The sequence below is a fragment of the Halichoerus grypus genome, chromosome 6, assembly GCF_964656455.1.
Source record: "Halichoerus grypus chromosome 6, mHalGry1.hap1.1, whole genome shotgun sequence".
In the NCBI taxonomy this organism is placed as follows: domain Eukaryota; kingdom Metazoa; phylum Chordata; class Mammalia; order Carnivora; family Phocidae; genus Halichoerus; species Halichoerus grypus.
Window position 1 is genome coordinate 81,778,205 of NC_135717.1, and position 143,135 is coordinate 81,921,339.

The 143,135-nt window shown below is 46.1% G+C and overlaps 1 protein-coding gene across 1 annotated transcript; it reads left to right on the forward strand.

Annotated features, from left to right (window-relative positions):
* Positions 1 to 56,233: 56,233 nt before the first annotated feature.
* NTF3 (neurotrophin 3) lies at positions 56,234 to 121,617 on the forward strand. The gene is made up of 2 exons (XM_036070856.2): positions 56,234 to 56,465; positions 120,697 to 121,617. Exons 1-2 carry the CDS (start codon positions 56,448 to 56,450, stop codon positions 121,489 to 121,491), a joined length of 813 nt encoding a protein of 270 aa, XP_035926749.1. The 5' UTR covers positions 56,234 to 56,447; the 3' UTR covers positions 121,492 to 121,617.
* The last annotated feature ends 21,518 nt before the right edge of the window (positions 121,618 to 143,135 follow it).

The following is a 143,135-nucleotide window of genomic DNA, read 5'->3' on the forward strand; positions in this document are numbered from 1 at the left end:
CTGTGTAGTCTCCATTGTTAGGCAAAATTTCCCCTCATGGTGGAGGTAAGAAGGTTGTCTGTTGGTCATACAGGATTACGTCTACAGTTACAAGTCCAGCAGAAAGATAAAGACTTATTTCCAGTAGTTTCATCAAGAACTGAATCTCTTTAGATCTGATCGAATCACGTGTTCATTGCTGAACAAAGCCCTGTGGCCAGGAGGGTTTAATACCCTAATTATCTCTACCTGATGTAGGTAGGGTCTGCTCTACTCCTGGTATATGTCAGAGTGGGGGAAGGGTGTTACCTAAAGACAACTGAGGTGTTAAAAGGAGAGAAAAAAGATGTTGGGAAAACAAAAATAACATAGGTCGACTACACTGAAGAATAGAACACACACATACAAACTCATGGATACATACCTTCTCATGCACTTAAAACAATAGCATGTAAAGAAGTGTGCATTAATATGATACCTACCAATGACCCAAAGCATAAGGGACAAGGCAAAAAAGGACCATCATTCAAATGAAAGGACTATAACACCTGAAGTTTCAACACATGACACCACTGTCATTATCACTGTTCATAGAACAAGCCAAGCCTCTTTTGTCACGAGAGTGTTGCAAAGGGCACAATACTAACAGAAGGAACTAGAAAAGTTTTTGTTGTTGTTGTTGTTTTAAAGCTCACTCTATAAAATAGGCAGAATGTGGAAGATCACGAATAAACAGATGGAGAGATTTAAAGACAGGGAGTGAATATGAGACTGGACATTCATAGAATCATGAAACATTGACACATTTGTTCCCTCAGTATGCATATTGCACCTACTGAGTGCCAGGCAGCCCTCTATGTCTTGGAGATATGGTCCCTGTCGTAGGAGCTAGAGGTCAACCTTTCCAAAACCCTAACTTACAGAAGAGGAAACCAAAGCCCAGAGCAGAGAAGGAACATAACTAAGGTCATAAAACTGACAGGGGCAGACTTAGAACAAGAATGACTATCCCTTGAGTGTCTACACTCTGGAGCTGTGAAAAGAATATGAACTTAGGGTTCAATAGACCTAGGTTCCAATCCTGGCTCTGTCACCAACTAGCTGCAAGAAGCCCACCCACCTCCACCTTCTCCAGATCACATGTTTTATGGTTGCCTCAAGGAATGAATCGGGTGAGCCGTGTTGCCTCTGTAGACATCTGCTTTGGGAGCCCAGGAATATTTCATGGAGATGTTTCTCCAGACAGGTTTATGTCTGGTCTTGGCTCAGTGCCTTGAAAACACTCATCATGTGATGAAACAAGAATGTCATCCTGCCGACTATCAATAAACCAACATTGGCATTCCCACCCCCACCTCAACACCACCCCCCACACAATCTCCCTCCCCTCCAGCCTACTCTCTCCCCACAACCCAAACATATCCAAATCATCTCATTAGAAAATGACATCCAACAGAAATCATTGCTCCTGATCGGAAGAGTGGCCAGAGCTTGTCCTTATAGACACTTACATGTTTTGTGTTAAAAGCTGGAGTTCGGAAATGAGCAAGAGCCATGTCTAAAGGAAAAACAGGGAGCATGTTTGAGTTCAGACCAGAACACCCAGGAAGTGGCCATCAGAGGATTATAACCAGTACCTAGAACAACAAGATCTCCAAAGTTCTTGCCTGAAAAAGCAGAGAAAAAAACTTGAAACAGCCTGCCGTCTGGATTCCAGCCCGGGTGACTCATGCTGGGCTTTTCCTACCTGGAGGAAGTGCGGGTTTCCCTAAAGACATTGCGTGTAGGTCTGAATTTCTAGGATGTAGGGTAAAGTGGATGCCACTGTGCTTACCTCTAACCATTGTCCTGAGGGACACTGGGGAGGTACAAAGTGCTTGCTGAGGCTTCATAGTACTTTCCTATCTCCTCTGGAAAATCACACCAACCCTTTCCCACCGTCTTGCCCATCCCCTGTCCAGGACACAGGCCTTCAGGGATGGAGAAAAATATAATTCCCAAAGAAGCAGGGAAAGATATAAAGAGGATAAAGCAGGAAATGCGTGAAGGGAGTCAAAAGGCATAAACTTCCAGTTACAAAATAAATAAGTGCTAGGATGTCATGTACAGCATGGTCACTATAGTTAACAATACTGTACTGTGTATTTGAAAGTTGCTAAGAGAGTAGCTTTTCAAAGTCCTCACCACAAGAAAAGAAAATCGTAACTACGTGTGGTTATGGATGTTAACTATACTTATCATGGTGATCATTTAATGATATATATAAATATCAAATCATTATGTTATACACCTGAAACTAACATAATGTTATGCATCAATTATACCTCAATTAAAAATAAAATAGGAGCTCCTGGGTGGCTCAGTCGGTCAAGCATCCAACTCTTGATTTCGGCTCGGGTTGTGATCTCAGGGTCGTGAGATCAAGCCCTGTGTCAGGCTCTGCACTGGGTGTGGAGCTTGCTTGGGATTCTCTCTCTCCCTCTCCCTCTGCCCCTCCCTCCTGCTTTAAAAAAATAAATAAAATAAAATAAAATAAAATAAAAAGATAAAATAAAATAAAAATAAGTAAGCATGGAGAGCTCTTAGAAAATCATCACATACAAATATTGCTATTAAACTCCATGTTGTTAAACATGATAATCACTAGTGATTTCTATCTTCTTACTGGGTAATAATAAAGAATATTACAGTACATCTATATCTTTCTGTCTATATCTTTTCTATATTTATTAAATAGAATAATCAAATGTATTCTTACCTTCTCTTTTCTATTAGTAGAGACACTGAAAACATAAAAGCAACAAAACTACATTTCTTGAAAAAAAGCATTCATGCCCACGAGGGAAAAAATGCATTTCTTAGGAGACCCAGTGAAATGTTAAGTAGGCAACAGAGGCGGAGGGAATGATGAAGCAGGAGATGCTGAGATCATTAAGTTACCAATACTGTTATGAACCAAGACTCCTAAACCACACTATCTCCTAACCGAGCAAACGGGTATCACGTCCTTCACAGCCCATCCTCCCCAAAAAGCTCACATAAGGGCAGAGTGGTGCGAAATAGATTCTGAATTGGGAACTGAGGGAGGAAGCCTGGACTCCAGCTGATCTGTAACTTTGGGATGATAATACAACTTCGCATGGTTACTGTTTGAACCAAATAACATGACAGATTTGAGAGAAGGCTTTCTTCATTGAGAAACACTGTCCAAGTTTCAGCCATTGTTATTTTGCATCTACTTGCCATCTGCTTGCATCCTGTCGATTGTGCCTACCCTCCATTCGGATTGTGTGCTCTTGGAGGGAGGGGCTTGTCTTTGTGTAACTGGTGTTCAATGAAAGTTGAGGGATCAAGGGGAAAAGGAATGATGGGCAGTCATAGCTCCTGGTCTCTGCCTGCCATTCCCAGGACCTGGGAGCCCTGTTGCGTGTGTATGTCCATGTCAGCACAGACCTGGCCACTCTGGCTCAGCCCTAGGCTGATCCGTTGGACAGGGCCGTGCCGGGCTAGAGTTGAGCAGAATGTCTTTGCTCTGACTGCCCATCTGTTCCACCACGGAAGCCAGCACTAAACTTAGCTGTAGTGACTCATGAACACAGGGTTGTCCCAGGCCTCACGAGTCATCCCAACAAGCTGCAGTCAACACGTCCCTCCTTCTCTCCCTATTCCCAACATCTCTGGAGAAATGTGGCCTCATCAGCTCTCATCAACCTTGCCGGGCCTGTCCCTGGGATGCAAGGCTGGGATGCAGAGCTGACAAGGGTAGCAACCCCATGTGGACACTCTCCTTTCCCAATTCGTGGTACCAAAAGCAGAGGTTCTCTCAGAAGTCATTAAGCAAATGCTCAGTGGTTCCCTGGGGAATCATTTCTTATGGGAATGGCCATGTTGATTCTGTCATAAGGAGACGAGTGGGAGGGCCAGCATCTGGAGCATGATGTCAATAGTGAGAGCTGTTCATTTGTTTGTTCTGCATTCGGTACCTCTTTTCAGTGCTCCTCAGCATCTGCAGGGTTTCAAGGCAAAATCTCAAATAGGGACCGTGACTGCTTACATCGGCAGCAGAGATGTGTGGTCACGGACTCTGCTTTGGCTCACTGTGTGGTGAACTGGCATTTTCACCACTTTGTGCATTCATGTGAAGCATACCAAAAAGGAGTGGTCTGTCTTGGGTGCAAGCACCAAGGGCACACATTGTGAGTGGAGGATTTAAAAACAATATTAAAATAGATTAAAAGTCAATCTGCTTTTTATTATCACCAAGAGCTAAAAAACCTAAATATGTCAATGATACAATAATCCTTCCTGCTGGGCTGACCAGCTTCCTCCACTTGCCTCCTCACCTGGAAATGCCACTGAGGAACACTTCCATCAATTCACCCTTTCATTGGTACATTCAACCAGTCAGGTATTAACACAAGGAACCGTTCTGGAGCATCTACCATGAGAAAGATGTTGTGCTTGATGCTGGGGAAATAGAAAGGCTAGGACACAGCCTGGGCTCACATTGGGCTCACACACTGGGGAGAAGAGCAAGGGCACCAACCATGACCTCAGGAAACACAAATGTCCCTGAGCCTGCCAACCCTGGGAGGGGGAGTCCCCTTTCGATTACATATTTAACTCCCATATTCCATCAATTCTGAGAACACATTTATTCACATTTAACATGTCTGAAATCAGGATCTGTCTCACCATTGCTGGGGCCTTACCAATATAACTGGCAGCCTTTTTTCTTTCCTAGTGGTGAGCAAACCTAGGATGTGTCTCCAGTAAGTTGGTGTTATAGATCCACTGTCACAGGGGAACCCAGCCAAGCCCACGATGTGTTTGTCTGCTGGTTCCGGACTTTGTCAGGTCTTCTTCCTGAGGGTTTCTGGGACGCCTCAGGAATCCCAAGGCCAGCACGTCCGCCCTGCTTTTCACCTCCATCCTGGTGTCTCCAGCCATCCATCAGCCACTTGGGCTCAGTTGCCCAGGCTGCTACCCCTTCCTCTCACTGTGTTGTCCTTAATTCCCCAGGAATTGGTGATGGGCTGCATCCAGTGCGTGGGAAGGGCGGAGGAGAGCACAGAAGACTATGGCGCAGGAAAGGAAAACCCAACGTCTGTGGTCATGACCGAAACTGGCTTCAGCATGGCAGCCACGCCCCTTCCGGGCTGTGACTCCCCATGTGGGGTGCCCCCCCAACTCCGGCGCCCACCTTCCCCTCTCCGACACCCCAGGACCTGGACCCAAACACCCAGGGGAGGCGAGAAGCCTTCACAATATGGTAATTTCTGCTTCACTGGACAGCCCCTGCTGACCAATTCAGCTCCTCCTTGTCACCACCTTCTATTCTGGAATAGGATCTGAGCTTTATCTTTTTTATAACCAAAGATGTATTAAGAGTTTTTCTCAATGGACTCACTGTCTCTCCAGGACTTTCTCAGACCCCTGCTCTAGGAGATCTGCCATGACCCAGAGAATAGGGGTTCCTAAAACTTATCTGTGCCATGAACCCCTTTAGCAGTCTGATGACCCTATGGACTCAGAAAAAAAAATTAAGTGTAAAAAATAAAATACATGAGATTAAAAAAGATACCAGCTTTATTGAGATACAGTTGTCAAAAATAATACAAAACAAATCTGTGATACAATGATGTGCTTTTTTACAAACACATTAAATAATATCATCTATAAGCAAGTCTAATAATCACTGCAATTTTGAAGTGGTGAACAATGTAAAGCCTATTTCTAGATACCTATCATATTTGTACTGTACATAAAAAATATCGTATTGATGACAATATCACAGTTACCGCTGATTCTACAGTGGCTTTTTACCTATTTCATAACTGAAGGAAATGCTAAGTTTCAGTCAGAGTTGAGTGAGAACAAACATGACATTTTCACCAACCCAAGTTCATGGATCCCCTGACTGATGTCAGAGAAGGTTATGACCTTCTACCCCAGAGCAGCAGGCACTGAACTTTGGCAGCTTTTAGGATGCCGATTTTAGGGGAACTGGCTACTAGTGTAAGCACAGGGATGCAGACCCACATGGGGTGCCAGGTGAGGTGAGGGCCCTCTATTTGCCCCTCTAGAGCCACATTCTGCTCTTCTCTGCCACATCCCCCAGATTCTCTTGCCACCCAGCTTCCTATGGGGTTCTGGTAATGGGGGTCCTTTGCTGGAGACTAGAGCACAAGAAGAGAAATGTTGGAGTATTCCTTCCCCAGTAGCTGAGTCTCTCCAGGGTTGGGTGGACTCCCTGGACCCTTATAAGACAATCTACCAGAATCAACCAATGGATTTGGAAGACTCGGGGGGAGTTCTAGCTCCAATGTAGTAGCTCTATAAACTGGGTAGGTCACCCCAACACTGAGTCTCAGGTTCCTTGTAAATAAAATGGATAAAACAACCTCTCTCCCACCTCCTTGGAGGGCAGGATTTCCACACAAACGCAGATGTGATTTTAAGTAAGTCTGGCAAGTGCCGGTGGCAAAGGCCAAGCGGAATGCTAGCCCTTGTGCTGTAGAGGAGCCAAGAAGCCCTGAGAGGGGGGACAGCCCTCTCGGCTCCCCTCCTTGTCTCTTGTAGAGCTGCATGTGCACTTGAGAAACTGATTTCCATGACAAACTACCGTCCATCCTCCACATTGATGTCGGCAGCCTGCTTTTGCAGAATGCACTTAACTGGCTCTTTGAGAACCAACAGGGAAGATAGCAGACCCACCACCTCTGAGACCCACCCTGCACCTATCCAGGAGGAGAGGTTATGCTGAACTCTTTGGGGGACTGATGGACCAGCAAATCACACTTAGCAAGGCCTTGAACTTCTGAACAGTGCAAAGAGGACACAACAGAAGTGGTGGCAGAGATACGTCTGTTGCTTCTAGTGCAGGGGTCAGGGGCCCAGGTGCCAAACAGGAAGCAGCCTGGCATAGTGGAATAACTTCTTGGGCAAATTCCCTGCATCCAATACTTCCTCCATGCCATCCATTCTACAGTCCTGATTAATCTTCCCCAACAAACCTTCCAACACACCACTGAACTGCTCTAAGTACCTCCTCTTTATCACCTGTCACAAGAGGCTTCTAACCCAACCCAATTCATTTTACAGAAGAAGAAACGGAGGTCCCCAGGAGGGACCTGATTAAGGTCGGGTGGCTGGTTAGGACGCATGAAGTCCAGACTCTTTAGCCTATGGTACAAAATCCTTCCACTCTCTCTGTCTTACCCACACAGAGTTCACTCTCTGTTCCAGGCAGGCTATCCTCTTTACTGTCCCAGGAGCAAACATAATTTTGTCACCCTGCAGGCCTTATTTTTCATCCCCTTATAAGATAGTGAGTTGGATCACAGTACAGCTCCCAGGGTAGACATTTGTACAGTAGGAATAGAAGAAGCAGCGGAGATTGCCACTCCTGAGAGTGGTCTGCCCGGCCCCTCAGTGTCATGGGAATGTCTCACTACGTTTTGTGGATGAACAGTGTCTGGGAGAAATTCATGTCTTAGGGAAGAAAATGTCAAAATAAGGGGGAATAAATGCATCTGACCAAAGACCATAGGCAATCACTTAGTAACAGCCAACAGGTATAGGAACAAATATTTTCTTTCTGGAGTCAAAGACAACTTTTATAGGGTACCTGGGTTCAATAACAATAGTGTGTTACAGCATGATGCGGTTGGGTTTTTTCTTTCTTAATGTTCTCCAGATGTGGTGTGTGCACACACACACCCACCCACACACACACATACACACATGCATGTGCACATGCATGCACACACACACATACACACACACCTACCCAAAACTATGGTTACAGTTGAGGATTGACCCCTGGATACTACTGTGGGTCTGCACACTAGAGTAAGCATGCAACAGCAGAAGGCTCTGAATACTCAAGACTTTGCTACCTGTGAGGTCATTGGCTGCAGCAGCCAAGAACTATCATCATTCGAGGTTTACTGGGCCCATTGATTGGCAGTAAGAGAGAGGAAATGTTTCTGTAATATGGAGACAAATTTGCCCCTACCCTTGTGAAACTTCAATTTAGAACAGAAGCCAACTGAAAGAGTGAAATCCTGGATCCTTTCTCTCCCAGGAAGAATTGACCTTTGTGCCCCTTGCAGGCTTGACCCATGTCTACCACTGTAACTGTTAATGGCATGTGTCTCTCCCACCCATCTCCCCTCTTTAGAGAGTGTACATGCACTCCTTGAGAGCAGACACTGATCTGACTTGTCTTTGTATCCCATGCTCAGTACCAAACCTGATGTGCAAAGCATTTTAAAAATGTTGCTTAAATGAATGGATGAATGAGTGAATGGGAATAGACATCAATAACTTTCTGGCTGATCGTCTGGTAAGAAGACTATCTGGAATGATGATCTTTCTTACCTTAATTTTCTAACAGTCTTTGGGATCATTTGACTATTTATTTGTCTCTTTGTAGGGGAAATATGAACTAAGAAAAACGGAAATCAGTCTATTTCTATCTGTTCACAGCTCTTTTTAGAAGTTACAAGGGGGAAGTAAATGCCCATGATTATATCACCTGACAGTTATAAGATCATTTAATGTGCCTCATCTCTTCCTCAATGAGTAGCAGATAGTTGTGTGTTTTCTATTGGGACAGTGCCTCACTCTGTACACGTGACCAGATATTCAAAGAAGTTGGGGAGTCATTTACGTCAAAACTCTATCTAAAAATTCAGATAGGGGCACCTGGGTGGCTCAGTTGGATAAGCGTCTGCCTTTGGCTCAGGTCATGATCCCAGGATCCTGGGATCGAGCCCCACATCAGGCTCCCTGCTCAGCGGAGAGCCTGCTTCTCCCTCTCTTTCTGTGTCTCCCCCTGCTTGTCCCCTCTCTCTCTTCTCTCTCTCACTCTGTCAAATAAATTAATAAAAATCTAAAAATTCAAGTAAATAGAATGGTTACATAATCAGATTTTTGCTTAATCCTGTAAAATAAAAAGCAATATTCAAAAGAATTTCAATGGGTTATAGGAAGACCTTTTAAAATCATCAAAGAAACATTTAATCATTTTAGTGTAATTTTTATTATTATTATTTGTTCATATGGTCCCTTAACTAAACCATCGGTTAAATGATATAATATAAATGGAGGGACCTAATACTCTGCCTGACACATGATAATCGAAGCAAACAGTTTGAGATAAATGGCAGCATTAAACCTATTAATTGGTGGCTCTCAAATTTTAGGGAGCATCAGAATCACCAGGAGGGCTTGTTAAAACATGGACTGCTGGGTCCCACCCCCAAAATTTCTGGTTCAGTAGGTCAAAGGTAGGGCCCAAGGTCCTGCATTTCTAACAAGTTCTCAAGTGATGTTGAAGCAGCTGGTTTGGTGACCACACTTTTAAAACCAGTGCTATTGGCTCTTCTTTCCTACATGAAACACTCTCCACCTTTGGCTTCTACGGTAGAGATTCCTTCTAATTGCTTATCCAATACCTATTTCCCTTTTTTCTTAGGAATAGACTCTCCTTTTATTCTGGGCAGCTGTGCAAATAGCACATTTCCCAGCCTCACTGCTGTTAAATGCAGCCAATAATAGGGATGCAGAAGTTGCCTGATAGGATTTATAGGAGAGGATCTAAAAAGTAGTGCAAAAAAGGTGATACAAGCATTTTTGTCTTTTCCCTCTTCTTCCAATTATTACAGTGTGGATGTCATAGCTATAGCTCCAGCAGCCATTTGGACCATGAGGAACACTTTAGGAAGGAAAACATGTATAAAAGGTCATGGAGCAGAAGCATAGAATGTCAGAGTTCTTGAAGACATCATGGAGCAGTCATGCCACCTATCAATTACTTCAGATTTATTCTACATGGAAAAAACACCCCAAATCTCTAAAATTTTAAACCACTGTTATTTTGGTTATTGTTATTTTGGTTTTCCAGCAAACCTAATGTTGTCTGATTCTGCTTCCAATGCACTGTAGTGCTCTTTTTGTCCACCAGCTTCGCAGATTACTCCTCTTGATCATGCTTCCTCTTCCTCCTCCTCCTCCTCCTGTTATCTCTCCAATGTCTTTTTTTTTAACCTTTTTTCTTTTTCGTGCCTTTTAAACCACAGCTTATCCAAAGATTTGACCTCACCTCTACTCTTCTCTCTTCTCTAGCCCATTCTTCTCCTCAACTAGATGTGTTTATGACAATGTCAGCTAACCTCTTTGCTCTAATTTTAGCCTTTCTTCTGGAAACTCCCAACTTTGAAACTGCAACCTTGCATTTGCAGAAAAAAAGCTGATACACATCTCCACCTATGTATCCCCGTGGAGTGACACATTCAGTGTTTCCAAAACTGAATTTCTCACCTTCCCTCATGAATCAGCTACTTTTCTTTTATTGCCCAATCTTTTTAATAGATTGCCCTGATTTGGACTTCATAATCTGGAAATCTTCAAGCCATCTTGAACTTTGCCTCCTCCTTCGGCTTGATAAATGATCAGTTATAAATCCCATCAATTCAACCTCTGTGATTGAACAGCCTCTCCATCCCAGCCCATCATTACAGTTCAGAGCTTCATTGCCCTTCTCCTGAGCCACTGCAATAGCCTCATAACTGCTCTTCCTGCCTCAGCTTCACGCACCTGTCTGCGAGTGTGGGGAGTGTGGGTGAAGTACCACTCTCATTATATTCCACTCCCATGCAGTCAGCGTAATCCACCAGATATAGTCCACCATCTGATACCAACATATCTTTCCAAACATAGTTTCCACTACTTTTCATCATACACTTTATCTAAACTTCACCCAACCTGTATGACTTACCATCTTCAGTGTTTAGCCCATAATTCTGTGTTGCCATCTTGTTCTTTGGGCAGTAGGAACTCTCTACTACTTGCTTCTACTTCCCACCTGCTCATGCCTCAATCCTATGTATTCTCTGGGTCCAATAAAAATGTCACTTTGGGATTCCACTGAGCCTCCCCGATCTTTCAAGCTGAATGTTTTCTCTCAAATCCTATATTATTTTACATGCATACGTATATCTGAAGGCAATGACTTTTCATATTGCAGTAATCAGCATACATATTTTATCTTGTCAACTAGACCCGCTCATTCATTTTGCTTATTCTTCATAGTACCAACATGATAGGTGCTCAGTAAACATATTTTGGGTGAATAAAAAATATTTTTGTTTGTTGAGTGCACGCCTAACTACATACGTTTTAAATGTTTGACTATTACTTATAGTCTATCCTCTCATTACCATGGTCACCACCTCCTCCACACCCACCTTTCAGCCTGCACTACTTTAAACAAAATTGGCAAGAAGTGAGGGAAAGAAGGAAAGAGAAAAAAAAGGGCTATGCCAATATGTTCACTTCTTTAAAAATAAATAAAACAGAAAGAAAGAGGTTAAGTTTTCATTGGCTTTGATGGATAAGGAGAGGATTGTGATTTTTGTGGCATGAAGGATATTTTTGCTCCTTTAAAAATATGAAGGATCTCTCTGGAAGGAGCCCAGCGCACTTGTTCTACCACGCATCAGACAATAGGGACTTTCTATTTGCAGCACACTTTATACACTTTTACTGCTCCATTGCAGCCAAACAGTCCTTCAAGGAGGTCATGAGCCCTCTGAAATGATCAATGCCTTTCAGAGACTCTCCTGAGGCTCTTTTGAGAGCAAAGCCCTCTCGCTCCATTCCACTGCCGCATGGAAGGGAGAAGTTAAGTGCTATGAATCACACACTGGGATTCATTAACCTCATGTGGTGCACAGATTGGGACATCATGCCTTCCCCTTTGGCTGTGTGGACAGCTGTGTCCCCTGCTTGACACCACTGGCCCCCAGAGGCCATACAGGTGGTCCCTTCTGGCCTCCCAGGGGTATAGAGACAGTTAGACATGAGGAAGAGTACTGTGCTTGGTGTCCTAGGCCTGCAACATGCTATTTTACCCTGATGCTAATAGACCCCTTGGGTTCTCAGTTTTCTTATCTGAATACAACCTGCATAGAGGTCGCTTGTTTACTGTCCCACGGAGATGGATGCTAATGAAGGGGAATTTTATTTATCCTTTTCCAGCTGGGTTACACTCTGAAGGAAAATACTTCCTGCCACCCAGTAATCCATCAAACAGATGTAGTTTATACCTATTAGATGACTATGAGGGATGGGGTGGGCATGGGGATTTTCCTTCTTTCTCTCCCATGCCTTCTTCACTTGAGCCCATGTTGGGGGCAGCCAATGAAGCAGCTCCTACTGAAAGGATCTGGTCACATTCAGCCTGAGGGAAAGGGGTGGGAAATTGGAATCAGGCATCAGCCCCTAGCCTTACTAACCAGTTCTCTCATACCTGAAGAAGATGGCCCCCCACATGCATGTCTATGTCTTCTTTTGCTCTTCTTTCAGACCTATAGCGCTCTCTTTCTTTAAGACCTCGGCCTGTAGTGTCTCTTCCCCTCCCCTGGCCCAGGCTGATAGAGCAATGGGATCCCCATCTCTTCAGTCTTCTTATGCCTGAAACCTTCACTTAATCCCAATAAAACAAAGGCGCATGCTCTGATTTCCAAGCAGCAAGAAGGGGTGGAGTAGGGAGGGAGCTCTGGACTACACTTGGAACAGAGAAAAAGAAATGAAGGCAACAGGGGCTTTACTCCAGACTGTCCCTGTTTCTCTCCATTAAGGATCTGGAACGGCACATTATACCATCATGAGGATTAATGTCATTCTGAAGACTCTTGTATGGTCTTCATGAGAAATTTGTATTCCTTTTAATTTAATTTTATTTCTTGCAAGATAATAATCTGCATGTTAGTATGCTAAAGGAGTATTTGCCCCTTCCCTGCCTTGTGCTTTATTACAGTTTCAGGGCATTCGCTGACAAGCAGTAGTGCTTTGCCCAAATCAATTCTCTTGAACACCCAAGCTCCTTCTATGATGGTGGTGGGGGAAGGGGAGTCTCGCTTCAACTATGCACATATAAACATGGCTCTGGGCTTCAGGGAGGTGATGGATTTTAAACCTATAAAGTAGCTCCCTGCATTCTTAACGAGCTCCACAGATGATGCAGAGGTGGCCCCCCCAGATTGTGCCTTGAGAGTAGTGCTGGAATGGGCTCCTCCACCATCCGATCAGGAGCAGCCCCTGAGTCTCGGACAATGAAGCAGAGTGTGGAGGCTCTGCCCCCATTCCACGTTTCAAACAGGATGTACTTTCCCACAGTCACCATTTTAGACTACTAATTGCAGACTCAGGATGGTTCACAGAAAGCTATTAAACTGATCATCATTCAGACATTTTCAAGCATCTGTTAAGGACCCACCATGTGCGAGACATGTTAAAGTGCTTTCGTGAGAAGTGCAGGCAATGAGAGGCGCTTACAGTGTTGCAGGACGGGGTGGCCAGAGTGTTTAGGGAAGTCTTCCTGACATAGTGGGAATCGGAGTTCTGTTTAGTGGAGGAGTAAACGTGTTCCCTGATACCATCAAGAGCCTCAGCCCCGAAGGCCCAGGTGTGTTTATCTTTCATCTCCCCTTGGTCCTGAGACAGCTTGTTGGATGCTTTCCTGGCATTAGACTATGGAGGAGACACAGCTGGGCCAGGACGGTGACAGCTCTGGACTGAAGTCTGCCCCCAAGTTGTGACCCTGCCTCAGCCACTAGTAGCCATGGTCTGTGGCCCCGATCTCTTTACCTCTCCGAACCTCTGCTCTAACCACAGTGCTTATACTCCCTCCAACATATATCAAGAGTCAAACGCAAGGGCCAATTGATTCCACTCCCAAGATTTTTTTTTATTTTATTATGTTATCTTAATCACCCTACATTACATCATTAGTTTTTGATGTAGTGTTCCATGATTCACTGTTTGCATATAACACCCAGTGCTCCATGTAGAACGTACCCTCTTTAATACCCATCACCAGGCTAACCCATCCCCCCACCCCCCTCCCCTCTAGAACCCTCAGTTTGTTTCTTAGAGTCCAGTCTCTCATGGTTCATCTCCCCCACCGATTTCCCCCCTTCATTTCTCCCTTCCTACTATCCTCTTTTTTGTTAACATATAATGTATTATTTGTTTCAGAGGTACAGGTCCGTGATTCAACAGTCTTACACAATTCACAGCACTCACCATAGCACATACACTCCCCAATGTCTATCACCCAGCCACCCCACACCTCCCACCCCCCACCACTCCAGCAACCCTCAGTTTGTTTCCTGAGATTAAGAATTCCTCATATCAGTGAGGTCATATGATACATGTCTTTCTCTGATTGACTTATTTCACTCAACATAATACCCTCCAGTTCCATCCACATCGTTGCAAATGGCAAGATCTCATTCCTTTTGTTGGCTGCATAATATTCCATTGTATATATATACCACATCTTCTTTATTCATTCATCAGTCAATGGGCATCTTGGCTCTTTCCATAGTTTGGCTATTGTGGACATCGCTGCTATGAACATTGGGGTGCATGTACCCCTTCGGATCCCTACATTTGTATCTTTGGAGTAAATACCCAGTAATGCAATTGCTGGATCATATATGGTAGCTCTATTTTCAACTTTTTAAGGAACTTCCATACTGTTTTCCAGAGTGGCTGCACCAGCTTGCATTCCCACCAACAGTGTAGGAGGGTTCCCCTTTCTCCACATCCCCGCCAACATCTGTCATTTCCTGACTTGTTAATTTTAGCCATTCTGACTGTGTGAGGTGGTATCTCATTGAGGTTTTGATTTGGATTTCCCTGATGCCGAGCAACATTGAGCATTTTTTCATGTGTCTGTTGGCCATTTGGATGTCTTCTTTGGAAAAATGTCTGTTCATGTCTTCTGCCCAATTCTTGATTGGATCATTTGTTCTTTGGGTGTTGAGTTTAAGAAGTTCTTTATAGATTTTGGATACTAGCCCTTTATCTGATATGTCATTTGCAAATATCTTCTCCCATTCTGTCGGTTGTCTTTTGGTTTTGTTGACTGTTTCTTTTGCTGTGCAAAAGCTTTTTATCTTGATGAGGTCCCAATAGTTCATTTTTGCCCTTGCTTCCCTTGCCTTTGGCGGTGTTTCTAGGAAGAAGTTGCTGCGGCTGTGGTCAAAGAGGTTGCTGCCTGTGTTCTCCTTTAGGATTTTGATGGACTCCTGTCTCACATTGAGGTCTTTCAACCATTTTGAGTCTATTTTTGTGTGTGGTGTAAGGAAATGGTCCAGTTTCATTCTTCTGCATGTGGCTGTCCAATTTTCCCAACATCATTTGTTGAAGAGTCTGTCTTTTTGCCATTGGACATTCTTTACTGCTTTGTCAAAGATTAGTTGACCATAGAGTTGAGGGTCCATTTCTGGGCTCTCTATTCTGTTCCATTGATCGATGTGTCTGTTTTTGTGCCAGTACCATACTGTCTTGATGATGACAGCTTTGTAATAGAGCTGGAAGTCCGGAATTGTGATGCCGCCAGCTTTGCTTTTCTTTTTCAACATTCCTCTGGCTATTCGGGATCTTTTCTGGTTCCATACAAATTTTAGGATTATTTGTTCCATTTCTTTGAAAAAAGTGGATGGTATTTTGATGGGGATTGCTTTGAATGTGTAGATTGCTCTAGGTAGGATTGACATCTTCACAATATTTGTTCTTCCAATCCATGAGCATGGAACGTTTTTCTATTTCTTTGTGTCTTCCTCAATTTCTTTCATGAGTATCTTATGGTTTTGGGTGCAATTGTAAATGGGATTGACTCCTTAATTTCTCTTTCTTCTGTCTTGTTGTTGGTGTATAGGAATGCCACTGATTTCTGTACATGGATTTTATATCCTGCCACTTTACTGAATTCCTGTATGAATTCTAGCATTTTGGGGTGGAGTCTTTTGGGTTTTCCACATAAAGTATCATATGATCTGCAAAGAGTGAGAGTTTGACTTCTTCTTTGCTGATTCGGATGCCTTTGATTTCTTTTTGTTGTCTGATTGCTGTGGCTAGGACTTCTTTTTTTTTTTTTAATTTTTTTATTGTTATGTTAATCCCCATACTTTACATCATTAGTTTTAGATATAGTGTTCCATGATTCATTGTTTGTGCATAACACCCAGTGCTCCATGCAGAACGTGCCCTCCTCAATACCCATCACCAGGCTAACCCATCCTCCCAACCCCCTCCCCTCTAGAACCCTCAGTTTGTTTTTCAGAGTCCATTGTCTCTCATGGTTCTTCTCCCCCTCCGATTTCCCCCCCTTCATTCTTCCCCTCCTGCTACATTCTTCTTCTTCTTTTTTTCTTTCTTAACATATATTGCATTATTTGTTTCAGAGGTACAGATCTGAGATTCAACAGTCTTGCACAATTCACAGCGCTTACCAGAACACATACCCTCCCCAGTGTCCATCACCCAGTCACCCCATCCCTCCCACCCCACCCCCCACTCCAGCAACCCTCAGTTTGTTTCCTGAGATTAAGAATTCCTCATACCAGTGAGGTCATATGATACATGTCTTTCTCTGTTTGACTTATTTCGCTCAGCATAATACCCTCCAGTTCCATCCACGTCGTTGCAAATGGCAAGATCTTATTCCTTTTGATGGCTGCATAATATTCCATTGTACATATATATACCACATCTTCTTTATCCATTCATCTGTTGATGGACATCTTGGCTCTTTCCACAGTTTGGCTATTGTGGACATTGCTGCTATAAACATCGGGTGCACGTAGCCTTTCGGGTCCCTACTTTTGTATCTTTGGGGTAAATACCCAGTAGTGCAATTGCTGGATCATATGGTAGCTCTATTTTCAACTTTTTGAGGAACCTCCATACTGTTTTCCAGAGTGGCTGCACCAGCTTGCATTCCCACCAACAGTGGAGGAGGGTTCCCCTTTCTCCACATCCCCGCCAACATCTGTCATTTCCTGACTTGTTAATTTTAGCCATTCTGACTGGTGTGAGGTGGTATCTCATTGAGGTTTTGATTTGGATTTCCCTGATGCCGAGCGATATTGAACACTTTTTCATGTGTCTGTTGGCCATTTGGATGTCTTCTTTGGAAAAATGTCTGTTCATGTCTTCTGCCCATTTCTTGATTGGATTCTTTGTTCTTTTGGTGTTGAGTTTGATGAGTTCTTTATAGATTTTGGATACTAGCCCTTTATCTGATATGTCATTTGCAAATATCTTCTCCCATTCTGTCAGTTGTCTTTTGGTTTTGTTGACTGTTTCCTTTGCTGTGCAAAAGCTTTTTATCTTGATGAAGTCCCAATAGTTCATTTTTGCCCTTGCTTCCCTTGCCTTTGGTGATGTTTCTAGGAAGAAGTTGCTGCGGCTGAGGTCGAACAGGTTGCTGCCTGTGTTCTCCTTTAGGATTTTGATGGACTCCTGTCTCACATTGAGGTCTTTCAACCATTTTGAGTCTATTTTTGTGTGTGGTGTAAGGAAATGGTCCAGTTTCATTCTTCTGCATGTGGCTGTCCAATTTTCCCAACACCATTTGTTGAAGAGACTGTCTTTTTTCCATTGGACATTCTTTCCTGCTTTGTCAAAGATTAGTTGACCATATAGTTGAGGGTCCATTTCTGGGCTCTCTATTCTGTTCCATTGATCTATGTGTCTGTTTTTGTGCCAGTACCATACTGTCTTGATGATGACAGCTTTGTAGTAGAGCTGGAAGTCTGGAATTGTGATGCCACCAGCTTTGCTTTTCTTTTTCAACATTCCTCTGGCTATTCGGGATCTTTTCTGGTTCCATACAAATTTTAGGATTATTTGTTCCATTTCTTTGAAGAAAGTGGATGGTATTTTGATGGGGATTGCATTGAATGTGTAGATTGCTCTAGGTAGGATTGACATCTTCACAATATTTGTTCTTCCAATCCATGAGCATGGAACGTTTTTCTATTTCTTTGTGTCTTCCTCAATTTCTTTCATGAGTATTTTATAGTTTTCTGAGTACAGATCCTTTGCCTCTTTGGTTAGATTTATTCCTAGGTATCTTATGGTTTTGGGTGCAATTGTAAATGGGATCGACTCCTTAATTTCTCTTTCTTCTGACTTGTTGTTGGTGTATAGGAATGCCACTGACTTCTGTGCATTGATTTTATATCCTGCCACTTTACTGAATTCCTGTATGAGTTCTAGCAGTTTTGGGGTGGAGTCTTTGGGATTTTCCACATAAAGTATCATATCATCTGCAAAGAGTGAGAGTTTGACTTCTTCTTTGCCGATTTGGATGCCTTTGATTTCTTTTTGTTGTCTGATTGCTGTGGCTAGGACTTCCAATACTATGTTGAATAGCAGTGGTGATAGTGGACATCCCTGCCGCGTTCCTGACCTTAGGGGGAAAGCTCTCAGTTTTTCCCCATTGAGAATGATATTCGCTGTAGGTTTTTCATAGATGGCTTTTATGATATTGAGGTATGTACCCTCTATCCCTATACTCTGAAGAGTTTTGATCAAAAAAGGATGCTGTACTTTGTCAAATGCTTTTTCTGCATCTATTGAGAGGATCATATGATTCTTGTTCTTTCTTTTGTTAATGTATTGTATCACGTTGATTGATTTGCGGATGTTGAACCAACCTTGCAGGCTGTGGCTAGGACTTCTAATACTCTGTTGAATTCCACTCCCAAGATTTTAACTTAAGGCATGTTTTCCCCAATCTCATCACTGTTGACATTTTAGACTGGGTAGCATTTGTTGTGAAATTCTATCTTGTGCATTGTAGGATGCTTACCAGCATCCCTGGCCTCTGCCCACTGGATGCCAGCAGCAACTCTCACCAACAACTTGTGACAACCAAAGTCTCTGGACATGGCTGAATGTCTCTAGGGAGACTTCACCCCAGCTGAGAAGCACTGTCACAGGATATCAAGAGAAAGATGGCTGCATGAGAACTCAGTTCTGCAGCATCATTATGTATAATAGTAAAAACCACGAAAATGATTTGCATCAACAGAGAGGGGTCAGGTAATTATGACACACTCATTTGTTGGCGTATAGCCATTACAGATAAAAATATGAAATTGTATACAAACAAAATTCATATAAAATTATATTGAATATAAAAGCAGAACATTAAATTATAAGGACACAATGCAGTTGAGTAAAAATGCTCTGAATCATAAAATCTGAGGATTAGATAAAAATCCCCTGGCCAACAACCTGATTTTCTGATCCTCAGATGCCTTGGGAGACATCTTTACTCAGGGAACATACATCCCCTTTGCCCTTATGTATTGGTTTCCTGTGGCTGCCACAAGAAATCACCACAAAATGGATAGCTTAAACCAACAGGGGTTTATTGTTTCATGGCTCTAGAAGCCAGCAGTCTGAAATCGAAGAATCTGCAGGCAAGTCCATTCTCCCTCTAAAGGCTCCAGAGAGAATTCTTCCTTGACTCTCCCAGCTTATAGTGGCTTCCAGTCTTCCCTGGCTTATGGCAACACCACTGAAGTCTCTGCTTTGATCTGCATGTGGGTCTCAAATCTTCCTCTCCTTCCTCTTCTTTGGACACCACGCACTGGATCTAAGACCTTCTCTAAATCCAGGTTGACCTCATCTCAAGATCCTTAACTTCATTTCGTCTAAAGACCCTATTTCCAAATAAGGCACATTCACAAGTCCTGGGGGTTAGGAGGTGGACATATGTTTAACTGGGTGGGTAGGGGTACAGTTGGGATCACAATATCCTCTACTGAAGAGCTACTCACTTCTTCCTGATCCAGGGCCTTTCATTCTTGGACAACTTCAAAGTAGAACGTTCTTTCTCGTGTTACATAAGCATCCTTACATATGTATAATTATCAGCACCCTGGAGAAAAACGTAAGGAGCTGGAAGAGTTGGATTTGTTTTCTTTTAGCTGTACGTTTTCCCAATGAAAAATAAAAACCTGTTTTCTTTCTTTCCTCATAGGATCCAGTCACACAGTATATGTGAAAGAGCTTTGTACATTTTGAACTACCAAACAAATATAAAGGACTCTCCCAATGATGTCACTTCATTTTTTAGATGCTTGTCTGTTTGGTGTGCTCTACCTGATAAGCATAGCCTTAAGCCTATGCTTGGGACATTAGCAAAGGAAGGTCATCAGAAAAAAATACTTTTTGGAATAAGATAATATTTGCTATTTTAAAATATCATGACATCAGATTTGCGATTTTTAAAAAGGTATCATGAAAAAAATCAGAATTTAGATGAACTTTCTCCTTCTCCTTCTCCTTCTTCTTGGAATGACATGGCTGGAAGCATCCAATATTTTCAAGCGCTCAAGGCTTCAAAGAGCATCCTGGCAGTGGCATGTGAGGATCAAAGGCTATCCACTCTTTTGAACAAATCAGTCAATACCTCAGTTTCCCTTTACACAACAGCCAGTAAGTTTTCTCTCCTTAAAATCTCCTTTCTCTTCCTTTTATTTATCTTTCTCTTTCTCCAGTCCTTACTCCTCTACCAATCTCTCTTCCATTCTCTCCCTTCCCCTCTTCTCCCTCTTTCTCTCCCACCACCCCTTCCCAGGAAACACATGTCAGACATCTGGGTCCCAGCACAGGGAAGCAGTTCATCCAAGCTGAGAGGAGCACGGTTGGGTCGACACCTGACTTGGATACTGAAGGGCCTTTGAAATACTCCTGGAATCCCTCTCCTGACGCATAAAACACATTCATGTTAAAACATATGCCTTGTTTGATCCCCCAGGCCCATTCAGTGACCACTGCCAGGGCTTTGAGAACACCTCTTCCCCTGCAGCCATGTGGAGGGCAGCACCAGAACCCAGGGCTCAGGTCCTACATAGGTCATTCACAAATGTAACCATGGCCACCTTTAGGGATTGGTGGTGAGCCCCAAAGGTGGCCAGCAATAAGCAGCTCCAGACATCCATTAACCATTGCACCAGCTAACCAAGGAACACCTGAAATGGGGGAAAGGTGTCCTCAGCTCTCTGAAAGCCAATGACCAGTTTTCTTATTGGCCCAAGTCATTAAAACTTTACTTTCAGTCATTGCTAAGGGTCTTTTTAGCTAAGAGTCTCTACTTAGCACAGGGCACAGGCCCAAATTGTGGTGACAAGAAATGGTCTGGACCAGCAGGAGATGAGATGTCACTACTATTTCAGATGGTCTGGAACCAGGAGCTGTTTCTGTTGGTAAAGAAATCGCCCCCCTCCCTTGCCCCACTGCCAGCTGGGAGTCTACTTCCAGCCTGATTATGGACCTACAGGGTAGCTTTTCAGAGTTTGAATCTCATTTCCCCATCTATGTAGAGGACAAGCGCCATCTCTTCTTTCTCCTTTCTTTGCATCAGTGATGGTAAAACTAGAGGAAGCCATACCCACACCACTATTAATTCTGGGGCTGAAAGGGAAAAAGCACATCCCAGAGCCCTGGTGTCCATAGTCCTCATCACACTCACGCAGTGGGTTGAGTAGTGGCCCCCAGAAGACATATCCACCCAGAACCTGTGAGTGAGTGACCTTCTTTGGAAAAAGGATCTTCACAGATGTAATCAGGTGGAAGATCTGAGAATAAGATCATCCTGGATTAAGATGGACCCTCATTCCAATGACAAGTGTCCTCATAAGAGACGAGAAGGAGCAGAGATACATAGGTGTGGCTATGTGAAGACAGAGGCAGAGACAGGAGAGGAGTTGCCCCACGCCAAGAAAGGCCTGGAGCCACCAGAAGCTGAAGGAGGCAAGGAATGATTCTCCTCTGCAGCCTTCACAGGGAAGCTTGATTTCACACTTCTGGCCTCCAGAACTGAAAGAGAATAAATTTCTGTTGTCATAAGCCTCTGAGTCTGTGGTCATTCATTTTGGCAGCCCTAGGACTAATACACTCACTAAGAAAACATGACAAATTGGCAGAAAATTTCAGTCTTATTAAGACACTCCAACATGTTGTCATGGAAAGGCACAGATCTGGGAGTCAGACAGACCTGGATTTGAATCTCAGCTCTGCTGCTTTTCAGGGCAAGGTTCTTAGGCAAGTTGTATAGCCTGTTGGGTCCCAGGGACCTCATCCACAGAAAGCAGAGGTGTTATGAAGAGAAGGTCAGGGTGCTGGTTTTGTTCCCTCACAACTTCCTCTTTTCTTCTCCATGTTCAGAGAGCTCTGGGGGGTTCTTACTGGTGATCTATAAAATCAAGTCCAAGCTCCATCGTGTATGTTTAAGATCTTTCACATTTTGCCTGCCACCTACCCACAGTCCTTCCAAAAACTCTTTTCCATCAGCTTCTCCTTAAGAGCCTCTGCTTTGGGCACTTACTTATACCTGAAACAGGTTTCTATCTATGCCCTCCCAATATTTACACATGCTCCCTGCTGTCCTCCTTACCCTGAGCCAGCTCCACCTGTTCTCCACCTCCCTGTCACCCCTCCTGTGTCACTTCCTCAGTGTTTCTGCAGCAGGGTCCTGAGTCATCCAGATTCAGCCGTGGAGCACCAGGATTCAGGTGATAGGTATGTCTGCATCCTGGGTCCCATCCATTGCTTGTCACGCCTCCTCTCCTATCCCCCACTTGTGTTCTCCCCACACCAGGTGTTAACTTGCTCCTAAAACTGCCTCCCCCCCGCCCCGGGCTCATTCACACTGTGGTGTAAAACAATGACAACAGCTTAAAATATTGCCTCCCACAGGGAACTCAAAACCCTAAAGCTAAATAATGAATTCCATGTATCATCAAACATGGAGGTATGAGGTGCAAAAGGGAGACAAGAAGGCCTCTCTCAAATCACACCCAGCCTCGTTCCCCCTCTGGTGGGCCTGCTGTTGGATATGAGGCAGCCACTGGCTCCACCCTCCCTCCCCATCCCCACCTTGGTTGCCTGGTTTATCTGCCTTATTCTGAGATTTAGACACCACAGGGCCTTGTCTCTCTGTGATTCTTTTTCTCGTTCCCCATCCAGCATTTTCCTTCTGTTTTCTTCCTGCTACTTCTTTTCTAATTGCTCCCTCTGGGGTAGTGGGGTTGGGGATCATCCATCTTGTGCACTAGGTATTCAATTATAGCAGACCTCCTCCACCCATCTCCTCCCTTCCTCCCGCCCTGCCTGCCCCCAGATGTCACCCTTCCGCCCCCAGATGTCACCTTTCAGGAAGAAATATATAACATTTTCCATCCGTAGCAGTCTATTGGCCACCCGCCATTCCCAACCTGAGTCCCCATTAGCTACGCCAAACTAAATGAATAAATAAATCTCTAAGGGGAGAAAGAAAGAGGAGGAAGTGCAGGTTCAGAGCTAACGAAGGTCACATCCCAGCCAGGCCTCCCAGTCCCACTTCTGTGAAATGAGCCCAGGACTGGGGAGGTACTTCTGTTTGTCTGTGGTGTGTGCTCTGGGTCAGTTCCAGAAGTACAGCGTATTATCATAGTTCTGCTGTTACTGCTCAGCTTAATTGGGTCTTCACATACCAGACAGCTAAGAAGCAGAAGGGCACAGCACCTCTTGTCAGGACGGACAATGCCTACTCCAATGACCAGTAAAATGACATGCCAGGTGTATGTGGCACTTTGGAGCCTGTTGACCATGGAAGGCTGGGTAGATGGACAATATTATCATCGTTTCATGGATGGGAAAACCATCTCGCCCAAGACTGAAGATGATCCTGGAGCCAGATCTACTAATTTCTATTCTAGTTTTCATTCATTGACAATCATATTCCTCAAAAAGGGGGCACATACCCTTTGAGAATGCCGGACTTGATGCAAGGAGGTATAGGAAATCATGGTGTAAATGAGATGCTTCTTCCTGGATGGTCAGTGTCACTTGCTTATAAGTAATCTGAGATATAATTTAATACTAATATCATCACACCATATGTACATAGATACTTACAAGATATATATGTATCAATATATTAAAAATATTTCTAAGATAATATCTGTACACATTATGCATATATATTATATATACAAGCATATATATTATGGAATAGAAAATTTTTTTCACACTAGCTTTTATGATAAAACAGAAGACAAAGTAATTCGAAGCTGTTTTCTCTATAGCGTTGGATCCCTGGGTTACAGTATCATTCCCCCGATGATTTCGGAATTGCCCTTGAAAGCACAGTTTAAGAAGATCTGCCCACAGCACCCCAGACTGATCTGGTGAACTGACTCCAACCCCCACAGAGCCCCTCATTTATGAATTATCAACATGCATGTATGACATACATGTAGATCATTCACCCAGAACAGGCTGAACCTAATTTTGTAGTCCCTTAGCCACTACACTTGTTCCAAAATCTGTACTTGGCCCACCTTGCTTATCACCAGTTCATCACCTTAAACTGGCCCCTCTCTCCTTCCTTGCCATCTACCAAGTCCCTCAACCAGAAACCCCGGGGGAGACCATCTTTCTTAACTTCACTTAGGGCCACACCCCTCCACTATATCCAATCCAATCCATCACTCAACCCAGAACAGACCCCCAGCACACATGATCCTCTCCACCTCTGCTATCCAATCCCTGGCCTAAGCCCCCATCATAGCTTACCTGAACTGTTGTAATAGCTTCTGAATCTTTCTCCCTTTCCCACTGCTGCTTCTCCCCCCTCCATCCTCCATACATGAACAAGAAGGATCTTAGTACAATATAAATCAATGCTTTCACCCCTGAGAACATCCCATTGGTGCGAGACAAAATACAACTCCTTAGCACAGCCTTTGAGGCCCTGAGTGGCCTGCCCTGAGCCTTCTGGAACATCCTCATCTCCTACTGGCTCTTCCCCACTCACTAAGCTCCAGCTAAGCTGGTCTCCTGCCCAGGCCTTAAACAGACCAAGTTCCCTCCTGCCTGAAGGTCTTTGCATGGCTGGCCCCTCTCCCTGGAGACATCCCACTTACTCCTGTCCTGCCTCCAGTCCATATTTCATAACACAGCTGAGATGCTACTTCTTTTAAGCCTTCCAGGTCACTTAGTCTAGAGTAAGCACTTCCTCCCACTGTTTTCTCTCATGGCATTTTCTTCATAGCACCTCCCACAACTTGTAGTTGTGGAATTTTTAGTTGTTGCTGTTCTTACATAGTTAATGTCCATCCCCTTCTTTAGTTTATAAATTCCTTGCAGACAAACATCATATCTGCTTTACTCAGCATCGGATGAGCAATGATAAGCCTAGAACCTGCTACCTAGAAAGTGCTCAATACTTTATGAATGAATGAATAAACTGCCTGCAAATGCCACCTTGGATTGCTTTTACAGTAAACATAATTAACAGTTGAAGAACAGTGGTGAGTGTGTATTTTCCTAGTAGGTGCAGGGTTATTCTGGACATTAAATAAGACAACATACATAAACTACTTAGCCTAGTCTTTGGCCTTCAGTATGTACTCTATAAAGGTGTGCTATTCTTATTTTTCTTATTATCAGTAAGTCTCAGAAAGGTACCTGATTTTTCAGCCACTATCCTAGAGACTAGTAACTGTCCCTGGTATCTACTTTTCCTTCTTTCTTCTAGTAATAGAACCACACCCCAACACACACACACACACACACAAAACTAGCTGGACACATACCCACTCATTTACAAATTATATTTCTCAGGATTTTGCAGATGGAAGTAGCCTCATGACATAAGTTCTTACCAATAAGAAAAATGGCATGAGCAAATTCCATGTCACTTGCTTAAAGGCAAATGCTTGTCCACACTTCTTTTCATTCCCTTCCCATAGCCTGAAAGAGAGACTTGGTTAAGACCCGGTTTCTATCATGCAAAGGAGGACAACATCCTAGGCAATCACACAGTCATATTACAAGGAAACCCAAATCCTTGTACAACCTCAAGGAGCAAAGCTTCCCTGCCAGTCTGAGCCACTCACCTCACACTATTATGAAATAGAGGAAAATTTCTTATTTAATGAGACTGTATTTTCCAGTTGCCTTGTTATAGCAAATGGCCTAGTTCACACAGTTCTCATTGGACATCTTAGGGAGAAAACTGAGAACTTCTGTACTGAGACTCACAATTCTTTCAATCTAATTCTCTTTCTTGAACTGTGGTGCCACCAAATGTGATGTGGAAGGTAATGGTTGTTCTCCCTGAGGTCAGCCTTGGAGACTAAGGTATATCCACTCACTTCAATATCTGTCACCAGGTACCAAAGTCCTCACCCGGTTGTAGTAATTGCAAGACCTTGGGCAAATCACTCTAGTTTCTGAGTCTCCATGTCCAAGTCTATAAGGATGGGTATTATATTACTCCTACCAACCTCAAAGATCTGTGAGCATCATATGAGAGAAGAATAAACTAGAGTGTGCCATGGTGAGGAATGTTGAAGATGCTTATCAACCCCTTCCTTGGCCTCAGCCCTCAGAGAGACTAGGGGAGCACCACATTCACAAATGGGTCTCAGCTGAGCTGGACTAGTCCTTCCAGTTAGAGGGAAAGTGAATGTTTATCTTTCAGTACAGGGGATTAGCTATGCTTTGCACACTTGCCATTATTCCAACAATGTGGGCTCTTTCTTAATGAGAATACCACCCTGGAACACATCATACCATGAGCTTTTAAGGTGGCTCTTGGAACACATTTTCCAGGTTAAGAGCCAAGGTATGGGATGTTCTGGGAGAGGACATGAGAAGGAATAGAGTGATAAGAAAAATTTAGCTCCTAGACCAGGTGTCACAAAAGCTGGAATCCAGTCTCAGTCCTGACACACAGTCACTTTGTGAGCCTTGCCCAAGAACTTACTCTCCCAAACTCCATTCTGAAAAATGAGTGGGTTGGATCTGGTAATTTAGACTTACCATTCCAGTTCTAAAAATCTGCGATTCTAGGCACTGCAGAAAAAAGAATGAGGACTCCAGAGAGTAAGGTAGAAAGAGTGGAACTCCAACAGATGGAATCCAATTCATTCACTTACTCATTGATCCATTCTTTCTTTTTTGGCAAGATGTCACTGAGCCCCTACTATACAGAAGGCACTGTGAGGATGAGAAAGAAGGGACTGCCTGCTTTCCTAGGTTCTGGGAGAAGGAACACTATCTGCCCGGCACCAGATGAAGCCAATAACTCTCCACTGTATAGTTCATTTAGGCCAGTGCAAGTAGCCAGACAGCAGGCTGAGAGCAGCATTCACTAACTATTCACTCGTCCTGATTTTTCAATGTGTCCTTCCTTCAAGCAGTAGTAGCTGAAATAAGAGTAATAAGGAGAATCCCCAGTGTTTAAAAATAAACGATGAATACAAACCTCTGCATGTTGGATTCCAAAGACCACAGAATTGTTATGCCAGAATGAAACAGATAAGGCAGCAACATGACCCAGAAACCCAGGTTGTTGCTTGAGATCTGTCACCAACTGCAGTATCTATGTCACTTTGAGCAAGGCACTGTCCCACTCTGAGCCTTGTTTTCCTGTTCTTTAAAGTCTGGGGTTGAACTGGATTGTCTCTAAGGACTCTTCTAGGTCTGATGTTACATGAGCTTCTCCCTGATATTATTCCATAAGGTAGTATTCCCTTCTAATAATACAGCATAATGAAAATTCCCCAGAGCCAAATGTAACCCCTCTGTTTCCTTTGCATGGCTTATTAAATTAGTGAAAACCATGAAGGCCCTCACTGGAGAGCCTGGGAAATTGCTGGATATTGGGGGGAGATTTCTGAGTTTAGTACACAGTTACCCTTGGCTGGATTATGCAGTCTTGTCTCCAGAGTTTTCTCTGAGCTGTGATTAAGCATGAAGCTGAGAAGTTCAGCAACGTAAAGAACAGGACTGGGCCTCTTCTTCATAGAGAATGCTTCTCAGCTAAGGGCTCTGGTACCATTTGATGCAAGGAAGTGCACTGATTCTTTGTTTCATTTTTTATATCTCCACAACCATATTTTTTTGGAGAGAGAGAGCGACAGAGGGTTGGGGGGGCAGTGGAGGGGCAGAGGGAGAAAAAAAGAGAGAATCTCAAGCAGACTCAACACTCAGTGCAGAGCCTGACGTGGGGCTCAATCTCACAACCCTAAGGTCATGACCTGAGCCAAAATCAAGAGTTGGATGCTCAACCAACTGAGCCACCCAGGTGCCCCTCCACAGCCATATTTTAATTACATAAGGCTATGGAAGTGAATCTGAAACAAACCTTGAGGTTCAGCTGACCCTGATCAGTTATTCAGAGCATACTAGAGACTGCATAGGAGCATTTGAAAAGGCCTTTGTGAACCCATCCCAGGGTAAGTGCATGTGTGTGTGTGGGGGGGGGAGGGTGGAGAGAGAGAGAGAGAGAAGGAATTGAGACAGGTATCTCTTCTATGGATTCTATGGAGCCCTCTGAGGTGCCAAGGGTGCCAAGTGGGGCACAGGATGGGCACTGGGGACTCCCATAATTCTGACTAAACCACCCTTCAGGTCCATGAGGAAGAAAGAAGCTTCAGAGCTGAAAAGGCAGGCGTGATGCAAAGAAGTGAATGTAGCTTCATTCAATTCTCAGGATTGAAACTTGGAAGACACAGGGGTTAATATTTATTGAAAACCTGCTATGTTCCACATACTGTGATGAGCACTTCATAGGCATCTTCTCTTTTTAACCCAAAACTCATATATGCACACACAACTCTTTGAGGTAGGTATAATTATCCCCACTTCACTGATGAAGAAAGCAGGGCTTAGAGAGGTGAGCTAGCTAATTTGCTCAAACTAGAAAATTGAAACACAGGTCTTTCTTACTAATTCTGAAACATGAGCTTTTTTTACAAAATCAATGGTTCCCACATTGCTGGAGTGGGAAGAGCTTCCTTAGCATATCAAATCCTTCCTCCTTGCACTTCTTCATGATGCTAGATTTTTAAAAATCCATTCTATACAAATGCTTGGGATAAATACGAATTTAGAGGTATTGGAGGAATCACTGCATTTGCCATGCTAACAGGCGGGCTAGGGAGTAACAGGGCTTCCTGGGCCCACATAAGAAAGCAATGAGAAGGAGAAGTGGACTATTAATACCTATGTTTTATCACATATGGCATGCTCTGGCTTGGGGACTTCAAACTGGGAGCCTAAACTTTTTATTCTTTCTTCTTTAGCCTTTTATTTCTGAAAATAACAGATTTTGACTTTTCTGTACCTCCAAGGAGATGTCAGAGTCTCCTTGAGAAAATCAAAACAAAGCTGTTTTGTGAGTAAATATATGCTGAATGAAGGAATTACCATAAGCCATTTATTCTAGGTGCATTAATTAACACTGCCTCATTCATCAGCTGTACTGTCCAATTTACTTTAGAGGACCAGCTGTCTCCAACCCTGGAGGGTTTCTGTGGGGTTGAGATCATTAGTCTCCACACCCTGAAGGAGAAGTGGAGACACAGTGTTGCTCCCTTACAGAGTTGCACACTGAGACACTGGAGATCAGAATAGAAATGAGTTACTGACTGAATGTGAAATGATCAGATTGACCCATATTTAAACATTAGAATTGCATAGAGTTATAATAGAACATGTTTTCCAAAGTAGTTGAGATGTTCCCTTTACCATATTAAAGACTGAAGTCTAATCAGGCTACTCTCCAAACGCTTATCAAGGTAGAAATTCTGCAGCAAGCTGTCTATAGCCCCAAGGCATCAAGTAGAGCCAGCTTCAAATTCAGGAAACACTTGTGGTATAATCTAAGGAGGCCCCTTTCCCTTGAAATAATCTCTTCCCCATTGGCCTTCTGGCAATACTTGACATGCCACCATTAATTACGTTGGGCTAATAAATGTTTTTCTGGAATAGGTGCAATTGACATGATAAGAGCTGAGACTAGGCAATTCTAATAGGACTGTTGAAGAATTAGCTGTCCAGGGCAGTAGGCCCTGTTTAAAAGCAAATGTGGGGCAAGACACCCTGTTAGGCAAGTCAAAGTCTGACAGCTCATTGAGGCTGGTGGGCTACCAAGGAAAGGGTGTAGAATGGAGAACTACTTGTGTACATGCATGCATATATGTGTACGTGTGTGTGTGTGTGCCTCTGTGTGTGCATGTGTGTGCAGACAGGGAAGGGGAATGTCTATGAGGATCCCCCGCAAGGCTGCCCAACAAAACCAGTTATTGTTACTATCTTCCTTCTAATCCACTCCACCTCTCTATTTTCTCTCTCCCCAACTGCATGTAGAATTTCTTGAAAGTATATTAGATAGATTTCAGAATCGGTGAGCAAGCATGAAATAGTCTTCCAAACCAGGCAGCCACAAAGGATGTCTGGGCCCAGGACAGAACTAAAAGTCAAGAGGCCTTTCCATTCTGGCTCTGCCAGGATCATGTGAATGTCCTCAGTTTCTCTTTGTCTCCACCATTCAGTGTCTATTCTCTAAGTTCTCTGGGAGCATCTCAATTCACTGTTTTCCCCTATGTCTTGGAGTTACACATTCAGTCAGGTCAGCTCTCTTCAGCGGCAGGCAATAGCCAATCAACCAACACAATGTGTGTGTGTGTGTGTGTGTGTGTGTGTGTGTGTGTGTGTGTGTGTGTGTTATGCATTAGGGTGGAGGTAGGGAGACAAGCTTAATCTCATCTGTTGTTTCAGATAGTAAACAAACATTTACAGAGCAAATGGACTACAGACATAAACCCAGCAGTCACACCTTGAAACAAAAGCTTTATGAACTTGATTTAAAAAAAATGCATACTAACAAGTATAAATTAGAGAAGCTCACAAGACTATGCTAGTGAATGGGGTATGCACACAAAGGAAAAGGAACATTGCAACAGGTAGGGCGACACAGGAAAGTTAATCCCAGAAGATAGTCTGGAGATGTAGTTTGAGGAGGAAGAGATGGAAAAAAGTCACTCTGGGTATAACTTGGCTCCAATATCAATTTTCCCTCCAGCAGAAGTTGGCTCAGTAAAAAGCAGGGTCCTCACTATTCCCCTACAAATGGGCTGAGATCTCTCCCCAAAGCACTATTATGCATTCGGACATTCTCTTGCTATATTTGTATGGGAAAGAAAGAAAGCAATTCACAACCTCCCTAGTTCTTTTTCTTGCTGCTCTCCATTTGTCTATGTTGCTGGCATGTTATTTCACTAAAGAGGAATGTCCTATTTTTAAGAGGCGGAAGGCAGTATGTGGGGTGGAGGTTATACTAATAAATTTTGACATGGAAAAATAAGGAGACCTTCTCTTATTTCCTTATAATAAATGAAAACTAAGTCAAGAATCTTGAAATTCACTGTCATCCCAAAGTGATGTGAAGGCCTTGAGGAGGGAAAAGATATCTTCAGAGGGTGGCTGAGCACGTGCCTGACTGGTGATGTGGGAATGAACGTTAGTGCCTAAATCCCCTAACATTTTTATTAATGCCCTAAACTACTGCAAATTCCCCAGATCGCTCTGGGGCTGGGTGCATCCTTTCCCTCAGAACGTGGTGCCTATATCCAGTTCCTCTTGGATGATGCCAATTCTAGATTCTTCCTGTCATTTGATATACATTTATTATCTTCTATTTTCCAAGAAGCTCTAAGTATTAAGAATTTAAAGAATTCAAAGATGAATAAGAAAATTTGTCTTGTTACAAGCATGAGTCTGCTGGGGCTGCCATAAGAAAATATCACAGAGTTGATGGCTTAAACAACAAAAATGTATTTTCTCATAGTTCTGGAAGCTACATGTCTAAGCTGCAGGTGTCGGCAGGTTTGATTTTTCCTGAGGCCTCACTCCTTGGCTTGCAGATGGCTACCTTCTCACTGTGTCCTCACATGACCTTTCCTCTATCTGCATGCACCCCTGGTGTCTCTGTGTACATCCAAATTTCCTCTTCTTAGAGGGACACCAGTCAGACTGGACTAGAGCCCACCCTAATAGCCTCATTGTAACTTAATCCCCTCTTAAGGGCCGTATCTCCAAGGACAGTCACATTCTGAGGTACCAGGAGTTGGGGCTTCAAATTATGAAATTAAGGGACATGCAATTCAGCTCACGAATAGCAAGACAACTCCCTATACTCATAATAAATCAGATATCTTAAGGCTACTCAAAAGAAAAAAAAAGCTTCAATTTTTGTAAAGGACCAACAGATTGAATGGGTCTTCTGGCCAGAGTAGGTCCTTCATATTAGTTTGCTGGATTGAGTTCCCCTAAGGTGTGGGGAACTCCCCGCAACTCCAGACTCTCTTTCTTACTCCAGTAGAGATTGAATATGCAAAGGTAATTCCAGGCAAAGGGAACAGGCGATAAAAAGCCCAATCACTGCAAGTTCCTATTGAAAGAGTTGAATGTATCAGATGGTGTCTTATGGGGAGAGGTTAGGCAATAAGACAGAAAAGATGTAAGACAGAAAAGGCCCAGAAGGTAAAGGTTCAGACATGTATGCATGGATCCCGATTTTATCCTATAGGCTCAACAATAGGGTTGTGACTTAGACAGAATATTTTGACACGAATCTCTGCTTTTTTGGAGGTATTACTGATGTGGCAGCAGGGAGAATGACCAGAGTGGGGAGAAATGCAGATAGGGAGCCCATTTAGGAAGAGACTACAATGCTTTGGGCCATTTTCCAGTGTTTCTTCTGTGAGGAAGTCACAGAAGTGGGGGTTGCAAAGGAATGTAATGTCCCCCCAAAAGACTCTGGACAATGTTCCTTTAATCTCTCAGAAGAGGCAAATGCCAGTGAGGTCAGATTTGGGGGAAGGTCACTGGCCAGAGAAGGTAAAAACATTCTTTGTAAAGACTCCAGGCACAGCGCCATTGGTTTACGTTGTACTTGAACCAAAGCCATGCTGAAGGAAGAAAGGAATTAGATCAGAGTCTCCCAAAAGCTATGTGGGGAGTCTCCATGGTCATGTTAACTGTTGGATAATTAAATTACTTCTTAAAAAAGTAAGATATATTTCCTCTTTCCCAGTATAGTATTTTTGGAAGAGAAATGTGTGCCTTCTGCTGGCTGGCTGGTGTGTCCAATTCTAAATGTCAAGGCCAAGTCCTGAAAATAGTGCTGGAGACATTTTGTCTGAGAGGTGAGTCAAGGTGGGTCTCTCCCCCTGGATCAGATGAGGCTTTACCACCACGGGGAATGAAAACCTGCCTTCTGCAGGTACGAGAGTAGCACAATTTCCTGTTTCAAGAGGGCCATATGATTTGGCTTTTTTCTTTTAGCTTTTTGTTCCTGCACTCAACATTTGTCAAGCACCTTGTATATGTCAAACTAATGATAGACACTGGTGGTACAAAGGTGACTATGACCCAGTCCAGAGAAGTTTCTTGCTGTCTGATAGGGACCAGGCAGATACAAGTAGATGAATTAAAAAGCCATATAACATACACTTTATTGAAACTATGGACTAAGGGGACCACAGAGGAAGAGCTGTCCTCAGGTAAAGCATGTCCTCAGATAAAGCATGCCATGATGTACATGGTGTGATGATTCACCAAGATGCTGGGTCCAAATATGTAGTTCACTGGCCTATATGGGTACCTGGAATTCCTGCATTAATTATTCCTTGGGTTAAGGCCTATTTAAATATGAGAATGTTTTATTCTAATCATATCCTAATATCTCAGCTCAATCACTTAAAATAACCATTCACCCAAACAATATGAAAAGACATAGAACTGGCAGGTGATCCATTAATCACCCAAACATTTATTAATTATCTCTTATCTACAGTGTACTGGACTTGGACACTATAGGGAGGCAAAATGTCACATAAGGAGGAGAAAGGGAAATAAGGAAGGCAGTTAGCAACTGCTTACTGTCAGCCATGATGTTGGGAATGTGACATATATTATATTACTTATTTTTGAAAGGAAGGCAATAGTAAAATCTCAATTGTATAGGTCAAGAAGCAGGTGATATGAATTGCAGACAGCAAGGGGCAGGTCATTGCCATGCCAAAATCCATGACCAATTAATCACTCCCTGGTAGTCTGGCAAGAGTGCTGGGGGGACATTTTGTAAGGAAAGGGAGAGGAGAGGGAAAATCCCTGATGCGAAATGAAGCAGTGGCATGAGTATCCAAGGGGGAGGGGTCACCCAGGGCAGAGCCCACCATGGCCTGAATTTTCCAGAGCTGCAGCAGTAGAGTACACCCCCAGCTGCATCTAAGCACACATGGAAGTATGTCCACACACTGCTGCATTTGTGGTCTTCCTGGGTCAGTAGTATGTGCTGCTGTAAGACACATGTATTTTGTACATACATGTGCTACCAGTTTTCAGGTGGATGTACATGCTATGATTACCAAAATAAACATCAATTTAAAAGAACTGTTGAATTTGTATCCCTCTGTCATTGTGAATATTCTCAGTTAGTGGATACCAGAAGGGCACTCACTATTCTGTATAGGGCATGATGACATGTTTGTTTCTTGACAACAGACCAGGGTCCTCATTTTGGAATAGGTTATGTGTCAAAGGACTAGAGAAATTGTACTCCCTCTGGTTAATATCTGTCAAGGTTATCACCCCCACCAGGGGACAGACACTATGAAAAGAACATCGTACATAGTCTTACTTGAGTTTCATGGCTGTGGGTAATACTCATGGTAAGTGGGTAATATTATCATCCTCACTTAAGAGCTGAGAAACATCAAGCAACTTGCCCAAGGTCACATAGCCATTTCCAGGCTCTTTAACATAGTAGCTCATTGAATACTCATTACACCCCTATTAAGTATGTACTATTATCATCATCCTCCCCATTTTTCAGACAAGAAAAGAGAAGCATGGAAAAGCTAAGCAACTTACCCAAGGTCAACAGTGGTAAGTCCTTGAGCTGGTATTTGGCCCTGTACCTGGATTTGACCTGCACAGCTCAGCTCCTAACCATCAGCCTCTCTCATTTATTTGATAAACTGTGATTCTGCCTTCTTGATGCTATCAGACTCCAGACCAAAACTTCCTGCAGGAACACAGCTTCATCTTGTGGGCATGAAAAAGACCCTTGCACATATTCTCTGAGTGATCAAGCACCTTGCCTCCAAAAGCTCTTTTTGAGCTGCTGCTAGAATGTTTTTAAAAGGAACTATTCAATAAATTGGGGAGATTTCAGTGGAGTTTGTCAACCTAATGGGCTGGTGCTCTAGACATAATCATGCACAAGATAAACTATCCAGTGGAGAGAAAAGGAAATTCCTTGCACTCAGAGCTAGAAGACACCAAGATGAAACTGCACTGGGACTCAGAAGGACAATCAACTAAGTCGGTTATAAGGGACTTTGGGTCCCAAGGGCCTGTGACAGTCCAACTTCCCTACACCTCCAAATGTCTGACCAGTATCCCTGGGATTAGGTCCTTTGAGGAATCTAAAGTCATTAGGTGCATCTTGATTCTGTCCATATAGAACACAGTCTACTATGTGTCCTATACTACATATAGGACACAGTCTACTATTTCCAATAGACTGAACCTCCTGCTCTCTTCCACGTGAACTACTCAGTGTCAAGCCAGATCACACAACTCCTGACCTGGCAGAACTGCCTTTGCATCTAAATGCAGGTCTTGAATTTTTTGTCCTTTTCTTTCATTTTTAATTTCATATTGCTAGTTTTTACCCAGTATTTTAAGTTTCAAAATTCTTTTGAATGTTATTTCTGCCATTCATCTAATTAACAAATATTCCCAAGATTGAAGTAACCCATATATTTGGAAAGTTGGAACTCTTTTTTTTTTTTTTTGTGGTTTCAGGAGTAGAATTTAGTGATTCATCTCTTACATATAACACCACTGTTCTTCATAACAAGTGTCCTCCTTAATACCCATCACTCATCTAGCCCATCCCTCACCCATCTCCCTCCATCAACCCTCAGTTTGTTCCCTATGATGAAGAGTATCTGATGGTTTGCCTCCCCCTCTCTCCTTCTCTTTTTTTCCTCTTCCCACACAGTCATCTGTTTGTTTCCTAAATTCACATATGAGTGAAATCATATGGCATTTGTCTTTCCCTGGCTGACTTATTTCACTTAGCATAATACACTCTAGCTCCATCCACAGCCTTACAATTGGCAAGATTTCATTCTTTTTGATGGCTGAGTGATATTTCACTATATATATATATAACATCTTCTTTATTCATTCATCAGTCAATGGACATTGGGCTCTTTCCATAGTTTGGCTATTATAGATAATACTGCTATAAACATTGGGGTGCATGTATCCCTTCAAATCTGTGTTTTTGTATCCTTTGTGTAAATACCTACTCGTATTATTGCTGGATCATAGAGTAGTTCTATTTTTACGCAAAGTTTGAACTCTTATCTTCTTCCAAGTCATTGATGAAAAGTATGGAACATGGACACAGCTCTCTGTTCATGCCTCTTGGGACCTGACTTCAGGTTGACCTCAACCCACTGCCTGATTCCCTGGTGACTATTCCAGCTGCTGTGTAATTTTCAGTGAATACTTCCTAGATCCTAGAGACTATCACCTTCTAGTCTAAAAACTCAAAAACGTCTATTTAATCATCTTTTCTAAGTGGACTAAACACTCTGATCAAAAGACATAGGGTGTCTTTCCACATCACTTGACATCAGGGAAATACAAATCAAAACCACAATGAGAAACCATCTCACACCAGTCAGAATGGCTAAAATTAACAAGATAGGAATCAACAAATGTTTGCGAGGATGCAGAGAAAGGGGAACCCTCTTTACCTGTTGGTGGGAATGCAAGCTGGTACAGCCACTCTGGAAAACAGTATGGATGTTCCTCAAAAAGTTGAAAATAGAGCTACCCTATGACCCAACAATTGCACTACTAGGTATTTACCCCAAAGATATAAATATAGTGATACAAAGGGGCACCTGCACCCCAATGTTTATAGCAGCAATGTCCACAATAGCCAAATTGTGGAAAGAGCTAAGATGTCCATTGACAGATGAATGGATAAAGAAGATGTGATTCATATATACAATGGAATATTACTCAGCCATCAGAAAGGATGAATACTTACATTTACATCAACATGGATGGAACTGGAGAGTATTATGCTGAGCGAAATAAGTGAATCAGAAAGACAATTATCTTATGGTTTCACTCATACACGGAATATAAGAGACAAAGGATCACAGGGGAAGGGAGGGAAAACTGAATGGGAAGTCATCAGAGAGGGAGAAAAACCATGAGAGACTCTTAACTATAGCAAACAAACTGAGGGTTGCTAGAGGGGAGGTGGGTGGGGGATGGGGTAATTGGGTGATGGGCATTAAGGAAGGCACATGATGTAATGAGCACTGGATGTTATATGCAAGTGATGAATTACTGAACTCTACATCTGAAACTAATGATGTACTATATGTTGGCTAATTGAATTTAAATTAAAAAAAAAGACATAGGGTGTCAGAATGTATAAAAAAACAAGAACCATCTACATGCTGCCTACACAAGACTCATTTCAGAATGTTCAATTTTTAATCTATAGTCTCCTGAAGTCATCTTTGTCTCCTGTTTTGAAAACAATAATATCTGCCTGTTTTCAGTATCTGATCCATTTTCATGATATCTCAAATATTATAAACAATTGTTAAATATTATAAATGCTAATTCATTTCATATGTTAATGTGTAGTTTAGGGAAGCCAGAAATATGAATTTAAGAATTTACTGGGTAATCACTTTTTGTCTCTTTGCCTTTTTCTCCCATAGAGGCAGAAAATAGATTTGAAATCTGTTTATTACCCCATACCCAGGCACTCAGAAACTTTCCCCATTATCTACGAAGGAGAATAGAAAACTCTAGTTATTCACCCAAGATCACAGGATGAGGAATGGGAAAGACATCTCATAAAGTCACCTGGCAATATCACCTGGTCACAGCATGTCCCAAACACTTCCATCAGCTCAGAGCCTGCAACAGATTGAAAAGGACTATAAAATGTTATATCTGGGAGCAAACTTAGAAATTGTCTAGTGCAGCCCCTCATCTTGCAGATAAAAGTGAATCTCTCAGGGGGAAAGTGGCTTAAGTAGTAGTATGTGGTATATCCATGATGTAGGCATGTTTAAAACATTCCTAATCCAGTTTGCTTTCTATTATGCTGGATCATTTTCTAAAACCTAATTGGCATATCAGAAGGAGGAAACAGTTATTAATGGTGCAACTCATTTTGGCAAAACAGTAACAAGACTTTACGTAATTTTATGAAGAGCCACTGTAAGTAAGGAGCCTGAAATAGAAGCAAATAACTCTTATAGACATTCCTTCAAATGGTCCTCATACTCTGCTCTCCATCATTCCTTCCACTCAGCCATCATCTCCTTTTTAGAGTTGTGAAAACTGAAGCACAGAAAAATTTGGTAATTTTTCTAAATTTAGAGGTACTAAGGGATTTGAATCTAAACAGAGTGGCTCCAGAATTTGTGTTTTTGGCCATAAACAAAACTCTCTCTCCCACTCACTTATGGCTTCTAGGGGTACATCAACCAGGCTGCCCCCACTAATAGGGCTAATTGCTTCTTTCCAACAGAATGTACCTTCTTTACCTGATCAAGCTGATCTGATAAACTGGTATGTGCTAACGAGCACAAATGAGCTGTGCTTCTCAATTTACCCTTTTTGACAGAGGCCTTCTGGAGACCATGAGTTTGCATGAGTTTAGATCAACCAACATTCTTCAAGTACAAGCCCCATGAGGGATCTATTACAGATATTCTCAGGAGAGTTAACCTTGCCCTTCCTCTCACATGTTAAAGTAGTCTGCCTGATGTGTGATAAATAATAACACCCTGTGTCTGACATGCACAATACCTTGAAATCACTTCCTCCCTTTTGATTCCTCTCCCAAAGCAGTTGAATGCTGAGGCAATGCAGACCCCATAACTTTGTGGGGTCTCTATTTTAGGTGTAGTACCAAGGGCCTCCCATATGTTATCCTATTTAATTGTCACAACAATTCATTTTACAGATGAGGAAACATTGGCTCAGAGAAGCAACCTCATGTTAATGATCTTGCTCAAGTTCTCCAGCCAGAAAGTGACTAAAATGTTGGGACTCAAAACAAGTTTGGTTCTACAGCCCTTGATTTCCTGTTCATCTTCTTTTTCTTCCTTTCTTTTTTTCTTTTCTTTTCCCTTTTTAATCATCCTATGCTCTCTCACATATATTAGCCCATTTTTAAGATGGAGGTCATCCAAGGGGGACTGGTGAAGGGATTTCACAGAAGTAGGATGGAGGTATACGCTAAATTCACCAAGCTTTATTGGAATTTAAGTGGAATGAAGGCTACACTTGGAGACTGAGACATGCTACATCATTTGAAACTTCCCCTGTTGCTTGGTACCTTTGTAAAGTTCAAGAGATCAAACAAGATGCTCTCTAAAGTGTGATACTGCCCTACAGACAGCAGAAGGGTGAAGGATAGGAAATACCTAGAGTCAAGACAGACTGCCTCTTTGTCCCCAGCCTAAGTAGAAACAAAAAGATACTCCAAGAATGAGAAATGGAGAGCATAAGTTGCTGCAAGTTCAATATTTCCCAAACTTCTATCTTTTGCTAAACACATAATGTTTTTCCCATATAGGCATATCAATAAAACAGTTATAAACTTAATATTTTTCTTTAAATTGCTTAATTAATTTGTTTTACTTAATTAGAGAGATTTTTTTTTACAAAAATATTGAAGTATAAATTCATGTCGAGAAGTTCCCCAATCATAATACAATACTTGATAAATTTTTGAAAAGTAAATACTCTGTATAACCATCATCCAAATCAAGAAATGATCACCGGTACTCTGGAAGCCCTCGTACTGCCTCTTTCTTAAGCACTACACTTTTATCCTCAAAGGTAATCACTATCCTAACTTCAAAAACCACAACTTAGTTTTGCTTCTTTTAGTAACTTATTAAAAATGAAATTAGGATATTATGTAAGGCTTTTTTGTCTTTTTTCTTCAATATATTGGAAGTCAGATTTATCTATATTTGTTGCATGCAGCAATAATTCATAATTTTCATTTCCTGTAGAGTATTCCATTGTATGAATACACTGCAATTTATTTATTCATTCCACAGGTGAGGAGCATTTCTATTGTCTCTAAAATATTGCAACTACAAACATTTTGCACATGTTTTTTGGTGCAGAAGCATGACATATTTCTATTGAGTATATATTTTGTAGTGGAATTGCTGGGCCAAAAATAAGTGTATGTAAATAGTGATAAAACAGTTTTCTAAAATAATTGTACCAATTTATATTCACACTAGCAGTATATGACAGTTCTGGTTGCTCTACATCTTTACCAACATTTGCTATTGTCAGAGGTTTTTTTAAATTATTTTTAGCCATTCTGGTGTGGATGCAGTGGTATTGCATTGTGGTTTTAATTTGTGTTCCCATTTTGACTAATGAGGTTGTACACCTTTGCATTTAGATATTCTATTTAATGAAGCATTTTCAAGTTCAAGCTTTCACCCATTTTTCTATAATATTGTCTTACTTTTTCTAATTTATTTGTAGTAGTTATTTATATGCTCTGCACACAAGTCCTTTGTTCCTAATATATATTGTAAATTTCTTCTCTAACTCTGACTTGCCCTTTTACTTTTAATGGTATCTTTAGAGAAACATTCTTAAGTTTAATATAGTCCAATTTTTCCATCTCTTCCTTTATGATTAGTGCTTTCTTTATGTCTTAAGAAATATTTTCCTATCGTAGGGCTATGAAAAATTTTTCATGGTATATCCTATATACTTTATTATTTTACCTTCCACATTTAGGTTTACAATCTAACTGTAGTTGATTTTTGTATCTAGTATGAAATAGAGGCAAGATTCATATTTTTCCATGTGAATATCTCATTGATCCAACACAATTTATTTGTTTTTTAATTATGTCTTTCAGTGCCATAAGTGCCCATTTACTTTGGATCTGCTTCTGTATTCCTTATACTGATCCATTAACATATTAGTATATCCTTATGCAAATGCCACATAGTTTTGATTGATGTAGCTTCGTAATGACTCAGGTTATTAGGTAGTATAAATCACTAACTTTGCTGTTCTTCAAGACTGACTTGACTCAACTTGGTGGTTTTCAGAAAAACTTAAAATATAAATTTGAGAATCAGCTCATCAATTTACACACATACACACACACACACACACACACACACACACACACACACACTTTCCTGTTACTTTATTTGGGATTATATCAAATGAATAAACCAGTTTGAGAAGAACTGACATCTTTATAATATTGAGTCTTCCAATCTATGAACATGGTATATCATTTCATGTAAACCTTCTTTAATTTCTCTCAATAGTATTTGTACTTTTGTATGTAAAGATGTTATACATCTTTTTCTAGACTTATTCTCAGTACATATGTTTTTATTCTATTGAAATGGTATTTTTTTAGATTTCATCTTATAATCATTTGTTGCTAATAAATTAAAAGATTTTTTTGCAAATAACATGTATTTAGGTTCAATTCTCTACTACTTTACTATTAGTTCTGTCTCACCTGTAGCATGTTCTTTCTCTGTTTTCTGGCCTTTTTGGAACTCGTATTTTCCCCCACCCCCACATTAACATCTTAAATAAACCTTCTTTTATTACTCATTTTGTGACTATCATAGAGACTACAATATGTAACCTTGAATTATTAAAGTTTAATATACATTAGTACTATCACTTCCCAAAGAATGCAAGGATCTTGGAATATTTTTCTCATTTACAACTTACTGCTCTTTATGCTTTGGTTGTCATGAATTTAATTCTGTAAAATATTTTATGGTTTCAAACAGTTAGTATCCATTCACACTTGCCACATATTTAACCATTTCATTGCTTTCTGTTATTTTCTTTCCTATATTTCCTTACTTTTATATGAAATCATTTTCCTTATGTAGGAATAACTCCCTTTAAAATTTCCCTTCCATACATCTCTTTCAGTAACAAATTATCTCAGTTTAATTATCTGAAAATAACTTTACTTCATATATCTTGAAGGATATTTTATTGGATGAAGAATTCAAGATTAACGGTTATTTTCTTCTATACTTTGATATTTTCTTGTCTTCTTACTCCCATGGTTTCTGTTGAATAGTCCTTGGTAAGTCTTACTGCAGTTGAAGGTAATGTATCTTTTTTTCTCTGGTACACACTTTCACGTTTTTATTTTTGTCTTTGTTTTCAGCAGATTTATTGTGATGTGCAGTGAAGTTTTCTATCTTGTTTCAGGTATGCCAAATTTCTTGAATATGTGGCTTGGTGTCTTTAATCAACTTTTGAAAAGTCTTGACCATTATGTTTTCTGATATCACTCCTATGCCATTCTCTTTTCCACTCCTTACTCAGGCACCAATTACATGTATATTTTATCTCTCCTCTGTGTATCATATGTTCTTACATTCTTTTATGTATTTCTTAATATTTTTTTCTCTCCACTCTTCTAAATGGATATTTTCTACTCATCTCTTTTTTGGTACACTAATCTCTTCAGTTGTATTTAAACTGCATTCTTAATTTTCTATTGTAGTCTTTCAGTTCTAGAGTTTACATTTGATTTTTTATATAGATTCATGATATTTCCCATCTTGCTATTAATTTTTTAACATAATAATCACAACTGTTTTAAAGTTTATGTCTATTAACTTCAATATATTGATATCCTTGGGTTTTCTTCCTATTGTCTGATTTTTCTCTCTTGTTTCTTAATAATTTGGACAGCTTTCCTGGTCTGTGTAAGGACAGTTATGCAAATAATTGAAGCATGGTGTACTCCAGTAAGGATTTTCTTTTGTTTCTGTTAGGCACTTAGGCTAAGGAAAGATTATCTTAATCCTATTTTGAGCTGACTGAAACTTGGGTTTCTGTCATTGCAAAAGTGGTTCTATTTTTGGTTCCTCCTTATCCTAAGAAGTAGCCTTTCAACAATCAAAATTGAAAGCAATTCTCAGTGATTCTTGAATTCCAATTGTTATCTCTGAAGTCTGGAGAGATTACTGAAAGTTCACCTCAGTTTTTCATTCTCTCAGCTGCCACTTACAAATCAGCAACTGCTTCAAGAGAAAAATGCAGCTAAAGATCAGTGTCACTTCTCTATGCTTCCCTTTTCTCTGAGATCTTGTCCCCTCGTGTTCATGCTGCTGTGGTACCTTTCCAATTACTTCAAACATATTTTTTTCCTATTTTTTTCTCCAATATTTTAGTATGGGAATTTTCAGACATAAAGAAAATATTAAAGTATTTTACAGTGAACAGCCATGTACCCATAGACCAGAGTCTATAATTTACATTTTTCACGATTGGCTTATTTTATATCTCTCCATCTATCTATCCTTCTGTCCATCCATCAATTCATCTTTTTTTAAAAGCATTTTAAAATATATTAAAACCATCAGGACACTTCCCTTGAAATATGTCAGGACACGTTTCATTAACTAGAGTTCAATATTGTTTTACAGGCAATTTTCTTTAGACACGAAATTTACATTAAGTGAATTTTGTAAATTTTAAGTAAACACAGACTGGGTTTTGAGAAATGTATATACTGTATAACCCAAACCTCTATCACTCATGCCTCTTTCTAGTTATTTCCCACTCCCACCACCCCATAGGCAACAGTTACTATAATTCTTTTGCACAACAGATTATTTTGGCCTGTTGTAAAACTTCATAAATATGGAATCACATACAATATATGATTTTGTGTAAGGCTTAATTCAATATAATATTTTTGTAATTCATCCATATTGTTGCATGTATTCATAATTTGTCCTTATTTTATTGCTGAAGAGTATTCCATTATATGAATATACAACAATTTGCTTATCCATTCTCCTATTGAAAGATACCTAAGATATTTGCATCCTTTGCCTTGCTCTTGATCTTAGGGAAATGTGTTCAAAAGTTCACCATTAAGTATTACGTCAGTTTTTGGTATTTTGTAGATTCCTTTTATCAGGTTAAGTTCCCTTTTGTTGTTAGTTTGCTCTGTGTGTTCATGTGTGTGTTTATCACAGATAAGTACTGAGTTTAATATTGTCATATGCTTTTCCTGAATCTACTGAAAATACACAATGATTTTTCTTCTTTATTATATTAATAGAGTGAATTATATTGATTGGTTTTCTGACCTTGCATTACTAGAATAAGTCCTACTTGGTGAAAATATATATTGCTGGATTCTATGTGTTTTGTTAAGAATTTTTGCATTTATGTTCATAAGACACATTGGTCTATAATTTTTTCTTTATTTCTTTCACTTTTTTCCTTTCTCCTCTTTCTTTCTTTCTCCTCTTTCTTTCTCTCTTTCTTTCTCTCTCCCTTTCTCTCTTTCTTTCCTTTCCTAATAATGTCCTTGTCAAACTTTGGTATTAGCATTATACTGGCCACATATAACAACTTACAAAGTATTTTAAGTATGATACTATTCTTCCCTAAATCTTGATAGAATTTATCCTGAAACCATCTTTTTCTGTTGTTTTATTGGTGGGAAGATTTATGATAATAAATTCAATTATTCTAATAGATAAAAAGCTATCCAGCTATCCTATTTGACCATGTGTTTTTTTTCTCTTTCATTTCCAATCTAACTAGGAAGTAACCAATTTTGTTGATCTTTTCAAATTTTGGGTCTGTTAATTTCTATTTCATTGCTTTTTTCTTATCTTTATGATTTCCTTCTTCCTATTTGTTTTGGCTTACTTTGCTCTTCTCTTTCTAGATATCTAAGGTGAAACACTAGGTCGTTGACTTTCAGGACTTTCTTCTTTTCACTATAAACCTTTAAAGCTGTAACTTTCCCTCTAAGCACTGTTTTATCCACATCCCACAGATTTTGATATGTTGTATTTTCATTATCGTAGAGATCAGAATATCTTCTAATTTCCCATGTGATTTCCTCTTTAACCTATAGAAGAGCTAAAAAATTTCTAATTATTTAGAGGTTTCTACACATCTTATTTTTATTGATTTTTAGTTTTACTCCATTGTAGTTGGAGAATATGCTCTACATGATTTTTATTCTTTACATCTAATGAGGCTTGTTTTATTACCCAGCATACAGACTATCTTTGTAAACATACCATGTGTACTTGATAAGAATGTGTATTCTGCATTTATTGGGTGTAGTGTTCTGTAAATAGTAATTAAGTAAAGGTAATTGATTGTATCATCTTTGCCTTTACTGGTATTTAGATTATTATAAGTTCTACTAATTGCATAGACAGGGGTATTAAAATCTCAAGCTATCACTGGGAATTGTCTGTTTCTCCCTGTAAGCTTTTGCTGCTTCATGTGATACCAACTGAGGACTGCCCTCAAGCTAAAAATTATAGAAGACAGAAAACTCACCCTATCTTGTTCTCTTTTTGAAATGTCAAGTCCCCTTGAAAATCTGCCTACTTTTCCATTCTCTTGTCCCCAGAGCATATATATCTGTTATCTGTAGAAGGATTTACACAACCATATCATAAGTAGAACCTTCAGATGGCTTTTAAAAATATTTTCTCCAGCTTTTTTAGCTTTTTTAGCTTTTTTTGGTGGAAAGATTGCTATATTACAATTTAGTCTGCTATAATCAGAAGTGAAGGTTCCAAATAAATGTATTTTTAAAGGAATGTTTGAATTGATACATTAAAACAAAGTAAATATAACTATTACAATTTAAAATATTTATCATGTACCATCAAAAAACCTGTTAATATATCAAATATAATCTTAATATATACAGCATGTTTTGGGAAAGTACATACTTGCTAAAATGACCAGATCACTGAGATGTGATAGTTCAATCACCCATCCAAATCTGAAACCCCTCCACAACATTGTTTGAAGGCGGTCCTATGCCTGAGCTTGTCCAGTGACAGGAAAACAACTCATTAGCTATGAAGCAATTGCTTCTATTTTTGGAAATTCTCTATGTCAGAACCATCACCCTGTCTTGACTTGAAATTTGCACCCCTGTAAATTCCACTTATCAATCCTAGTTCTACCCCTTGACGTCTTGCAGAACAGTCACATTTTCATTTACATAATAACCCTGTAGATATCTGACTCTTTTCAAGTCCTATTTATTTGGATGCTCCTAGGCTCCTGACATCCATAATGCCAAGGACAGAGATTAGTGTCAGTTCCTTTACAAGGAAGGAATGAGGAGGCAAATAGGAGAGTAAATAATTTGACCCTAGGTTTTATTGATTGCTTTATTGCAAGAAAAAAAATTAATCTACCAAAGAAACATTTCCCTAGCAAAACTGATCTTTTGCCATCTTTAACACAAAGGAAAGAAGATTTAAAAAAGCAAGAACAATCTGGGAAAAAAGATACACGTCAGTGCAAGTCTTAAAAGGTTATCTATAACATTATTGGAAAAATACAGTTCATCTAATTAATCCTCTCTCTTCAGAAAGGACCAACCTATAGGAAAGTACCCATTTCACTTTTAAGGTTGTCCTTTGACCTCTCCTGTGATTAAAACTCTTTTCCAGTTCCTACTGAAACCTTGCCTTCTGCACGTGAAGTTAATTTTCTCTTGTTTTGCCAGTGGTGTACAGTGGAACAAAATAAAGGAAATGAAATATTAAACTAAGTTGAAACAAGTAATGAAATAAAGGGAAGAAAAGGTAGGGAAAGAATCAGAGGAAACTAGAAAACATTTCCACAAAGTAAGCATGAGATATGTCTATTTCCTGGGGGTTACATGAAAGGAGGAGAGGAAGCAGTACTCAGGAAATCAGGAGTTTGAGTTACATGCTCTCACTGAAGAGCCTCTTAATAACTTCCTCTGTAAAATGAGGAATTTGACCAGGGGAATCTCAGGCGCCTTCCCATCTGAAAGAACATAAGTCATTCATTCATTGATTCCACATTGCAGCCAGTCTCTGTTTTCTAATTTGAGATATGGAGTGTGGACCAGTGATTCATACTTTGAATCTCCTGCCAATTATGAGTCCGTCCTTATCTTAACCATGGATTCCCTGTTAACCCTGGGGAAAAAAAAGACATAGTTTTTGGTTTTTATTAATTTCTATCTACAGAAGGCTATTTCCAACTATGTTGTGTACCTTTCATTCACTTCATTTTTAAGATGTCCATAGAGTCAGTTGGAGGAGATCAATACAAGTAGAAAGATAATCACTATCATCATTTGCAATGTTATTCTTTCTATTCATGCCAGAGGAGCTGATTTCTAACTTTTGGGCTCATTGTTGAAAACCTTTGGCATTCTTTTAAGCCATGGGAGAAGAACCAGTGGAACTCTCTTATCCTCATGTGGACATGGTGAAGTGGTGAAATACAAATCTGATGCCTCATGCTTACTATCTTGGCAGCCACTCCAGATTTGAATTTCATTCATAGGCAGGTTCTGAACACTGGTTTCCCTGCTCAGACTGAGCTCCAGGTGGCATTTAAGTCTACGTCTATGCTAGAGGGAGAGATATTTGCATGACTATATATTTGTGACTGTACAGGAATCAAATGAAACATTTGTAGCAAAACATCAATAGCCATAATGTTCTACTCCAGGGCTCTGTAGTTTCTGAGTGTGCATTTACAGACTAATTAGTTGTGAGGGACTTGAGACTCAACTTCTTTCTTGTGTAGCTCGATGTTGCAAACACTAGCTGTTTTTTGTTTGTTTGTTTTTTAAGATTTTATTTATGTATTTGACAGAGAGAGACACAGCAAGAGAGGGAACATGAGCAGGGGGGAGTAGGAGAGGGAGAAGCAGGCTTCCCCACTGAGCAGGGAGCCCGATGCGGGGCTCAATCCCAGGACCCTGGGACCACAACCCGAGTTAAAGGCAGATGCTTAATGACTGAGCCACCCAGGCACCCCAACATTAACAGTTTTGATTAGATTTTTAATCATTGGAGCCAAGCCAATGGCCTGCCCACTTTGAAGAATTTCTTAGTAACCTGGCACTGTGTGGCTTTGTCCTGCCACTTGTGGAAGCTCTCTGACCCAAGGCTGTCGTGTGGTTACACAGGTGTGTCCTGACAAAGGAACCTTCTGAAGAGATGAGCAAGTGCTGAAACCAGTCCTCCTTTTCCCATGTACCAAGTCACTGTTCCAGTGTGAGTTACTGTCACCTAGAAAGGCACGCAAAGGGCCCACAGATGAACCTGATCCTACTCGAATTCATCGTCCATTTCCTTGCTTCCCTCCCCACCCGGGGACAACCTTGAGCCCAGAAGAACTGCCTCTATGCATACCGCAGCCCGGCTGCTGCTGCTGCTCTCGGCCGTGGACTACAGACAGGAGAGCCGGATCGCATGGGAGCTCCTCCGAGTATGCTTAGGCAAGTTGCTCGTCCCTCCTACACCTCAGGTTCTTCATCTGTTAAAACACCACCCCCTCAAGGTCGGGTGGTGTACAGGTAATAAGCAGTTGCAGTTCAAACCTCTGTTTGGACCCTCATTTACTACTTATGTATACTTGGGCAAGTTATATAAACTCTTTATGGCTCAACTTTTTAAATCTATAAAGTGAAGATAATAATAGTACCTACCAGGGTGTCTGGATGGTTCAGTCAGTTAAGCGTCTGACTCTTGATCTCAGCTCAGATCATGATTGCAGGATCATGAGATGGAGCCCTGTGTTGGGCTCCCCACTCAGCGGGCAGTCCGCTTGGGATTCTCTCTCTCTCCTCTCCCTCTGCTCCCCACCTTGCCCCCCCCCCGCTCACGCGCACACTTTCTCTCTCTTTCTCAAATAAATAAAATCTTAAAAAAAATAGTACCTACTTATATACCATTTAATCCTTAGAAAAACCCTACAAAGTAGGTACTATTATTATCTCTACTTTACAGATTTAAAAAAATGAGATCTAGAAGGGGACAGGTAGCTTGCCTAAGATCACACAAGAGCTCAGCCATGAACACTATCTCTAGTGTAGTACTAAGCCCAGTATACACACGCACACACACACACACACACACGTGTATACATATACACAGCACCTGAAACAGTGCAGCTTGCCTAAGATCACACAGGAGCTCAGCCATGAACACTGTCTCTAGTGCAGTACTAAGACCAGTATACACACGCACACACACACACACACACACATGTATACATATACACAGCACCTGAAACAGTCCTGCCATATTATGCTAATATTAACAACAGTACCTAGCATTCAGTAAACACTCGATAAATGCTCCCTGTTGTGATCATGATGATGGTGGTGATCTGGAAAGAAGTTCCCACCTGTTAACATTCCTTCCTGCACTGGGCATTTATGTTTCTACAAGACCCCAGCTTGGGTGCTCTTTGCCGCTTGAGCATCATTTGCATTCCGAACAGAGGCCTGAGGACAGCCTGCTCTGAGGATGAGAACAGAAGCAGAACTGTCAGTGAACTGACTGGTAAATATAGAAAACCATCAGATGGATTGGCTACATGGGTATATCTGTCTGTCTATGTGTGTGTGTTGGGGAAAGTAGGGGTGCGTAAGCTTATTTTACCTTGAACTCAGGTTTCTTTGCCCCCCAAGAACTGTTAACACCTCTTTTTGGTGTTTCGTGGGAACTCTGGGTGTAAGATCTTTAAAGTAAAAGACTGTGATTAATTCTCCTTCCTCAGTTTTCCTAGACCACTGGAGTGGAGAGAATGTTTTCGAGGATACATGAATAATAGAATGAAACTTCTTTGCCCCCCTACCCCATACAAATTGTACCTATCTTGTCAGTGGTAAGTGAGGACTGGTCTTGGGGTCAGGAGGATGGGTGAAGTGACTTTGCCAGCTACCCCCAGCCTTGAATTCTGGGGAGAAATGTATAGGAAAAGAGTATTCACAGGACACATTATTATATGTTGTCATACACATGGCTAGACTGGACAGGGGTAAGGAGTCCTGGGTCCCCATCCTACTTAGCTTTAAATCCTTGGGAAAGTTGCACCTTTGGATTGCTAGATGTTTGCTCCCCAGACTTTCCCCACCCCTTAGTACCCACTAAAGGTAGTAAATGGAGGGTGTGGCCAGAGATTTTTCTAATCTTCAATCCCACCCCAAGTGCCCAACCGGAGTAAATCCCAAAAATGACTTCAATCCCCAATGGAAGGTATTGTGTGATGCAAACAGTGCTGGTTTTCCCATCAACCTTCCAGCCATGAACCTGCATCTTGTGTCCTTTCTCCAGCAGGGCATGGAACGTGCAAAAGACAGGCTGCACTCAACACTGACTGTCCCAGGAGTAATGGACAGAAACACTTCCGCTATGGGAATCACCAGGGAAACTCACCATACCTGGCACAGAGAAATCACCTGGCTGTGGTTTGTAACCAGATAGAGTTTCCACCCACAGACATCACTCTGGGGTTACTGTAGGTAGAAAACAGATAATACAAAACTCCCAACTGTATTCAAATTAGTGTGTCTCTTTGTCTTCTTATTTGTATTCCTAGTTATACAAGAAAATGAGGTCAAGTCCCTTTTACACATGGTAAAACCGAGACACTGAAAAGTTCAATGATTTCCCCTAGCTCACAGAGCAGTGCCAAAGCTAGCTCACATTCTCATTCTTCCAGTCTCCAGCTCATAGATCTTCTCTGGATTGCATGGTCTTTCAGAATTGCTCAAAATTCTTACAGCATAAATTAAAGCCTATGCTCCACCTATAATCTTCCATTTCCTCCTAAGCATTCAAGGGTTCTTTAGCATCCAGACCCTTCCCCAGAAGAAGGAAGCCTCGGTGACAAGACCACAGGTGGGAGTAGGGTGGTTGGAAACAGGACCTGGAACCTGTCAGTTCAACCCTGGGGTGCCAGCCTTCTCCTGAGGCTAACAGACCTGCTCCAAGGTTCTCAGAGTCTATAAGATCAAAAGTATCTGCATATTTTTAAACATCCAGATCAATCCTGTTTTTCACGTTCATCTCAACATTTGGTTATGTCTAAATACAACCACAGAGGGCTCAAGAAACAGCGGGCTGGTGAGTGGACACAGCTTAGCAGATGACTGTAAGGGACTGATTACTCCCACCATTTGTTAATCTGAACCTCAAATAGGAGATACTGGCATCCCTAATGAGAGGGTTAGCCTATTGAATATTTTACTGTCCGAAGATGGAATTAATGGAAGTGCCATATCTGTGTCCAGCCCAGGCAATAAAACTTTATGAGTTCTTCCCCATGAAATATTTTGTTTATGTCACATGCGTCTAAGCTAATGTTTTTTGTTTGTTTGTTTTTTGTTTTTGCCTTTTCTTCACTTCCCCACCCTCATCCTTTCCCTGCCCTCTTTGTCTCCTGCGGCCTATTCCCTTTGGAAGTGCATTAGTTACCTAGGAAACCTTAATTTCATTTTTTTTAATGAGTGGAGTTAGGTACAGCATAAAGTTAATTTATACGGTGGTGAGGAATTCATGTCGTGACTGGTGAAATAGGAGACTTTATTATGATTTCTATATCCACCTGTGTGGTAGGAATACATACTTTCCCTCTATCATTATGGGTGATTTCTTGAAACATAATTATGAATATGTATGCTATTTCACAAAATGAGTTGATCCATCGTTATTCAATGTAATTCATCATATTGTTCAATGTAAGCCCTAGAACATAATTAGCAATAACAACAAACCAATAATATACCAGGCAATCTGTTACAAGTTGAAGGACATGGTGGAATTTCCTCTTACATGATGAGGCGGTTCTGCCTTAGAGACAAAGAATGACTAAGATGAGATTCTGAAATCCTTCAACTATGCCTTTCATGCTCTCTGAGGGCCGAGTTCTGAAACTATATAAATTCTAAATATGTCCACCACTTCAGTCTACTAATTTCTTCCTTTGTCCAAGGGAAAAATATATAACCCTGAAGCTACATTGAAGAAATATTTCAAGATGGCTTTCAAGTAACAAAGAGGACATTCCAGAGTGAAGCTGAGATCCCCTACCAGCGTAGTTGGCCGTGTTTTGATAGAAGGACTATCAGACTGGGAGTTGGTGCTTCCATTGTGCCTGGCACTGTGCTGGGTGTTTTAAATCAATTAATTCATGTGGTCTCCATAATACTCCTATGAGGTTGGCATTGTTTCTGCCAATTACAGACAGCTTCTGAGAAGTTCCGGAACCTGTCAAAAACACACAGCGACCAGTGAAGGAGGGAGCATGGAACCCAGGTTTGTACAATTCCAAGATCCACTCTTTCAATGAATTCTACTTCCTGATCTGTTACTATGGTTTGTTGTTGTTGTTGTTGTTGTTGTTTCCCTGGGGAAATTCATGGAGAAGCCAGAGCCTCGGTTTTCTTAACTACTAAATGTGGGGCAGGGACACGGAAGCTGATAGAATTTGATCCATCTCGTTGCTCTGTTTAGAGATCAATGTTGATAGCAGCAAAGCTGGGCTTTCTCAAGATGATGAACATTTTAGGGAAGACCTGGGCTCACTGAATAAACATAAAGTCACTCAGTTTCTGCAGACATCTGTACCCACTTTGAAAAAAAAGAAGAAGAAGAAGAAGAAGAATGGCTCCCATGTCTCTTCAGGGCATTTGGGCAGAGTGGCTAATTGGCAGGATAGCTCATGCGGCTGTTGGTTAATAATGCTGTAGTTACAGTGTGTGTAGTAATGGGTGGGCAGCCAGGAATCTTTTGAGTGCCAGGAGCCAAGGTAACACACAGCCTTCCTGGGCCCTTAAATTCCCAGTCCCTATGCAAACACCTTTTACAGGCACTTTGTTTCAGAAACATAGACTTTTCGGGCTCCAGGAGCTCAAGCAGCTGTCTAAGTGAGTGGGGGTGCGGGTGGATGGAGTAGAGAAAAGGAAGTAGGTGTAAGCTTTCTGCAAACCTCTCCACAGTGCCCTCCAGCAGCCGAAGGGGCAACTTGCAAACACTTTAGGATCAGCTAAGGTGTGGAATATAGTTTAGCAATCTAAGGCAGGAAAAAAAAAAAAACCCAATGGTAGAGGACAAACATTCAAAGCTAGCTCTGTGGTGCTGGGGAAAAGAACCGAGCTTGTCTTTGCCACGTGTGGTCACGGAAGAAAGGGTCCTTGGAGCCCATTAGGCCCAATTCTCTCATTTCCTGGGTCACCATGTCATAATGAATTAACCACATGCAGCCTACTGCACAAGACCCCCTCCTTTGCCACATGCCCAGCAACCGCCCCTCCCACCCCGCAGCAACACACAGTCCATTTAACTGAAACATCCAGTAGATCAATACTGTTTTTCACAAGGTAAAGGCATAATTCATTCCAACATTTCCATTTTGTTTCTGTTCAGTGTTTCAACCACAGAGTGGTGCTATTGCAAAAGATAAGGGTGGGCAGAAGGCAGGCTCTAGAAATCTGCTTTAGGAGAGATTTTGAAAGGGGGTTTTCAATCACTGGATCTAATTCCTGCCCTCACAAACAACTTTCAGGAGTCAGGGCCTTACACTCAGATGCAGCAGGGAGAAAAAGAAAGTTTAGCAACCTAAAAATACAGTCAGCAGATGGACAGCCAAGGCCATGACCGAGGAGCCAACTTGGAGAGAGGCAATTACCTGGCGAATCAGAAAAGACCTAGTCCTGGATGGACTTCCACACACAGCACTCTCTGTGGGGCATGAACTCATCAGCTTACTTCCTATACCATTAAGATCTTCCTCTATTTAGAAAAACGGATTTGCTTAGAAGTCCCGATGTTCTGCAGTTCCAAAATGAATTACATTATATACAATAACCTTTTACTCTTTTAAAAATATATATACGTTTTCTACTCCTTTTTCTGGCCACCTTCTTCTTTGATCACCTTGCTATTCTCTTGGAAGTCAAGAGAGAGACCTGGGCATCTGTCCCTAGTCTTCTTTAGAGAGAAGAGAATCTTTTGCTCTGAAGTAGAAAGGAAAACAGTGAAGGAAAAGGCAGCTTGCTTGCTGAGGGGAGATTGTCTGAAAAAGGTCTTTCACAAAGGAAAGGACCAGTAGCTCTCCGTTTGGAAAAAGTGAGGAAAATGCATCTTTTACCCTCTGTTTCTGTCTGGTTCTCTCTCTCTTCCTCTCTCCTTCCCTCAGCCCCTCCCTCCGCGCCCCCCCCCCCAAAGGCACCACACATATTTGGCAAGATTAAGGTGTCACCTCTCATATTACAAGGCCTGTTGATTGCACGCAAAGACAGACCCACCAGCGCAGGACAACCCCCCCCCCACCCCAGTTGGAAAACAATACAAACTCTTCCTGTGATTGCCTAGGTCCTGGCAAACTGGCGGCCAGTCCGTGCATGGCATCCGCAGAACAAATCGGTCTTAAACAAATCGGGTCTTAAACTCACTGCAGGCTTTTCTTCTTTTTTTTTTTCTTCTGATTTTTCAAATTTAAGTTTGCCCCCTCCCTTCCCCTCCTCCCTCCAGACTGCCAGTGACCCAGGAGCTGCCGGCTGATCGGCCCGCACATGTTTTTAACCCCTTCCTCACTGCAGCAGGAGCCAACCACCTTTTTCCCTGCAACCCTCGGGTTACCGGTGGACCTGGAGCTCCAGAAAAGAGCCCCTAGACCTTGGTCAGTGGAGCTGTCACTGGGCCTGAATCCCTCCTTTGACAGTGGAGGCGGGGGTGAAGTGCGGGAAGTGGGGGAGGGCAGGGAGGCGGGCCAGAGCAGAGGGAGAAAACCACAATCCAGCAGATCACGCCCAATCCAAACCTTCATGGTGCTGTGTGCCAAGTGGAGGGAACAACCCGGCAGCTTAATCTGGTCCCGAGGAGGACCTCGACATTTTGGCACGAGTGAGGCACTGAAGGAGGACCCCACTCTTCCCAGGGACTGCGGGAGCGCCGTCCCTGGGCCTCAGGGGGCGCTTCTGGCCATTTTCGATGTGGCAGCCTCCATCTGCCAGGATAATGATGAGGCAGGTACAATCTTTCTAGTAGTACTCAGCCCCCAAACTCCCTATCCCTTCCTACCTCCACTCGGACCCCGCAGCCTCTCTCTGCATCCCCTTGGCCTGATCTGGTAGGCACAGCGCTGATGCTTCTCCGTGTTTGACCAAATTCTCAAACAAGTCAAAGAAATTTGGATTTTTTGAACCTGGACCCCGGCTGAAACATAGAGTAGATTGCTTCTTAGACACCTGGAGTGGCAGGGCAGGGAGGAGACTCGATACTTACTTGCTCCCCTCCCCCAATAGCGCGTGAGTCAAAAGGTCCTGGCGAGAGATGGGGCGAAGGGTGACAGAGGCTACAGGGAGGAAGTGGTGGGGGGCGCGGAGATGGACTCCGCCACGCCACTGCCGGGAGAGCTGCTCCGGAGGGAGTCAGGAGCGCAAAACTCCGCTCAGAGGCTCTACATTTCTCCTTGACCCCTAAGCGACACCCCCCACCCCTCCTCCCCGCGCCACTTCTCTCGATAGCAAATGGACGAAAGAAAGATGACTTAACTCGGTAAATTTAGAGAGAACGATCTCAGAACAAGTGGGGTCTAATGGGCAGCTAAAATTATCGCGAAATAAGAGATTTTGCCCCCTCCCTCCCATCCTTTCCTCGAATAATCTACGGGTGGGGGAGTGAGCGTCACTACTTTCGGAGCGCTACTAAGAGGTTTGTTTGTGGCTTGCCTTTTCTGCTTCCCCGCTCAGTCCCCGCGTGCAGGCTGGTGGGGGCTGGATGGGTGCTCAGCTGCAGGGCCCCATCCTAGTTTGGAAGGAAGGGGCTTAGAAGTCGGTGTCTGGGTCAAATGGGAGTCTCCGATCCTTCCCTCTCTCCCTTCCACGTTCGCGTTCACTCTCACGCAAACACACACACACACACACACACACACACACACACACACACACGGCCGCCCCTTCCTAGGTCCCCCTGACCCCCGCCCCCCTACCTCTCTGACTTGCTGTCCTTGACCGCCTGCACAGCGTCCTGGGTACTGGTCCCTGAGAGCAGCGAGTTCGCTGGGGAGCGATTGTCCTTGGGCGTGTTCGTGTTGTGGGGTGGGGGAAGGAGTGACGGGTGGGCTTGATAGGAGGTGGGGAGAGATCTAGAGCTGGAAGGGTCTAAGGTTTGGAGGAGGAGTTTGCACATTAGACCCAAGCCGCCAGGGGGAAGGGGCAAGAAAGGCCCTTCTGCCTAGAGAGGAAAATCTTAAATAAAAAGAAAAGAATAAGAAGATCAAAAAGAAATTTTTCAAGAAAAAGAACAAATAAGACAGGCTAAAGACATGAACATGTAAAATGTAGTGAAAAGTTGAATATTTCGTTTTTTTCCTGGATCTCTAAAAGGGGGATACTGAAGTATATTATTAATTTGGAAGTTTTTGATGTTTTTCTTTAAGACAGGCTAGGAGAAATGACCCCGTAGCCCCACTGGTCCCCCAGCCCCAAGCCGCAGGGGCGCAGGGGCGCGGGCGGGCGAGACGCGCGCTGCGGCCGGGCGCGGGGGCGGGCGGCGCGGCGCGGAAGGGGTTAAGGCGCTGAGCGCGGAGCCATCTGGCCGGGTTGGCTGGTTATAACCGCGCAGATTATGTTCACGGGACTCAGAGTTGAAGGCTCCTCTCCCTACCGAGCAGCTCCGCGCGCGGCCCCGCGAGAGAGCCCGGCGCAACTACTTTCTTCCCTTTCCTTTCTTTCTTTCTTCTCTTTTTTTTTTCCCCTGCTGGGTAGTGGCGGCGGCGGGGTGGGGGAGACTTTGAATGACCGAGCTCGCGTCCACCTTTCTCTTCATGTCGACGTCCCTGGAAACAGTCACACGGATGCCATGGTTACTTCTGCCACGGTAAGAGGAGGCGGGCACGTTGGGTGGGCAGGTTCCAGGGTGGGGGGCTGAGTGGGGAGATTTTCCTGTGGACTAGCGCGGGGGTCCCCAACTCTGCACCCCGCCCCCACCCCCGTAGCGCCGCACTCACTCACTTTCCCGGGCTTGTGCCTTCCCCGAAGTTTGCGCTGGGATCTGCCCAGGCCGAGGCGCTACCGCAGCCACCCCCTCCCCACCACAAACACACACACACGGACACTCTTCCCCACCTCTTCTCCCGTCCCTCGGCTACCCGAGAAACCGCCCAATACCTGGGAAAGTGATCAGGTTTAAGGGACCTGCATTGGAAATGGGGGAGGAGGCGAGGGGAAATAGGGACGACGGAAGGGCAGCAAAGGGATTCAGCAGAACCGCCCCCCAACCCCCAACCAACACACGCGTCTGCTCCTGCAAGAGAGGGCTCCCCGCGCATCCTGTAACAAAAGGGGGTGGCAGACAGATCCCGCGCGGGGAAGATGGGAGCGTGCCGCCGCTGTTCCCCGGCACGCGCTCGGCGCCCCGCTCCCCACACTGCGGGGTTCCCCGCACGAGTCCCCCTCCCCCGGCCCGGGAGTGGGCCGGGGGAGGGGACTCGGAGCTGCGGACCTGGACGCTGGCTTCCCAGTTTGGGGAGTTGCAACTCCTCGCCTTGCGCGGTGTACCTGTCCTGGAGTACCCTGCCTCTTCCGAAAGCTTTTCTCGGCAACGGCCACGCACCCCGGGCTTGTGGTGGCCAGCGCCCACCCCGTGGCTACCCCACCCTGGGTCTCTGCGCAGATGTTGGAGCTCCGCGCGCAGCCCGCGCATCTGGGACTCCGCGGGGGAGCTGCAGGCACGCTGGCCCGGCCGTCCCTGGGGAATTCCTTGCGGTTTCTCCAGGCCAGCTCTAGGAATTTGAGGCAGAGGTGCGGGAAGGCTGGGAGACCAGGGACCGGCAGAGCTAGGTTGGAGTCAGAAAGACCCCGAGTGGGCCAAATTACCCCAGTGCCCCAAAGCGCTGCTCACACTCCAAATGAAATCTGGGACGCTTGGAAGTTGAAGGTTCGGGAAAGGAGGGGTTAGGGTGGGGGAGGGGACTCTGTTTGTTGCTTTCGGGCACAAGTGGGTGCCGCGAGAGGAGGCGCTGCTGTTTTGCGGGGTGGGGGGTGGCGGGGAGTTTGGCTGCTGTGTTCCTCAGCTGCGCTTCAAATGCATGGCGCTGAGACCCTCGCGCCGAACCGGGTGGGGGCTGCCAACTGGTAAGGAGCGCCCCCTTCCCCCCCCCCCCCCGCCGTGTCTGGGGGCACTCCAGGTGGAGGAAAACACCGAACTAGACAGCCTCCTTCCGACCTCTGGCGGCGGGTGGCAGGTTCAGAGTCAGAGGGGAGGCGCAGCCTGGCCGCAGCCTGAGCGGCGGGCTCACAGTAGGAGACGTGGGACACCGCGCTCAGGGGGACTTGTTTATGTGTGAGAAGAGATGAGGGTGAGAGCTGGGAGCGGTGGCCTAAACGGAGGTGGGTGTCCCTCCTGGAACCTCTTGTTTGTAACTCACCGATTAGAGAATATGCTGGACGACTTGCTTTTTCATAAAGAGATGCCCTCTCCCACCCTCCAGAACAGAGAGCAAGAAAAATATCTAAGCCCTCTGCCCTAAACGTCAGGAGGGGAGAAAGTTGTAACATAGAGGGAACTTTGCAATCCGTTCTGTTTTCCCTACACTCAGAAATTCTCCAGTATATTCAGCTTGCCCCCCTCCAGCCCCCAATTCCTTCCTGACATGTCGCACAAAGAAAGTTGAGGGGTAGAATTCAGGGCACAAAATCCAACCGCCTCTGCCTTGGGCTCAGACACTTAGACCTGGGTATGGTGCTGGGAGTTGGGGGGAGATGAAAAGAAAGGCTCTGCGAACAATGTTGGAGGAAAATAGGGAGTCTGTGGGCCTGCAGCAAGGAGAGTGTGAGATTTTGCGTTGGTAAGGACTGGATTGGAGGTGGAAGTAGAGGATCCGGTTCTGTGTGAATGGGGTCTACTTTCCTATGGAGGGAGATCCAGGCCCCTTGGGTGCTCTGTGTGGTCAGGGAAAGAGTCTCCGAACCAGGGTGTGTGTATTGCGGGTGGCCAGAGAGCTGGAGCTCCACCCTGCTCTGTGTGCAGTGGAGGTGCTTGTTTCTGAGGAGTCTGTTGGATGGGCATATGTGTGACTGGCAGGAGATGAGAGCATGTGGGAACATAGGTGTAGCTAATGAGAAATCTGTGCCTGTGAAGGGTGTCTGAGCAGGAGGAGAGGTACAGTGTGTTGAAGACAGATGGCTTGTGCATGCCTGCACAGATACATGGAGTGGGCGTGGCGTGGGAGGGTGGCTGTGTGTAGAAGCCAAAGGTGGACGTGTCTGGAAGGTTGGGCTCCTGAGGATTACCAAAGGGATATGTGGGGCGGGGGGACTATCTGTGGAGAGCAGAGTGTGAACTTTAAGAGTGTGCATTGGGAAATTTGGCTGGGATGGCATTGGGGTATGCAGGGGATAGGAAAGTGGGCTCAGACACTCATTATGGAGAAACAAGGCATTTGCAAAGGATGCTGGGTTGGTTTATGCCTTCTCCCTCTCCCTACCTCCTCAGAGGGGAAGGAATTGGAGAAGGCTTAGAATGAGGGGTGTACATTTAAGGGGAAAAGTCCCGTGCATTGGCACTAGGTGAGGATCGGGGAGAAGGTCTACTTAAGATTGGAGCCAGTGGAGGAATATATTTTGCACGCCTGGTGGCAGAGACGCGTGTTATATTATGTTGGATGATGGGTTGCTTATTTAATAAAGGAATTCATTGTCACCAGTTAATATTGATTATTAATTAAAATTTATGGAATGCCTACGGGATGCTGAGTCCATTGCTGGGTACTGGAGCATGGCACAGTGCCCTGGAAAAATTCCTTCTCGGACTCAGCTGACTGCTGCAGTTTTGCCAAGAGGAACGAAGAGAGCTGGATGCTAGTTGAGGTTTCTTCAAGAACTATAATTCAGTTTCTAGAGATGTTTATGGATCTTGGGGACCAAAGGGAAGCTGACTTGAAATGTATCTGTGGTTATGTAAAAAGGGGACATAAAGAGAGGGACGATGTATGGTTTTGTGTGTTGGGGAGGCAGCTGAAGGGTGTTACTGTTTCTTGTAGGCTGGGTGTGGGCTGGCGATTCGGGGCAGGTGCTGCAATTCAGATCAGAATGCAGGTCCTGATACATTGGAGAATTGAGTTTCTGGGAATGTGCAGGACTCACTAGCAGGAATGAGACTTGATATGTGGAGCTGGTGGGGGAGAAGCTGGGATCGGGGAGCATGCAGGTTGGGAGTGTTTGTTCACCTTTGATGTTTTCTGGGCTGTGAGCGTGCAGCTAACCCGGTGTGCGTGTATGTGCTAAGCACGCACACGCATGTGCACACTGTGAGGCTGAGGTTAAGTAACTGAGAGAAAGCTAGCCTGAGGGTAGGAGGCATATATGTTCTGGCCCTCGTGAGGGGGTAGGGCGTATGTTTTTGCAGGAATTCTGTGTGCCTGAGGAAAGATGAAAATTGTCTTGGATGCTCAGATGTGTATTTTAAGTATAAAAGGTATACATAGAACGAGAGCTGTAGGCTTCCGGGAGCATCTGGGGAATGAAGGAAAGGTGAAGTTGGTGGTGGTCTTACCTTAAGACAGCTAGTGAGGTAAGTGCATCAGAGCAGGAGGAGGGTGTGCTTTTGGCTGCACATACCTGCTTACCTGGACGAGGTGATAGGGAACCTCATTAATTAGGTTCTAATCATGCGAGGGCATATCTTTGGGGAGACTTTATTTGACTCCTGACATTTTTAATTTTATGACATCGGAGCTGTATCATTTTGAGGTCCCATCTCATTTTTAGGTGAAATTCATCCACATAAGAGAAAGTTGATAAAGGCTTGGCCTATTGGTCAGCAGATCTGGTGGCACATATTTCTGAAGATGGTGGGAATGCCTTGATTCTAGTTCAGCTGTGCCCCTCTGGGGCAGTGTGACTTTAGGAGAATGTCCAAATCTCAGTAATGACTCAATGAGGAGAAAAGTTCACTCTTCTTTTTCCCCAGAGCTTTGTGTGCTTAGGGATACAAAGTTTTACTCAGAGATGAAGTCTCGTTGAATATAGGCGCTATCATGTCTGTGAACCACAGTAAAAATGGGATCTGTACCCCTTCCCAAGTTGGCAAAATAGTCTTAACACCCACTGCATGTCTACTGTTCACACACTGTGCAAAAAGAACTTCTATAACTGCCTCAGTTTACTCACCCAATAAACGAAGGCAACCTAGCCTAGATTGCAGTTGATGGGAATCTGTATTCATAAAAGGTCCTTGAACTATTCCGAAGAAAGGTGACCCCCAAATCAATGTTCTTAATTATCAGAGACATTTGCCTGTTCCTTAACATGAGCTATGTAGACCACGACACTAAAAGAAACGTGACTTAGGAAACAGAGGAAATGGTGATGGCCCTTGGCATATTTGAATAAAAGAGGAGCAAAGTCCAGCCATCCTAGGTTGCTGTTAAGGTCTGTTTTTCTCTAGATCATGGGTCCTTGGAGGCAAGAGCCTGCCTGGTTAGAGGCTTTGGGTTTGCGGAGTGCCATGCGCCCGACGCAGCACGTTGTTCCAGCGCCTTCCCCCAGAGACAGAAATGGAGGCTCAGAGAGGCACGGGAATCCACTGAAGCCTCCAAGTCCTCCCAGCAGTCAGCACGCGCTGTCAACTCCTGGCTCAGAGTCAGGCTCCCATCCTTGAGTTCAGTGGCCATAAATAGTCAGGAGCTAAGCTATTTCCATGAGGCACTAAACCAATTCTGTTGCTTTTCTTGGCGAGATTGGGCCAATTAAGTTGATTGGAAGAGGTCACTGCTGATGGGTCTCACATTCCCCAGGCGGGACAGGCCAGCAGAGTTTAATTACATAACATTTCCCATCCCTGCAATTCCACTCCCAGATGGATCAGATGTTCAGGCCTCTCCACTTCCCCTCCATTCAAGACGACTAACGGAGCGGCGGCTTCTGCTCCAGGCTTCTCCAGACCTTTTCCTGAGCAGTTCCAGTGCTCTGGCCCCAACCAGTGGGAATGTAAATCCGCGAGTTGGCTGAAGGGAGAGAGGGGGGTCAGGCTGACACGGAAGATCTTTAAAACCTACCACCCTGCCTGGAGACCTTACCAGCTGCTGTTTTACTCTTTAATGAGGCAGGCAGTTTCTGGTGGTGGAGATGTTGAACTAATGACCGTTGCTAGGGTTTTAGGTTTAGTTGTATTTAAAATCGAGGCCGTTGGAGAGGGACCAAATCTTCTGCTGGAGACAAGCGAAAGCCCCGTGTGGTGCTGCTGATAAGATCTGTGGATGTACTTTGTGCATGGCCAGACGTGTGCAGAGCGAGAGAGGAGCACGGGATATGTGTGTGCATGCTGGGGGACACGTGAGCTCTGGAGTGGCCCTGGGTGGGCAGAAGGCATTTGCAGAGCTTATGTCATGGGTGGGAGGTATATGGCTGCCTGGCTCAGATTAGACAATCATCGTATTGCTTCTTGCAGAAGGGCCAGCTTGTGGGAAAAGTTGGTAGCAGTTTCTTTCAGATCATTCGTATATAAAGATGTGTGAACTTTTAAGAAGTATGAGGCCAGCATAGATGGTATCTTGCTCTTGCCTGGACAGATTTCTATTAAGACAAAGGCTGGGCAAAGGTACACCTTACAGATAACTCACTTTAGAATGTGTGAAAGCCCATGTAGATAGCCCAAGATCTTTAAAGCATTTTTTGTTGTTCATAGTTTTCTGTAACTCAGCCTTTCATTCTACCTTAAAAAGCCGAGGAGCTAGAGAGTGCATGCACCCCTGGATAATCAGAATGCATTGGCTGTTTCATGTCCTCATCTATGCCGTGGTCCTTCTTAAGCAGTCTTAACTGGGAACCGCCAGAGGCTGGCTATGGCTCTCGGCATCCTCATAGGACAAACCTCTGAGTATAAGTGTGATTTAGCTGGAGAAAGAACAGATATTGAAGTGAAATTTGGTGTGGTCTGTTGTGATTGCTCACTTTTTTGACAGCATTTTTAGAAAAGACCCAGTTCATTTATGGATTTGTTCAGTCAGGGATTTTTGAAAATCTTAAGGTTCCTGTTCATTTAAGGCCAGAGCTGTAGGAGTAAACAGTAGCTTACTGATCTCAAAAGATCTCAGTCCAGTGAGGTAACGGCAGGCAGCACAAGGCAGCAGAAAGCCTGCTGACTTGGAGGTAGGGGATCACTCTTGAGACTGAGCTCTGTCACTAACTCTGTCACTGTTGTTATGTGCCTCTTGGCATTCTCGCTAGGCCTTGATTTACTCATCTGTAAATGAGGAGCTTGATTCAGAAGATCTCAAAGTCCCATTCCAGTTCCACCATCCTGGGATTCTACAGTGGCCCCATCCTCCTACACAATCCGTGCCTTTCTTAGAGTGCATCTTGGCACACCCTAAATGAACTCCCGCTTTTTATCTTTGGGGAATGGCTTAGTCGAAGGCAGAAAGGCATGCAAAGAATTTGCCATAGTGTTTTGTTTTGGCCAAGAATGCTCATGAAGTTGGCTTACCCTGCACAGTGCATACAGAGTTGAGAGGGGTTGGGTTTGGCTTTTGGTTAGGCCTGATGCTAATCATCAGTTTCTACACGAGTGCCTTTTAGTGTTAGTGTTTCTGACTAAGACAAGGACCCACCTTTAAGATGATTGATGATGATAATGATGCTGATGATAGTTAATATTTGAGTACTTACTGGGTACCAGGCATTATTACAAATATTGCATGGCATTATCTCAATGGCCAGAATAATCTCATTTCCAGATGGGAAGACTGAGGTTACCCGACATTGAGGGATATGTTTACAGTTACACAACTAGATGTTGATGTGCTGACTCTCTATCCTGAAGCCTGTGGCCATCCCAAGTCCATCCATCAACTGCCAGTCAGATTGTGTTTTCTGCCTTCTGTGATGTCATCCAGATGAGAGATTGTTTGGTAGGCCTCTGCAAAGTTTGTCACCCCACAGGGAGACCTGCTCCACTGGAAGGTTCATTTTCATGTGCAAGACAAATGTTGAGGCTTTTTAGCCACCTGCTGGCAAGCATGTGTCAGATCTGTCTTAGCTCCCATCGGCCCTCCCCCTTCACTTCCCGTTCTGTTGACAAGGGAATCTGCCCTTCCAGAATGGGGGTATTGATTTAAGCCACAATTGCTTCCTTGTAAACTCTATAATATTGGAGCTGGACATCTGGTTTTGATCCACACGCCCACGAGAGGTGGTAGGTCCCAGCATTCTTGAGTCCTGCGATGAGGGTTGCACAGAATCAGAGTAAAAGAGAATCTGCATGGAGAACACGAGGGTCCTTTAGAATTTGGAAAATGGTCTTCCCTAATAGGCTCGGGAACTCCCTCCATTTACACCAGGGCCAAAGTGGATGTAGATTTCTTGCTGAAAGTTTGGGGGAAGGGTTGCTGCTAAGGACTGGGATCCCCAGGCTCTGTTTGATGCAGAGCAGTTGGAGACCCCCAGCCCTGGCACATGCCTGCCTCATGCCCCTCTCTGAGCAGTACCGGAAGTAGGGAAACGAGAGGGGTGCTTGGGGTGCATGTTGCCATCTCTGAAGGCTGTGACTGGAGGCTCTTATTCTTCCTTCTCCCTCCGCTGATGTCCCCATCACCACTCTCAATACATCTTCAAGGCAACTAATGAGAATGACTTTGTTCTGTTGCTGAAAGATATTTGCAATGTGCAGATAACTATAGAACACTAACCTAAGGCCTGTGAGATTGTGGGTGTTCAAAAATATATGTTTATTTTATTTAAAATACCTTTTCACATGGGGTGATGCTTTTTTTCCTGTATAAGAGGACATAGCCCTTTTATTATTTATTTATTTATGATAGGCAGGTCTGGCAATGTATTGCCCCTTCCTTCTCTTTCTAGGTCTCAGACCCTAGAATTAAAAAATATCCTCCCCCACGGGCTCTAAATTACCCCTTAGGGAATATGTATCACGTTTGTAGTCTGAGATTATTTTCATACTGTGTCTAGCAGACCTGCTACTCTGGGTGGTTCATAGGGCATGTCCCTTGCTTCCCCTGGGTCCTGGAGGAGAATGCAGCTCTGGGAATCACCTGCATGCCAACAAGCATGTCCCACAATTGGGGAGGAGCCAAGCTCTCCTGACACCTAGCTTCTACCTGAAACAGCTTGCACCATCTCTCCTGGCAAAGAACTCAAACTAGCTGCGTGACCTTGAGCAAATCACTCTCCTTCCTTGGGCCTCTGTTTCCCCTTGTGGAAAAGGAGTGGACTGGACTCGCTAGAAGGTCAAAAGACCCCACCAGTTGTGACAGTTCACATATTCTGTGATTCTGCCGCTCCCTAAGCCTCACTGCGGCCCATGCCTGGGATTTCCAGGTATCCCTGCTGGCCTGCAGGACTTATGTGCAGAAACGTGGAGGGGGTGGAGGAGGGAATTAAGTTATGTGATGCCAGATAAGTTATTGAACATATGGATGAGTGTATGTTTATAAAGTGCTGAAGAAGCAAGCTTGCCAGATTTGTGGCAGATCTTGGATTGGAAGTTGGGAGCATAGGGAGAGGTTTATATGGGCTAAAACGTCTGTGGGTAGCAGAATTCAGTAAGCTCAATCAGAAGGATCCTGAGCTCGGAGCAAGAAGACCAGACTCCACCCTTAACTCCAGCAGAGATGAACTGTGCAATTTTCAGGGGTCCCTGAGCCACACCAGGTTTCACTTTGTTCAGGTGTTAAGTGAGAGAGTTGAGGACTACTAGCTTTGGTGATCCCTGAAGTCTTTCCTGCCTCATCCTTTATTGTGGGAATTGGGGATTAGTAGAAGAACCTGGATGGCTGGATCCATAAGGGGATATGGCTTAAATGTAAAGGGAAATGTCCTCTGGTTCCAAGATGTCACGAGTGGCAGAAGTATGTATCTGTTCTTGAATTTGAGATCGCCCTGGAGGATATGTTCTGTCTTTAGAATGCCCTCCCCTCCCTCCTCACCAAGGATATGGAAGTCATCCTTCACATCTTTGCTCCACCATTACCTTCTCTGGGAAGCCTCCCTGCATTCCCCCCGAGAGCCTGTGCCTCCCTCCCCAGCCTCCCTGGGTTATAGCACTTAGCAGCCTGAGTTTTATTTGCATTCCTACTTTTCACTAGAATGCGAGTTCTGCGTAGAAAGGGTCTGGACTTTTCATCTTTGTGTCCCCCAACACCTTGAGCAGTGTCTGCTACAGAAGTGTGTCGGTGAATGAGTGCATGACAGGTCATCTGTGAGGCAAGACCGTGCAACGCTAAGAGCCAGGCTCAGAGAGGTGACGCGCCTGGCCGAGGGTCCAGAGCTGTGTTCTCTGTGTCTCCTTTTGGCCTGTCCCAAGGCTGAGGTCATGACGCTCACTGCCTGCTCACTGGGAAAGGCTGTTCCTGCTCCCCTCACAGACTCCCCACCCCATGTCTTAGCCTGCCAAGCTCTTCTGCAAATTTGGGCTCTTGGTCACAGGTGAGTTGGGTGTCACTGCATACGAATTAGGACAATACATCTCTAGACGCTTGGAAAATACATATGTAACGGTTATTCGATAAACGTCGTGTTGGTTGCTGCTAAGTATCAGGCCCTGTGCTCGATGTTGGAAAAGATGCAGGTCAGTGCCTCACCCCTGACCTTGAGGATACAGGAGCTGGTGAGGGAGACAGGGGTTCCATCATTATGCTCCAGGGAGGAGCAGTGCGAGCATGGAAGATCAAGTGCAGGGCTCCTGACCAGAGTGTTGTTTTTTAGTGTGAATGATGATTGGGAATCCTCTTGGTCAAAACACTCTTCCCTCCTGCAGGGCAGTGGCTTTCTCATCCTCGAGTTCCCGATGCTCCACCAAAGCTCTGGCGGTGGATGCTCAGAGCGCACTGGGAGGTGTGTTCCCCATGGTTCTTCATGGGGAGCGTTTGGGGCAGGTGCCTGTTGTCCAGGTGTTGGGGCTTGGTCGATGTGTAAGGGTGTGTGCTCACAGGTGTGCTTTTCAGAAGTCTCCCTGCTCCTGGCTTCAGTCCGCACAGACAGGGGAGGTGCATCTGTGTGAAGCTCACCGCTTCTCCCTGTAGCCTCCATGCATAGCTACTGTCTCTGTGACCACTTCTGACACAGGGACAGACTGCCATCTACTGTCCACTTCTGTCCTCCAAGTCCCTCCTGCTCAGTGAGAGCCTCAGCATTTTTTTTTCACATCCTGTTTTTAATTGGTCCAGATACCAGGAGAAATAGAATAGACAGCAGATCCTTAGTTATACTTTCTTTGGAATTTATAAGGGGCCTTTAAAAAAAAATAACACATTTGTTAGATGTTTCTCTTAGCCACTAAACAGAAGTGTTACTTTAAGAGGGCCTACTGCCTTGCCTGATGCATCTTAGCCACCATGCTGGGCACCATGGGGAGCACCAAAAGGGTGAAAGGAAGGGGCCCTACTTTCAAGAACCTTGAAGTCTGGGAGTCTGGGGCAGAGGCAGACAAATAGACCAGTGGGGGTGGGGACGGGGGGGAGGATATGTTTGGTAAGTGGCACATAAGTGGCAGGGACCACGGGGGCTTTGAGAGTCTGGAGGAAGGAGGAATCCTATAGGCTGGGCTGATTAGAAAGACACGTGGAGCAGCACGACCGACCGGGTCTACTTCTAGCAACTCCCGGGGTCAGCGAGAGCCTCCTGAGGGAGCCATCTGGTGTCGTGGCACAGGCTCTGAACTGAGACTTCTGGGACCTACAGGGCCACCTTGTGCCCTGAGGCTGTTGAGCTTGCTGTCCAAGGGCCATCCCATCCCTGACCCTGCCTTACATGCCACGCTTGCACACAGTGGGGGGTGGCTCCTGGGTCCAGCCTGTCAGGAAGCAGCAGCAGCAGAGCCCCACTTGGATCTTGTGCTGCGAGGGGCACCTCAAGATGAGCCTGCCTGTCCTGTGGCTCCACACACAGTGGGAGAGACCCAATTCCCCAGAGGAGTCGTGGGGGCGGCGCGAACACAACGCGAGGGGGTGAATGGCTTCGTGAGGTGTCTGTCACATTCCTCCCCTCCGTCCCTCTCCTGGACCTTCCTTCTGAAGATCCATCCGCTGGTGGTGCTTGAGTCAAAGATAGCACCCCCCCAAAAAAAACCTGCGTCAGTCCCCTCACATTGGTCACAGCTCCAGTGTGGGATTCCCTTGCACTAGAATTCAGCTTTTGCTTTTATGAAGTTGTCGTTGTTGTTTCTAACTATCGGTGAGTTTTCGATGGCTGTGGATTAAAATGGGAAAAAGTTGTTTTCATCACTCACCCTCGTACTCTTCTCTCTCTTTCTTAGCATTTAAATCATCACCAAGGAAACGTTCAGTTCATTTCATGTTCTTGTGTCTTGGGTGTGTGTGTGTGTGTGTGTGTGTGTGTGTGTGTGTGTGTGTGGCGGGGGAATAAGAGAGAAAGATATTTTAGATTGTGGTCTAATAGCAAGTCTAGGAAATCAAGTTAAATGTGGTTGGGTTACTGGCAGAGAGACCTCAGCTTGTCACTCTAATCCTCTGACATTCCCCTTTTACTTTTTGGCTCTTGTATGAATCGGGAATATGTCTTCCCAGCGCCCCCTTTGGTGTTTACATCTCCTTTTGGGGGCTGCCGTATAAAGTTACCGTCTGTCTGCTGCAAGTCTCCTGAGTCATTTGAGGGACCACTCCACAGAGGCACCATCCAGGATAGAGCCATTCGAGAAGGTCCGATTTTTTACTAAAATGAAAAATGTGAGGGGTTTGGAAAAGGATTCCGGTTGTTTTTCATGTGTTTTCCCGGGGCACAGGGATGTCTGAGACTCTTGTCCAAAGAGAAGCAGTAAGCAGGGGCTACAATAGAGATAGAAAAGAAATTTCCTCCGAAATCAGCCAGTGTGGAGGGAGATCATCAGTACCAAGCCAAACAACTCCAGGAAATAGCGGGGAGGCTTTCTGAAGGCCTATGATGTGATTTGTAAGCATCCGTGAAAGCAGGAGGGGATGAAGGGGAAGGGAGTTCCAAGTGAGGAAGCAGGTGGGAAGAGGCCGCAAGGTGAGAAGAACTACAGTCAGAAGAACTGAAAGAAGCTCGGGTAGGTGGCACACAGAGCAGCCTGGGATGATGGGTACACAGAGGTGTGGAGTAGGCAGGAGCCAAAGACAGGGGCTCCCTCTTTACCCCAAGGGTGATGGGGCACTACTGAAGACTTGGGGTCAGCCCTGGAGAGGACCCAGTCAGGCTTTGGCTTCAAAAAAGATCACTCTGGCTGCAACATGGAGGCCAGCTCTTAATTTATAGCTGTGCAATGAAAGACTGACCGTTGGTTGGATTGATGGAAGAATGAATGAGTGAGGGGACAAATGAATGAAATGCAGAGCAGGAGCATCAGGCCTGATGTGGGCTCTGGCTACTCTGACTCGTGCTGGCTGGGGTAGATGATGCCAGCCCGGGAAGACGGGAAGACAGGGGGCCGTGCGCTGATCGGAGTGGCTTTGACTGCAGGGAAACAAGAACTAGACTAGGAATTCGTAATGCTCAGAGTTTAGGGTGGTTGGCAGGTTTTCTTTCTCTATGCATTTCCAACCGATTTTGATTTCATTTACCTTCAAGAAAGAAGGTGGCCTTCGGAGTGGCACCCCGGAAAATGTGGAACTGTGACTCCACAGAGGGGGCCGCTTGCACAGACCTTTTCACAGGTGCAAAGTGGAATGTGAACAGATGCTAAGGTTTCTGGGTCCCAGATTCCTGAACATCAGATCCACCTATAGATGATTCTTATGGGTGTGTGTGTGCGTGTGTGTTTCAAAGTCTCCTGAAAATACCCAAATCTACAGAACCTCTTTGCCAGTACTGGATCTGTACAGAGTTACTTGCAAGGTCACACTGTTTTTAGGATATTATAAGGAGAGTGTGTGTGACAGTGACCCAGACGGACACGTGGCACATCACCCAGCAACTTGGGATGTGGGAATGCCAGAACTCCACTTGGTAAAGCCAAAGGAAGCCCAGGGGAACCTCAGGTGTCACCTCAAAGGGCTTTGCTCAACAGAGACACCCCCATCCCATGTTCTCGCTGTTCTGATCTCACTTTGCACTTGAAGATCTTTTAGCTTTGGCTCAGTGGTTGCTCTGGATGATACTCAGGCCAACTGAAGTTGAATATCTAGGGTTGGAACAGAGGCATCTGCACTTTTTAGTGTTCACCAGGTGACTACAACAGGCAGCCAAGTTTGAGAACCACTGGCTCACTGTACCGGCTCACGCTGCCCCGTCTGTGCCCCTCCTCACCCTCGGTGTCCTTGCGAGAGTTCCTCACCTAGTTAAGGAGGGTTAGCAAATTTGGGCTGAGCTCTCCTACTCCCTAACTACCTCGCATTTGCTTTAGAAACGGGATGCCAGGAGGGCAGATCACGGGTCATCAGCAGATTGTGAAGCACCCCACCACCCCCATCTACTGGAGGGGGTTTTGAGGATGAATGGCGCAGAGTAGGAGAAAGCAGAGACCAGCATTCCCAGGACATGAATGCTGTGCAGGCACTTTTGTAAATGTCATCTCATTAGTTTCCCCAACAGCCCTCAGAGGCAGATACTATACCAGGTTTCCACCGTTCCTTTAAGATGCAGAATGGTTTGTGGTCTCTGAATGATCAGATTTCTTGTACCGGTTCTTCCTGGGAATGTGCATACCAGTCAGAGACCCTCTTCCAGGGTTAGCTGGGGATCAGGGCTGCTGATTTCTGCAGTGATGGCTCAGGGGGAAAGGAAGCACCTCTCTCCCCTCCCACTCTGCGATCCAGCCCAAGTGCCAGTCTTGGGATGGGGCTTCCAGGAGGTGCAGCCTGAGGCCATACCTTAACCAGCAGCTCTCTGCATCCAAGAAAGTAGTTGTTCTCTCCCTTGACATGTTCTTGTCGGGAAGCCAGGGCTCACAGGAGAGCCAGGGAGCAGAGGGTCAGAGAAAGAAGCTAAAAACCAAGGTTTGAAAACATGAATAAGGTCTGAAAAAGTTATGTTTCCAACCACATATTCCTGAATTGTAAAGTGGACCATCTGGAATCATCAGTCTCTGGGTTTCTCATTTACAAAAAGATATTACTGGGTATGCTGTCAGGCAGGCTGGGGCTGGACGTCTAACACCCATTGCTAAGTGCGTGCTTCTGTAAGCGTTTTGGACCTGGGGTTCTCTGGATGGTGGAGAGCAGCCTGAAGGGGGTTTAGGAACTATGATGCAGTGGAGTGAGCCACATCGACCAGATGTGAAGACTGGGAAGGGGGTTCACGGGAGGAGGGCAGACGTTGGTGTGACCGTGGTCTGCAGCACTGGGCAGTGAGGTGGGTACAGGCCTCATCCTGCACAGGGGACTGCCGAAGGATTGCACTGTCACAGCCAGAGACGAGCCCTGCAAAGAGCAGCGGAGGCAGGAAGCCCAGGGCTGTCTCTCTCTGGGTATCAAGTGGATGGAACTGAAGTCATTCTTGGCAGTGTGTAGCTGTCACCATCCCCCTTCAACCCAGCAATCACCTTCAACAGTGGCTTTTTTTTTTTTTTTTTTAAGTCAAGGGACAGGAATGTTTCGAAGGAGAGAGATGAGCTGAAGCATTTATTTCTGGACTCGAGGCAATTTATTTTGTTTTCCAAAATCCAGTCTAGACCATGTTCATAAGGGAACATGATCTGAGTAGAAAGTTGACACTAGTGTTGAAGAATATGAAGTACATTGGGCAGTAAGAGCAGATAAAAGTGGTCCTCTGAAGTCCCCCCTCCCTGTAGGATTATGCACAGGAGCTTCAGGAGAAAATGCTCCTCAGGCTATTTCTGCCTTAGAGGGAATGGTGAAGGAATGTAAACCTCATTACGCGGAACTATATTGAGAACTAACATTTAAGCAAGAGGACCCAGTTCTATTTCCACTTCTGTCAATCACTAATGGTCACAACCTCTTGGAGCCTTAATTTCCTCTTTTGTAAACTGGGATAATAAACCCTACCTACTTAAGGTAATTAATGCAGAGTTGCAAATGAGATAATGCATAGGAAAGTGTTTTGCAAGCTGTAAATTACTTTACAAATATATGTTACGGTTTAAACTGGTATATTCTTATGCTAATAGCACATTGTTCTGTTTGAAAGATGGCTCTCCTCCAAGTCAGGCTGGGGAACTTCCAGAAGAAGACCCTGCAGCCCCTGGGGGTTCCTGCAAACCTTGGGAGTCTGCGAGGTAGCCTTCAGGGGACACCAGGAGAAATGGAAAGGAATATCCCAGGTGCGGCTTGAAAGAATCGAGGTATTACTTTATGTCTTTCTGATGCTGTCACCTGGGGTATAAGCTCAGGGTCCTGCCATTTGTGAGGGGCAGCTGGTGGGACAGAATGTTGAGTGTGGACACGCGTAAGGCAGTCAAAATGTTGTCCAGGAAATTTGAGTTTATTTCAGTAGGCTGCCTACCCCTTCCGCAAGGCCAATCACCCAGTTTGTGTCCAGCTGCTTGCTCGGTGTGATATTCCCTCCGCAAGGACACGTGTGTATCTGCCAGACAGAACTTCCTTCCCAGCACCATCGTGGATCTGGCTGCAGAGCTCATGGCTGAACTGCCCTTCTGGTGAATCTTCTTATCACTGTGAAAATCTCCTTGAAACGTCCTATTCTCATTTTGTGGATGAAGGACCTTATATTTTTGAGATTATGAAATATTCACGGTCCCCTTCTGATTGCTTTTTTTTTGCCCATAATTCATTTTCTTGATTGATTGTATATACAGAAAATAGAAAAATAGAAAAATGATATTCCAAAGAATTCTGCCTCTCGCTCAATTTTTTTATTCTTCTTTTAACGGCTTCCTTGTGTTTGAGTTTTTCTGGTACCAGTTTGCTCTTTTCCTGGTTATGACTTTCAGGGCTCGATCCCAGGACCCCCGAGATCATGACCTGAGCCGAAGGCAGACGCTTAACCGACTGAGCCACCCAGGCGCCCCTATGTGTATAGATTTGATACAGGAGGAGGAGATCTGCAGGGGGTGCTCGGTCTGCCATCTTGAAAGGGATACCCTTCAAAGTTCTCAGAATGCTTCTGCCAGCAGAAACATCAAAGCCCGTCACTGCAGTGGAGGTGATGGGGGTAACAGCTAGACCACTTAGCTCAGTGCTTGCCCCACAGCAGGGGGCTTGGTGCGCAGGCAGAACTGTTCTCTTAGCTGTATATTATTGTCCTTAAAAGTAGACCATCAGCCCGGTTTTAAATCCCGGCTTCACTTCTTAGCTATGTGGTCTTGAGAGTATCGCTAAGATTCAGTCGGTTTTCTTCAGTGTGAAAGGACATCATCACATTGTTGGAAGGACTAAGTGAGACAGTATGTGGCACTCTGAGTCTGGAACATGGTCAAGGTTCAATAAATGTTAATTATGACTATCATGATTTTATCTTGAATGCTACTAATTAACCCAAAGGAAAAAAACAACTAGACACAGTGCCATCTTGGGGACCCAAGAGCAGGCACTGCAAACGGGTTTCCTAAGACGTTAACCAAGGATCCTGGAGGCCATTCTCTGCCTGCAGGATCATGTGGCTCCGCTCTCTATGCATCTGTACCCCCCACTATTCTAGGCCCAGCAACTGACTGTCCCAGGGCCCCAATCTCAGATTCCTTAGAGAGAGATCCTGATGGGCCCAACTCGAGTCAGAGTTCATTAGCTGCGGCCCGGGGAGCGGGGTCATGTCATGTAGTCCGTAAATAACCTCAGAAGCCCAGCCTTTCAACAAGGGGCAGCTGTTGTCAGAGCGTAGGCTTGTGGACCGAGCATTTACCCCCCAAGTTATCCTTTAAAATGGTCAATAAATCACGGTAGAACTGAAAACAGCAGTGAGGTCTGTGAGGATTCTCAGGTGAGGATAGATGGGGACAGTCGGAAGAGAACGGTCTCTTCTGGGCTGCTCGCGGCGCCTGTGCTGAGCTGTAGGGCAGAGCCTCTCCTTAGGAGCATCCGCACCAGGAAGGAGAGAAGCAGTTCACAAAATGCAGACTAATATGACAAATGAGCAGATCACACAGAGCATCCTGTTAGGAAAAGGACCGCTCGACGTGTTCCTGCAAGACTCTTGCTGAGCCTCAGGCCATGCTCAGGACCATCCCTGGTCTTTATCTTTGGGTAACAATTCAATCAGGGCCTTTACCTGAGTTGACAAGCATGAAATGAATTCTGCTTGTAGTTTAGGAAGGCTTGGTGAGGTCTGGTTAGGCGGGTTCTCCCCCTCTCCCTCACACGTGCTGTGCAGCCCTGGGAGCCTGGGGCTTGCCTTCTCGATGCTCAGCTTCCCTTCCCAAATACGGATCTCAGCTTTTCCCTCTGAAGATCCCTGGGGCTCTCCTCATAAAGTCAGAAAATGCAGCGCCTCACTGTATACAGGGAGCTCCCAATTGTGTGAGCCCTTTACTTTTAATTCCCTGCATTTTCTAAGCTGAACATGGGATCAAACAATGACGGCCTTAAGAATATCCAAGATAGCAAAGATTCAGATTCTTAAACCCTAGGCAATTAAGATAACCAGTTTCTGATCCCCAAGGAGAGTTTTTAATGGGATAATTTTGTTCAGGATTGATTAGCACATGGGGTTAGCGTTCCCTGCACAATCCCAGTGCCCATGGCAACTCGACAAGACGCCTAGACATAATTACCCCCATTTTACAGATGGAGAAACTGAGACTCAGAGAAGTAAAGTGGCTTGCCCAATGGAGCCTTGATCAGAAGCAAGATCTGACTCCCAGCCTCACCCTCCCAGCAGGGTCGATGGGGCTGCCCATCGACCCTGCATCTCTTCCATTCAGGATTATGGTGGTTGTCTGGCTTCCTTCCATTCGTCCATCCTTTCAATAAAGCAACATACCTTTCTGTAAGAAATACACAATTTCATTGAATTTCATGTGAAATTCTTCTTTTATTGTAGCCTCTTATCTAATTGTAAGATTAACTTTTGAGCGGGCTTCAAAAGTCTCAGCCATTGTCTTCCCTCTCACTCTTCTCTCCGTTTTCTACATTAGTTGGGATTTTTGGTGATGAACAATTTTGTTGATTATGGAAGAAAAGAGTGGACATACTCCATACCACCCAACACTTGTATGTTTGAATAAATAAGGTGCAGTAGAAGACTCTCTCCATCACGCACCAAATACAGTCGAGGCTCCTGGAATGTGACTTGCTTGTCCCTCCATGACACACACTGCCCAACTCTGTGGGGTTTCTCATGGGCATACTTTTGTTATGTTTCTCCCAAAGTTTAGAGTTTCTTTCCACCTTTGTTTGCCTGACTGACTGTAGGGGTGCTCATGCAGGAAACCTTCCCTGAGACCCCAAACAGATCTCCGGTTTACCATGTACTGCTTTACTAGCCCAGGCCCCTCTGCAAATATGGTGCTCGTGTTTCTGTCTCCCCTGTGCATCTTTAGGCTCTTTGCTGGTAAGAGCCCCATGCTAATCATCTTCATATTCACTAGGACCTAATTCCAGTGTTCAAGAAATGTCGGTTACACCGAACTGGACCCCAGGCAAACAAACTTACAACAGCACGATGGGTAAACAGAATTTGGTAAGACTCTTTTCAGCCTTGTGAGATCTATCTTTGTCGAGCACATTCTTGTGGGAAGGTTTGTGATCATTTTTTAAAAGCCTTCTGTTCTTTCCATGAGAAATTTCAACTAGGTAACTTTAAGAAAGGCTATAAAATTGTGGCTTTTGATTTCTGATCTCTAGGAATGTCTTTCGGCATTAATATTGACATTAGAAAGAGCTCTGTTGGCAAGTAATTCTTATATCAGTATCCCAAAAGATTTTTCTATCTAGAAACATTTAGTAAGCGCCTGCTATGTGCTAGGCACTGTTTCAGGTGCAGTAGATAGAGCGGTGAATGGGAAAGATTAACCCTCTGCCCTCACGGAGCTTACATTCCAGTGGAGACAATCCATAGATGCAGAAACAAACAAGCATATAAATAGATGAAAAAATGACATTTTCCTATGGGGGTCGGGACCATGGTAGACAATAAAACATAGTGACGTGAGGCAGGGGGAAAGGGAATTTTGGACTGGTATATTCAAGACACAGCGGGAAAGCTTGCGTGGCTGGGACAGAAAGCAGCAAGAGAGGCCAGCCAGATCATGTAAGGCCTCATGGGCCATTTACAGAGTTTATTTGTGTGATGAGCTGAAGCATGTAATGAGAAGCCAGGACCTCCTGGGGCCCCCCCTCAAATATGTTGGGAAGCCAAAGTTTTTTTCCCCTCTCAGGTGTAATGGAAAGCCACTGGAGGGTTTGGAGCAGGGAATAATGTCATCTGGTTAACCTTTTTAGAAGGTTCCTCTGCCTACCTTGTTGGGGGGGTGGGCAGGCTGTGGAGACAGCGAGGCCATCAGATGCCAACACGATGGGCGAGAGAGAATGGTGGCCTGGACTTGGGTGGTCATGAATGAGGTCGAAGGAGCCAGAAGATTGGGGATCTGTTTGGAAGCAGGGCTGGAAGGATTTGCTGATGGACGAGCAGCAAAGGGTGAGTGAAAGAAAGCTGTGATGGAAGAAGGGGCAGTCAGAGCCCCAACACCGTGGTTCTTGTTGGCTCCTGGAGGCCTCGCAGGAACTTGCTTTCCATGCCTGAGACCGTGTGTGCCCCTAGCAGGAGCACAGGAGAAAGAAAAGCAGTCAGAATGTTCAGTATGCTTCATTTCTCTCCTCTGAAAAATGAACTCTGCTCAGTGACCTAATAGGCATAAATTCTGGTTCTAAAAAAACCACTCATTTGGCTGCGAGCTACTGAGTGCCTGATATGGTAAGGTATTGTGTCCTGTGCTGTGGAGAATACAAAAATGCATGGTTCCTCACCTCTAGGAACATTGAATACATCTCAGGAAATAAGACATCCCCAACTAAACAAAACCCAAGAGAAAGGATTAGGGCAATGGGCATGTTGCACATGGAGGGCAGTTAGAGCTCCAAAGACTTTTGGTAGGTGGTTGAGGAGACCCCTGGATCAGGCAAGAGAGTTCTAAGGGGTGGATCTGGATGGCACAGTCAGAGGTACAGAGGTGGGGAAAAGCACGCAGTGTTTGGGGCTTGACTGATGTGCCCGAAAGAGAGAGCTCGCGCACAGCAATAAGAGAGGCTGTGTCTCAGGGTAGCTTCCTCCGCTGCCTGGGCATTGTGGTTTGGGCGAAAGGGCCGACTGCATCCCCTCATGGCCCCTCTCTTCCCCTTTTCTGTTTTTGGTTTGCATTATTTCCCCCTCGGAGTGTTCTTTGAACTTTCTAGAAACTCCTCTTGGGGTCTTCTCATCTGTTCCTACTTTAACACAATGCTCCATCTCATGGGGTCCCGCTTTGGAGGTTGTAGTGTTTGGAGATTCGGCTTTCCCGTAGTGCTGTGTTGTTTTCAGCCCTGTGCTGTCCTCCCAGTCTCAGGGAAGGAAGGATGTAAGTGTAGCAGCGGGCTTCACAGAAAATCCTAACACTTCTGAGTCCTGAGTTAGGGCCAGAGATCTGCCAAACCTGGCTTTACAGAGAGAAGAGCAAAAGCACTAACAAGCTACCCTCTTTGATGTCAAGTGCAAACAAATCATTTAGCTCCTTAGAGGGCCACCAAAAATAAGCTACTGGTCTGTGAAACCCTGGGATAATCCATCGGATTCAAGCTCTGTGTTTAGTTACTTAAAACATTCTTGCACACTCATATACTGGCGCACGTACATACAAACACACACATCTCTCTTCATTGTGCCTTTTGCGAACTTCTGACGACTTCTCTCCTCTCCCGGAGGCTAGAATCCAAGGCTTATAAAAGAGACTTCTGGAAGGCTTTTCCTTCTGACTAGCCAGGGCACCATTTCTTTCCTTCTTTCCCCTGGAGAATCCTTGGCCATTGGCCCAGTGGTTGGGGCATGGGTCAGAAGAACCCTTGTATTCTGGGGGCTCATTCCTAAAGTCCGTGTGGAAATCTGCACTGTGATCTATAATCTGGCTCTGCCAGGCTTTGGGAGAACTCCATTTGAATCTTTGACCAATTTCGTGACTTCCAAATGGGCCTGGAAACGTGGGGACTTAGACTAGCAACAGACCTCCTTTCCTCTTGGCCTCTGCCATCCTTAGAGAGACACAGGTTAATGGCTAAGAAGTGGTGGCACCAAGCTTGGAATCACTCTTCTGATTCCAGAGTCTGTGCTCCTAACCACTACTTCACACTGCCTTCTTGTTTATTTATAGTTAATTTCCCTTCTTCTGTTCTGCCCACCTCTCTAGGGCCTTTCACCATTGTTGCCATAGCTGAGTAAACTGCACAGCTGTCATTTACTGGATGCAGTAAGTGACAATACCCGGCCACTCGGTACCCTCAGCCCACCTGACCTCCTGAGCAGGATCCTTCCTTGAGTCCCTATTCAATCAGCAGCTATCATTAATATATCTATAGTTCTTTCATCTAATTGGAAACACAAAACAGTTGTCTCCTTAATTCAGAAGTTTTGGTTTTTCCTAAATTAGGATCAGGGCCAAAGAAATACCATAGAGCTGATCGAGGCTGCTTTGAGTGCCCTCTTCTTGCATCTGGTCAGTGGAAAGTAGATGAGACAGACAGCTAAAAATGACAGCTAAAGCTTTGGGACCCTCCCAGAAGTAGTTACAACATACAACACTGTTTTCTGATTATGAAATAGGTACCTGTTCTAATGCATGTTCACTATAGAGAATTAGGAAGATGTTAGGATAAAAAAAGAGAAAGACAATTTCCAGTACGTATCCCTTGCAGTTCTTTCTCTCTGTGTATGTGTATGTGTGTGCACATGTGTGTGCACGTTTATGTGGCTCTGTGTATGTGTTTCCTTTTCTTAGTAAGGGAGCTCGTCATACTTGATATACAGTTTTTAAATGGCATTTCCCACCTCTATGTATCGTATGTATCTCTCCATATCTTCAAGTATTCTTGTGTAAGATGATTTTCACTGTGTATTAGTCCATCGTACACTGTACTTGAACCATTTCATTGCTGTTGTGTATTTTCATTTTGGCCACTGTTTTTATACTACAGTTAACCATCCTTTTATATAGATTTTTATACACGTATCTGGTTGTTTTCTTAAAATAGATGTCTAGAAGTTACCTTTCTGGGCTTAAAGATGTTAACATTTTTTTTAAAGGTGGTGATTTTCAAAAGGTGCATCAGCTTCAAGTGGGGAGTCTGAGCTGATGGTTATCATAGGGCAGCGGAAGGGTATCCCGACATCTCTGCCCCTGCCCCCAGGAGAAGCCGTAGTGAAGACCACTATGGGTCATGAGAAAGCCTGTCCCCTCCCCTTCGCTCCATTAGCTTGCTCTTTCGGGCATAGGTGAGTTCTTGATCTAATTTTTGGATGGTTCTCCTCTTGTCTTCTCTCCCCACCCCATCCACCACCTTTCCGGTAAGTGCACATCTCTTATCGCGCGGTGGAAAAGAACTGGGATGAGGGAGCCAGGCCGGCTCCATCTCTTACTAGCTGGGTGACTTTACCCATCTGCCAGTCATCCTCATTTGCCTCTTCTGTAAAATGGGGCTAATAATCGAACTACCTCATCAGATGGGGTGAGGACGAAATGATCGAATCCATGTGAAATGCTTCAAACAGTGCCTGGCCCACAGGAAGCACTTAATAAGTGGCAGTTTATTAAATAAATCGTAAGATGGATAAATCGGTAACAGACTGTCATTCTTAATGTCTGTGTCCATATTGTTTTGACTCGTGAAGTCTGTCACAAGTGTGTTAGCACCGCTGTGTGCGTGTGACTTGCCAGCGACTCTTTCTCCAGTCCCTAACACCTTTTCAGTTTCTCTCTTTCCTTCTCTCTCCCCTCCCCTTAGACACTAGCTATTTTACAGAGCATGGGCTTCCCCCCGGCTTCCTGATCCACCCACACGTGCATGCTACCCCTCCCCATCCCTCTTGGACTCTCCCTCCTTATCAGTTTATTTGTTCCATCGAGGAGCAATCAGAGCCTGGCCAGCAGCTTTTCCAGCTGCCCGTGTCTGTGTGCTGCACTGTAGGACCACTCTCCCTATTCCTTAGAAACCTCTTAGATCTGTGTTGAGCCGGCTTTGTTCTCCCGGCAGGTGTGTGGGTAGTTGGAGGATTTTCTCATCCCATTCGCCTAGCCTTGTGCCCCTTCCAGTTCCCCACTAGTTCGGGGTGTTTTCCCCAGCCGACCACAGACCAGGGACATCTGTCCTGAAGGTCTCGTCTGCCCAGCAACACCAAGGGGTGGCGTGGTGACCAGGATTTCCTGGAATGGCTGCTTTTAGGGGAGGAGGGAGGTTGGGGACGTCAGCTGAAGTTTCTTAGACGTGTCCTAGGAGCTCTGTCAATCCACGATATACATAATGCGGCTTGTACTCTGTGGCGGGTTGATAAAAACTTAACCTAAATTGTCTGTGTGGACAATTGAGTGAGGCCCTAGGGTAGGGCAGGCTGCTGAGGAAGATTACCCGGGAAGTACTGTTTGAGTTTCCTGGGTGGCTTAAAACAATGAGAATGTATTGCCTCGCTGTTCAGGAGGCTAGAGGTCCAAAATCAAGGTGTTGGTGGGGCCATGCTCCATCTAGGGGTGTCAGGGAAGGAGCTTACCACGCCTTTCCCTCAGCTTCTAGTAGCTCGATGTGTCCCTTGATGCTTGATGTGGTTTGTAGATGCGTCACTCCAATCCTGAACCTTTACATGGGGTTCTCCCTGTGTGTTTTCCCATTGTCTTCCCGCTGGGCATGTCTGGCTGTGTCCAAATTTCCCAATTTTATAGGGATGCCAGTTGTATTAGGACCCACTCCAAAGACCCCATCGTAACTTGATTACCTCCGTAAAGACCCTATTTCCAAATAAAGTCATATTCTATGGTGCCGGGGATTTAGGACTTCCCATATCTTTCCGGGGGACACAATTCAACCTATAAGAGGAACGAAAGACGTTAAGGATTCACACTCCTCCACACATTCACACTGTGCGGGGCTGGTCGTGTACAAATACAGCCAGTTCTTTTCAGAATTAGGATGAAGAGGGGCAAGACCTTGGAGTAGAGCCTCTGTCTGTCTCAGCGAGAGTTGATAGCCAAGGAGGAAGGTGTCTTGCCTTCCTTGTCTCAATCCAATCATTTTTTATTCTCAACATGACTCCCGCCTTCCTCTTCCAACAATTTGGGAGTTTCTAGGAGACGCGGAGGGAAGGCGCAGCAGGAGTCCAGCTGGTAGGGAACAGGGGGAGCGGGTAGAGGTCTCGGAAAGCAGAGGGTGGAGGGGTGTGCAAGGGGTGGAGAGATCAGGAAAGTACAGTGAGTGAGGCACCAGATTGGCAAGAAGGTTACTTGGCAGCCATGAGTTCTTATCCCGGCCCTGTTGCTAGGCTGTGTGCCTTTGGCCTAAGCATTCAACTTCTCTGAACCTTGGGTTTCTCCATGGGTGAGATTGGGGGGTGGATGGCTGCTCCCTAGGGTCCCTTCCTGGCTGGAACAGAATTCTCAATTAGAGCCTAATGTGTAGAGCAAATGGGAGCTCTCGGCCCCCTGCAGAGAGTCCAGCCCCTTTCCCTGTGGAAACATCTTCCCAACAGGGCTGTCCTGCCCACAGGGTCACCCAGTGTGCATCTGGCGCCTGGCCTGCTCTTTTGTAAACTGCTCCCACTTCTCTCCCCCACCAGCTGCTGTCTCGTTCCACACGTAAGCTGGCTACTCCTTTTCATGATTCCCATTAGTCTTTGACTGTATACATCTGTCTTCGATTGTTGTCAGCTCTGGGAGGCTATGCCAAGCTTCTTGCACACAACCTGGGACTGCCTGGGTTCTGTCCCGTGCTTTCGCCTGGAGCTGAGAGGAAGATGACTGCATGCCGGGGTGGGGCAGAAGTGCCTGGGCCTGGCTCCAGCTCCGACTGCACAGGGGCTGCCCGAATAGTTAAATGAATCTCAGGGACATGATGGCCCGTTCACCTCTCCTCAGTACACACACACACACACACACACACACACACACACACACACACTGCCCTGTATTCCGAGGAGCCCGAGCCCTGCCCATGCCGTCCGATTTAGCCTGCTTGCACCATGGGTAATGTGAGGCCAAGGTCTGCACCCTGTTTATATGGATGCTGGGGAAGGGGAGAATAGGGATGGCTCAGAGAAGTGAATGTCTCGCTTGAGGGCACCCAGCAGATAAACTAGAATGAGCTGCTGTCTCCCAGACGCTGATGCAAGAAGCTGGTTCTGCACATCTTTCTGTTGAGGCCCCTTTCATGATTGGCAGGGATGGTGAAGGATAAGCAGGGAGAAGGGTCAGGAATGAAGGTCAGTGGGAAACATTAGATGGCCCACAGAGTCTAGGAAAACAGAACCAACTCTGGGTCATACTTGCCCACACCAGACAGGAGAAGTCTCAGTGCTGGGAATAGAGAAAAAGGAGGGGTGTGGTCCCACCGCAGGGCAGACCAGGTGTTTGTGTGTCAATGAATCCTTCCTTCCAGTGTCCACAGTCAATGGGTGGGCTGGGGGTCTGCAATGGGCATTGAATCTTCTCAGCAGGGATACTGTGGGCAGTTTGCTCAGGACAGTGCTTGGTGGTGCAGGATGCACTGCAAGTACTAACACCAGTAGCATCTTCCCCTCTTCCAGTCACCATGACAACCAAGACCACCTCCACACATTTCCAAATGATAGATCAACATTGATTAAATGAGTGAAAAACGAATGAATGATCTCCAACTTCCGTGATTTTGCAACATAACTTCCGCTTCCTTTTCTCACTCTAGAAACGTACTGAACACTGGGAGCTTTGGAATCTTCAGCCCCAGGTGGAGCCTTGCCAGCGTTATTTAATCCATCCCCCTGCTGCTGGGGCCGAGTGCACCTAACTGCCTCAGGCAGGACTGCCGCTTGCTCTGGAGAAAGCTCTCTGTGCAGAGGTGGTCCACATTCTGTTTCTGTCCCCCTGACTGTGAGCCTGGGGAGCCCACCTCCACCCCTCCCCCTTGGAGCCGTGACTCGGGGTCAGAGCTTTGGCATTAGTCTGCTAAGTGTCTGACTGTTGGAGGAGAGGTTTGTGTAAGACTCCCTCTCCACAGCTCAGCCCAGATGCAATGACAAGGACCAGATTCAGTTTCTGAGCTCTGATATTTGCCAAGATTTTTACCAGGCTTCCTGAAATAGACAGGGAAACAGAGCAAGCTCCCTTAGGTCAAGTGATTTGGGCCCAAGTTTATCAGAGCCCTTGAATAACTGCTCTGTTAGTAGCAAGAGCATGCCAAGCATCCTGCAGCTGCTGGTCCAGGAGAGATGGGGGTGGAGGAAGAAGGGGGCTGCTGAGATGCCTTCCCATCTCAACCCCCCACCCTGATAGGTTTCGGCCTGGGTTTGCTCACCTGCAAAAAGAAGAAAACGATCATCTCACTGCTTTTGCTACACGTATGGAATGAGAACAAAGAGAACATATTTATGAAGTGTTTTGAATTCCAGAGAGAACAGGAACCGTATAAATTCATGGCATATTAGGATTTGAAGTCCACACAGTCAGAAGTTAGAAATTAATCTAATCCAGTCGTTGGGTGCCATTGCCAGGAAGTGCCGGGGGTCTGTGAACTAGAGGCCACTGCGGTCCCTCTCGCCACCGCAGGATGCTCCATTCCAGTTCCTACCTTGGTTCTCTCCTCTTTACAACCTGACTTCTTCAATGGAGTCGCCATTTCTGCAACTTCCGTTCCATGCTCAAACCCACTGGGTGGGGCTGTCACTACCGACATACCCCAGAGCCTTCTCTCGTTGGTGGCCCTTGTGTCACTAGATGGGTGAAGAAAGCCAAGCTCGTCGTGCATGGCCTCTCAGTACCCTCTTCCACGCTCTCTTCTTTCTTGCAGTTCTGTCTTCCCCTGATCGACCACATTGTCCTGCTTTGCATCTCACCTCTGGGACAGTATCTTTATACTTTTCTTGGCTGACTTTTTCTCCTCTGCCTGACCTGGGCTCTCCTCTCCCCACACGCTCTCCATAGCCAAAGTCAAGCATTCCAGTGGCCTCCCTTATCTGCACAATGCTGACTCCCAAACATTCAGGTACTTTCTCTTGGGCTCCAGACGCATACATTCAACTGCCCAAGGGATATGCCATCCAGATGTCTTCTGTGTACCCAACACGCAATGCATCCCAAACTCAACCTGGGCTCCTCTGTGCTGCAGACCTGCTCTCCCTCCAGTGAATGTTCTACATTGTTTCCCAGCTTAGTAAATGGAGCCACCTGCTACTGTGTTTGGTCAAGTCAGAAGCCTGGGGGTCATCCCTAGCTTGTCCCACTCTCATTCCCCGTGACCAGGCAACCTCCACATCATCCTAATTCTAAGCTCCAAAATACCTCTCGAGTTTGTCCCAGTATCCTCATTTCCACTGCCACTACCCTAATCAAAACCACCTTCATCTCTTGCTGTTCTCCACACTTTGCAAAGCTAATTGGATCATTTTTTTACTTGAAATTTTGTAATGGTTCTCCATTGCTTCCGGGTCCTTATCATGACTGTCAAGACTGTTCATGATCCCCCTCCTCTTTCTACATCCTTTCTCCCTCTCTTCCCCCCTCTCTCCTCCTTTTCTCTCCTCTCCTCCATCCCTCTTCCTCAGCCATACTGGATTTTGTTGTTGTTTCTCAGAATACACAAATACGCCTTCCTGCCTCAGAGCCTCAGTCCTTAGGTAATTGTTCCCACACCTAGAACCATCTCTCTCTGCCCTCAATGCCTCTTGCCTGATTCTTATCACTCTTCAGATGTCAGATTAAACATCTCTTCCTTTGGGAGTTTGCCCCTAATCCCACCTTACGTTAGGGTCCCCTGCCACATGCTTTCATAGCACCCTATGTTTTTCCTAGCACCAGCATTTTGTATTCTAACTACTGGTTTAACACTTTTTTTACTAGACTCTAGACTTCTTGAGGGCAGGAACCATCCCCACTTGTTCATAGCATCATGCCAAACACACCTAACACAGTGCCTGGCTTAACAGGAGTTGTAGAATAAATAGAGGAGTGAATGGAAGGTGTTTATCCTGTAGAAACCTGGAATCAGATCTGAGATCCGGGCTGGGATTAAGGAACCAACTTTCTGAGGGTGGCATCTTGATTTCCCAGAACAAGTGACTAACCCTCATTCACTTTGGCAAACAGTTACTCCAAGCCACACAGCCAGGTAAAAAGTTGAATGAAATTTAATCCCTCCTCACAAGGAGCTTATTCCTTCTTTGAAAGTCTCTTAGAACAAGCTCTGAAATGATTTTGGCAGGTAGACGAACTGGTCCTTCTTTCTCTGTGAGCAGTGATGTAGAAAAAGGGAGCATGCATGCACACACATGCATACCCACACACACACACACACACACACACACACAGACATCATGCTCACACATGGACACGCCCAAACCCTTCTTCTGTTTTACGAAACGGTAACTCACTTTTCAGTTTGGGCTCTTGGCATGCCATGGAAAATCCCATCAGCCTTCGATCTGGGGAAGCAGGTTTGACTCTAACAGTGAAGTCTGTAGCTTGATCTTTGCTGATTTCCTTCCTGTCCCCATTTCTCATTGGTGAGCACTCTGCTTGCTCCCAAACCAGTTTAAGAGGGGGTGATTTGGCACCCCCTCTTAAACTGGTTTTCCCTTCCTGTGCGTAAAGTTCATCTTCTCTTCCTTTTCTGGATTCTCATATGGGATGAAGTCAGAAAATGGAGACTGACCACACCCTCCCTCCTTGACCCCCATAAAGTTTCGTGGAAGCTCCCAGGAGGCAGCCAGTTCTTGCTAGTGGAGGAGGAGGAGGCTTTGAGGAGCTCAAGGCTTAGTGCCTGCTCCCAGGCTGCTCAGTTAAGGACATGTCTGTCCCTCACTCTCAAAGATGTTGCTGTTGTTCCCGTGCCAGGGTGACACCCGGCCCTGGCTCCTGCCCTTCACACCCCAGCAAGAGGCTATTTCCCAGGGGTCTTATAAGTGATTCCATCCTCTTTGGAGCTGTTTTCGTATTTCAGTTATCTTCAGGGAGGAACATGTATATTGGATCTTTGCCTGGCTGTGAAATTTCATTTCCATTTCTTTACACCTGCGGTTGCAATATGAGAAAGAAAGGACCAGAGCTCAGCTGATGTCCCAGACCCAGGTTATGAAGGTGTTTGGGGGTTGTTTTCCAGAAGGGACTACAGTCCTAGAGCAGATCCCATCAGCAAGGCCTTTGAGGAGACACCCTTCTTAGGCTGCTTCTCTTTGGGGTGTCTGGTTCTTTCTTCTTCACAGGCATGTGAGCTCAGTCTGAGCACTTGGTTCATGTCTTTACGACCGACATTGAAAACATATTTGATTAGTCATCCCAGATGCTCATTCCAATTTGCAATTTGTCCTAAGGGGCCAGTTTATCCTCTTGCATTTCCCTTTTTGTGATCCCACTTATCAGTCCCCCCTTGGGACCGCATGGAAGAGGAATTGGTCACCACAAGGCCAACCACCCAAGAGATTTCTCCATCTTTATATGTTCCTTTCTTCCTCTACCTGTGCCAGACTTGGCATATAATAGATGCACATTTAGTGGTCATTCCCTCTCACAACCTGGGACCCTTCCTAGAGACAACAAAAGAGGTCAGGGTCAATTCCAGTGCCCCCCGCCCCCAGATTTAACCTCATTCTCCCTTCTTTCTGCAATAGACTGGATCAGAACCAGCAGCCCTGTAGGAGTACATTTCTTTGCCTCAAAAACCAGGCCCAAGAGAGCATTTGATTCCTTGGCAGAGAGGTGAAGGCTTAATTAATTTTTCTCTCTTTTCCTTTGAACTTCTTGGAATGCGTGCACATACTCACATTCATGCACAATTGGGTGTATAAGAATTTTAATGGCAGGTGGTGTTAGCAGTTCTTTTCCTCCTGATACAGACCAGGGTTTTTCCATCTGGACTTTTTAGCAGGACCTAAGAATATTGACTTGCTAACCACTTGGATTTGGGTGGAGTGAGCAGAATGGGAATGGAGGAGAAGGTTCAAGGGGGAAATGTGCTTATGTATAAATCACATGTGAAGGGAGTTTTTGAAGTCATTATTGCTTCAGGATGTGTGAACTGTAATTATTTTTTAAGGTCTTGATTTGCCCAATGAGCATTTCCCTAGGTTGCTGCTCCAAGCATGACGTCTTTGCTGTCAGGGGGTCCAGCCTGGTCTGATACGAGTTTAATCGCTTTAAAGGGGGCCCAGGGTAGGATCTGGTTTCTCCAGGCTCTCAGCTGTGGTCAGTCCTGCCTGCAGCACAACGTCCAAATGACTTCGATGATTAAGACAGTGGAGCTGAAATGAAGAAGAGACATTTCCTCTCTTTTCCTTTTTATTTTTTTTCAGTGGTTGGCTCCACGAGGCAGTAAATCACTTTGAGATGGAATGGCTATTGGTCATTAGCCTTGCTCTTTGCTCTCCTCAGCTCCCTGCTCAAGCAGGCAGTGTTGTTTTGCCTGCACTCTGAAAGTGGCTGCCCAGCTGCCCAGCTCTGCCTTTTGACCCCCACGTGCAGTCCTGCCTCCTTGCCGCCCTCCTTCCTTGTCCTCACACCCCCGACTCTCCTGGACGCCATTCCTCATGCTCCATCAGCTGAAGCCCTCAGTCGGTAATGGTCGTTCCAGGGAACAATTGTCAAGGGTCACGTAAAACATGCCACCCTCTGTGTTTTGAGAATGTTTTCCATCCCCAAAGGACCTTTCTGGATAATGAGGAAGGTCAAACTGGGGTAGCCTACAGGAAGAAGCCCTTAGAAGGGATATCTGTGTCCATAAGCCATGCTATTCCAAGACTTGTTTTTTGGGCTAGTGACTTAAAAATGTGGGGAACTTGGAAGACTTGGGAAAAGAAAATCAAGGGAATGTTGAAAATGTTTGAGGGGTATGTGTATGGATAAGTGTTAAAAGGATGTGGTGGAGACTTGGATGTGTGTTCAAACTTTCTAACAGGGTAACCTGTTCGTTTGCTGAAGTATGCTTTGGTGCAAGGGTGACAAATACATTCATCACATGTGCTGACCCTGTCCACTTTTACTCAGAGCAGACATTGCTAATCAATCATATCGCTCCTTTCTACTGTCACTCCTTTGCCCATAACAGACATCACTAATCAATCAGAGCGCTTGTTCCCACTGAGTTTCACCAAGTCTTTTAATCCTCTACACAGACCTCCAGGTTGCCCTGTGTTTCAACCAATTGTATTTGGAACTTAGATGGAAACCCATTGAAACCTCTAGTTTAATGGAAAGAATGTTGGGCTTAGATTAAAAATACCTGAATCCTAGTCCCTGACCTACTACTTATTAATAATTAATAGTTAATTGTAATTATCTAACCTCAGCTTCCTCCTCTATGATAAGCAAAACTTGCTTATGACCAAGGTTTGAGGTAAGGATTCAGTAGGATAACGTATAAAATGCAAGATAACATATGTGGGGGTGCCTAGAACAGTGCCTGGCACATGGTAAGTACTCAGCAAATGATAAGCAAATATAATTTGAAGTGGAACAGGCACAACATGCACCCCCAAACGTGTGGAACAACGAATAGTACTTCTTTCACCCTTGCTGCTTCCTTTAAAGTCCTCAGTGAAGGCAGATGGAGAACAGCTGGGCCCTCTACATCTACCTCACTTCAACTTCACATGCTTTAGACAGCTATGAAATCTCTCTTTCATGAACTAATATAATGCCTCCTTGTTACCCTGGGAGGACACAGTTAACACCCACCTGTCAGGACCTGACACGCGAAGTGTGTAACCATGTGGCAACCCCGGGCCTTCATTAGTACTTGGCTCTCCAGATCACCTTTGTATGACTGAAGAAAGCTCCAGAAGAGATCTTGGTAGAGATCTTTGTACAGCTGGTTGATACAGAGGTGGTAGGACAGGATTTGTTGGAGGAGGTTTCACTGTAGTTTACCTCATTCCAAGGTCGGAAGACTACAGAGTGGTGTGCACGGCATCCCTGGGAATAAGGCAATGTCAGACTGGAATCCAACCCTGATCCAGACTGGGAAGGAGGTATTGGCAGAGCAGGAAGCTCAGGGACCATTCTTTGAGCAAATTGAACCCTTAGTATCATAAATTTATATATCCCAAGATATTCGTGATTTTAAAATACCTTCTGGGGGTGCCTGAGTGGCACACTCGGTTGAATACCCAACTCTTGGTTTCAGTCTAGGTCGTGATCTCGGGGTCGTGAGATCAAGCCCTGCGTCGGGCTCTGCACTCAGTGCAGAGTCTGCTTGAGGTTCTCTCTCCCTCTCCATCTGCTCCTCCTGCTTGTGCTCTCACTCTCTCTCTAAAATAAATAAATATTTTTTAAAGAAATACCTTCTCAAGTTTACATACATATATATATCCTGTGTAATGCATGCATTTTATTTCCTATCCTACTGGTCTGCACTGAAAAAGGCAAGCTGAATAGACCTCTTTCCTGTGGCTTCAAATTCTCTCTGGACTTTACCTTGTTTATCTTTCCATTCAAGTGTGGGCACTCCATACCAAAGGTTGGTCAAGGGCTTTCTTCTGGATGAGAGAGGCAGGACCCAGACCGTTGCATCAGGTCAAGACTCAGTTCAATTGAACAAATACATATTGATCAACTAAGTATGTGTTAGACAATATAGGGATTTTTGAAAGGCATAAAAATGTAGTCCCTGTCCTTACACAGCTTAAAAACTGTCATGAGGGGTAAAGAAATATACAAAGGACAAGGCAAAATAGAAGATCTACCAAAGAAATCATCAAAATGCCTTGGGAGGCAGATTCCAAAATCTTCGTGGAGGAGGTAGACGATGGTAGCTTTTGGGACCAGTCTGGCCATAGGGCTCTAAATAGATGGGCAGGGATGGTGGGGGTGGGGCAGTAGGACCGACAAGCAGAAGGGGCCCCCCAGAGTGAGGCTGTGGAGATAAAGGGCCCGGAGGGGTACAGGTTGTTATGAGGATGGATTCATGTAAAGGGCATGGCCTGAGAAGCACAATGCCTTCTTTTGCTGAGGTTGGATTTCAGAGACCAAAGTCTGATATATATCGGTACTTGAACAGATCCAGTGTGGGATCTCAGCAGGTCTGCAGAATGCTTGGATAACTGGACAGCTGGCTTGGTTCTCTTCCCATTACCCCACACCACAGGGGCCCTCACTTGCTGGGAGAACTTGGTCAAGCTACTGCCTCCCTCTTTGGGCCTCAGTTTCCACACCTGTAGAATCAGGAGGTTGAATTAGGTTGTTCTAGGTCCGACACTTACGATTTTGTGAGGATGATGAAAGGTGATGGGAACGTTTATTTATGTATTTACCATGCCTCTTTGAGAGGAGAGTGGAACAAGGTGAGATCTGTCTCCACATAACAGTAGAAACCAGGGCTCCAGTTCGGGGCTTGGCCTAAGCCACGCTCTGTCCGTTTTCTGCCCCGGCACTGGTAGACAGTTCAGCTCGCCCTTGTCCTCTGGAAGGTTCCAAAGGGCTCTGTTTTGCCAGGCCACCACCTTGGAATTTCAGCTCAGTTCAGTAAGTGCTTTTGGACCAGTTCCTGTGCGGGGTGCGGTGCTGGGCTTGTGTGGGGTGGAAATTCCTGCCAATGGTGAGGCCGACGGGGAGACACGGAAGGAGTAGCGGTTCCCAGACCTGAGGCTTATTAGAGTCATTGTAGAGGTTTTATTTGAAATGTGGTTTCCTGGTCCCCTTTCTTTGGTGCTGTTGATTCAGTAAGCCCGGGGTGGGGCCTGAGAATCTGTAATATTAACCTCTCCCCGGATAATCATGATGCCAGGCCAAGATTAAGGAGCTCCAAACCAAGGAGGATTCTCAATTATCACGACTCAGAAAGACCATGTTCTACCTCACTTGGGTTTATTTGAATTCAGTATTTGTCTCTTTTCTCCTGTGTACTCAATGTAGGCGTCTATGTCCCAGGGTGGGGGCTGGGGATGGAAGATGTTAAGCAAGAATATGGTAAGACCTACACTTCTGAATGCCTGCACAGCTTACAACCTCCAGAAAGCCAGTCACTCCCATGGGAAATGTTTTCATTAGCATCTGCACCATCTCGTGAACCCTTCGTTATATCTAGTGAGACTGGAAAGAACCCCCTACAGTGGACAGGTCAGGTGTCCTTACCTCTTTTTTCCCTGATGTGGAGACTAAGGCTCAGAGAGGGGAATCAGTACGCCCAACCCACAGAAGTAGCGAGTGTAAGGCCCACCACTCGGAGCCCAACTCCTGCCCTCAGTTCAATGCCACTCCCCACTCCATGCTAAGTGAGAAGCATCCCCTTCCCCCTCAGAGCACTGGAGTCCGGAGCTCAAGAGGCCAGTGTGGGCTGGGGTCCTTGGGGGCAGTTGCTGGGAGAGCCAGACTCCAGGTGGCAGAGAACTGGCTCGAGCCTGTCGCCCAGAGCAGGGCAGCTGACACAGCTCTGATCTAGGATGACCCCTGCTGCTGAGAATGACAGCTTTTCCCATCGGCCTTCTAAGGGGATAGGTAGCACCATGACGATGTGTGCTGGGGTGTTTCCCCTGCACAGAATTCACACGAGGCAGAGAGAAGGAGGAGTTTATTACCCAGAAGCTTGCCAGTGGGAAAATTCAGGTCAAAGGGAGTACTTGTCCTAAATGAATAGAGCTGGCATTTATTGAGTGCCTACTATGTGCCAGGCAGTGTGCACCCCAGGTATAAACCATAAAATGCCTCATTTATTCTTCTTCCCTGCTCTGCGAGGTCGGCAGTGTTCGCCTGATTTTACAGCTGGGACAACTGAGGCTCAGAGAAAGTATGTGATATAAGCACAGAAGGCTAAGAGATGGCAGAGCAGGCATTTCTGGGTCTTTCGGACTTTGCAGCCCATCCTCTTGCATCAGAACCCCCTACCGCGTGGCTCACCTGGTGGCTCTGCATCTCCCGAGTCCCGGGCCGGGGACCCTCCAAAGCTGGTCCCTCGAGGGCACCATAGCAGTAGCATCTCCAGGAAGGGCTGGCCTTTCATCTCATACCAGCACCCACGCTTATCTAAGAGGCTGTGCACCAGCAGGGGTTACTTAGGAAACATTGCCACAAAAAACTTGTCGAGGCTCAGAGAGATGACAGGAGTCCCTCAGGGCTGCCCAACTTCTAAGCGGCAGAGCCAGGACTAAGAGGCAGGCCCTCCAAGTCGGCCATCCTCGTACCATTCGTAGCTCGGCCTCTCTGGAGAATCCTGGGCGTTCTAAGGTGCCACCAGGCCAAGAAAGGTAGAAGCAGGGCCTGGGGTTAGAAGTTAGGCCCTTGCCAGGGGCACAGGTCGATACTTGAGCTTCTCACGTCTTTGAAGCCAGCTCTGGTATCTCTCAGTGTCACCTTGAGTGAGTCCCTCCCGAAAGGCCAGCCCTGTTCCACTGCAGCCAGGGGTGAGATGCACCATGGTGAGGGCAGCTCCTGGTCTGGGACAGGGCTGCCCCCCGCGTGTCAGCGGAATGGGGCTGTCCCTTCTTGTGCGGCTGTTCTAAAACCAGTCTGCAAGGATAAGGCCGGAAGAATGTTCTCCCAGCCCCAGGGGTGTCTTTTACGACAACTTGTTCCCTAATAATTCTTCTGACAAATTCTCCTTTTGATCCGGACTTTCTTAGGCATCCAGTCATTCCAGAAATGACACGCGTGTGCACACATACACGCTTGAGGGGAGTCCGGGGAAGAGGAGAAGAGGGGAAATGAGAAGTTTGGATCTGCTCATGTGTAGCAGAGAACTATATCCCGAAAGTACTGCCTACTCACTGAAATGTTATTTGCTGTTTTTTTTTTTTTTCTTTTTTTTCCCCCTGGGTAGAGTCTCCTGTTTGAACTTGAAAATAAAAATTCCTCCACTTTAGAACGAACAGGCGAGAAATGCTGTAGGTTGGGATTTCCCAGGAGGACTGGCAGCCGTCTGCCCTGGGACCGACCAGGGAACTTGAACTCCCTGTACTTGTTAGTTCTGTTTAGGGAAGGGAGGTGGGGAAAGGGAGTAGCAGGAACGTACTGCCCCTACAAGTGTTCTTCTATGCCCTTGAAGTGTGGGGACTTACCAGACTCCCCTTGGGGAGCATTGGAACGAAATTAGGAAGAGCTGGTCCTGGGATTGGGTTCTGTGATCTTCACCAGCCCTTCTCCTCTGTCCTTCCCATTATTCCAGTGACTGCATTCAAAGGAGCAGAATTTTGTTCTCCCAAAATGTTCACATCCTAGTGCCTGGGAGGAAGAAGGGCTTTAGTGTGGTGCTTATTTCTGTTCTGTATTTAACGTACTTATTCTTAGGCCAGATTCCCTTGAGGGTCTTCTATGATTTAAATGATCTAATGAAGGTTACAATGTTGTCATAAAAGCAGCACAAAATTTAAAAGAGAAAAAACAACTAAAAAAGAATAGGTAGAAACTGACATTTAATTGGGTGCACAAAACCCGGTGCCAGCTGGACCGTTAGCTGGCTGTGACCTCGGGCAGCTCACCTTGGCTCCTTGGGCCTTGGTTTCTTCAGCTGTAAAATAAAGGCTGAGGAGTTAACTGACCTCCATGTTCCCCCGAGTGCTAAAATCCTCCTCTCCCGTGATGACTGTTTTTTAAATGCCGCTGTCATTTCAAAGCATGTATTTGGGGAGATCCCCCAGGGGAGCGTGACCTTGTGTTGGCACGAATGACACCTCAAGGTTGTCATTCGGGCAGGCTGCGGTCACCTGCAGCTGTGAGTGGCTTTGACTGGCCTAGAAGGTAGGAATTCTGAATTTGCCATTTTTTTCTCCAAGGGATTGGCTAAAGGCCAGATTCTTGCACTGCCTGCCTCTCACCCCTCCTCAAATGGTTGCGCCTAAAAAGATTCTTTTGATTCATCTTGCTAGACCTGTCCATTAATCTTGCTTCCTTCAAACCTAAACATGATGAACGTTCATCCCTGAATTCCGACAATTAGAGATGAGGTATGTTTCACTGTTAAGTCACCAAATCGGAGTGAATTTATTTCCCAGCACGTAGCAGCAGAGGAATAGACAGGCCCGTTCTTACTGGCTGACTTTCCTGCTCTCCTCCCTGCCCCCCTGCCCAGGTTCCCCTTGGTCCTAACATCCTCTCCCTGGATTTTTCCTGCTGTATATCTCCCACACCCTTGCAAATGGACAGATTCCTTTTACTTTCCCAAACTCAGCCACTGCGCCCGCTCCGCCCCCTGCCTCCCCTCCCCCACCCCTGTGCCTGCTCCCCACCCCCATGGTTCTCCTCTGATGAGATTTCCTCTCTGAGAGAATATTTTGGTCCTGTTCGCTGTTCCCAAACAAATTCCCCTGGTCATTTAAACCTGGTTTCAATCAACATAATCACAGTCTGTTCAGTGATACCAACTCTGCCTTGATTTGTTCGTGTAATTCACGTCGTGTCCTCCACCTCTCGGGCTGTTTTATATATACACACTTAAATACATATATATGTGTATATATTACATGTAATGTATGTATATTACAGATTGAAAGAGAGATGCATTTTCCATCATGCCTGTAATTTCTTTTCATCTTTCTCCAAATCACTGTCTTAATGCATATCACCTAAACTGGATTCATTCTGAGAACTCTACGGGCTCTTTTTATTTTTTTAAGAAGAGCTCTCTAAACCTGGGCCAAAAACAAGTTATCAGCGGAGGGCAGCCTTCTTTTCTCCCCAGTCCTAAATCTCATCCACATAGTGGGGTGGTGAAGAGTGAGGTGGGTGATTTGCTTCTCCAGGCTCCCCACTATGGGGGTGCTTTCTCAGTCTTCATTCATCCTATTACAGGCCCTTTCATTTGTCTGGAAGAAAGGATATGAGGTGGCCCCTGGGAAGCTCAGACTCAGGGAGGGCCCAGAAGACAGAGCGGAGATGAACTTGGAAATGGCAGTTTAGTGGTAGAATCCTGGTACACGCCCCACATGCTGAATTCTACTGGCCCCGTAATTACAGTGCCTGGTTATGCGATATAGCGGAGCAGGACAGTATCCTGAGTGACAGTGAAGCGCCCCCGCCCCCTGCAGGGTCATTAACACTCATCACCTCATCGTGGAGGGTGGGTGCCATCTAGAACAGGGAAGTCAGTTAAATTGCAGAATCGATTCTGGCAAGTCATGGCTTTAATTTCCAGAGCCAGGCACTTAAGAGAGAAAAGTGTTTTGCGAATTATTAAAATTTAACTTTTACAACATTCAGAGCTAGAGTCTGGACGAGTCAGAATATAGTGACGACAGAACCACTTTCCCAAACAACAGGCGAGGAGAGGAGAGTTCTGGGGGGAAGGGACAAAGCTCAGCCATGCTCTTTGGAGGGAGGCGGGGAGGGGCTGGGGTGTGTAGAGTCCTGGAGACAGGTGGAGAACTGCACAGGGGACACCACCACAGACATTCCCCAGGGGGTGCAGTGACCATCTCAAGTGAGCAGCGTAAGGGGGAAGCTCCACATCTTTGCTTAACTACAGGCTATGGATGAGCATGGAATTGGGTGGGATTTTATCATTAACCCAGAACTAACCCTGACCAGTAAGGCAAAATGTGGGAACACTGGCCAAGCCTTCCTTGAAGATCTTCACAGATCTTCGTGAACGTGTGTCTCTTTCACATTCCACAATAATATAAAAATAATTTTGAATCATACATGTTTTAAGGTTGTATTTATTTATTTAAGAGAGAGCAAGCACGAGCCGGGGGTGGGACAGAGGGAGAGGGACAGTCACCCCATTGAGTGGGGAGCCCGACACGGGGCTCAATCCCAGGACCCCGAGATCATGACCTGATCCGAAGTCAGACGCTTAACCTACTGAGCCACCCAGGTGTCCCTGAACCATGTATTTTTTAACATCTATTTTTTTTTAAGATTTATTTATTTAAGAGAGAGAGGGGGGGTGGAGGGGCAGAGAGAGAGAGAGTTTTAAGCAGACTGCACTGAGCATGGAATCCGACACAGGGCTAGATTTCACAATCCTGAGATCACGAGCTGAAGCTCAACCGACTGTGCCATCCAGGTACCTCAACATTTAATTTTTATGAGATAATTTTTGACTCATGATCTCCATTGTTTTTTTATTTACCCATATCTTTGATTTAGTGAGACACCCTATATTAAAAAGAAAAAAAAGAGGGTCACCTGGGTGGCTCAGTCGGTTAAGTGTCTGACTCTTGATTTCAGCTGAGGTCGTGATCTCAGGGTCATGAGATCGAGCCCCACATCAGGCACCACACTAAGCATGGAACCTGCTTAAGATTCTCTCCCTCTCTCTCTGCCCCTCCCAACCCCCTGCTCATGTGCTCTCTCTTTCTTAAAAAAAAAAAAAAAAGAACCGAATGAAAGGAATCGCATTTCCCTTTTGCATTGTTAGTTGTTCATGAGTCCATTTTAAGAGGGGCTTCTGGTGTACAGGTTTTCATGGGGAAGAATTATATGGTTGGGATTCTTCCCCTCCTCTGATATGGAGACAAGACCCCTTTCTTATGGTCCACTGAGATCAGAAAGCTGGATGAACTACCACTGGCTCCAGGAGGGAGTATCTAGCACGTCCAAGTTTTGTAGCAGGAAAACACCCCCTCGCCCCGAAGTCTATTCCTGAATCTTGTATCACGGTCTGGATGCCAAAGTGGAAGGAACATCCGTGTTCTTGGGGGCATTGTGCTTGGTCTGCTGTAACCTGAGTGAACGGTTTCTGCAGTTCCTGTTGATAAATCTCTTCCACCACCCATCCTCCCTTGGCTAGAGGGCAGACGCTGTGCCCTCCTCTTTCCTTCCTGTCCTGGACAAGTGTGCCCCTGCCTTTTCCAGGGTCCTGGGGCTGTGGTTGAAGAGAGGGAGACTAAGGGGCCATAAATGGGTTCCCCTGCCTTTACCCATCTGTACCAGCCAGCATTGCTATTGAGACCCAAAGACCTGGTATTTCCCTCACCTACAGAGCCCAAATGCATCCTCAGGGCAAGCCACCCAGCCCTGAGGCTTTTCTTCAATAAAACACATACTGATTGTAAAGTGAGTATGCCCCCCAGATGACATCTGATAAAGGCAATTATTTTGAAGTACAAAATGTGTGTGTCTCTCAACTGCTGGTATTCACAGAAGCTGGGCATGCTGTCAACACCTGCTTTGAGCTCTTTCCTTTTCCCACCCTTCCTTTTGGCAACTAAGTTGCAATTCATTTCCTCCAGGACCCTCTCCTCTCTCCTGCCCTGTTACTGGGTCTTGCAATAGACATGTTAAATAGTTTATTCTTCCACAGTATAATTTGTGTTGAGAAACATGGGCTCACTGACTTTAAGGTCTTTTTTAGCACTAAAAATTCCTCTGGCTTTTATAGACTGTTTCATGGGCTATTAATGTGGAGCAGACTGCCTTTGGAAACAGCAATTCACGAGGGGTCAGCACGCCTGGATTCATGCTTTGCCTTGTGTCATCAGCCAGGGAGTAACTTTAAATACATCACTTTCCTCATTTGGCCTTAGTTTCCTCGTCTGTCACACAGAAGCCCTATGTGGGTTAGGGAAACTCTAATGCAAGAGTATATTGAAATTATAAAGTAATGCTAAAGTATAGAAGCAGGATCATGCTGATACTCCCGTTCCCACCAAGAGCATACCCAAAGCAAAGGGAGTGGCTTTGCAGTAAGAAGCTTTTGGGTAGACAGCAGGGGCATAGACAACTGAGAGGAGCCATGGCCTCTCCCAGAGGCCTCTTAGAAGGGTCAGCTTCAGCGTGGGCTGTTTATTAGGCACATCCTTTGCTGTGTGGCCACACTCTTAGGGAGCTCTTGTTGGAGACAGGGGTCTGGGTGGGGTTGGGGAAGAATGGTCAGAAATCTACATGAGCAGGCATTAGAGGTAGAGGCGGGCCTCTGCACAGATTTGAATTTGTTCACTGGGGAGAGATTTCCGGATCTCTGCAGAATTCAGGGACAGACAGATGTCTTTTGGCAGAGATGTCTCTGTTTCCTAGTGGAAGTTGGAAAGTTGGGTTTGGCATCCTGGAGGTTTTGTCCTGATGGCTGGTTGGAGCACAAGGAGACAGGGAATGAGCTCCCCACTGCCTTGCATAATCCCTAGAAGTCTGATGCAGGAATGCATTATGTACAAGACAGAAAACCAACCTGGGGGCCCTGAGACCTTTGTCTGCCTACTGTCAATTTTCACCTGGTTTCATTTTGATAAATGTGATACCTGAGACCCTGTCAGTAAAGCATCACCTGGCAAGAAGTATGTTACTTAGCTAACAGTAAGGTTGTCATCTAGCCATACACAGGCTCTGCAGAAGTTTTGAGTTTCTATTTGTTTACTAATGGGAATACTTTGAAACATCTATACCCAGACTTTACCTTCGTGGGATGGGCAAGAGTCCTAGGGCTGTGTCGGTGAAAGGGGGTTGTGGGTCTGTGTAGTGGGGAGGGAGAGCATGATGGGGCATATAGTGTACATGAGTATGTAGGGGTTGGGGGTTCTAGTCCTGGCTATCTCCCTTACTGGCTCTTTGCCATTGGGCGATTCATTTAACCTTCTTACGATTCAGTTGGCTTAGATTTAAAATGAAAAGACTATTGCTCCTCATATCTCATTGAACTACTGTAATGATCGATTTGAAAGTATACAGAACGGTATATGTGTTAGGAATTATTATGACATTTGGAACCCACCACTGCCACCATCCTTGCTTTTTTTCCCTTCAGTGATTACTTACTCTGTCCCTCTTTCTGGTCAGTTTTTTATTGCTATGATTTGAACCTGCCTGGGGGTGGGGGTGGGGAGGCGCTGATCTCCCATGATGCTGAGCGACTGGGCAGTTTTTCAAGACTGGCATTGCCACCTTCGCTGTCTCTTCCCATCTGCACCTGTTCCTTCCCACCGCCCCCCCTCCCCCCCCCGCCGGGGCCAGGGTTTCCAAGAGGGTGATGCTAAGGGAAGTGGCAGGGTCAGAGACCTCTACTGCCAGGAGCTAGTCTCAGAGTTAGCCTTTTGCTTTCTGCTCTAGAGAATCAGTGCCCTCAGATTACTATATTGATGACTGTATTAATTTACCCCAAGAGCTGTTATTCAGTGAACTTCTTACAGGCAAAAAAAAATGCTCGAGCTTTATTTTTCTTTGGGCCAGAAGAGCACCTCTCTGAGGTTTACTTGTAAGATATGCATATATTTTGGGGAGGCTCTAGCCCAGTTCCTGTTTTACTCATTTCAAAAACAGCTTTCTCTCCCCTAAGTGGTCTTGCTAAAGACATGAGCCTGAACCTTCTTTTTGCCACCATGAAAGATTTCAGCGTTCTTTTTCTTTTTTTTTTTTAAGTTTTTTTTATTTGTTATTTGAGAGAGAGCGAGCAGGGGGAGAGGCAAAGGGAGAGGAAGAGAACCTCAAGCAGACTTCTCACTGAGAGCAGAGCCCAACATGGGGCTCAATCCCATGACCCTGAGCTGACATCAAGAGTCAGACACCTCACTGACTGAGCCGCCCAGGCACCCCACAGCCTTCTTTTTCTTTACCTTTTGCCTACCCAGCTCTTCCCAGATCCTTGTACAGCTCCTGGGAGTAAATGCTTTCTGATCCATACACGGAATTGTGCAGCTCACGTTGTGCCAGGCGCTGTGTTTAGGCACTGAGGTTTCCAAGGTGAATGTTATGTGGGCCCTGCCCTCAGGGACAATGAAGCCCAGTGGTCTCCTAGAGCTGCAGGAGCCCCTGACCTGGTAGGAAGCCCTCCTGGGGCCTTGCTCCAGCCACGACTAGACCATCACAGCAGTGGCTAAGGGGGCATTTTGGCCCAGCCCTAATCTCACATTTGCAGGTCCTATTGGACTTGCTTTTATTTGCAGGTTCTCTGGTCTTGTGCATTCTCTCCCATCGCTAGGCATCCCCAGTCTGATGCTGATGCTGTTCCAGGGCTGGAAGGAAGGGATCAGGACCAGGAAGCCTCTCTTGGAGGCATCATGGTCTACTAGTAGGTAGAGAGTGAGGGAGAGGAGCAGGCTCAAGTCCAGAGGGCCTTTGGACCTCTGAGCCAGTTCCTTCCTTAGTGCAGGTGTCTTTCCCTATACACCTGCCTTCCTCCTTGCTTCTCCTTCCTGAAGAGAGGCAACTGTGCTGCTTCTGGGCAGTGGGCTGGGGCTGCTAGAATTGAAATTTTTATTTTCCCTTTTTGGCAGCTGAATCCTTTCTCGGCAGTTGCTGACACAGAGTTTAGTAGGAGAGATCCATCACCCACATCAGTCCCCATCTCCCAGGACGTCCAGAAACCCCTTCTCCCAACCCTCACATAAGCATCCTCAACTGATTCACCTGGTCACTTTCTTGCTCTTGACTCTGAACAGGTATCTTTCCAGGGTGCAGGTAGCCCATATCAACAGCTTTTGGAGAAGAGCGAGCATGAAAGTGAGAACCTAATAATAACTCTACCAAGGAAAAAGTCTAAATGGTCATACTTCTTAAGAGGTTCATCCTTTTGCCCCAGGGATTTTGTTTCTAGAAGCTTTTATACAGTACCTACCATGAGCTCGACACTCTTGTAGGTGCTGGGGACATCAAACATGGAAAGAGAGCTTGCAGTCTGCTGGGGGAGATGGACAATGAACGCATGGTTATAAAAGAATGGGGAAGTCCTGCGGGAAGTCGTCAGGGGGGTAGAATAAGAGCGGGGCCAGACAGACTAATAGGAATCAGCCAGGAAAGGGGGGGGGGTTCTCTGCAGAGGTGAGAAGGTACTGGGTGCATTTGCAGAACTGAAGCCCCTCCCTGGGGCTGGCGTGTGGAGGGTAAGGGGAGAACAAGGAAGAAGGCACCTGGGAGCCAGGCTGGGAAGGGCCTCCTGCCTGGCCAAGGGATTTGGGCTTTATCCTGAAGGGTTTAGAAAAGGACCTAATAAGGCTCAACTTAAGAAGGCTCATTCCATTCCAGGGTGGAGAAGAAATGCCAGGGAATCTGTGGGAGGACAAAAGTGGGTTCTCAGAGACCACTCAGAGTGTGTTGACGTCACCTAAGCAAGAGAAGTCTCACAGGCCATAGAGATGTGGGCTACACAGGAAAAGGGGGCAGGCCAGAAACGGAGGAGACAGAATCACCTGGAATTAAAGATCAGTGTGCTATAGGGGGCAGGGAAGGGCAAAGACTCAAGCCCCGTACATGGTGCCCTCGCCTGCGAGCAAGCACAGGAGGCCAGAGGAGCAGCAGGGCTTGGGGGAAGGTGGTGACGTCGGCTGGGGACATACCACCCTCGAGATGCCTCTGAAATATTCAAGAGGAGATGCCCAGCGGGCAGTTGCATCCGCAGACGTGGAGTCTAGGGCTGAGGTCCGTGCTGGAGGCGGGGTTGTGGGAGTTAGCCACACGTGGACATTGCGCGTGGTTGTGCAATCATAGGTACAGATGAGAAAACAGAGGATTGGGGGAAACCGCACTGATGCATTGGTGGCGGTGGACGAAACCATGCGAGTGCTGTCACAGCAGCTGAGGGAAGGACTGCAGGCGTCCGCCTGATTGAAACAAGGTGCTCAGGGGTGTCCTGGTAGTGCTGCTTCCTGAGCCGCCTGGTGCCCTGGTGATGGAAGGTGGGGATCCTGTCTGTTGCCAGGGGCTGAGGAAATGGATGGAAAGGCAGGTGCTCATGTACGAAGCTGGGCTGGGACAGGTAGTCATCCTTAGAGGAGGACAGCTGTTTTCTTTTTTAAGGTTGGCAACAGGTGGACACTATGTACCGAGGGGAGGAAGTCCATGGGGGTGGGCAGGCTGAGGATAGAGCCAGGATGGAGGCCCAGATGGAATGAATCATCCGAGCAAACAGGGGAGTGGGACCAGCGTGTCACCATGTAGGACCTTTTAGAGAGGGCTGTGACAAGGACAACTGGCCACTCGGAGGAAATGATGGCTGACCCACAGCAGGCCGGCGGTGCAGCCCTTCCCCCGACCACATGATCAATAGCACCCCTTTCTCTTTCGGGAGTGCGTGGGTTTGGCGGGTGCAGGATCTGTCCCTTCAACCAGGCGCATTCAGGTGGATTCCGACGGGTAAGGAGTTAAGGAGTTCTTATGTGAGGGGCTCTGGGAAGTAGGAGGCAAGGTCTTCTGTGTTCTAAGAGACCTCAGGAGACAAGTGTCCTCCTAGGAGCTGGAAATACCAGCAGCACGTTGTTGATCCACAGCAGGGGCTGAGCTGAACCTGAGAACGTGAATTTGCTGGGCAGCAAACAGCACATCTGTGCTGTTCCTGCCTCTGAGCAGCCTGACAGTCAGCAGGGAGGACGGAGGCTCCAGTCCACCTGACACCCGAGGTGGCCGCAGGGCAGATGTGCCCACGGCTGGCAGATCGGCTGAGCCCACACTCCGGGCAATAACTCATACCAACAGTCAGCTCTGTGCACGAAGACATTTACTGCAGCTTTATTTATGAGAGCAGAGAATTGGAAATAATAAATTTCCTACAAAGGGGTGTAATCCAGTAAATTACAACACATTCTTCTGATGGAATATTATGTAGCCATCAAAATTTTGTTTGTGTAGAATTTTAATATGATAGGAGAATGCTTCAATTATAGATTAAGTAAGAATGTCACAGAATGCCATATATCAAACATTCTCAACTATGGAATGCAGAGAAGAACTTCGCATGTGTTTAAAAAAGGCTGGACACAAATATTCCATAATGATACTTGTCGGAGCTGATAGATTTCTTTATATACTTGTACATTTTTAGAATATTCTTCAATATGCTCTTATTTTATAAAGAAAAAGTCTCTCTCTAGAGAAATTTATTTAAGGAAAAAAATTCTTTAAACATAAGAAAGGGTATATGCAATCATAGTTTAAATTTGTCTCCTCAGAAAACCATTGTAGGGAGTTTTAATTCCCTCAGGACTCACCCAAGGAACACCATCAGCCTGGCCTAGTGTCTGAGAACATGGATTTTGGTGTTAGACAGGCCTGGGTTTGAATCCCAGCTCTGCTACTAATCCTCACTACCTACTTAGCTGTGTGGGATGGCCATGGTGTGATCTCAGGCTAGTTACTTACTCTTGGGTGTCATTTCTTTATTTATGAAAGATGCAGAACTATAAATGCCCCCAGTCTCATCTTTATAATTCCCAAACCCCCAAAACTCAAAAACCCGGTGTCGTTTCTTAAGGTTACAGCAGATCCATTTGGCTACAAAATATGACCTGAATCAACACAATCTCCCTCCCTTCTGTGAATGTTGATAATTTTTCAGCAGAAATATGAGGTTGTTTCATCATGGGGTACTGCCCCAGGCCCATTGAGAGTATGAGGTAATATACAGGGTTTCAGATAAGAGACTATGAACTGGGGGACCTTCCTGGGAGGGTTACTGTAGAATTAAATCCGTTATGACTGTAGAGTTCCTAGCACGGTTCCTGGCATGGAGTCATGCTCAGTAAGGTTAGCTGTCATCATTATTGACCTTCTAATTATTCTTGAACCTTCTCTAAGTGGACTGTATGATTTCTGCTTGCCCTCTTTTCCTTCTGTTCCTTTCCTTATTGGGACCTTCGAGAAGACTGAAGTGTGGTTTACTCTGGGAACACAGGCTGACATGGTTTAAGACACAAGAGTGGGAAAAATAAGAATTTGCCCCAGGTAGTTCTCCTGCCTCTTTTCTTCTTCTGGATTTCTAGTTTCCTGGAGAATAAGCCATAAAGAATAATGCACGTTCATAGAGCACCCAGATAGTTGAATAACACATCAAAGGATAAATAAGTCTGATTGCCTTGGTGAAGAATTGAATCTCAAATCATATGTGTTCACTGTGGGATTGTAATATAGTTATAGTGTAGTTGCTCTCCATTTTGCTTTCAGCTAAAATTAGTCTAATATATAATAATTTTTAATTTAAGAATGATCTTTTATTGCTTTCCATATGAATCCACAATCAGATATTTTGTTTTAAACCCTTCTAGTATTCTTTAAAATACAATTCAGTTCACAAAACTTTGCTTTGCACTCAACCTTTTCAGAAGCATGAGTAGGGTACAAACTGAGGTCATCACTTCATTTTCCTGGATGAGTGGCGCTTCATAAATTCTGTTAGTGTGGCATTAGCCAACTACGTTATTAACATCACCAAGGGGAATTAAAATGTATCATGTTCATAGGATCAAAAGTTCCACATTCTGAATCAATGCCAGTATATTTCCAGACCCTTCCGTTTGACCACAGTCTGCAGTGATCCCTTCCCTCCAACCACATGACTCACCCACACTGGGGTGGAAGTCACTCACGGCTCCCACACATCTCTGTGGCCCCATCTGCTTCCCTCTGGTGGAGCTTTTGCCTTCACAACATCAACATAGAGTCACAGAGCCTCGGGTCTGGAAGGAACTTTTTTGCAGTCGGCTCTATTAAATCCAGTTAATCTGGTCATTTAGACTGCATGCCTGGAAACTCACTACTGCATGCTTTCTAGTAAGCGGAAATAGATCTCCCTGAAATAGATGGCTCTATTTGTGAGTCGGTCCATTGGCGGAAGAGCTAGTCGGTTGGCCAGAAATGACAGCCCTGCCATGAGCCTACAAGCTTTTCCACCTCAATCCATCAGGTCCTTGTTGGCCCCACCATGGCATGCCCAGCACGGTGTCAGTACACATTCCTGCACATTCTTGGGTTCCAGCTTCTCCTCCGGATTAATCCATTCATTAGCACCAAATTGCAGTGTGCCTTGCCAAGCCCATCAAGTGTAATTGGAGCTCCTGAAGTCGGATCCCCCAGTTACATTAGTTCAGCTGTCTCATTAGCCACCACGCATCATCCAAACCCATCGTCAGACATGTTTTCCTTCATGATTGTTGTCATTTTCTTAATGCAGGTATTGTGGAGAAAGATTGTTTTTAACACACACTTTTGCTTAACCTATTGTTTGATCTCCAGAATGCAGTAAATCTTTACACTAAAAGGAGGCAGGTTGGGGAAGGTGGGAGTAGGGGTGGCTTATAAAGGAGTAGGCGCTGAACTTGGGCCAATGGCAGGCCCCATCCATCTGCCGGGACAGGGGGTCGCTCTTGCAGCCAGAGGTAGTCCCGCTTCAGAAATGACCCACTTTGTATAAGCTGGCACATCAAAGATCCGGTGAGCCTAGAGAAAAGTGCAGTGTGCATTTTGTACTGTGGGGGCTCTCCCAGAGTTCACAGACAGCTGAAGGAGCTCGCTTCCTGGAGGATCACAGCCATGGTGTCTGCCCTCTGGACTCTTTAGGACTTTGATAGTAGAGCAGTTGTCTTTTGGGAAGACTGTAGGACCAGAAGTGAGGGAGCAGGGATTCTGGTTCTAGTTTTACCTCTAGCTGTGACAACTTTGAGCCTATTACTTACCACCTCTATGCCCTAAATTTCTCAGCCTTAAAATAGAAGTACTCTCTTTTATTTTTTTAAAGATTTTATTTATTTATTTGAGAGAGAGAGAGAGAAGGAGTTGGGGAGGGCAGAGGCAGTGGGAGAGGGAGAAGCAGACTCCCCACTGAGCAGGGAGTCCGATGCAGGGCTAATTCCAGGGCCCTGGGATCATGACCTGAGCTGAAAGCAGACGCTTAACCAACTGAACCACCCAGGTGCCCTTAGAAATACCGTCTTTTAATTTTCCTAATTCCATCCATCTAGACCAAAAAAACCTAAAGACTGTAGGATATAAGTTTTAAATTGCAGTCCTTGGCAAATAGCAGGTGCTCGGTGTATCACCCTTCCTTCCTATAAGACAGTTGATGATTCTGCCATGTCCCCAGATGTGTTTCTCTGCCTGGGACCCACGTGTCTGTTCTGGAAGGCCCTGAGCCCTCAATCTAGCCCCTGGGACCTCATGTTTTCTCCACTTGCCCCTGGCTGCACCTGTTAGGTTAAGGGGATGCCTCACTGCCTGTCTCAAGGTCCTCTAACTGCTCTCCAGAGCCCCTTTAGGGATGAAGCCATTAAATACAATTATGCTTTTGAGGAAGAGGGGCTACACCCAGTCCTCAGGCTCCCTTGACCAATTTGAGGTCTTCAGCCCTTCCAGCGCAACCCCTCCAAAGCAGTGGAAACCCACCTTCTGTCTTTTGGGAAACCCACAAAAACTAGTGTGAGAGCCATGCATTGTATTTTTCAAGAGTCGAGCCCAGTCATCCAAAGATGGGTCAGAAAGTCACCAGAAAGGGGTGGTGGGGCAAGGGGGTGGGGTGCATGCGGTAGGGGTGCGTGAGCAGGGACAGAAGGTCTGTTTGTATCCCCTTGAGGAGTATTGGGCCTCATGGAAGTTATGTTGGAAAAATCTCTTCAGCCTTTATTTACCACGGTGGCTAGCCACGGGAGGAGGGGGAGCCGGTCTGGGAAAAGGAAGACAATAGAATGCTGTGTTGCCTTTGCTATAAAAGCACGCTCTTAAGCAAATAATGTGGCAAGCTCAGTCAGAGCACTGCTCAATTAGCCCCAGTGCTTAAAGGAGGGTCTCCCGGCAGCTGGTGGTGGCGGCGGGCGCGGCGGGCTGGGGCGGAGGCCCGCCGGAGGCAAACCTGCAAGACTCCTAAGTGGGGATTGGCCTGGGCCCGAAAGCACAGAGCGCTCCAGCCTGACCCAAACCCACGCTGCTTGAACAGAGGGCCTGAGAGGGGCTGGATGGGCTGTTCTAGGGAGAGGCGGTGTGGGGAGCCCATGGATGATGTGACCAGAAAAGTGAGTGCAAACGTTTCATGCAGAGAGTGACCGACATATGGAACGTGTTATCGGGAAGGGTTACAGGCTGGAGGAGCTCCTAGAGCTTTTCAGGGGTGGGATGGGGGAGGGGGAAGCCTTCAGAAACTCAAGGAGGTTTCTAAACAAAAGGAATTTGAGAAGGGTTGGAGAAATAATGAGAAATGCAAACTTGACCCAGTGTTTCTCTATCTCCTGGGCTTCTCCCCTGCCTGTCCTTACATGTTTCCAATGCACAGGGACCCAAGAAGGCCACTGGAGCCATGTGCCTTACTCTTTAGACGAGCAGAGCCAGTGCAGTGTGCGTGCATGTGTGTGTGTGTGTGTGTGTGTGTGTGTGTGTATGGTGAGGGCGGGGGTTAAGGAAGACCCCCAGAGCCATCTCTCAATCCTCTGTGTGCAGGGGGGCCAGAAAGAGAGCATCAGCCCAGAGCCTTGCCTTAGACCCCCTTTGGGGGGCACACTGATAGCACTGGAATGATCTGAGGATGATTTATTCTGATCCCCTCACTCTAGAAGAGCAAACTGATGCCTGGAAGGTGGGGGGGGGGAAAGACTTATCCAGGGTCTCACAGTGACTACAAGCTGGGAGGGGGCCCCCCGTCTTTGGAGTCCTCTTAATGCTTGGGTTTTCTCCCCTTGTCAGCATCCCTCTCCCAGCATACTGCGCGCACACACACACACATGCATACAGTCACACACTCCACACAATCACATGCAGACACACACCACACACACACACGTTCACACAAGTATTCACACACACACACATACCACACACTCATGCAGACATACGGACATACACACCACGCACAGATATTCATAAAGACACGTAGACACACCACATGTGTGCACACACACACACACACACACAGCTATCCACACAGACATGCACACCACACACCTGCACAGGCACACACACATTCACACAAACATGTACATCACACACACAAATATTCACACAGACATGCGCACATAGACACACCACACACACCGACATACACACACATGTTCACAAAGACACACATACATACACATTACACACTCACATGCAGATGTGCACAACCCACACAGATATTCACATGGACACACACACAGAGGTATATACACAGACTCACACTCAGACATACACACCCCCCTTTGCCACTTTGCAGTCAGGCCCATCGGGACTGCGGCACCCCAGCTGAAGCACGCCCTCAGGTGATTGGCGGCTCCAGGGGACCCCTCCCCTTCACAGTTCCAGCCTTCAGTCATCAGCAGTGCGCTGGCAGTGGTCCTAGAGGTCCATTTTAGGTCTGTCCTCCAGGAATTTACTCAGACGCTTCTGGGCATATTTCATAAAATGTCATCCTTGACACTAACAAATGACACATTTAATCTATATAGTTTTTCCAGCTCTGGGTGTTTGCTTATTTTCACTATATAGCAAACCACCCCAAACTTAGTGGCATAAAATGCAACCATTTTTGCATTTCTCGTGATTTTGTGGGTCAGGAACTTGGGGACTGCTGGGCCGGCTGATTTTTCTGTGCCATGTGGCCTTAACAGAGGTTACTTGGTGGTATTCAGTTAGCTGATGGGCTGGTCTGGATTATTTAGGTCAGTTTTACTTGCAAGACTTGCGCCTTAGCAGGGCCAGCTAGAAGACCATCAAGGGGAGCCTCTCCAGCATGCTGGCCTTGGGACTGTCCGGTGACTCACGCAGTAGCTCAGGGCTCCCACAACAGGTGGAAGCTTCATGGCCTCTTAGGGCCTAGCCTTGGAAGTCATCTAGCATGACTTCGCTATACTGTACTGGTCAAACTGCCACAGGCACCCACATACAAGGGGAGGGCACGTAGACAGCACCTCTAGACAGGAGTGTCAGAAATGAGCAGCTGTTTTTAAACTAACAACATGCTTCTGTGTGATATCTGGTCCCAGTGTATTTTCTAGCTAGACCTTCTTGCAGATTGACCCATTTTCAATACCTGATATATCAAGAGAGCCTCTACTTATGCTTAAAGCTCTCTCAAGCTTCCGGGGTTCTGTGACCAGCTTTTCCTCCAAGAGCATGTGCTCTCAGAGCATGTGTTGTTCAGCATGCTTAGAATCATAAGGACAGTTGGTTGGAATGCAGAGAAGCTCTTCAGAAACAATGAGGTTTTCCAACATAATGGTGTTGGGGGCGTTGAGGAACAGGGAGACCAAAGGGATGGAAAAGCCATCAGGGTGGACGTGAGGCCATCCAGCATGATGGCAGGATCAGACATGGAAAGGAAAATGCATAAAATCCCAAAGCCCTTGAGGAATGTGGGTATCACGTGAGGGATGGTGCTGATGCGACACGGATATTTGTGAAATGAAGAAGAAAGGAAGGATTCTGCTTCCGTGGGCTACCTCTCTGGCTGGGTCAGGTTATGAACGCTTCAGCCCCCTCACACTGTAGTGTTGAAGGTGCCATGTTGGTCAGGCTCACATGGGGCCCCTCTGCCTCCTCGAGGAAGCTCTGCAGCCAGTGAGCCTTGTGGACAGGTTTCCCTCTTGGTGTTCTTAAATACAGTGTCCTGTGTTGGTTCCAAATGAGCAGCACAGGGCCGGTCCTCTGGAGAGCTGGCTTCTATTTCTGGCTCTTTGACTAATTTGTTGTTTCATTTGGGGCAGGTCACTTTCCTGCCATAACCTTCCCATGCTACGAGAATCTGAGTAGATTAGGTTGTGGGTACCTGGCTCCACAGCTTCAAAGTGACACAGAGAAATGGGGTGGACCCCAAAATGAGACCAGTGATGAGGATCATTTGGTCTGGTGAAGAAATGGCTCAGGGTCGGCAGAGGGTAGTAGAAAAATAAGAGTATTCCCGCTAGAAAGAACCCTTAAAACTCTTCAGTTTGAGGGGCGCCTGGGTAGCTCCGTCGGTCAAAGCATCCGACTCTTGGTTTGGGCCCAGTCATGATCTCATGGGTCTTGAGATCAAGCCCTGCGTTGGGCTCCATGCTCAGCGGGAGTCTGCTTGAGGTTCTCTCCCCTCTGCCCTTGCCCCCACTCACTCTCAAATGAATAAATAAACGTGAAAAGAATATTCTTTAGTTCGAGAATTCTTCACCTAGGATCTTTGGGCCTCTGGGTGAGATTTCAGGGAGTCTGAATTGCCTTGAAAATTTTCTGAGAGGTTGTTCTTTTATGCGCACATGTATGCTTCTTAGGGGAAAGACGCTTTAGCTTCTATCACATTCTGGAAAGGGTCAATGATCCAAAAATGGTTTAGAACCAGTGCTTTAGTCCACCAACGTTATATCAAGTGATTCCTAACCAGGAGGGATAAAACCTCCCCAGATGAGATGGCATTCCAAGAGTGTGAGTGCATTTTTCCCGTTGTCACCGTGACTGGGGGGACATGACTGGCATTCCGTAGATGGGGGCCAGAGCTTCATGTGTGGGGTACAAGACTGAGCAATGAAGAACTACCCTGCCCAAAGACCGGTAGCACCCTGTGGAGAAATATCATCAGGCATTGAGACCCTAAGACGAGCAATGATTCTCCCTTTGCCACAAAGCTCATTAGTGGCTGAGTTGGGTTTTATTCATAAATCAGAGCAGGAAATGTGCCAGGAGTCCACATTATTTTGTTTCCCCTTGCCAACTGCAAATATACTACAAAGAAAACCAAAGAATCAGAAATCTATCTCACCTTCAAAAAATCCAGCAATTTATAAAAAGAATCCCTGGGTTCTTGGTCTTCTTCACCATCAAATAAGGAGGGAGGAAAGAAGCATTTTACCTACTGGGAAGCTAGGGGGTATATAAATGAGCGCTATAGCCCTAAGTGGTGTCGGTATATTTTTCAGCCACTATGAATTGGTGACACCAAGCTTAGACTGTGAAACGTACTCTTCACATTTCAGAGGCCCTGTCTTGGATGTCCCTTTCTCTAAAAAGGAAAGAAGCATTAATATACCAGCATGGCACTCACTGCCTAGTTCACTGCAAGCAAGTGGCAGGTTCTTAGACTCTCTGGAATGAACTAGGAGGTGTTAGGCAGTATTGGCTGTAAGCAAGGCCCCCGGGGTCACCCAGACAGGGTTTCACACCCTGGCTCTGCCTCTCAGTTGATGTGTGATCGCTGACAACATGCCTTAATCCCTCTCAGCCTCAGTTTCCTCAACTGAAAAGTGGGGATAATAATCGTATCTGTGAGGATTAATTGAGAGAATCCATGTAAAGTGTCCCACAAAGTCCCTAGCATATGGCACGGCTCAGTAGATGCTAGCTGTTATTACAAGCGATTATTATGACTGTGTCTGTGATTAAAGACAGCTTTGGGTTCAGAGTGTTGGTGCCAAAATTGCTTTCAGAGGACAAGCTCTGGGTTGGTTTTCAGTCTCACCCAGCTGCCCAGAAAGAGAGCCGTAGACTGTTTGGGATTGGAGTCATAATGTTTATGAAGTGCCTACTGCACACTCCGGTTTGGGTGGGAGATTGATTTTCTTCCTGTGTGCACATCCCACCATCACTTTACAAGTGGGCGAGAAGAGGCTCAGGAAGTCACATAGATGTCTCTCGGGCCTTGGTTTCCTGGTTTGTCAGGGTGTTCAGGTGAATGATGGCGGCCAGGCTGAGCAGAGAGGAGAGACGCCCAGAAGAGTAGGAGGAAGCCGTGGCATGGGGAGTCTTCAGACTTCACAGTTTCCTGGAGTGGGGATCTAGGCCAAAGATAGCCCCGCACCATTTGCCAATCCCTCATCCTCATGAAAGGAGGTTGGCTGCGGGGCCAGCAGGGAGCCTAAGAGGGGGACAGAGGCTATATTTGACGCAGGCCCGATCACCAAGCCTGGAGGAGAAAGGCTGCCATCTGACCACACTGCAGCCAAGTCCTCATGGGGCCAAACCATTATGGTTTGGGTTGATCCCGTTCTCACTGCTGCTACTCTGGTTGATGCACAAAGGTTTGGGCGTTGCCAAGTCAGCTGCGGTCTTGGTTTGGAAGAGGCATCCAGAGTGTGAATGGAAATTGTGCTTCGGGATTTCCCTCGGCTTCCAGCTCTCAAGATGAAGCCAACTTCTTTTTCTGCCATTTTGAGACCCATCCTTGGCTGGGTGGACTAGATAAATAATTTATCATCATCATCATCATTATTATATTTATTAAAGATCATGGGGCGCCTGGGTGGCTCAGGTGTTAAGTGTCTTCCTTCAGCTCAGGTCATGGTCCCAGGGTCCTGGGATCGAGCCCCGCATCGGGCTCCCTGCTCCGCGGGAAGCCTGCTTCTCCCTCTCCCGCTCCCTCTGCTTGTGTTCCCTCTCTCGCTGTGTCTCTCTCTGTCAAATAAATAAATAAAATCTTTAAAAAAAAGATCAGTTACTCAGCAGCCCCTACCTTGTAATAATATTAACTTACAGCTGTATAGCATTTTGCAGGTGATGCGGATTTCTGACACATAAACCCAACTCCAACATTAAAGCAGAAGGTTGACTTGGACAGTTATTCTCTGATGCTAAGAGTTGAATTCCAGCTGTACCCCCAACTGTCCGTATAACTGAAGCGACCTTCTCTTGTGTGTTTTCACACTCGGAAAATGGGGTTTCTCCCGATGCAGAAAACAAAACCAAAATCAAAATGTCTTAGGATATTAAATGACACAATAATTTAGAAAGAGCCTGGCTGTGACGCATCCTCATCTTGGGGACTATGGTGTGTGTGTGTGTGTGTGTGTGTGTGTGTGTGTGTGTGTGTTGGTGCCCATGCACGCACACACACAAGCCCATGCATGCACACTTTTATGCACAGTGATGGATCAGTGTTAGTGCCCAGAACAAAGAAACTAAATGTATAAATACATGCCATTATGGCCAGTAGCTGGGTTGACTCAGATTTTCTCTGCAGATCCTTCCTTGTCCACCCTCTGGCCATGAAATGAGAGTATGTAGTATGCAAAGGATAAAGTAAATCTGGATTTCCTGGGGCTTGTGTTGGCATACCAAGCTCCTTTCAGATCTCTTTGCCAAGACAGGGCCACGCCGGAGGCTTCCATGGCCTGGAGAAGAACTGTACTACCTTGCTCCTGGAGCTGCTGAAGCACATTGTTTTGACATAAGCCACACCTTCCATCTTTCGCTGCCTTGGGGCCAGAGAGGAGGGTATGCTTTGAACAATATAGAATTCCTCTTCCAACAGCTGTGCAAAGCAAACTCACAGCTTTCAACTTCCATCTCAGGGCATCGAGCTTGGTTTTTGGATGTGGGCTCCTTGTCCATTCTGGAATCTGTCTTCCTCATTTTCAGGCTTCCAAGGGGGACCAGTTTCAGAAATTTCTTTTTGAGGGAGGCGAGGAAACTTTTTGAGGCCCTCTGTTTTGTTTCATTTTGTTCTAGAATAGGCCTTCCCTGTTGACTGTGTGCCTTGTTTCCCCTGGGAAGCCAGCAGCCCCTGAAAGTTGAGGACCTTGTCCTATCCCAGATCTCAGGCCAAGTGTTGTCCGTGTCAGACAATTTCTGAACCTGGAGTTAAGTATTTTAACCAGAGGAAGAGGAGAGCAGTCCATCTCCCTGCCTCTGCTCTCGCCGGTTTTGACTGTGTAGGTGTGGGTTCTGCCCAGGGATCAGGGCTCTTAAATGAGATGTCACCAAGTGAAGCACAGAGAGGAGCTCTTCCTTCCTCCGGTCACGGTTCACTTCCGGTTTGGGGGAATGCAGAGCATGCTGGTCAGCATCTTTTGGTGACAGCCATCCACTTGCTCTCCAATCTTGGTTCTATTTCTTGTCCTCTCTGAAGCTCAACTTATGTACTTTTGTGCTTCATAAGACAGGGAACATAAGAGTGGCCACCACTCCAGAGTCGTGCTCAGAGTGAATGAGGTGGGATTTAGGAAAGACCCGTAGGGCTATAGGGGAAGAAGGCAGGGCCATGGAAACCCACACAGCCCTAGTCATGTGAGTTCATTTCTCATTTACTCCTTGTAGCCATTCCAAGTCGCTCCTTCCCTTCATCCTTTTACAAGCATTTCCCTCCCTTGTTGGTTTTGGATTCATCTTGCCCCCAGTGAGTTAACCTATGTGTTTTCAGTTTGAATCTCATCGTGCTATTTCCAGGCTGCCAACCCCCACGGGTGCTGGGGAATAATTGGTCTGTCCTCACTGGTGTTTCTAGCACCTTCCCTTTGAGCGTCATCTGTGCATTTTAATTAATCTGCCACTTTTTCCTCTCTCCTGCTTCCGGATCATTAATAAAGAGATTAACCAAGACCAGACCAATCCCCAGTGGAGGCTCCACCAGGATCTCTCTCTCCCAGCAACCAGCCTTGTCATGGGTCAGAACATCTTCATATGGCCCCCCTGACTAATTTTCATGCCTCGGGACCCGGGTTCCGAACAAAGCCAATTTGAATTAATTAAGATATGGGGAGCGAGCTTAGCCAGTATTCTATATGGCCTTAGTTTAATATTTCCACCACATTCCTTTCCTTTTTGTCATTCTATTTTAAATCTATCGCTTTCCCACCTCTCCCCCTTTCCAGTCCCTGAACAAGATACCAGGGTTATCTGGCAGGATGTAGTCTTTGGGGCCCTTAGCATTAGTCAGAGACCATGTCATAGCTGCAGGAATTCTCCAAAGATTTAGGCCCTCTGGATACAGCTGGACAGTGTCCTTGTTAATCCAGCCAGAGAAATGCATTTGCCTCCAGAGGATGTGGCCGTACCAGAAATAATGAAATCTCTTGAATTTGCATATTAAAAACTTGGCACATTAAAAAGTGGTTCCACCTTGATCTCATGCCTCTTCCCTGAGGACAGCTAGAGCACAACCTCTATGCCTTATTTGTAAGTCACCCTCATTTCCAGTGCTGGCACCAACACCAAGCCTTGAGATAGTGCATCTGGTGCTCCGTCCACTACAACACATGGCCTCTGCAGGGATGGCAGACCTGCAGAGGAACTGGCCGACCCACAGAGGGACAGGTCTTGGAGGACATCGGGCCTAAGGGGGACAACAGTTTGTTCACTTTCACAGGGAATATGCGGAGGAAGAAACAGGAGTGATGGCCTCAAACACCTAGAAATTCTGCCCAGAGCTGAGGATTCCCAGGGAGGTGCTCGACCTGCAGCTGCCTTGGTTCCAGCCTTGGAACTTGAACTTCCTCTGGAAATAAACTCTCTGGAATGTTCGAGAGCAGGGACAGACAGACCCCATAGCATAATCCGTAAGGGCATCAATTCCAGAGCCAGACTGTGATCAAATCCTGGCTCTTCTGCTTGTTAGCTGGTTATTAACCATCTTGTGCCTCAGTCTCCCCATCTGAAATGGGGAATGTTGGTACCTACCTCACAGGAGCTGTTACCGAGATTAAAGAGTTAATGTATGTCGGTCCCTGGCACATCGCATTTTTGTTCCTGATGCCCCCACTCCAACCAGGCTAAACCTTCACTCCACACGCGGGCAGCAAACAAGGTCTCTAGGTCCATGGTCAGGAGGAGGCACGTGTGCTGGGAAGCTAGTCGTGGAGAGGTAAATTGGAACTCAAAGGAGAGTGCCCCAGGTGTTTGTGTGTGACGGGGACAGACACGGGTGGCTGTGGGCTCAGGTCCTGTCCCACCCCACTCTCCATCCAGCTTTCTTTTCCATTTCAGCCGCTTTGCCCAAAAACCCTCTGTGTGTGTGTTGTAAACTGAGCCAGAAAGGAGAAATCAGAAATTGCTCTCTTTTGAGTATTTTGAGGGATGGTGAAACCTTGTAGGAATGTTGCTCCAGGGACTGAGAAAACACCATATGTGGGAAAGCATTTCTAAGTGAGGAAAATAGCATCTGCTAGTTGGTCAGGATCTTGGAAAACTCCGAGCAGGGGAAATGGGCACTGGGGAGAGTGTAGGAAGGGGGTTTTACTGAGGTCTTTAACAGGTCTTTTTCCAATTATAGCCAAGAAGAGCCTAGGGACCGTGGCCTACTTCAGAGCCAGGCCTTGTATTTTCTTTGGGAAAAGAAGGCAGAGTTGAGTGGCTTCCAGACCAGGCTTGGCAGAAGCCCATCCAGGATCTCAGGCCAGTGAGCAGTGTCTTGGGCAGGTCTCAATTGTGGTAGGCACTCATTCACTAAGTAGACATTGAGACTCTGCAATGGACCAGCCCCGTGATAGGCAGCGGGCACGTGTGGATGAAGAAGGCATGGCCCCTCAGCCAAGAGAAGACATACAGCCAATGATAACACAACAGGATGCTTGGATGGGGGTCGCTATTAACAGTGACCAAAAGAGAACGAGCATAGAGGTCCTTCTAAATTGAAAAATTCACTGACATGTCTTGCCTTGGTCAAGCCAGGACGGCCTTCCTTTCTTCACTCCCCACTCCAGGGAACTAGCCTTCTGGGGAAAGCCCAGGGGTGGAAGATGCAGGTTCTGGTGACCAGAAGGAGCCAGAGATCAGATCTAGGCTCTTCTTGCCCCCAGTTTATTCAGAAACAACACTTCACACGTTCCCGTGCTTGTTTGCTTTTGAGATTTTCCTCTTCTCTGTGCTTCCAGTTTGCAATAATCTTTTCTTCTCCCACAACTCGTGTGGCTGGTCTGAGATCCAAGCACTTGCTAGCAGTGGCATTTGGGAGAAAGCTCTGTGTTGGTGCAGATTGCTGTGGGCTGTATGCGGAAAAGGAATTCCTGACTTCAGCTGCTTGGTACCTCGTGTGTGTGTGTGCGTGGACAGGCGTGCAGCAACTCTGATGCGCGGAGAACGCAAATTCACGTTCAACGAACATTCCCAGGGTACCGCTACATGCCAGATACTGTGCTAAGAGCTCTCATGTAGATTTCATTATTAACCCCTCACAATAATGTTGCTGATGCACAAGCCCCATTTATTTATTGAGCTTTAGAACAGGGTGTCCTCTGTCATTTTCTGCCATTACTGAGGAGTCTAATCTTAGATGACTCCCTCCGTCCCCACACCGGACCTATTTCCTTACTTGTAAAAATGAGGGGTTTACACAGGGTCCTTTCCAGCTTCAAACATCTGTGTTTTGGAGAGGTCTAGTAGCAACATTCTTGGACTTGCTCACCATGAGAAAGCTACAAGCAGATTATCAAGGTGGTAGCCACAGGCTCCCCTGCCGGGTTTTCATGCAGCCTTACAAGTGGGTTAGAAACCCTTACCAGTCTACAGATGATTTATTCCCACAGCTTGCTCTCAAGTATCATGGTAAGGTTTTGGATTTGATGGTAAAAACAGCGGAGCTCCAGAAATGGGTAGGACCAATGCTAAGAGGCATTTGGAAACTTTCTTACATTATTAATTTTTCATGTGTGTCTCACCCCCACCTCCACCCATGTGGCCTGATTTTTTTGTGATGAGTTGTTTTTTTTTTTTTAAGATTTTATTTATTTATTTGACAGAGAGAGACACAGTGAGAGAGGGAACACAAGCAGGGGGAGTGGGAGAGGGAGAAGCAGGCTTCCCACTGAGCAGAGAGCCTGATGCGGGGCTCGATCCCAGGACCCTGGGATCATGACCTGAGCCGAAGGCAGACGCTTAAAGACTAAGCCCCCCAGGCGCCCCTCTGTGTTGAGTTTCTGTGCTTGGGACCCGAGAGGGGCAGAGTTGTCTAAAAGAGTCAGGAGACCTGGGTTCTAACCCACTCGATGCCTTGGGCTCCCAGCGGCAGTGCACAGCTAGGTGGGGTGGTAGGAGCGGTCCGCCTAGGTGCAGCAGTGAGTATTGTCTGGACAGAAACTAAAAATAGTAATAAAATCAACTACACGTTATTCTGCTTTTTATAATCAGCATGCTCTGGCAATTCTGAGCCGTATCCATGATATAATGTTCCATCCTGATGATCCTGACTTCTCCCACTGCCCCATTTAGTTTCCACATTTCTTTCTTTTTTTTTCAAGATTATTTATTTATTTATTTGAGAGAGATAAAGAGAGAGAGCATGAGTGGGGTGAGGGGCAGAGGGAGAAGCAGACTGCCCGCTGAATAGGGATCCTGATGCAGGGCTCCATCCCAGGATCCTGAAATCATGACCTGAACCGAAGGCAGACGCTTAACTGACTCAGCCACCCAGGCGCCCTTGGTTCCCACATTTCTTGGTTGCCACTGCCCAGAGGAGGAAAGCAGGTCGTCATGAGAACCTTTTCATTTTGCGCATCCCCAGGCTCTCCCCACCAGACTGCAGCTGAAGTTATGGCTCCTGCCCACAGCTCTGAACATGCCCCCCCTCCCATGCAGCACTCAGTAGGCTTTGCCCCTTCCTCTTGACCAAAAATGGTTTTCTACTCTTACCTTCATACAATTTCACCAAAATGGAACATTCTAGCTCCTGCAGCCAGGACTGGCTTCACGGGTGTGCTGCCAGTGCCCATCGCCCCAGGCCCTGCACTCAAGAAGGGGACCCCACACTCAGGGTTTAATGCTTTGTGGTTGTCATTTTGAAATTCTTAAGAATTTTATCTTCAAATATGTGTTCTGTAAGTGAGGTCTGATGGGACAATGGAGCATGCACCCAGGGGGCTTGGAGTGTTGGCTCAAATGCAGTCACCCCTCCTGCCACCACCTTGCCTCTAAATTATTTCCACATGAGGCCCTCCAAATTAGGTCGCTTTTCTGACTTCAACTTCCGTCCCCGCCTCCCTGCACCCAGACCTTAACCTCCACCGTGTATTCACCGTGGCCTGGACGCAGTGGGGAGGCACAGGCGGGAAGGGGCTCCTGGCCTTGGAGGAGAGGGAATCTAGTGAGTAAAGCACGGAGAGCCCTGAGGCTTGTCATACCTGCCGCCACAGCCAATTGGAAACATGCCACAGGAATGCAAAGGAAGTAGTGGTTGCTGCTTTTGGCGGGCCTGCTTTTGGGGGCCTCGCTTTCCAACTGGGCACTGAAGAATGAGTGTAATTTCAACAGGAGAGGTGAGGAAAGTGTGCCAGCGGAAGGGAACATGCACACGGCTCCTAAAGCTTGTTCAGGCAGCTTTGGAAGAGCAAATGGGCTGGGGCCGGGGTGTGCTCGCCCAGCTGTAATCTGACGAAAAGGGCAGCTGGGCAGGGAGTGCAGAGGATCCCTCTACCCTGTGCATTTCTCTTCCTCCTTCAACTGCAGTTAGGTTTTCCTCATCTATACAATGAAGGAGCTGGATTCAATGCTTCCTTTATATGGCTCTTCTACCCCTTAAACCCTTTGGTTCCTGTTCAGGCCCCAGCCATAAAGACGCTTCCCTCTGTAGCCCCAGTCCACTGGCACCATCCGTCTTTCTTCCTGTCCATGCACCCTTGTCATTCCTGGCTAATCTGTGCATCAGTTCTCATTCCCTCTGAGACCTCCCCTCGCTGACCATCCTTGATCTATTTCCCCATGAGCAGGTACCCTGTGTATTCTTAGCTTACAGTGGCCGGGCTTTGGGAGGATTTAATAAATTGTTTTCTGATAGACTCTTAGTCCCAAATTGCTTTATTGCAGCTGTATTCCGTTTGGAGAGGGGAGAAAGGGCATGCAATTCTAGTTGCATGCATGCCATACATTGTGTGTTCAAGATTCATTTTGTTGGACCTGCAACATGGAAGGAATTGTCAGTTATATGCAGAATGGGAGGGAGAGTAGTTATCCTGTGGGAACCACTTTCTTAGGGTAATAGGATTCTTAGAGCAGTCTCTAGGGGTGGGCAGCGAAGCTAGAATCCTTCTCTTGGCTTTGACCTTGAAGGAGTCAGTTGTCCACAAAAGTGCTTCCCATGGAAGGAAGATGATCCCCTTATCAAAGAGGTGGGCCAAGAGCCAGGAAGAGGAAGTTGGAGCAAAGTGCCTGCAGCATTGCTGGCCTTTGGGGACAAGAGAGCAGTACTTCAGACAAGACGGGGAAAGAGGCTGCATCTGGAAGTCCCGGGAGCAAGTTAGCGTGGGCAAGCTCAGACATGGGTACTTGGTAAGCAGGGCCGCTTCTCTGATTCCTGTGTCTCTCTTGTTTATTTCCCTTCTGTTTTCCCCCTGGATTTACTAAAGTCTCTCTGCAAATACCAAAGGTGAACGGAGGGAAGGGCTTTTATTTTCCATGCTTAGAGCCTTAAAGAGGAAACCGTGAGCCCCTGGGGGCCAGTGAGGTGGTAGTAATGGTAACTAAGGTTTGGCTACCCCACGGGGGTGGTGTAGATCACAGAGTGCAAGTGGAGATCGCTCCTGCTGCCAGCCCTCCCTGCCTGAAGAGTCCCCGTCCAGCGCCAACCTTCAGAAAAGCTGGGCTTTGCTCTAGTGAGGGAGAGACCAGCCAGAAAGGTATCTGGAGATCAGCCCTATAATCCCATAAGGACCCAACAGAAACCCTGTGTCGAGGTTCTGCTCTGGCAACAGAAGGAGAGTGTGGATGGGTTCAAGTACCATTTAAATGAAGAGATAGCAAAATGAAAATGCAGCCCCCAAAAGAAACATTGTGTACTAGAAACTTCACATTAAAAGGCCAAACAAGAAAAAACAAAAAAAGGAATCTTGCTGTTCAGGGCAAGTCCAGCCCGTTACCTTGAGTCAGTTATTGCTGTGCCTCCAACTTCTGCAGGTAGTGCTCTGGTGGGGAGGGGTCTCTGGGAAGCAGTTGGGCGCCCTGGTGAGGCATGTCCATTAGAGAGCTCGGCCAGGCCCTCACAGAGTAGGGAGCAGCCCCCGTGCTCATTACAAGGGCGGAGAACAGCCCCACCAGACGGGGCCTGGCCAGGGATGAGCCCGTTCTGATGCTGCAGTGTGCAGGCAGCTGACCCGTCCCCAGCCTCGGGGTATGCCTTCCAGAGACCCAGACGCTGCATTAGGTGTGGGGGAGGGCGGTAGAGCTATGTTCCTTAAGACCATTGCAAGTCTGCTCCTGTTGCTAAAAGAATGCCAATATGCCTTTATAATTTTCAGGTACAACTTCATAATTTGCCAAGGTGGAGTGGACTGTGGTCTTCTCAGGCTCAAGTGATATCTAAAGAAGTGGCAGGACGTCATCCACACACAACAGAAGTCTGCAGATAAGCGCAGACCTCAAATGCAGATGCCCTGGGGGATTTCTGTCTAGGAAAGTCCTAACTGCGAGTTTCCTCTTCCCTCTGCCTTGGAGGCTCTTGGGGGCCCGGGTCCTGGGGACAGCCCTAGCTCTTCTATACTGAAGACCTTGCCACTCATGTTTTTGGTTTATTTAGTTTAAAAAAAAAAATTATTTTGCCCTCTCTGTCATTCACGAGCACAAGATACACAAACGTGCGTGCGCACGCACACACAGACACACACACACACATGCACTCCCCATTTCCTAGCACACAGCCACCATGCGAGGGGAAAGATTATTGAGGGAGAGGCACGTGGAAGTCTAGGAGGAAAAGGCACTTTAGAGATTCAAAGGACTCGTACGGAGACAGTATTTCCTGAGGAAAGAGATGGACAACCCTGGTCTCTGGACATCAGAGAGGAGCTGGGTGTTCTTGCTGCCTCTCACAGGGTTACTCAACCCACAATGACATGGATTCAGCTGCCTCAGCCTGCCATTAACCCCTGTGTTTCCTTTCCAGATCTTACAGGTGAACAAGGTGATGTCCATCTTGTTTTATGTGATATTTCTCGCGTATCTCCGTGGCATCCAAGGTAACAGCATGGATCAAAGGAGTCTGCCTGAAGACTCGCTAAATTCCCTGATTATTAAGCTGATCCAGGCAGATATCTTGAAAAACAAGCTCTCCAAGCAGATGGTGGACGTTAAGGAGAACTACCAGAGCACCCTGCCCAAAGCAGGGGCCCCCCCCAGGCCGGAGCAGGGCGAGCTGGCCAAGTCGGAATTCCAGCCCGTGACTGCGATGGACACAGAGCTGTTACGGCAGCAGAGACGTTACAGCTCGCCCCGGGTCCTGCTGAGTGACAGCACCCCCCTGGAGCCCCCTCCCTTGTATCTCATGGAGGATTACGTGGGCAGCCCCGTGGCCGCCAACAGAACGTCACGGAGGAAGAGGTACGCCGAGCACAAGAGTCACCGGGGGGAGTACTCCGTATGCGACAGCGAGAGTCTGTGGGTAACCGACAAGTCATCGGCCATCGACATTCGGGGACACCAGGTCACAGTGCTGGGGGAGATCAAAACCGGCAACTCTCCCGTCAAACAATATTTTTATGAGACACGATGTAAAGAAGCCAGGCCTGTCAAGAACGGTTGCAGGGGGATTGACGATAAACACTGGAACTCTCAGTGCAAAACGTCCCAGACCTACGTCCGAGCACTGACGTCAGAAAACAATAAACTTGTGGGCTGGCGATGGATACGGATAGACACCTCCTGCGTGTGTGCCTTGTCGAGAAAAATCGGAAGAACATAAATTGGCATCTCTCCCCATATATAAATTATTACTTTAAATTATATGATATGCATGTAGCATATAAATGTTTATATTGTTTTTATATATTATAAGTTGACCTTTATTTATTAAACTTCAGCAACCCTACAGTATATAAGCTTTTTTCTCAATAAAATCCGTGTGCTTGCCTTCCCTCAGGCCTCTCCCATCTGTTAAACCTTATCTTGTGACCCGGCTCTCGGGAGACGCTCTGTAAAATCTATGTACACCAGTATTCTGCATTCAGTATTTGTCAAGGCCATGGCTGTCGTTTTAGTAAACTTGTTAAAATCAGATGCTGTCAGAGTTGTGTGTAGACACAGTGATGCCCCTCCCCCTTCTGGTATACTTCATGTTTGATTAGTTCATTAAATGCGCTGTTGGCACGTCCGCTGGAAGGACACACGGTAGCTTTGAGCGCCGCACTTGATTCTGGCCAGCAAGTTCACTGTCGGAGACTTGCTCGCTTTTCTCTACTGTCACTTTTGCCAATTAGAACTCCGATTTGCTCCAAGGTCACGGTCCCAGAACAGTAACAACAAACCTGGCAATTTTAGTTTTGGAAGTCTCTTTTCAGCACATTTGTTGTTTTGGGGTTTGGGGTTAAGGGTTGGATTTTTTTTTTTTTTTTTTTTTTTGGCTATGGTTTTTGTTTTGCTTTCTGTAAGTGGTTTTCATCCTTTTAGGCATATAGGAAAAAATGTTTTAACTATTTGTAACAGAATAATTGTATGGTTACCCAGAAGCCAGCTGAAATGGAACATGAATAATCTACAGACAGAAGAGAACTTCTCACTAGAGATCCTCTGGGCGCATGGCCTCCTCCCTTCTCTGGGGGCCCCTCCCGGAGCTGCATGAGGAATTGGAAAATGCTCGCGCTTCGGAGTCAGACCTGGGTTCAAATCCTAGGTCTTCCCTTCCTTGTGACTGGGGGCCAGGCTTTGAAGGCTCTCCGGAGCCTGGGGTTCCTAGGGTGAGAAAGTCACGTGGGGATTCTTGCTAACTCACAGGGCTATCATGAGGACTCAGCTAAATAACCACTGTGGACTTCCTAGCATAGGGCAAGCATTCGAGATAGTTCCTTCTTCCTTCCCTTCCTCTCCTTTCTTAGCTATCGTATTCGTCTGTATCATTTTCGGTGGGTTTGTCGTTCTGAGAGGTAAAAGCTCAAGTGGAAGGAAGGTGCTCCCGAGTCCCAGAGGGATCCCTGTGGTGATGGCCACACCCACCCAGAGACGCAGGCCTGAGGAAGACAGAGTGGCTCCCCCAAGCCCTTCCCCACTGGGAAGCAGACCCTCCCCCTGGTGCTAGAGCCCAAGGACTCTCATCTCCCATCTTGTCAAAGGCACAGTACCCACTGTTGTTCTGCTCTGGAGCCCTGTCCTGGGCCTTCCCTGCATTGCCCTGCCTTCAAGGCCCAAGTGTTCTCCAGCTAGAGCAGCCCATGCCCCCAAGATCTAACACATGCCTAATAAAATATGCGATCTTTATGAACCTCTTGAAACAGCCTCCCCAAATCGCAGTGGGTTTGGTTGAGAGCACCATCATACTGCATTCGATTCCGGACGCCTAAAATACAAAGGAAGGCAGGACATGAGGAAATGGCCTCGTGCCCACCTTCTGCTGGGGACTTGCAAACATGGCCACCCTTCCTTGTCACAAGTCTGTTGAGGTAGGCATTATCACCTCCAGTTTACAGGTGAGGAAACGTGGCTAAGGATTTAACTTGCCCATGGTCATCGAGCAAACAGGTGGCAGAGTGAAGAGTTAAATCCGCGGCTGCCATGAGGATGCAGTCTGTTTCCTCTTCACTAGGCCCCCTCCGCCCCGCTCCGTGCAACACTTTGCATTTCAGAATGAACATTACTGTCCTAGGGACAAGGAAAGCATAGTTGCCTGCATGGAAACCTTTTGTGGCCCTGTTTCGTGACCAAGAACATAATGAACCCGCTGATAGAGTAATGGCTGTCTTACAGTTGAGCCCTCTTCTCAGACTGGAACTAAAGTTCCTCTTCTGGACTTGCTATTCCAAGTAGGTCTGGAGGGTCCGGCTGCCTGGGGAGATGCGCTTGGGTGACAGAGCCCCCAGCCCGGGAAGACACCATTCCTAAACAACAGGGCCCCAGCGAAGGAGTTTGCCTGCCCGAGGAGAGCGAGTCTGGAGCAGCCTGCTTCTGGGCTGAGTGCAGCTCTGGCGACAAAGTGAGCCTGGGGATGGGATGAAAACCTTCCAGAAAGGAACTCCAGCCTTCAGGCCTTTGGGACGGCTCAGCTTCCCCCATGCTGGGTGGCAGAGCAGCAACACATTACCCGGTTCCATGTGAGTAACTTTATTGGCATAAGAGGGCATTCAAGTGCTGCCAAAGTCAACATGTCAGGCTTGTGGGCCCGGGGCAGAGCCTTCCTCAAGATTCACAGGAGGCCTCTTTCTATCTAGTGTACATACTTGCCGTTGCCATAGCTCCCTAATTAAGCTCTTCTCTGCCCTAGAGGCGACTTGGCGGGCTGGTGTCAGGCTCCGGGAGAACGCCACACTGGCCTCCATCTTTCCGTACGGGCTGGTGTCCTGTTGGAGCTCCAGGACACAGGCAGGGGTGCTGCGGTGTGAAGAACTTCACCGGACAGGAGGAGACCAGCTCTGGCCCAGCTTCGTCGCCACCAGCAGCCACAGGTCCTCGGAAAACGCACCTGTCCTGATGGGGGCTTCCAGCATCGTGAGATTCTACTGCGCAAAGGGGCAAGGACCAGACTGGACAGTCCTCACTTCCTTAAGGGCGGCTACCATGAGAAGCTCTGTTGGCCATTGGGGGGCTTCTGTGTGCCCTCCCATAAGTCTCTTGGGGGCCTCCCTCTACAAGCTGTGTGAACTCACACACATTGCTTAACCTCTCTGAGCCTTTCTTTCCTGGTCTGTAAAATGAGGGTAGTACCTACATCATAAGATTGTTTTGCAATGTAATGAAATCATCCAGTTCTTGGCTCGTAAGTCCCTTTGAGTGTTACTGATGATGATGATGATGATGATCAGCTATCGGGGGATTTGCACGGGTCCTCATTCTGGAATTCTGATAGAAACTTCCGAACTTTGAGGTGGAGTTCACCCTGATTAAAGTATATAAATCACCAACCCCACAAGACATAGTCCCCAAGGGAGAATTTGCCCCATTCCCCTGGCCCAGTCTCACCAACAGGCCTTGAACCCTCAGCTGACACATCAGGAAAGGTATTTCTAACCCTCCTTAGAACTACTAGCAACCTGTGATTTTCTGATGTGTGCGCATGTGTGTTTTGTTCCTTCCTGCAAATGCGTGAGACAACCTTGTTCTTGCTACCTCTCCCTCTCGTCTGTGTCTAACAAGGCTTTCTCCAGGGTGATCTTTGGTTCATTTGGTTCTTTGGGTTGGCATTTTTGAGGATTTCTTTGCCGTTCCCTTTCCTGTATGTGTGTTCATGTGTGCTTTTTACTTTAGTTAGTCCATGTAAAAACCCTCCACTGAAGCTTGGAAAAACCATCTGCGTTTATTTTATCACCTTTGAACATGTGTTCAGAAATGAAATCTGTGTAGTCAGTTTATGGCTACCTAGAGATTTGTTTGGCTTCACCAGGAAGACGCATCCCCCAGACTTTAAGCTTGAATAGCCTTGGGTGTGCAAATCCAATATCAGGTCCTCGGTTACGCCTGACTTTGCCTCCCAGAGCTCCAGCTCTGCTCAGCCTCACGGAGGGTAGCCAATAGCCTACAGCAGCCCCTCCTCCCACTCCAACCTCCCCCCACCTCTGTCCACCCACTCCACCACCTTCCTTACCCCTGGCCCAAGGTCCTTGAATGTGCTCAGTTCCACAGACCCAGGAAGAGCCACAGCCACTGAAGGCTGATTCTCTCAACTGGAACCTTCTTCAACCTAACCCCCACATCTAAGGAGACTCGAACTCCTTACACATGCCTTCTCAGGTTACACTGGGCGAGTGGATGTCTCAAAAGGCACACATGTTCACGACGAGCTGCAATGGAAGCTCTGTCTGACTGGAACCCCTGGGTCCTTGTTTGGTTCCAGATGGAGGCTGGCCCAGCTGGGAAGAGCAGAACCACAGAGCAAGTCAAAAGCGCTCTGATGGGCAGTGGATTTGTTTCCTTCACGGCTGGCCTGTACTTGGTTACAGCATACAGAAGGCCAATGAAACAAGCACAGATATGCCTGTGGTGGGGGCCAGGGCTGCGGAGAAGCAAAGAGGTGGAAGGCAATGGCCCAGAGATCACAGAAGCCTTTTCTAGAAGCTGCCTACCGCTGATGCATTTGGCTCAGTTGTTACAGAGTTCAGTTAATGACATAGCCTGTCAATTACAGAAGTCTCTGTGGCAAGAAAACATAAAAGTTTATTGGAAAATTGTGAAACATTCTTTAGAGTTAGATGATTTCTCACATGGACATGTATGGAGGTGGGTGTACGTGTGTGTGTTTGCACGTGTGTGTGTGTGTGTGTGTGTGTGTGTGGCTGCTTTGATTTCCTAACCACTGATGTATTGCATTTTTTTAAGAAAAGGTAATGCTCAAAAAGAATGCTCCAGAACACAAGTTTAACCTTTAGGAGACGGAACTGGTAGCCAGCTGGCGAGCATATGGAAAATGCACGTTCTTGGGACAAGAAAACAGGTTGATCAGGGTTGAGGATTTACAGACAGAAAAGGCATGAGGCAGACTCCACCAGCCAAAACAGAAGGAGCCGGATTCGTGGGCTTTCTGATTTGGTAGGAAAGCACTGGAAGCTGATCCTGGGCTTTAGGGGTAGAAGATAAGGCTAGACCAAAGAGTAAATAATAGTAACGGTGATCATTTACTGGTTGATCCCTCCATGTAAAGTCCTGTGTGCATCTGGTAGTTTGAACTCCTTCCTGCAGTTGAGAACACTGGTTTATTATTTTTTTTCGAGGTTTAATAAAATACATAGTTTTTATTACTTCATCAAAGACACACTAAAGTAAAACTGGTTTTTTGTTTTGTTTTGTTTTGTTTTTTATTATTATGTTATGTTAATCACCATACATTACATCATTAGTCTTTGATGTACTGTTCCATGATTCATTATTTGAGTATAACACCCAGCGCTCCATGCAGAACGTATCCTCCTTAATACCCATCACCAGGCTTTTGTTTTTTTAACCGTGAGTGTGTTGGTGAAGAATATAAGGACTCAGCACAGAGAACACTGGTTTAAAAAAAAAAGTTGTCACTTGCCCAAGGCTGAGCAGCTGGTAAGGGCAAGGGTCCAGATCGGAGCCCCAGACGTCTGTGTGGTTTGGAGGCACGATACTCTTAACTGGGTGATTGACGCAGTAATGGAGAAGATGCCTAGTGCTTTGGGGGACCCTGATGGCTGGATCGCGATGGGGTGAGGGGAGCGAGGAGGGTGGCGGGCCCTTGGCACACAGGGGAGATTGAAGGGTCAGGACAAGCAGAGATGCCCAATGATCATTCCACCGGAGGGAGCTGCCAGGCTCAGTGCAGTGGGTTGGCGAACATAAGCGGCCCTTCCACCCTACACCTTCCATCCCCCAACCCAGTGGCTGGACAATCATTGTGCCGGGGGAGGGTGGCTCTGTCTTGTCCCTGAAGTGTAAAGACCAGCATTGCTGTATTATTTCTCTGGGGCTTTTGCAAAGAGGTAGAAGACGGGGATTTCAAATTTGGATAGAAACTTTCATCCTCCCTTACAAGGCAGAAATCTCTCTTTTATTCATTCCATCCTTTTTTTTTTTAGTTTGTGGAATGCCTATGAGATGCCGTGCACTCTGTTCAAGGATACAGATTCAGCACAAGAGATGTCATCCCTCCCAGAAGAGCAGTGTAGATAGGATGGGACCTTAATGTATAGCAGCTTAAAGTGGCCTTCATAATTTCCACATCTTCTCTATAAACACCTCCTTAAAGGGAGCTGGCTCTATCTTAAAATGGCTCTAATTATCCAATAGAAATCCATTCCCCATGTTGAAGCCACATCCACAGATAAAACATCTATAACTAAATTGTCAACAGAAGGGCTATAGGAACCTAGAAAATAAGCAACTAAGTGCGGCTTGGGACAATTGAGGAAGGCTTCATGGAGGAGGTGACCTCTGAGCTGGTTCTTAACGATGAGTAGTAGTTTGACAGGGAAGAATGAGAGGAAGGGTATCCCAGACAGAAGAAGAGCCTACAAAAGTGTGTAAGGGTGAAAGGGTCTGACATACACAGAGAAAAGTTCAAGGTTCAGGATAACAAGAATTTTTTGACTATAGGAAGCTGGAGAGAGAAGCCAGGACCAACTACTTCAAAGCCATATGTGAAAGGCTATGACATTTGTATTTGATTATTTGGGTACCCCCAACCTTAGGATCAGAATAATCACTGAGAAGACTCGTTAAAACTGATTGCCGGGCCCCATCACCGGAGTTTCTGATTCCTTACGTCTGGGGTGGAGCCTGAGAATTGGCATTTCTAACAAGTTCCCAGGTGACGGTGCTGTACCCTTTGAGAATTACTGGTCTACTAAGTAGTGAGGAGTCAATAAGGGTTTTTTCAGGTTTTTTTTTAAGAAGATGATTTTGGTGGCAGTATAACTGACAGACAGACTGGAGAGAGGTTGACAGCTGGAAGATCAACAGTACATAACACAAGAAAGGGGACAGGTTAAGGAGAAGGCAGTGGGGGTGGGAAACACCAGGTTGGAGAAGCGTTTTTGAAATGTTAGTAAGATTTGATCACAGCTGGATGTGGAAGGTGAGAGAGCAAGATGTTAAGGAAGATGATCACAACATTCTCCACGCATACTGGTTCTAAACCAAATTTAAGAGGACAGAGAGACAAGTGGGTTTGAAGGCAGGAATGACAGACGATGAGTTTGAGGGGGCCATGGGACATCAAGGTAGAGAGACCCAACAGACAGTTATCAAGATAGCTTTATGCTTGGCATTATGAAAGAACAGTTCTTACTTAGTTAAGAATAACGCAGCATAGATAAGCTATTTGCAAATGGGTCTAGTCAGAGCTCAGTGGATGGGTCGAAGCTCATCCGCAAATCAGGGTGAGGCATCTGGACTCCTCTGGGGATTTGTGGTCAGGCCTCCACTGCCTGTGATCTCTTCCACCCTCTTTCTTTATCACTTTGAAGCTGGACAGACAGCTTGGAGATGACCGAGGAGAAGCAAATGAATATTCTGAGGCCCAGGGCAGTGCCATTCCCTGGAGATATGCCTCGGTAGCCGGCTTGAGGCTACTACTATCAAGGACAATTCAGATTAAATTTTAAAGGGAAAAGTCAAATGTTGGGGAGCTGAAATCTAAAGATTCTGGCAAAAAAGGACTGACTGGTTCTATTTTCTGGGCTAGGACCTTTACCAATTGCTAACGTGCCTCCTTGAAAGCCCCTTGGTCAATCAGGAAAATAAAAGATTCCTCTCTCTATTAGGAAAATCCTAGAAGGAGCCAACACCCTCTGCTCTGGAGGTGCAAACACACCATGCCCCTCCACCTTGAATGCTCTTCCTCTGTCCTCCACTCCCCTGGTTGGACTCACTCCTGCTCAGTCTTCAGATCTCAGTTTGTAAATTCTGTTTCTCTGGGGGGACCTCTCCTGAAACCTCCTCCTGAGTTCATTACCCAACCTTCCCCACCACCGTGTGTTCCCATAGCACCCAGAATTTCACCTGCTGCCACAGAACATGCCCCAAGTCACTTCTATGGGTATTTGTGTGATCACTTGTTGGACGCGTTGCCCCACTTGGCTGTAATCTCTGTAAGTAGCTACCGAACGGGTTTGAGAACCGTATCCTGAATGCTGGGCACCATGCTCTCAGGAAGCGTTCAGTCAGTATTTATAGCACAAACGAATGAATGAGCCCCCTTAGTAAACTGGGATTACAACAGGAAGAAGGATTTGGGTCCAACCTAAAGGAGAATGGATTAGTGTAGAAGATTGTATTGCTCTTTAGTCATTTAGATGTCGATGAGGAGTTAGGGGAATATGTTTTGGAGGCAAAAAGTCCCAAAATCTGTAATATCCAATATTCTACAATCCTAATATCCTTCTTAGTCCTCAGCTTTGAGCCTCCATTATTCCATTGGTGGAAATGTGGGGACGAGAACCCGAGTTGGAAGGAAACAACTTTTAAATCTAAGTTAAGGGAAACACAACATGAGGCTGTGAACCAGGGCTATGTTTATACTTCTTCAATAAAACCCTTCGCGGACGGGTGGAGCGGTCGTTCAACCATTCGAGTGCGTTCCATAGAGACGTGCCTGCTCTCCTCCGGGGCATTGATTAGTATAATGACAAACAGGCAAAAGATGACACCCATACCTTAGTGGAGCTTCCTGTCTAGAGCATGCGACAGGGAAAAAAGATAAAGGAAGAAGCAAATGGGGGCGCCTGGATGGCTCAGTCGGTTAAGCATCTGCCTTCGGCTCAGGTCATGATCCCAGGGTCCTGGGATCGAGCCCCAGGTCAGGCTCTCTGCTCAGCAGGGAAGCCTGCTTCTCCCTCTCCCTCCTGCTCTCCCGACTTGTACTCTCTCTCTCTCTGTCAAATGAATAAACAAAATCTTTTTTTAAAAAAGGAAGAGGCAAATGTGTATATAAAATCGTTTCAGGCACTGGTAACCGATAAGAAGAAATCCAAAACAGGCAAAGGATAAGAATAAGCAGGGAGCGGGGGGGGGGGGGGTTGCTGTTACAGGCCGTGTATTGTCGTGATTAAAATGCTTGCCCCTGTCAAATTCAAGCCTGACACGTCAGTATACCTAAGGGAAGCCAAACACACTTCATGTACTCTGAGCAATTAATGGCCTTAATTGAAGCACAGGATCTGTAACCAAAAGTCAAAAGTCAGGCTTTGGCAATGGGAAGTACAAACAGGGCCCAATGAATGAATCATCTCTGGGCAAAGCTTTTTATCAGAGACCTTAGGAACCCCATTTCTCCCTTTTGCATAGTGTTGCTTTTCACCAGACGGTCTTCTCCTGCTTTCCCTTTCCTTCCCTCTGAGGGACTTTTTATACTGTCAAACTTGTTCCATTCCAGAGAGACAAGACTCAGTCACTCCGTCCTGCCATCAGGGAGGGCCCTCTGGTCCCCCATCCAGATGCTCAAAGCCCTGGGGTGAGGGGAACAGGTGGTGGGCAGGGCCACTCCCTCTGAAATTCTGTACCTCTGGCTGCTGGGAGCAGCTCCCCAACCAGGATAGGTGGAGAGGTTTGCCCCACCCAAGGCTAGGTTTCTGGCTCGGGTACCCTGAGGGAACGTTCTTTTCATCTAAGTCATATGTCAAGAAAACTAGGCCTGTGGCCCCATCACGGTGACTTCTCTTGAGACTGTAGTGGAGTCGTTTGCATTCTGCGGCCCTCAGTTTTCGTTCCTGAAAAGTGGGTATAAAAACATTTCTCCTTCAATTACAAAGTATTGTGGGCGCTCTACCAGCCTACCTTAGAAGTGAGTGGCTGGGGTAAGAGATTTGAGACTGCATGAAGGAGAGGCAAGCAGGGTGGCTTCTGAGAAGCTCCAGAAAGGCCATGAGAACTCCTTCCCACCCCAACCTACTAAGCCAGCTGGACTCCAAAGAGTTCAGGCAACCCAGCCAAGGTCGCACAGTCAATATGCAGGGCAGAGCTAGGATGAGAACTGGATCTTCTGTCCAGAACACCCTCCACACTGCCTCAATAGGCTCCTTCATGACCAAGCTACAGGGTGAGGGACAGGAGACGTCTAGATGCTTCTACGAGGCCAGTGGAAGCTCTTTTGCAAGGGCCTTGCAGATGTCTTCCCAGCATCTGCCCTGCCAGCAAATGCATCTGCAGTTGCCAGGGACTTCCCAGAGACCAGATTTTTCCACTTGGAATCTTCCATCTGTGGCTCTCGGACCCTCCAGACACTGCCCCTCAGGTTTGTGGTGTGATGTGGGGACCCAAGTCCAACTGACCTACTCTTGACCCCTGACCCCGCCATTCATACCCACAGGATCTTGGGCAAGTTCCCTGATTTCATTCAGTCTCCTTAAATGGAGATGATGTAGGACCTGCCTCTCGGGGGAGAGTGAAGATGTCAACAGCTGGAACAGGCAGTGTGGGCCAGTGAAGGGCTGTAGGCTGGAGCCGGATCCTGGGTGCCTCACCAGACCCTCTCAGAGTATTGGATTATAAGGAATTCCTGAGGAGCCCAGAGGAAAGGTAGCAGGAGCTCACTTGGGGGACCTGCACAGAGGCACACACTCTCTTGCTGCCCACTGCCTCCCTCACTTCTAAGGAGGTGTCTCTTTTCCTTGCCCAGATCCCTCATGCTCGAGCTCAAGCCACTTCCAGTGCTTTTGATATTTTAGTCCCGACCAAATCTGAAAGCTTTCTGAGGTCCTCATAAAAGTATCTTTAGGTTCCAAAAGCCCAGTACCAATTGGGTGGGAGGGAGGTCATAGAGCAGAGGATTCCTGATTTCTCCCAATTTCTTCTGCAACATCTACCTTTTATCGTCCTCGTGTTCTAGTGGCCGGTGGCTCCAGCAGGACTCAGGTCCTGCCCCTGCTGCTGGGTGAGACACTGCCCCGTCCTGGTCCTTTCCGCTTAGCAAGAGGTGGGAAAAATGCCAACGGGCAAGAGCTCGTGCATGCATCAGGAACTACAGATGTGAACCCCACCACGCCGGTCCCCCCACAAGACCTCAGAGGAGAGAAGGGTCTCTAGGCCACATCCATGCCTTCTTCCCTCAGTACTGGCTCTGTGTCAGGATCCCACTCTCCTGGAGACATAGACACAGATAGCAATGCCATCAGGGTCTCAATAGTTACATGACAGATTATCATTAGGGCAAAAATAAGGGGGCTTTTTGCCTCAGGCCCACCAATAGGTTTGTGCTGTTGGAACGCAGGGAGTGAGAACGGCAAGGGCCACATCATGGAGGCTAACTGTACCGTGCTAAGGAACTTGGACTAGTCCTGCAGAAAACGGGGAGTCTGCATCCTGTGGCAGCTAAGCAGAAGAATGGCTTTCAGTAGAGAGGTCACCATGGGTCCAAGGGTCTCATCTGTCAAGAAGGGCTCTGAGCCTCGTCTGTCTACCCTCTGGTGCTCTCTACCCCCTGGACCAGCTGCTCCAGCTTCTTCCCTGGATCTGTGTAGACGCAGACAGAGTGGGAGGAGCCGATTGGGCAGCACTGTGGCCATTTGATGGATGTGCTATTCCATCCTCTCTGGAGGAAGGACATGCTTGAAGTCAGGTGGAACGGAAAGCGCTGGGAGGCATCCTGGTGGGTCGAAAGCCAGGTTTGGAGAAAGGGGAGGCAGGACTCAGCGTAGGCAGGGTGACTTCATCGCTCATACCATCATCCGGTTTTGACCCATCACTCGGCATCCCCCTGTGCATTCCCTGGTCCCCTTGGCCTGGTGGGAGGACCAGCTCTGATTCCTGCCTTTTCTGGTCTGCTGCAGCTGGAAGGCCAGATGCTGGGTTTCGGTCCCGGGACAATCCCACTGTCCACACGGCTTCCTCTCCCTCTTATCCTGTCATGCTTCCTCCTGAACTTTTGACATGAACCCTGCTTCATGTCAGACTGTCAGCCAGCCCAGTGGAGTCAGCTTCCTCGGCATGTGTCTTGCAGCCTCGCTTTGCCTTTGTTCCAGGCTAGCGACCCTCACTTCCCTTTTCCACCCATGGGCAGCAAGGCTGCAGTTCTTTAAGAGGGTAGGAAGACGGAGAGTGCAGTCCTGGTGGTCCTCAGAGCACGAAGCTCCTGACGGCCCCCTGGATTCCTTTGCATTGTATGTCCCTGTGCTGCTGATGGAAAGAGGCAGGGTCTCACCCCCTTTAGCAGGAGCCCTGCAGCAGTGCTGGCTTTCCTCCCTCCTTGTAAAGGACCTGAATGAGAGTCTTCCCAGACATGAATTTTCATCAAATGTCACTTTCATCAAGTCCCACCCAGATGCTTCCAGGACATCCCCGTTGCTAGAGTCCAAGCTTCCTGGCTGGGCACTGGAGGTCATTGACAGTGCAGTCCAGCCTCTTTTCTGGCCATTTCTCTCTCTCACAGACCCTGAGATCAGGCCCCTTGATTGTCGCCATATTTCCCAGACCTGCCGTGTGCGTGCCCAGCCTTGGCGTAGCCAACCCCCTTCCCACCCTCCCCAGATCCTTCCCTGACCACAACCTTCATCACACACGGTGGTCCCCGCCCCCAGCCAGCTCTGACTTGAAAGCCATGCCAGGAAAGGAGAGGTAGCACAGGTATGAAGTCCTGACTCTTGAATGTAGGACTCTCTGCCCTGCAACGGATGAGGGTGCTGAGTGCCAGGGAGGGTCAGTACCTTGCCCAGGTGCAGCAGGTGAAGGAGAGTACTGGCACTCAGTCTTACATCCTCCATCTCCAGAGCTCAAGCCTCAAACTACTCCCCATACAAAGCTCATTCCCACCAACTCACGAGGGAGAGAGTTCTGGAGTGCACACTCAGTGCTCCCACGTGTCTTGCACACACTGGTCCCCTCTGGGGGCTCATCCTCCACTTTTTCTGAATGGAAAACCCCAGCCAGCCATCAGCACTAACTCGGCCGTCACCAGGAGCTGCTGCAATTTCCCTCCTTGGGACTGGGAACAGAATCTGTAGGCCTGATGCTCATGGCAAACACGGGGTCTCTTATTCATAAATGATAAATAACTTCAAAGTGGTGACAGGAAAATACTAACCCTGAGCACAGAGCCCTTCTATAGGCAGGACCCTGGGTGACTTCCCCAGGTGATGCCCCCATGAGGCCCACCTGTCCCTGTTCTGGGCTCCAGACACTGGGCGCTTCCCTCCCAGCACTCACCACCCCTGGGGACTGGGCAAGCCGGGCCCATGGCCATCCTCGCTGGACTCCCAGTTTGAGTAGTACCCACACATAGTAGGTCCTCAATAAACATTACTGAATTGGAAAGACTTCTTGTATGCAAAGGATTATAAACTTCAGAATAGGTGATTCTAAAAACAAAAGAGATACCCACATGTCCAGGTTTCCTGGTGCTTGAAACTTGAAAAAAAAAAACCTGACATCCTCTTCAAAATCAATAAAAGATTGAGTAGGATTATAGGTGTAATTGTGAACACCTCCCTCACCCCCCAAATTCAAGTGTTGAAGTCGTACCCCCAGTACCTCAGAATGTGACTGTATTTGGAGAGAGGGTCTTTAAAGAGGTAATGAAGTTAAAAGGAAGTCATTAGGGTGGGCCTTAATCCAATCTGATGGATGTCCTTAAAAGAAGAGGAGGTTAGGACACACACACACACACACACACACACACACACACACAGAGGGAAGACCAACTGTGTGAAGACACAGACAGCTACAAGACCTCCATCTACGAGCCAACAAATCCCTCCCTCGTGGCCCTCAGAAGAAACCAACCCTGCCGACACCTTGATCTTGGACTTCCAGAGCTGTGAGACAATCCATTCCCACTGCATGAGCCCCAGTCTGTAGTTCTCTGCTATGGCAGCCCTAACAAACCAGCATAGGTACTTAAAGAAGAAAAATAAACCACAACAAATTATAAATGTTAAAGGTCAACAGGTCCTATTAAAAAATCAGAAAATATGAAAAGCCTAATACTAATAATTTCATTAATTGCCCGGCATACGCCTATGACACTTTCTTTCCCATATTTTTTGTCTGCGTATTCTTCACATCTGACAATAGTTTCATCGTGTTGTTTTCTATAGAGAGAAGAGAAAGAGAACTTAGCTTCTCTTGTCACATGGGTGATCGCGTTGTGCTTTTTTTAATATTGATTTTTTTTTTTTTTTTGAGCAAAGTTTCTTCCAGGCTCACAACTTATCCTTGGTAATGTCATGTGCGTTTTCAGAATTGTCACTAAATTTAGGAAAACCTCTATTAAAGTTCTTTCACATATCAGCTGAAAAATGTCAGGACATTTCTTTTTTCTTTTCTTTTTCTTTTTTTTTTTTTAATGCAGTGATTAATCTCACCTGCTCCCTGAATTGCCAACATTCATTAACCAGTCTGTCATCATCACTCCCACTGTGGGGTTATGTTATGTATTTGTCAATGATAGCAGTTTTTGTTGCATCAGCAAAAGAAAATAAATCTTTTTTCCATGTGAACATATAACTCATTCCTTTCCTTTAACTGGATTATGTAACAATCCAAGACCCACTCATTACTTCTATTGGAAATGTATCATTTCTATTGGAAATTTATGTCTTTCCCTTAATGAATTAATATGGTAGTGTGATCTGAGATTGTTTTTGGTTATAATTTGTTTCTAGATGTCAGAATAATCTTAATCTTACTTCCACAAGATTTTAAAAACCATGTCACATATGAAGAAATTGCAAGGGCTCCTCCCAGCCTTTGGAAGGGGCTGGAGCCAATGAGGGAACCTGAAGCTTCATAACTTCCTGGTACATCAGCCCCGGTCAAGGTTGGAGGCTGGAGCTCAGAAGAACTGAACCAACACATACTTCCAGCGCCCTGCCCCCAGCCGGTCACCATCGCTTGCCCCAGCCAGCGACACCCATGTCCAGACCCACGGTCCCAGGCTGCAGTGAATTTCTGTGAGGTTAGGAGGAAATGATGCACATTTTCTGTGTTTGTGTTTAGAAAAAGAGAAACAATTCCCCAAACCCAAAACGAAGGTGACTCAGAGGTCATTGCCTACTCTATTCATCTGGTCAACCCAAATAAGATTTTCTCTGGTTTCATGTGTAAGGTTTTTGTGTTTGTCTTTTTCAGCAGCACGAAAGGGTTTGGTTTTTGTTATCCATTCCACAGAGAACCTCCGCATTCCCTCCGGGTGAGGGACTTGTGGGAGGTGGGTGAGAGGGGTCCCACCAGTTCCCCAGCGTGTCCCCCTCTCTCTGTGGCCCTCAAGGGGCTAACAGTGTGGGCTCCGGGGCCAGGCAGCTGAAGCTCTGACATGAACTTCATCCTATACTCCCTGTGCAGCGGGGGCCAGACGAGCGCCTCTGATCCTGCCTTTCCTCATCTGGAAAATGGAGGGAAAGGAACCGGAGAACACAGGATAGTTGTCATAGTGAGAAGATAGTGAGTTATTGCTGCCCATAAAGCACTTAGTACAGGACCAGATACTTCACAAGTGCTTACTACAGGATAGCTAATGTTTTTATTAAGGGTGTGATCGGGAGAATCACAGGAAACTGGTAGTGGGGACTAACGCTGTCCTTGCTCCAGGGGATCTACCCAGCCCCTTCCCTCAGGCCTCATTGGAAGCTGCACCCTCCGCTCCTCCGCCTTGGGGAAGAGCCACATGTTTTGTCCCCGTTTCCTATCCGGCGGAGTGGCCGAAGTGGCTATATCCACCAGCAAACACCGAATGAGTATTCCAGACAGGCCCAGGCTCTAGTCCTCAGCCCATCCCTGATTGGCAAGAGCCCGCTGCAAAACCTGACCCACCGTGTGCCAAACGTCAACCACCAGAAAGGCAGGTCCCACCGCTTCTTCCAAGAAGTCTTTCTGGGTTTCACGATCCTTCCTTGCACTCTGCTCATAACCTATATCTGCTCTAACTCTGGGCTCAGCTTGTTTAAGAGCCGTCCCTACTGTTATGTATAGTGTTTCTGAAGCTGTGCACTACAATATAATATCTGAAAGCAGAATCATAGACTTACACAGCAGAGGTGTGTATTTTCCCAGGGACCTAAAAGAAATTGTAACATCGTGAATACACCTCACCTTGTTTTGTGCATTTTTTGCAATAGGCTACCCATAGTTTGAACATTTTGCTAATTTATTTCCTTTACAATCCAACATTGATAATGAAATGTCAGTAGGAATGAAATGTCAAATGTATTGGGTACCAGACCCCAGCCAAGGTATTTGGGATCCATCTTTCATAGAAGGAGACAGACAATAAAAAGGACACATAATAAATAAGTCAGTCGGTGAGATGGTGAGATGGTGATTAAGTGCTGGGAGGTGGGGGGGTTAGAAAGCAGAACAGAGTAGAGGTCCCAGAAGGCAGGGGAGGGTAGATAGGAGAGTCAGGAAGCCTCATTGATATGCTGAGCTCTGAGCAAGGACTTGGAAGGCTGGTGAGTGAGAGCACTGTGCAAGCCCCAGGGGAAGAGCATTCTGGGTAGAGGTCCTACAAGCGGAATGCATCTGGCATCCACTGGAACACAGTCCATCGGCTTCATTCTGGTGAGCGCTTGCTTGTGGCTTCTTTGCTCTTCCTAGAGCATGCCTAATGACACCTCTGTTCGTCTCATTTATGTTCTGCTTATGAGACCTATGCCTCCTACCCCTGCTCTCCATGGCTCTGTTTTTATAAAGCAGGAAGGACAAAATTAAATTAAGTGTCTAACAGAACTGCACAAACCCTGAGCCTGAGGCAGAGGGTGCGGGCCGACGCGGAGCGGTGGGCTGGCACGCTGCGCCCCCACGTGGAAGCTTGCAAGGTTTGGCCCCTGGGCGTGGAAGTTCCAGGCTGGCGCTGGGAAGCAGGTCCGAGGGGCTCAGTGCACAGTGTTCACATGTGCCTGCAGAGCACAAGAGAAATTTATGAAAGTCAAGGACCTCTTGCTCCATTAAAGAAGAGCGCAGGGCAGAGGCAGGGAGTGGGGGAGGGGTGTGCGATGCTGGCCGAATGTGGGCCACACCCGCTTTCCTGGAGCCAGGGAGGGCTTTCCTGTCCTTGAACCAGAGAGCAGTCTCCCCGAGGCAGGTGTGGGCGTGGGGTGGGGTGGTGGGGTTCTGGGGTGTGGGGTGTGGTGCCAAGGAGCGTGCCCTGCTGGATGGGCCAGGCTGCAAAAGTGCACTTGGTACTTCTTGGCAAAGGTCCTTCTGTTTCCTGGCGATGCGTGTCTCTCTTCTCCACCAGTGTGCTCTGGGCCAGGACCTTCTGGGGCACCCATGTGCAGTTCCCAGAGGCTTAAGGACAAGCTGTAGGACATGTGGACGTCTGGGCTGGCGAGCCTGGGAATCGGGGAGGGGGTGTCTGTGCAGGGAATCTGGCCCACCCCAGTCATAAATGCCATCCTCTTAGGGACACCCAGGAGTATTTTATTGTTTCATTGAAAACTGAGCCCCCAGTGCAGCTGTTCTGTCCAGGAATTCCAGGGGGCAGGGATGGTGCGGGAAGTGGGGAGAGGGCCTGCTTGTCAAGTACATGAGATCTTGTTACTGGGTTGGGGGAAATTGGATGCGGTTCTAGGGCTCAAATCTTTCTTGCCCGACACACCAGGGCGCTGGCTCCACCAAAAGCAATCAAGGCACCGGGGCCGTGTGTTTATTCCCCCATCGGGCGAGCAAATGGTTTCTGAGCCGACGCTGACAGCCTGTTTTCAAATAGAAAAAAGCTTAAAAGAAAAACAAAAACAGCTCTTTGTTTGGAGAGCACAAGCTGCTCCGTGTTAGAGGTGACCGGTTAGGTCGGGCTGCAGACAGGACCCTCCCCTTCTGGTGCACTCACGGGGGTTCTTGCGCCGGCTCTTCTGTCCACCCCAAATGCTCTTTCCTCACATTTCCACTTGCCATCTCCTTCTTGTCTTTCAGATGGCAACTTTAAAGGTCACCTCCCTGAGGACGCCTTCCCTGCACTCCATCTTTGTCCTGCCATATCCGGTCCTGGCATTTACCCTCTGCCTGGTGTAAAAAAAAAAAAGAATACAAGCACCTTGAGAACAGGGACTCTCTTCTTTCTGCTGTGGCATTATCAGCACCTGTAAGAACACCCAGCACATGGCAGGCATTCTGTAAATATATTTTATTATGTTAAGTATGTGTTTAAGGGGCACCTGGGTGGCTTAGTCGGCTAAGCATCTGACTCTCGCTTTCGGCTCAGGTCATGATCTCAGGGTTCTGGGATCAAGCCCCGCGTTGGGCTCCCTGCTCAATGTGGAGTCTGCTTCAGATCCTCTCTCTCTCTTTCTCTCTCCTCTCTCTCTCTCTTGCCCTCTGCCCCTCCCTCTCATGCTCTCTCTCTTTCAAATAAATCTTCAAAAAAATAAGTGTTTAAGACCTAGACTGTGCTTTTTTTTGATGAAGAGATGGAGAAAATATAACATGTAGAGCAAAGAAGATAAGGAGAGGGACCTGAATCAGGAAAGAAAAATAATGCTGATTATTTTTCTTCAAAGATGACCTGCTCCTTGAGATCAGATGCCATTTTGGTTCCTGTGAGGCTGCTCACAGTCACTGGATGGTCTCCGGACAGTGAGACCTCAGTTTTCTCTTCCTTTGTCCATCACATCCCTATCCTATAAGGTCCTGAAATCCCTTCCTCATTTCTCAAAATGCTTTCCTACAACCTAATGAGTTTGACTCCCGCCCTCACTTTGGAATGGGTTGTCATTTTACATTATGAAAGTTAAAAAAAAAAATAAAGAAAAAAACAAAACAAAAAAAAACCCACTTCCTGTCCCTCCATATACATCTGGATTCTCCCGGAGCCAAAAGTAGCTGTGTGACCTTGATCAAATCACTTCCCTCTCTGGGCCTCAGTTTTCAGTAAGGGAAGGAGAAGCTAGAAGGGGGTGAGCTTCTGATGCCCACCCCCAAATAACATTCACAAAGGGCGCTGCTCTTTGATGAAAAGCCTCACAACCTAGCATCTCTGGAATTATAGGAAACAGAGGACCTCCTTCCTGGTGCTGAGGCCTCCGCCTACTACCCCCTGGAGCTGTCCTTCCTTTGGAATATGCCACACGATGCATCATAAGGACCCTATTGGACAAAAACGAAAAGCAGAATGCCCTCCCCCCGGCACAACTGTTCCCAGTTCTCCACTCCACCCTGTATCCAAGTCCTTTGCAATGTGAGTTCACACTTTTCTCATCTGGAGGTGGAGCTTATGTCCCCATTCCTTAAATTTGGACTGGCTTTGTGGCCGCTTTGGCCAAAAGAATGGACTAAAAGTATTGATGGGTAAATTTGGAAGCCAGGTTTCAAGAGGCCTTGGACAATTCCTTTCTCCTTCTTGGATTCTTGGAACTGTCATGTGCCAGGCTAGCTTCCGGAGGGTGGGACACATGAATGACCCCCCAACCACCACCAGAAGAATTGCCCAGCCAAGCCCAGCCAACATCAGCTGAGTGAGATGAGCCAAGCCCGATTCCAATCAGCGGAACTGTGCAACTGATCCTTGGACGTGTGAATGATGATGAACGGCTGTTGCAGGTGGTTCATTATACAGCAATAGCTTAGAGATGATATACCCAGAATCTTCCCCCATGGCATCTCAGCCCTCCCTTATGTTGTTCCCTTGACCATCCATGCATGTGGTCTGCTTTTTCTGCCTCTCCACTAATTTCTTTCTTTTTTTTTTAAGATTTTATTTATTTATTTGACAGAGAGAGACACAGCGAGAGAGGGAACACAAGCAGGGGGAGTGGGAGAGGGAGAAGCAGTCTTCCCTCTGAGCAGGGAGCCTGATGCGGGGCTCGATCCCAGGACCCTGGGATCATGACCTGAGCCCAAGGCAGACGCTTAACGACTGAGCCAACCAGGTGCCCCTCCACTAATTTATATCTTAGAACTATAGTTTCCCACCCAAAGTCCAGCTCTATGTACAAAGATATACAGACAACTGTCTATGTGATATGATATTATTTTTCAAAGTCTCTTAAAAACTGAGTGGCATAAAGTATCAGCCACTTGGGCCAGCCATGGCATCTGAAATTGTGGTCTGAAGAATCAGTCTTTTGAATTACAACAGAGATGATACATATGTAGACGAACACACACCCCACCTCAGTCTCAGCGGCATGACTTATCAGGTAAAATGGGAATCAGATGGGAATGGCTATTTTTATGGTGGGGTAGGCCCCCTGTGAGGGATGCAGATTTGGCTGAGTGTCCCAGTAGAGGCCTCCCTGAGGTCATGGGAGTAAGCAGGCTGAAAAAGCAAGAGCGCTCAGGCACATCTACACTCAGAGGTTATCTGAGGATTGACCCTGTTTTGGTACAAGCATTCCACTTCCCTCCTGGGTTCAATGAACATTTGCTAGAAGTCTATCCTAAAGCAGGCAGACACTGGAAATGACAAAAAAAAAAAAAAAAAGGCCTAGTCCTTGCCCTCAAGGAACTTACTAGTTCATCATCAGAAAAACCCCAGAGCATATGCCAATATATCACTAGGTTCAGATTTGGTTATTTCTTCTCAAAGTCTGGCAATAAAGCCAGATTCATGAATGATCAGCAATTAGAAAGCTCAACTAGCAAGATATTTGTATGACTTACGAATTTATAGTTCTTCAAATTTTACTCAAATTGCATCTCTCTGTGCAACTACTATTAATACTCAGAGGTAAAGTCTTGATTTCCAGCCCCCTCCCAAAACCAGTCTCCCAGTGTTAGCCCCTCTCTGTAAGTGATTCCTCTGCTCACCTAGCAGCTCAGGCCAAAAATAGAGAGGGGCATCATGTAAAAACAAAGCAAAACCATATATATTTATGTAAAAAATCTATTATCTTTTTCTCTTTTGTACTGTGTCTTACTCATTATACATGTTATAACTCTCCCCTCACAATGTCCACAGAAGCCAACCATCTCCTATTGCCTCCATCACCACCCTGGCACGAGCCATCAACACCTGTCCCCCAGACTTCTGCACAAATCTAACTGGTCTTCCCACTTCCATCCTTCTCCCCTACATACTCTTGTAACCAGTGGGCAAAAAGATCCCATTCAAACAGAAGTGTGATTATGTTCATTCTCAACTCAAAACCCTCCAGTGACTTCTTACCACACTTACAATAAAATCCAAACTTATTAGAGCCTACCAGACCACAGAAGATGCGGCCCAGACTACCTCTCTCACCGTATTTCCCATCACTCTCCCCCTTGCCAACCTTGCTCTAGTCATATGGGCAGTATTGCTTTTCCTTAAATCTGCCGAACATTCCTGCCTCAGGGCCTTTGCACTACCTGTTCCTTCTGCCTCTGATCCTACTGACCCAGATCTCTTCACAGACTATTTTTTATGACATATCAATCTCTACTCAATCCGTATCTCTTCAGAAAACTTCCTTGACCACCAGAGCTAAAATACCCACTATCACCACTACCCCACTCATCTTTTGCAACGCCCTTCATTCTCTATCCCTTTGAATAGTGCTTACCACCACCTTATGTTGTATTATGTACTTGTTTATTTACTGATTGGATGCTGCATGTGGGCCACCTGGTGCCGTGGTCCCAGCTGTCTTGTGTCCCACCGTATACCTAGCACAGTGAACAGTACCTTGTCTTTCCCAGCTGCAGGATAGGCATTTATGGAATAGACGCCTATGTGTTCACATTAATTCTCCTAATATTTCTAAATGTTTTGTTTTGTAAAATAATCATTAAGTGAAGGGGCAAGTCTACAGCATAGCACAAACATTACTCTTGGAATTCAGAAGGCGTGAATTAAATCCCATTGCTTCTCTGTTAAAAAAAGAGAGAGAGAGAGAGAAACATTTGTTTTTCTTTCTTCAAATCATGCCTTCCTCCCTCCCAACTGAAGAGGTACTGTAGTTCCTTCCATTTCAGCGAGGAGAAAATAGGCTCAGAGAAGGTAAGTCAACCTTAGTCTTTGCTTTCTCAACAAGAGGGTCCACCTCGAGAAGGCAAATTCTGTCCCAAAACTGTGTGCCAGAGAAAGTCACTCGGTGGCTC